Raw genomic sequence first — 144,179 nt, forward strand, 5'->3', positions numbered from 1 at the left:
CAGTGGCTGCTTTCTCGCCATCCTCAGTCACAGCTTACTGCTGGAAAGCATGCTTGAGCAAATCATGAGAGTCTTTTTCCATCTCTACCCATTATTGCTCACTTCACTATATTTCCAAGAGGCATCGGCTGGAGAGCTGCTTGCTGCTCATCTCCTGAAGTGGCCTTGTCTCTAAATTGGGAGGCAATTGTTGTGTAGACAGAGAGAAACCGGCCAGAGGTATGACCTACATTCTGTTTTGAAAAGCACATACAAAATTTATGCTAGAAGAGCATATAGGGGGTACCCTTCAAGAAACTGAGGCCGGCAAGAATGTTTTGAACAATACACCAAAAGCACAGAGCCTAACCCAAGTGTCCATAGATGGACTGCATGAAAATAGAAAGCACAACGAAAGAGAAATTCAGCAGAGTAAATAGGCACTCCACCAAATGGAGAAAAATTTCCAGCTACTCTTCATATAGGAATCAACATCCAGAATTTACACAGGGTGTGGGGGTGCATGCCTCTAATCCCAGCTCTTGGTAGGCACAGGCAGGTGTATCTCTATGAGTTTGAGGCCAGCTTGGTGTAAATAGTGAGTTTCGTGAAAAACAGGATTACATAGAAAGACCCTGTCTTAAATGAACAAACAAACAAAGAACACAACAGCACACTTTACAAAGAGTTCCTGAAACTAAATACCAAGGAAATAAAATTGCCAACTAACAAATCGGCAAATCCATTGCAAAACTCCACAATTTTAGAAGTCTAGTCTAACTGTACAGACTTTGGATCTGGTTAATTTTTGTGTGTGGTGTTTTCTTTTCATTTCCAAATACTTTTAATAATAAAATTGATTAAATTTGTTAAAATATAACTTGAAGCACTTTACAGTTTACAAGCTGTTGTTTGAATCTTAGATGGTCTTTTAACAAAAACCCAAAGCCAGATATCAGGGTGAAAGCTGAAAGATCAGAGAAGCCAAACAGCCAGCCACTAGTTCTTACCTCTATGAAATCTAAAGAGAGTGGATTACTGTTTCCTCACACCTTATATACCATTCTCTGCCCAGACATCACTTTCTGGAATTAAAGGTGTGTATGTTGCCCAGTACTGGGATTAAAGATGTGTGCCACTACTGCCTGGCTCTGTTTCCAGTGTGGCTTTGAACTCACAGAGATGCAAATGGATCTCTGCCTTCTGAGTGATAGGACTAAGGGTATGTGCCATCACTGTCTGGCCTGTATTTCTAATCTAGTGGCTGGCTCTGTCCTCTGATCCTCAGGAAAGTTTATTAGGGTACACACTATTTCACCACAATAAGCTCTAAGATTCAAATGTCTCTGTATGTCTAGCTTTTATCATTGTGATTGTCTTTGGTTTTAAAATATACATTTCACATAGATTTATATACAAACTGATTTTCTATTAAATAGATTGAATTTACATGTAAATGTACACTTGAAAATATATGCAGCTTTAGCTGTAGAGTCAGCTCCCAATTTTCAATGATTTTTTTTTTTTAATTCAAGACAGTGCCCAAGCAATATTCTTTCTGTAGGAATCTCAGCAATATGCACCTGTCTTCATGTTAGCAACAATATCCAATAATTGCTTTATTGTAGGACAGGCTTGTGTTAGGTGATTTTGCCCAACTGCAAAATAGCATACTGGTGTCAAGCCTGATCATGGTGGGCTAGAAAGAGCTGTTTGGTAGTTAGGTGTGTTGACTGCACTTCTGACTCATAGTATTTTCAATTTAGGGTAGTTTTATTAGGATGTAACTGTCTAATAAGTCAAGGGGCACCTGTGCTTGAAAATGATGACTATTCTCAAATGTGTATTTTACACAATTTCATGGTTTTGCTCCCATTTTTTAAAAACATGTATGTACCCTGAATCACTTTTCAAAGCCATCTTAGCATTCACTGTCCTTTGAGGTTGGTTTGCTGGTGAATTCAAAGGCCTCTCTTCCCTGTGGTCTCCAATCTGTTCCTCAAGTGTCCTGGTAGGGAGTGTCCTGAGTTGTTCTTACACATGAGAGGGAAACTATGAAGAGTGGGGGCTTCGAATGGTGAGTAGTCTCCAGTTCATGACTCACCGCGAATCTGTCTCACTTTTCCTATGTGCAACTCTTGCATAACCAACAAAACCCACATTTCTAAATAATTTGTGTCTGTGGTCTTGTTTCTGCTGCCTCCGCTGGAGCCCTATGTGTCACTCAAATCTTGGTTCAAACATCACTCCTGTAACCACAGCCTGTCTTGCAGACTGAAGATTGATCCAGACATTCCTGGTATATGTTGTTCTGGCCCACCATACTTTTTCACCAGAGTGCTAAAGGTTGTGAACTTTGAAGTTATGTTCTCTGCATATAACTTCAACTCTTTTCACTATGCTCTGATCTTGTTGTAGGGGCTGATATTCCTTAGTTGTGTCTCAAAACTGGAATAGCTTTCAGTTTATCATACAGACTTTTTTTTTTTTTAAAGATTGATTTATTTATTATGTCTACAGTGTTCCTGTCTGCATGTATTACTGCAGGCCAGAAGAGGGCGCCAGATCTCATTACAGATGGTTGTGAGCCACCATGTGGTTGCTGGGAATTGAACTCAGGACCTTTGGAAGAACGAGCAGTGCTCTTAACCTCTGAGCCATCACTCCAGCCCTTATCATACAGACTTAATAAACACTTGGTGCATAGTTGAACTAAAAATTGAATAAACATAAAAGGTAAAAAAAAAAAAATGAAAGATTGAGACTGAAGTTTTATTCATCAAGGTGATAGCTGAAATGATTGTTATTTTCTATCCCAGATCTGCTCAGTGTGATGAGAATTCAAGTCTGTTGAAGATGTGGTTGTAATTTCAGAAACTGGAATTATATCTTCCCTTTAGTATTGTTTCCTACAGTTTCCTTTTCCCTGTGTTGTGTGAAAGATAGATGGAGAAAGACAGATGGTGTGTCTTGTGTGAATGTGTGCTTTGCTTTCCTTGGAGCTGCTGTGAGCAAATACCTGAAGCAAGGGAGGGAAGCTTTCATTTTGGCTCACAGGTTCAGAGAGATTTCATCCTGATATAGCAGAGACAGACCTCAGTCTAGGGCAGCCAGAGAGTGTGGTAGCCAGATGTTATGGTGGAGACTTCTCTCATGGCAGCCAACCAGGAAGAAGAGAGCTAGACAGAAGCAGGATTGGGCTATCTCTTCAAAGTCTGAACCCTGCCCTACTTCCCTACACCAGGACACACTTTCAGAAATTTACACAGCCTTTTAAACTAGCCACTAGCTTGGGAATAACTATTCAAAACACAAGACTGTGGAGGGACATTCTAGATTCAAAACCATAACAATATGTATTTATAGAGACTAGAGCTAAAGCATGAGGAAAAATGTGTGAATTTTTTCATAAGTATTCTCAAGTAATTTTATACACTGAAATACACATTTGCCTGATTTTATTTAATTTTACTAATACAGTTAAAATTTTACTGTAAATTTTCTTTTTTCATGTGTGGTGTATGTGTATGTTTGTGTGAATATATTTGTGTGCATGTGTGTGAGACCAGAGTTCAGTATTAGGTATTTTCCTCAATTCACTTTATTTTCACCTTAGTTTTTGAAACAAGATCTCTCACTGAACCTGAAGCTAATGGCTTCTTCTATGTCACTTGATGAATAAATTCCAGACACCTCTTGTCTCAACGTTCTCGGAGCTGGTATTGCAGACACGGTCATGCTCATGTGGGTGCTTGCGGATCTGAACTCAGGTCCTTGTACTTACAAGGCAAGTTCCTTAGCAACTTAGCAGCTCTCCTTAGCCACCCTCCCAGCTCTACTTTTATTAATCTTGGGATGCACTTTTGCATTCAGTACTCCAGAGTCAGAGGCAGGTGGTTCTCTGTGAGTTTGTGGCCAGCTTGGTCTACAGAATGAATTCTAGGACAGCTAGACTAGATAATGAGACCCTTTCTCACAATAAGAGAGGTGGGGAAAGAGAGAGGGAGGGAGAAAGTACGGGGAGAGAGAGAGTATTAGGAGTAAATAATGTTAATTATTTGTGAAATTTTCATTGTAATTTGGTATTTTGATTTTTTTTTGCAATTTTAAGACATCTTTGAAAAAATGTAATCATGCAAATCACCTAAGATGGGAGATTTGCAGATGTTTTCTATTCTAATGGAACTGATTTTAATTTATGTGTTAGTGTTTCCATTGCTGTGATAAGATGTCACGGCATTTTAGCTTCATGTTCAGTGAGATCCTGTCTCAAAAACTAAGGTGAAAATAAGAGGAATTGAGGAAAATACCCAAATGTTGAACTCTGGTCTCACACACATGCACACACAAGTTCAGACCCATTGACACACATCTATACTGACACAAACTTGTACATGCACCTCACAGGAACAAAGAAAATTTATAATAAAAATTTTAACTATATTAGTAAAATTAAATAAAAAGCAACTTGAAGAGGACAGGGTTTATTTCATCATACACTTCTATATCATACTTTGTCAAGGAGAGAAGTCAGAGCAAGTAAGTACTCAAGTCAAGGAACCTAGAGGTAGGAACTGAATTAGAGCCCATGGAGAATTGCTGTTGACTGGCTTGCTCCTCATGGCTTCTGCTTACAGTACAGGACCACCCACCGTGAGCTGGGTCTTCCCATACTAGTCACTAATCAAGAAAATGCCCTAAAGCCTTGCCTGCAGGCCAATCTGTTGGGGGACATTTTCTGAAATGAGGTTCTCTCTTCCCAAATGGCTCTAGCTTGTGTCAAGTTGACCAGAAACAATCTTAATCTTCAATCTTTTGGAGTCTAATAGTCAGAATCACCTGATTATAGATCTCCATAGAAAATCTGCAACCTGTGAATTATTCTCATTCCATTTACCTTACAGTTATTTTTAAATCAGTATATTTATGGTTCTTTAATAGCGATAACTTGAAAGCTTTTTTTCCCTCATTGAAATAATTTTCAAACTGGAATGTTGACCTGCTGCAACACTCATGTCAATATTTCTCATGGAGTCAGCATATCACAACTCATCTTGTCTTTTCATTAGTTTATGAAACTTTTCAGAACTCAGACTTCAGTTTTTGAATCGTAGAAGGAAATGTGTGAATGGCCTCATTCAGTCTTCCTGTTCATTCGGGTTCAGGTGCCAGATTGATACTCTAGTCTCTCCATCAGCAGCAGTGTGCTTCAACTGTACTAAGTGTTGCCTGTGGAGTGTATGGGGGAGCTATGCTGCCTTACTCCTATGAGGCTTCATGCATATGGTCCCTTCTTTCCATTCTTTGACTAACATTCACTGGCTTTTCAAATGTACCCAGACATCACTGCTCTCAGGGACTCTCCCATGACCTCTATTGTAGTCAAGATTTTAGTCTGAAAGGAAAGAAAGCCACTAAAATTAGGTCATGGCTGAATAGAAGGGTATGGTTTTAGGAATAAAAAAAACAGGAAAATCCAAAGATGAGCAGCAAGTTAGAACTGAGTCCTGTGGGACCTGAGCTAGAGCACTGAAAACCAAGCCCCTTCCTGTTCTGCTTCCGAGTGCGCATCTGTCCTTCCTGTCCTGTGTGTGTGAGACTCCTTGGCTGACTCGGCCCTGTATGGTTTCCATTTGCCCTGCTGTCTACATTTTGACCATTGAGCTACTTTGTGCAGAATTTTCAGGTGACAGCAAGCCTTATAGCTCAAGACAAAACAACAGCAGCAGCAGCATCAACAACAACAGCAACAACGTCACAGCTAAGTCAGTCGACTGTCCAGATCTATGAGGCATTCACTGCTCATGTCAGTCATGAAAGTAGGCACATGGTCCGGGGTGTGTAGAGAGTCTCCTGAGAGTGGCCAGTTGGGGAAAAGTTTTCTAATTGCATACTGCAGGTTGGATAAACAATAATGGCCATGAGATCTGTGCCCCTCACTTTGGGGTTGGTAGCTTTCCTGGGGCTTCCCAACAAAGCTTTCCATTTTATGGCTCTTAGCTCACTGTAATAAACTTCACTAGTATGCTGGGCTAGAAACGTGTGTGAAGATTTTTTTTTAAATCCTTCTTGTCTCCTGTATCATCCTTGGTATATAGCAGGTAGTGAATAAAGTGCATTCCAAGGTTGGTGTACTGACATTTATTATGAACACCTGAATCATGCTTCATATTTTTTGCTAATTATACAGTAATTAAACATAGTCATATAATTTATTGTCTCTCTGTTTTAGAATCCAGTAGCCCAGAGTCTCTTTTATTCTGTGATACATTCTCCACAAAGCAAATTGCCAGTTTTCTGCTGATGAAGGTGCTCTGGCATCAGGAGGAGGATTTAGCTTCTAACTCCACTTAGACATAACTTTCAACAAATTTTCTTTTATTGGTCTGAACTCCTCCCTAATAAAATACTAGGTGCAGGCTGTTCTGCATACAAGTCTGATTACATCTAGACTTTTTGTACTCTGGTTTAGGCCTAAGCTTTAAGTAACTAAAAATAAAGATGAATAAATTCTCCCAAACATGTTCTGCAGGGCCACCATTGCCTCGATACCCAAACCAGGCCTGTACACACATAAGAAAAAGAAAGTGAGCTAGCTAAATGCCAGTACCAAGACTCTTGATGACCAAAGGTGCAAGAATTCTTAACAAAAATACTTGCAAACCAAACCCAGTAGTGTGTTTAATAGATTATTCACCATAGTGCAGTAGAATTCATCTCAGAATGTAAGCACAGTTGAACACAAACAAATGAATAAATGTAAGAACACCTCGTAATCAGATGTAAGGCAAAACTGTAGAAGGGACAGGCTTACCAGTAGATGGTGCTGGGAAAGTGGATACCCACAAGCAGAAGAATAAAACTAGGTTATCTTTCACTGGTTGTAAACATCAACTCAAAATGGGTCAGATAGAATACTGTAAGACCTAAAACAAGAAAAGAAAACAGGGGAAATGTTTCAGAACATTGCAGTGGGTGAAGATTTTCTTGGCCGGAACTCCAAAAGCACAGGAAACTAAGGCAAAAACAGAGAGACGGGATTAAGGAAAGTAAAATTCTGCACATTCTAAGGATGTGACCAGGAGAGTGAAGGGACAAGGTAGGAAATGAGGCAAATGAAGAAAATGAATGCAGCTGTACAGCTAGTGACATTCAAAGTGTGAAAGGAACTAAGAACTCAATAGCAACCCCATCAACCCCCAGATACTCCTCTATATAAGACATACAAAGGAATAAAAGTATTTAAACATGTTAAGACTTGCTAATCACAGAGGAAACACAGACTGAAACTGATTCCAGTATCTCTGCATGCCAGCTAGAATGGCTTTTATAAAAGACTGTAGCCAGAACTAACAAGTTTGTGGAGAAACAGAGCCCATTTACTTGGTTGGTGATGATGTAAATTAGTCCATCCATTATAGAAAATAGTTGCTCCAAAAAGTAAAAAGAAAACTAGGTGTGATGATACATGCATTTGATCTCAGCACTTGGGAGGCAGAGGCAGGTGGATCTCTGTGAGTTCAAGGTCAGCCAGGTTTACATAGTGAGATCCTGTCTTAAATAGATAATATAAAAAAGAATCTTTCATATGACATAGCAACCCCACTCTCTAGTGTATAACAACAACAAAACACTATCAGTGTGTTGAAGAGACATCTTCATGACTGTCTGTACCCATTTTGTCCTCACAGGATATGATATAGAAATACCTACATCTCTAGTAATTGAAGAATGGATGAAGAAAATGTGGTATGGATACACAATAGGTTGCTTTCCAGGTATAAAAGCACAACGAAATCTTGCCATTGTGTTGATATGGTTGGAACTAGAGATCATTTTGTTGAATGACATTAGCCAGAAACAGGAAGTTAAGTGCTTCAGGAAGTCATTCATGAAACATTAAAAACATTGAGAGTGTTTTTAATCACAAGCTGAGGAGGGTGGGGAGGAGGGAGAGAGGGATAGGCAAAGATTGATTAGTGGATACCAAGTTGCAATTAGGAGCAAGCAGTTCACATGGGCAACTGCACAGTAGGGTGGGTGCAGATAACAATAATTAACTATATATTTCAAAAAAGTAGAAGAAAGGGTTTCAAGGTTTTCAACAGAAATTTTTGAGGGAATAGACATTTTAACTCATTCAAACACTATAAAATATCTGCTGTTGACAATATTAACTAATTTAAACAATATCTAAATTCATACAGTATGGCACCCATTAAAGTAGACAATATTTATGTTTTTATATAGCCCTTAAAATACTTAAAATGGGAGAGGGGGAATAGTACTTTGTCACTCACTCTGTAAAACATTTGTTTGCATGAGGCAGGGGCTATTAGGTGATTTTTAGTAATCACTCACACATTCTTTATATACAGGGACTTTTTTGTGCATATATTTACATTTTGTCTTTCAAAAAGTTTATTTTGTAATGGAAGTGTGAGAGTGCCACCCCCTTTTACATTTTGTTTTTCCAGTGTTATTTCAAGGTGTAAGATGAACTGTAGATCTGAGGTTATTAAGTCCAACAGAAAGCCAGGGGTGGATGCGCTTTCACCTCTCATTCTGAACAGGCCTTTCTGGAGGAGCCGGTGTTCCTGTCCTCCACACTGAGTAGTGCAGAGCTGTCTGGCCATTCCTAAAGCAGTACTCTGAAGCTTCCACTGACTGGTCTGTAGGAAGACAAGGATCTAGAAGTTCCCATGTGCTTTAGAGGGTTTGGAACGCACTGGGGTTAAGAGCTTGTGGAATAACACTGTGGATCTCAGCTTTCTGGGCAGTGACTCTTGCATGGAGGATCACACAGGATCTCAGAGTAGGGTGGGATAGAGAGAGGATGTGGCTTTCTTCAGACACGCCTGCAGCTGTCCAGTAAACTGAGGGGGGGGTGTAGTGGGCTATAAAATGTTTCTGAGCATTGGTGGAGCTGAGAAAACAAGTCAGAAATTACCAGAAGCATCTCAGAAGATGCAGTGGATATTACTCATGGACCACATCAGACCAGGTCCTGAGTGTGTAGACAGCAAGGCTCTGAGACGAGACGCAGAGAAATACATGAAAGAATCGAGCAAAGGATTATCTCACACCCTGTGAGAGCCCTGTCCATTCCTTGCTAGGAAACATCCCAAAGCAGTCTCGGGGCATGTACAGGCAGGAAAACATATTTATCCCCCTGAGTGAGTTACTCCAAAGATACCATCAGATCTGAAGTAATGATGTAACTCTTTTTGTTTGTTTGTTTGTTTGTTTTTGTTTGTTTTTCAAGACAGGGTTTCCCTGTGTAGTTTTGGTGCCTGTCCTGGATCTCACTCTGTAGCCCAGGCTGGCCTCGAACTCACAGAAATCTGCCTGGCTCTGCCTCCCTGGTGCTGGGATTAAAGGCGTGCACCACCGCTGCCTGGCTATGATGTAACTCTTACTCCCAATCAATCTCTGGTGATTCAGGAGGACAAGGGCTGAAAAGAAATCACTCTATTGTACACAGAGTCTTTAAAACTTCAAAGGATTTCCAGAGAGCCGGAACTATGCCCACCAAAGTAGAAAGAACAGTCCTTTGCTAGCAATTTCTTGTCCCAGGTAAGGCTGCCCATGGAGATGGCATTATGCTCAGAGAATTCCAACATCAAACGAGGAGCCAGAGAGATTATAGTTGACATTTGTTATCTTTGTCATCTAGCATGAAACCCTCATTGTTCCAGAACAACACATCAATTATACAGTGGAGGACTAATCCCTCCCCAGCCATTTCCAACCTTAACTCATTTCCACACATTTGGCTGTTTGATTTCTCTGAGTCACCCTAAAGAGGCAGCAAGTGATTACAGCAAAGGGGTTCTGCCTTTGCAGAGCAGAGACTGGTGTAGGAAGAAAATTCCTAGCCTGGAGCTAACATGAAGAATGAGGGGATGCTGCATTTCTTGGCAGGCCCGCCTGGTACATCCCTAGGACAAAGTTTGCAAATTGTGAATTTGGACTTGACACCATCATAGCTGGGTACTCTTTGGGGGCCCTCATGATGTTTTTTTGTTTTGTTTTTTTTTTTAATATTGTCTTGGTTTGGAATATTTAAAAATTGAAACAAATATAGAAAGTTTTATCAAAATGTAAATCTCCATAGTAGATTTCCAACTAAACAAGTATGAAGAGATCAGCAAATTCTCTCCCCTAGACCCAATACAAAAATGGACAATACTCTCAGTAACAACTAGTTTTCCTTGTTGTTTGTATTATGTATATTGTATATATATAATATCATGACATATGTAATATAATATAATGTATATGGGTAAAGTGTAAAGTCTATGTTAGAGGTATAGCTACAAATATTTATATTTAGGAAATTCTAAGACATCTATTAGACAAAACCAAATAAAACAATTAGAACCAGTAAGTCACAGGTTACAAAGTAAATATACAAAACTCTCCTGTACATTGCAGCAAACACTTAGGCCCTCCTATCTCACTAAATGTGCAACTAAAAAATAATTCCATCTATAATATAAGAATATAAAATACTTAGGAAAAATAGTTGGGCAAAAGGAGTCAAGACCTGAATGTAGACAGGCAAACAATAACACAACTGCTGAGAAAAACTGAAGACCCTCTAGGTAAGCAGGGGCACAGGCACACTCACAGATTGGCTGGCACAGCAGTAAGGGGACATGACTTATAGGTTAAGGACAATCCCATCAAAATGTGTAGACATCTTGAAAACAGAAGTTGACTAGGTGTCCTCCCACTTCATTTGTGGGAACACGCATCATGCATAAAGCTACTTCGGTAAACGTTGCCCTGTGTGCTGGGCAATCCTGACTGTCAACTTGATGGGGTGTAGAGTCATCTAGACACACTGCTGGCATGTGTATTAGGATTGTGTCCAGGAGTTTTAACTAAGGGTGGAAGTCTCATCCTGAACATAGGAAGTGCCATCTCATTGGTTGAGGTCCTGGACTGGATAAACAGAAGAAAGCAAGTATCACCATCCATCCCCTTGCTTCCTGATGATGGACACAATGTGACAAGTAACTTCATCCAAGCCATCCAGACTCTGAGTCAAAACAAACTCATCCTTAAGTTGCGTTTGTCAGATATTTTGTCCCAGAAAAAAAAAAAAAATCACTGATCCACTGAGGTTTTCAAAAAAATCAAAAACACATTTCACATTTGACACCTGGCTCAACAATCCCATTTCTGCTCCCAGTTGTTTACTCGGCAGAAATGAACACACGGATTCCCAAGGACATACTGTGAGTGTTCATAGCAGGGCTGTTCATAATAACTCAAACGGAGAATGATACAAATATTCAGCGGCTGGCAAAAAGATAAATGATATCCTTCCCAGTAAAGAACTATTGATCTATGTGCATGCACAGCTGGACTACTAAACATTCTGCCAAGTGAATGAAGCCAGACACAAACGATCGTACTGTGTGGTATAGATGGGTTTTTCTTTTGGCTGCCAGAGAAACTTAACACAGAGACGTATTAGTTAGGAGAGCTGGGCCAGCCTTAGTTTAGACTTGTTCCTAACTAGTTCTTATAACTTAAATTAACCCATATCCTTTCATCTAAGTTCCTTTACATGGCTTGGCTACCTTTACTTTCTACTGCCCATTCGGCTTTCTCTGCATCTGGCTGGCGACTACACCTTTCTTCTTCCCAGAGTTCTTTTTGTCTGCAGAAGTCCCGCCCATACCTCCTGCTTAGCTATTGGTCATTCAGCTCTCTATTAAACCAATCAGAAGGCACCTTGGCAACAACACATCTTCACAGTGCAAACAAGTATTCCTTACATGAATTTCTTAGAAAAGACAAATCCATAGATGGAAAATGAAGCCTTTTTTTTTTTTTTTAAATTGGGGCTAAAGTGGAAGCATAGCTTTAGATTTATTTCTATTATTTTTAAGTGTGTGTGTGTGTGTGTGTGTGTGTGTGTGTGTGTGTGTGCGCGCGCGCAATGCATATGAGTATCAATATCCTTGGAGGCCAGAAACATTTGATCTCCCTGGAGCAGGAGTTATAGGCAGACATAATTTGGAAACCAAACTCCAGTTCTCTGACAAATTAGTATGTGCTCTTAAATACTGAGCCATCTCACTAGCTCAGAAGTAGGTTTTGGACTACAAATTCATAGGAAGGAACTTCCTCAGATGATGAATAAATTTCTAAGGTGGATTGTGTTAATAGGTACTCAACTGTATGGGTAAATGTTATGATATGCACATTAGTTAAACCTGTTACTAATAAGTTACTCGCTTATAATCTTATGAATAGATCATTTTACAAAGTCAATAAATTTCAGTTATCTAGCAATGCCAGGTTTCATGTGAAATAGAGATGTTGGTGGTGGTACAGACTATATACAGCCCTAATGTGAAGAATTGCCTTTCTTGCTCCCTTGCTGAACACATTCCCCAAAGCAGCTCTCTTCCTCAAGATTATGTATAAAAACACATAATTTATTAAATTGTTCTGCACTCTCTTAGGCATGGTGATTGGGTGATTTAACTATGGAAAGAACAGATTGGAATTTTCAGATAAATGAAAAACAATTCTTTAGCATTTGGAGAAAATAGTGTGGTTTCATATCAGATTGTAAGTGAAGAAAGGGTTAGAGACTGGGAATATGTTCAAAGTTAACCAGCCTTTGCTGTAGAGGGTGGTATTTAAAAATAAAAGAAAGAGAGAAAGAAGGAAGGGAGGAAAGAAGGAAAGAAGGAAAGAAGGAAGGAAGATGGAGCCAGATGCCATTCAAAATCTTAAAAATAAACAAAAGCCATGATATTATTTGTTCTGGGCTTCATACAGATGAAAGTCCTCTGTGGCCTTCTCCTTTTAGACCTGCCTTGATGTTTTCAGTGTTGCACTGGCCAAGTGGAGAGCAGCAGCTGCTGCTAAACTCATCAGTGTGGTTCAAAATTGAAAAGCGAGGGGATGTTTCTCAGCCTGGAGATGACATAGTTCCATTGCAGATAGATTGGTTTTGTTTGGTATTTTGACCTTAGCAACATCTACCATTTCAGGGACCAAGATGGACCAATATGAATACTCATATGCTATAACAAAATACAAATCTTTTCAGTTCTTAATGATCGTCTTTGCTACTGTGCTAAGTAAGTCCTCAGTCCAGGAAGCAGGTGATTTATGACTACAGATGAGACACTGATTTTTCACCTTTAGTATACCCAGGGAAGTGGTGCTGCTGTTTTACGGCCCTCAATCTTATTGTACTTTGGAAAGAGGTGCTGTGGCCTTGACCACTCAGAATAAACAAGACCAAGGCGAGACTTCGCCAAAGGCTGTGCAATGTCTGTGGCTAAACAACATGAGTGGCATGATGGACATGGCTGTATTCTTCTGATTTTAGAATTTTAATTGGGTTTCTAGAACTAGCCATAAAAACCCAACTGGTTCAGGCAAGGCATCATCACAGACAGAAGCCACATCCTGGTGGCCTGTCTCCCAGGTCCACCCTGCAGATGTGTTAAATTGTGTTTGGCCTTTCAAATGTTTAAAAAAAATTTTTTTTTTTGGTGTGGAGAATATTTTGCGTTTTAGAGAATTCACAAAAGCATTTAAGTTTCCTACGTATTAAAAAAAATTGAGTCTTTACCTTAGGCATAGAATTCTTGAGTAACTGATGCAACTGTTACCAACAGGCCAATTTGTTCGCTTTCTGTCATGTCTATAGGGGGCTGCCTAATTCTTTTCTTGTTCCTAGTGGTCTCCAGATCCTCAAGACATTGTGGCCTTGCAAACTGCATTGACTTTTCCAGCGAGGACACATAAAAGTCACTGGTTGCTTTGGGTTGCCGACAATACTCATATTCCATTCATTTTTCAGACTCAAGCCCACTTTGGAAAGTCTCCATTGAATGCTTTTAGAAATTCTGACATGTATTTGGCCACATTCAGTGGAGTAAAACTTTGCCCTTCAATCTGTTTTCTGGAAACAGTTTGAAAAAAGTTGGAATCAAGCTTTGGGTAAAAAAGAAAAAAGCGTGATTGACTTTGAAATAGGGAAAAACCTGTTTCTTGTGGGTGGTTTGTAAGCTGACTCAGTGGTGACAATAATGAAAATAAATTAAAATCGCTTCCAGGGGTGGCTGTTTCTTTTACTGTCAACCATCTGTTCTCTCAATATAGTCTATGTGTGGCTTTATTACGTATGGGTGACTTGAGTACCTATGTGTTGATCCTACTCTATTCCCTTGCTTGACTGACCTCCATTGAGACATATATATTTTACTAATTTTTAATATATATGGCATTCAAAATATTGAAAGATTCATTACTGAATGCCTGAATGAAGTCAGTATAAATTGAAAGTCTCCACGTTTTATTTTTATTTATCTTGTGTGTGTGTGTGTGTGTGTGTGTGTGTGTGCCTGTGTGTCTGTGAGTGTATATCCACATCCATATGTGAAAGCGGAGGTCAAAACTACCATGGCTGACATTCTTCTGGAGGGTGGCTCACCTCTTTTGAGACAGTTACTCACACTAGCCTGGAACTTTTAGGCTAGGCCGGCTGGCCACCCATATCCCAGGATCCATCTGTCTTTGCCTCCCAGCTTTGGGTTTACAAACTCTGGCTACAGGGTTTTTAGCTGGAGTCTGGCATTTGTACTCAGATCCCCACACTTGCTCAGCGATCACTTTACCTACTGATTCATCTCCATAGTCCAGTGTTGACAATTTTTAAAGGGGACAAACCCAATTTACACCTGTGAAACATCTATTCTCACATGTAAATGTATGTACGTATGTGAACAGAGCAAATAAAAGATTTATGAACATATGATGTCCCTTAGTCACTGTGATTGGTCACATTGCTTCTGCCTTGGGGTACTGCAAGGTGTGGTTTTCCTGATGGGAGGGGACCTGTAAAAGCTGAAGAATCCAAGGAGAAACAAAACCCATCAAGAATGATCGTCTACGGCTCATATTCTGCTTCAAAAATAAAGCGCATCAGATGGAGTTAGATATTGATAATTCTTTATATTTCTCACCAACTAAAGTGCTGACCTCGAGGCGGCATGACCCTGATACCTGGAAACCTCCGGAAGTCTACAATAACTAATAAATAAGTATACTAAGACAGAAACCTTAGAAGCCACATGTCCCATATATGTGTTTGTGCAAACCCATCAGTAGTGTGTAAACCTCTGTCCCACGGTTAGTAGTTCCAGACAGGGAATTCTTGTTTGCACTCCTGGGAGAAAAAGAAAGTCACCTCTCCACGCGCTCATTTGCATTTCCCGGGAGAAACGCGCAGGTCCAAGCCTCCCATCTCCCACCTTTGAGACCTGGGGGCCGCCGCATCCTCTTAGGGCTCTATTTTGGGGCTCCATGATCTCATGCCCTCTACAGACCACACAGCAATTCCAATCCAGCCTTCGCGGCGAGGCCACGCGGGGCGATTTCTGCAAGGGTTCGTAGGGTGCCACGATCGCGGGCCGGGAGAGGGTTTGGGGTGGAAGTTAAAGACACGCCCACGTCAGGGACCCAAAATAGCCCACGCGCCCAGGGCCCGAAATCAGACAGGAAGCCAAATAATCCGGGGCGTTGAGTGGCTCAGGACTGAGCGCTGACCGAGGGCCGGGAGCCAAGGGTCCGGCGGGGGCGGCGCGGGGCGGGGCGGGACGGCGAACCTATTAAAGCTCGGCCCGAGGGGGCAGAGCGGAGCGATGGAGCGCGACGGCGACCAGACAGGGCACCGGTCCCGGCATGGCCCGGCAGGGAACGGCCGTGAGCCGGAATCGCCAGCCGCAGCTTCGCTGCTGGCACCCATGGACCTAGGGGAGGAGCCGCTGGAGAAGGCGGAGCGCGGCCGCACGGCCAAAGACCCCAACACCTACAAAGTGCTGTCGCTGGTAGGTGGGCGCTCGCCGCCGAGACCCTACACCCGGGGAGGGCGCCAGGGAGAGCAGAGAGCATGGCCAGCACCCGGAGGCGGGAGAGAGAGCTTGGGCGCCTCCTGCGCCTGCACGCGGTGATCAGCAGGGTCTCTGCCCCTTGCCCCCAGGGAGCAGGCTGCTAAAAAGTCACCTTGTAATATCCTCCCCTTCCTGCAGAGAGTACAAGGCTATCCAAAAGCAAAAAATGACCTACTAGTCTTAGGAAAGCACAGCGATGTTTGTAACCCGTTGGGTGGCCTGGTTCGGGGTGCAGGTGTCCATGGCTTTAGACAAATTCATCACAGCTTTTTTAAAAAAGTATCAGGAACTTTAGGAAACACCTTGGTATGGCTTTGTCGTGGTATTTTCCTTCAGCTGCTTAGAAGCCCGTTCAGTATTCGCATTATGTGACTGGGAAGCGGCCTGGAATTCATTGCCCGCTCTTTTAACCACAGGCTGCACTGTTTGTGTTGCTGGCAGAGTTGCCCGCTATATTTCTCTGCTATTTTGTTAGGACAGTTGCAGGATCGACGGCCAACTTTTGGAAACAGGACGCTGGTTTTCACTTTGAATTTTCCTTGCATCTGAGAGGCTAAGTCTCATAGTCTGTAAGTTCCTGGTAGGGCGGGGGAAGGGAGGTCGTACCTTATCCTCCCCCCCCCCCCCCCCAGATCAGGTTTGTTGTGTTAAAATGGGAACACCAACTCTCTTGCACATGGCATAGTTTCACGGGCACTCAAATGGAGCAGTGGACATGGGCAATTACATTCAGAACCAAGGAAGATGTAATCATTTTATAGTAATGAGCCAACAACAACTTTCTGTGGATAGTGCATCCTAAGACTTTACCCACACATTATGACCTGAGCGGTGTTTTGTTGAAAAATCTCCTTTCTGACGTTTGAAGTCCCCTTTTACAGTCATTTGGATTCCCACTGTATTTAAGGTTCTATGCAGACACGATAGGACTTTAAGGACCAGAATTTCTAGACTTAAGAGATGGTGTCATATCCTTAGTTCTTAAAAATAAGTCTGAGAAGACACCCAAACCACAGGCTGCTGCATCTTAGGGTGTAATTTTGTATCATATGTCACTCATACAATATTGATGGGCATTTGTTTAGTTTGAGTCTAGTGAGTCTTTTTGTTCGTTTGTTTTTTAAATGGGAGACCTTAGGTGTTACATGACTACTTAAATTACTGATTCTTAGTGCCCTTAGGTTTGTAGCATACTAATATAAAACATGCCTGTATAGTTACTATGAGTCTTTAAAGGGTTCAAATTGCTGAATTTGGTTTTATTGGTTTGCTTATGGCCCCATGATAGATTTCAGTGAAAGCTCATCTTTGGAACTCAGTGTTCAGTCTTTGATGTCTGCAGTCAGGTGGTTGGGAGGCATTCTATCATGGCAAAAGGCTCTGATGCTAATCTCTGAGAAACTGTCATGGATATACTCTAGAATCTCCTCAGGCAGGTAAACTATGAATATTTGAAATTAGAAAGAATTCTTGCCTCAGATCTTTTTTGTGGTTTTTCTAGACAGGGTTTCTCTGTGGTAGCTTTGCTACTTTCCTGGAACTCACTTGGTAGCCCAGGCTGTCCTCGAACTCACAGAGATCCACCTGCCTCTGCCTCCCGAGTGCTGGGATTAAAGGCGTGCGCCGCCGCCACCGCCGCCGCCGCCGCCACTGCCCGGCTATCTCAGATCATTTTTAAAGATTTATATATTTTTAATTTATGTGGATGAGTGTTTAGCATATATGTGTGTTTGTACACCATGTGTCTGCCTAGTGCCCACAAAGGCCAGAAGAGGGTGTTAGATCCCTTGAAACTGTAGTTTACAGATAGTTGTGAGCCACCACCATGTGTGGTGCTGGGAACTGAACCTGGGTCCTTTGTAAGAGCAGCAAGTGTGCTTACCTGAGATACCATCCTTTTAGCCTGACTTTCAGATCTTTTGGTGGACTACTGTGAGACATAAAACATAAACATACACCAAGCTACTTGATTTATCACTGAAGCTCGTAGTTCAGGGCTGAACTGGAAGGAAAACCTGTTTTTCCTCTTTTCCTCCCTTACTTTAATAGCTGCCCATCCGAGGCCCTCAAAGGAATTTGACAACCGTCATCAAAGATCTCTGGGATGTGTTTTCTAGAGAAAACTATAATTACTGGATTTATCTTGTTTCTTTTTTCAGATTAAGCATCAGCACACTTTGTACAAAGCTGAAGAATCAGGTTGGACTAATTGCATCCTGGGGTTAGGATCGGGAGAGGTCCCCCGCTCCCTAGCCACAAGATTTTAATCCAATGGGATAATCATAGGGTTACCTTGCAGAGGGAGGATGAAAACAGGGGTGATATGATTTTGCACTTGTCTCCGATTCTCTCTTATTAAGTGTAGTTGCATATGAATAAATAAAGAAAGGGGAGTCTTGTCCTAGCCTTGATTGTCCTGATGGTGCGTGATCCCAGGACTTTGGTCCTGGGCCTTTGCAATGATTCTGCGTAGGTTCTTAGCAGGACTAAGAAAAGAACACGTGAGAGAAACAAGCACTATTCTCATTGTCCTTTATGCCATGTGTGTTAGCTTTCCCTGACTGTGATGAACTATGTTGGCAGTTAAGTTGCAAGGAGAAAAAAGTTGATTTAGGTCATGTTACTGGAGATTCCATTGCTTTAGGCCTCTGCTGAGAACAGTACATGGCTGTAGTGGGGAATAGGGACGGGATAAAGCATACATCGATGGAACCCAGGATCCCAGAGTCCTCTTTGAGTGCACAGCATCCACGACCTAAGAATCTCCCATGAGGTAGTTTCCCAGATCTACCACCTCCCAATAGCACTGCCCTGAGGACCAAGACTTTTAGCTTATGCAGCTTCGGGGAGATATTTACAATCCAAAGTATAGTAGTGTTAGGTATGGAATGCCTTTCCTTGGATCTAGATCAAGTTGGAACTGAAATATCACTTCTAAAATTGGACTCAGGTATTTATCTGAAATATCCTTGTTCCCTATTATAATTTTAACAGGACTGGTAGCTTTCAAGTATATTGCATGCATGTTCCTTTTAGGCCTTCTAAAGCATTCCTTTTATGAGTTTGTAACCTTCTCCTATAATTATGGAACTAGAGATGTGTGCTATTATGACACATGCTTTGCTGTTGATAGTGGTAACTGAAGTCTGCATTGACCTTTCCATGAACAAGTTCTCTTGACGAAACTGAAGTTGACGTGGATCTCCTGAGACTTGGGTATCAAGGTTCATTCTCTTAGTTTCCTTCTCCCCATTAGACTACAGCATGAAGGGTGTTCAGAAAAACTCCTTCATCAGCTTTGGATTGACATTGCCCCTTGATGTTCAGATTTAATATCCGCCTAGCTGTAGTTTGAGCATTTTATTTCAAAATGGCCAGGCTATCTTCAAAACTAGAGCAGTCTAAAATTTGTCTCTAGAGGCATTTGTTTCATATGCTCTGAAAATCATGAAGGATGGAGGGATCCTGGAAGGTTGTTGTGGTTTTGGTGGGTCTCTGTCAGTAGCTCACATTCATCAGCATTTGGTTGGTTGAATGAACGTACAATATTTCTAGTTAAAATCATACTTGGAGTTGAGAAAGGGCAAGACAGGAAGACAGAACACTCAGTTGTAAACTCAGAATGTGAGGAATCCAAATGTGCTTGGCACTCGGCTCTGATTGCAGGGGTAAGATAAAAACTGGGATCGTATTTTATTTGGATGACAGTGCTAGAGGGCGTCATGAATGAACAGGATGAATGAAAGCCTGCATGCCTAAGCAGAGCCCATGCTAAGCCAGCCTTGATTTGGGTTCAGAATCAAAAACGTAACTCTGATCTCTTCCTTTGGTGCACACAACTCAGGTGTGGCCAGGCCAGTATATATAAAAAAAGCCAAAAGAAACCTCCCTCATTTGTGCCAAGACTTCTTTTGCTTTGGTTAATCTGCCCTTTCACCCTGAATTCGGCCATGGGGACTCTTGCGGATGTTTTCCCCAGCCCTGTTTTTTATCACTTCTTCTTCTCTGCCTTGAGGTATGTCCTGCCATCCTTTTTATAGGCCAGCTGTTTGTATGCCATGCAGTCTCTTTCTCAAGAACACAATCACCTTTTCAACATCACTTTTATTTCTCTTCTGTTTCACTTCTCCTGCCCCCATAGCATCTCAATCACGACTCTGAACCGTAACTGGAGTGGCCATGTTGGGTGTGTTAAACACCATGGGTAATTGAGAACTACAGGCTGCTGCCATTCTAGAATAAGTACAGAAAGTTTGCTTTGCTAACTCCTTATTTTCTCCAACTACTTTTTCTTTTCCAGATACCTGTATTTAAAATTAGAATACTTTTATAGACAGTATTATTTTGAACTTGATAAATACCAATGAAAAATGTGTGTGTGTGTGTGTCTGTGTGTGTGTGTGTGTCTCTGTGTGTGTGTGTTTTCCAGAGCTGAGGACCAAACCAAGGGCCTTGCTCTTGCTAGGCAAGTGCTCTACCACTGAGCTAAATCCCCAGTCCCAATGTGTGTGTGTGTGTGTGTGTGTGTGTGTGTGTTTAAGATTAGCAGATATATTTCATCTTTACTACAGGCTTTGAGGACAAGCCAGAGAAGTTAGTTACGGTTCCTAACTTACTGTTTTTGCTAGAAAGAGTACATTTCAAGTTTCAAATGACTTATAAATGAATAAGCTTTTGGAAGATAACTTCTAACTAGAGATCTATATTTGGATAAACTAAACTTGCTTCCGTCAACCATGAAATGTTTTCCCCTCCCAACCCTCCCCCAAATGTAAACAAGAAATTTTGAGCTTTTGAGGTCCAGATAGAATGTAGATTATTTATGTACGTATACGTCTGCAGTGGGAGGACAGATAATCAAAATGTTCATTCAACATGAAAAGTCTTTGGGTGTCTAAATACATGGCATGCATTTGCCAAGGCTAGAAAGAATCTAAGAAGGTTTTTCAAAACAGGAATGTTGTGTTAAATATTAACTGGAGCACTTGACCTCAGTGTTTCAGCTAGCCAAGGCTTCAGTACAACAGCTGGATAACATCTGTAATGGTTATTTTTTTCCTCTAGTTTTTTAGAAAAATTGGTAGAAATGTGGGTGGCAAAGGCTTGATAGTTGCAAATATTCATCGTGTACCACAGTTTTCAGAAGCATTTCTCTCACATGTTTTTATTGGCCTTTGACATATCAATCCTGTATTAGGAGAATATAGTCTTAGCAAGTTCTAGCTTGCAGTTAAGGAAATAGGCACAGAGGGATTCATTCAGAATTCTAAAATGTATGTGTGCCTAGAGACCATCGGGGAGTTGCCTTCAAGGCATAGACTGCTGAGGTCTGGTCTCAGGTTCTGGTTTGGAAGATCTGGAAGGTGTGGAGTGCATTCAAGGAGTCTGCACGTGTGTGTGTGTGTGTGTGTGTGTGTGTGTGTGTGTGTGTGTGTGTGAGAGAGAGAGAGAGAGAGAGAGAGAGAGAGAGAGACTGAGAGAGATCAACTTGTTCGGCTCCCTAGAGAGAGACTGAGAGAGATCAACTTGTTCGGCTCCCTAGAGAGAGACTGAGAGAGATCAACTTGTTCGGCTCCTCAGCACCCTTCCCTTGTGGTTTAAGACATATATATATATACCTTCACTAGCCTGGGCCTTGACAGGTGGGGTTGGCTGGCTTCCCAGCAGCCCCAGGGATCAGCCTGTTTACACTTCCCTAGTATTGGGATTACAAGCAGAGGCCACCATGCCTGACTTTGTTTTTCTTTTCTTTTCTTTCTTTAAAATTAATTTATTTTTTTATGTGGGTTCTGGGGACTGAACTGAGGCCCTGGTGCTGGCATTTCAGCGCTTACTTATAGCTCTCCTCCTTGTCTGGAGTGTGTCACTGATAAATGGCTGAGGGTATTCAGATGCAGGTTGTTCATTTGCTCCCCTTGTGAAAATGTACATTCATGGACAACAGCCGCAGCAGTAGTTATAGAAAGACCCCAGCCTTAATCCTGTCTCATTTACTTACCTTCTCCATGGAGACCAAATGTTACATCTAGATTCCTCACTACTGGGCTGTTCCCTTTTCTTCTTTGTGTTTCTCATAATGGATGATAGAAAACTAAGAGATTGTTAGTGTGGTGACGTATAGATGTGAGATATGTTTCTTTTGATAATTTACAGACTGCGTTTTCCTGGTGGAACCCCAAATCAGTGTACTTTTAGTTATCATTTATGTCAGTAAACTGTGAGTTTCTTTTTAAAAAACATAATTCTTTATTGATTCTATAGAAATTTCATATCATGCATGGCAATCCCCTTCACCTCCCAGCCCCTCCATATCCACCCTTCACCTCTGCAGTATGTATGCCCCTCCCCAATTAATGAAAACAAACAAACAAACAAAAACCCACCTTGCTCCTCCATATTTCCTTCACCTCTTCATTCATCCTAGTGACATCAGAGCTGTGGTGTGCCACGCAGTATACCCCTTTTGTCCAATTAGCCCCAATCTGCAAAATGTTCGTTGCAACGAGACATTGATCTGGTTGAAGGCCTCTGGTTTCTAGTACACCATCATCACTGGACGCTCACTGAAACTCCTCTTGGGTATCCTGTTGATGCCCCACATCATGGAGATACTGCAGTAGATCCTGCCTGTGGTTATCATTCCACAGGGCCAGTGCCTTTGAGAACTCCAGCATGTCATAGATGGAACAGCTCTTAGGGTGGGCCAATCCAAGTCCCAGAATGTAGGTCTGGATGGTAGCTGAGCTGGTCATCTGGACCACTGGGACCCCCTCCCCCCTTCAGATTAGGGGCAGAGCCAGCTCTCCTGGGCCTGAGTTTCTAATGCACACAACTGAGAGTGTTGGCTTTTATATATACACACTCCACTGCTAAATTTTCTCACTGTACCATTGGATTTTGCAATAATTTAGTTGGCAAGTATCCTATTTAGATGTGTTCCAGGAACCTTAAAAAATATTCTAGCTTGCTCCTCAGCAAAGCATTGTTGAGAAAAGTTTGTTTCTCAAGATGAGTTTCTTACTATTGGAATTTGTTGGCCTTAACGCACTGATGTAGAGTCATTAATGGGCCATCCAAGGCCCATGGTCTCTTTTGGAGAGGACAGAAAAGAGACAGTAGTTTTTATGGTGACATCACATGCATTACCAGAGTTTTCCTAAGGAGAACTTCACATTAATATAAACCATCTTCATGTGATTTTGGATAAGTATGTTTATAATTCAAAGAGAACACAGCTGGAACAATTTTTTTAGCCAGAATATTTAGACAGCAGTTCTCAAAATGGGGCCAGCAGATCTTTGGGGATTCCTTAAGGACCTTGTAAGGGGAACTCCAAGTCAAAATCATCATCATCATCATCATCATCATCATCATCATCATCATCATTATCATCATCATCATCATCATCTGAGACAGGGGTTACTACATTCCCCTGGTTGATTTGGATTTCTGTATGTGGACCAGGCTGGCCTCAAACTCATAGACAGTTCCCTGCCTCTGCCTCCTGAGTGCTGGGATTCGAGGTGCGTAGCCACACCCAGCTCAAGTCAAGATTATTTTAGTATATCAGGAAGATACTTGTCCTTTTGCCATGTTGGTTCTGGGTGACAGCGTCTTAGTGCAATGGAGTGGATAAATCCATTGATGCCATGGTGGAAGTCAAGGCAATGGGATCACTTAGACAAGTAGTCGTGGACCCCTCATTTAAACAAACAACAAGAGCAGCAGCAACAACAACAAATCCCACCAAAGTAGCTCAATTTTAAAAGAATGTCCTAGATGGAGCAGTAAACATGTTTTTTGTTTTTGTTTTTGTTTTGTTTTGTTTTCAAGGCAGGGTTTCTCTGTGCAGCTTTGTGCCTTTCCTGGAACTCACTCTGTAACTCAGGCTGGCCTCGAACTTACAGAGATCCACCTGCCTCTGCCTCCTGAGTGCTGGGATTAAAGGCGTGTGCCACCACCGCCTGGCCGAACATGTTTTCAAATACACAGATTTTACTTTATTTTTTTCACTTTTTTGTTTGTTTTTTTGAGACAGGGTTTCTCTGTGTAACAGCCCTTGCTGTCCTGAAACTCTCTTTATAGCTCCTCCTGCCTCTGCCTCCGGAGTGCTGGGATTGAAGGTGTGCACCACCATGTCCGGTAACACAGATTTTTATTAAATCTCAGGCTTAGTTATCTGTAATTTTTCTGTATGGCTGAACAGAAAGTGTGAATATAACATAACAGCCACAGAGGGAAGGACAGTAGTGTTCTGGAGGAAACACAAGCCTGCAGTTAAATTAAAACTGAATGACTCTCTTTTTTTGGAGATTACAAGTGTGTGCCACCATACCTGGCTTTTTTATTCGGGTTTTAGACATCGAATTTAGGTCTTGTATGGCAGACACTTTACTCATGGAGCTTTCTCTCCAGCCTTTATAGATTTCAAATTGCATCCCCATGCACTACATCATTTGGTCTAGTCTGCCTTTACCCTTTATTGGAGATGGAAAAGTCACGTCTCAGAGAAGGTTGCAGTTGAGAAACTATCCAAGATCGCCTAACTAATAATTCTGTGAAACTCATTTCTGTGGCTTTTGGTGAGCAGTTTTAGAGTCAGACAGAATTAAGTTTAAACTAGCATTGTTATTAGCTCATTAGGTAAGAAACATGTTTCCTGAATATCAGTTTCTACAGTTATGGAGATAAAACTATGTCAGGAGGCTATTAAGAGGATCAGAGAGGCAGGCAATGGTGGCGCATGACTTTAATCCCAGCACTCAGGAGGCAGAGGCAGGTGGATCTCTGTGAGTTCAAGGCCAGCCTGGTTTACAGAGTGAGTTCCAGGACAGGCTCCAAAGCTACACAGAGAAACCCTGTCTCAAAAAACCAAATAAATAAATAAATAAATGAATGAATGAATGAATGAAAGAAAGAAAGAAAGAAAGAAAGAAAGAAAGAAAGAAAGAAAGAAAAGAGGATTCGAGAATATATACAAGGTAACACATTGTATTCCCTAAGGGTTCATTTTTTTTTCTTGTTGTTTACAGTGTAACTATGTGTCCTTGTAACATATCATCCTCCCTCCTTGGAATTTGTAAGAAGTGTCACAGGCCCTTCCCCAGACCTTCTGGGCCACAATCTGCAAGCTAAAATTTGGAGTGTTCTGCCATACCACAGGGCTACGAGGCCCGACAGCAGTGGAGATGTCTGTCCCTGGGAATTCTAAGCAACTGTGCCTTTGACATCATGATTTAACTACACAGAACAAGACAAAAAGTGAAGCGCTCCCCTGTGGCCTCGACTGTGGTGGCCTGGGTTGCAATGGTGCCTTTGCCAGCGGCTGCTGGCCGGTCTGGTTCCCTGGACATCAGTGGAACATTGCGACGATGGACTCGTCCCTTCAAGGCACAGTTTCCATCTTAGGGAACTACCTGTGCTCTTCCTTGTTGCTCTTGACTTTAATTGCCTTCCTTACCCTGCACTGGCTTGTCCCTTAATTGCTGTTTGTTTCTCCAAGCACTGCCAAGTTTCTGCTATGGCCATCATCAGTCAGATAGCAGATGTTTTTCTGAGTCCAGCATCCGTCCATCCATCCATCCATCCATCCATCCATCCATCCATCTATCTATCTATCTATCTATCTATCTATCTATCTATCTATCTATCTATCTATTGGTGAAAATATTAAGGCCACTCCACGTAGTTAAAAGGGAGGTTTATTTTGTGGGGTAACTTACAAATGAAGGGATAAGTTGTATGGTCTGGCAAAAGTATGGCGCAGTCTGGCAGTGTTCTCTGGAGAACTCTGCTCAGTCTACCTCCTGTGTCCAGCATCCCCAACCAAGTGACAGAGCCCTCCTCTCTATCTTGGGTCTTCCGCTTCCTCCTCTGCCCCGCCTTGTGGGCGTGACCATTACCGAAGCCTCAATGGGGGTTGGAAGTTCCAGGCCAGTGCTGGGATGGCTATCCACTACAATCTGTCTATCCAAATACTGTCTTGATTTCCCTTACAGCAGACCGTCATTAGCTCTCTTCAGATAAACTTCCACGGCTGCACCCTCGGCATAGCAGGACAGATAACTTGATACAAAGCCAAGCAAGGGGATCTCTTAACAGTACTCTTCCGGTGATGTTGAACCAGATGAAATGTCCTTGGCTCAGGGTTTATTCCATGATATCACATTGTCCCAAAACACTGGCTTTTTGATACATCATAGAGATTTGAATTTGGGGGATTTTAGGAAATGTAAATGAAGTATGTTCGGGCAGGAGGGTATGGAGCATTGTGGATAGACTCTCAATCTTAGCTATTGTGGGGTTGCCCGGGGAAATGAATACAAAACCATTTATTTGTGTTTTATTTATTTAAATACCTCCTCCAATCAGTTTAAGAAAGGGGATGTGAAGAACCCCAGCAGACACAAGTATGTATGTGTTTGTCCTCCTTTGGAAACTCCAAGAAAAAGCATTCTTGATTTTTCTGGGATGGTTCAAGCAAAAGTGGGACTTCTTTGCTTCGAATTTCTGTGCTTCCAAGACCTTTTTGTTAGCTTAGCGCTATTTCTTTTTTTCTTTTTTTTACTTTCCTAGAGCTTTATTGGGAGAGGAGAGAGAGAGAGAGAGAGAGAGAGAGAGAGAGAGAGAGAGAGAGAGAGAGAGAGAGACAGAGAGAGACAGAGAGAGACCGCGCAGAGGGAAGAGAGCAGAAAGAGAGAAGGGCGTGTTATTTCTTACTACTTGAGTAACAGCAAATTTTATCCCCCAAGGGCTTGTGCTAAACACTTTATCCATTTGTAGCAGCAGTCTCAAGGTCCAGGTGACATTCTTGTGTTGCTATTTATGAGTTAATATCTGACAAGCGCTCAGCAGACCCTTGTGCACAGTAAGTGCCATGGTGCCGTGTGGTTGTTAGGCACACATTCACCTTTGCTGCTTTTATCAGTAGTCACAGCCCATTTGAATTCTTCAATTGGCACAACATGGTGAGGTGAGCTTGAGCAAACTTCTTGGCTGACAGAGTCAGACCTCCCATCGTGGCCTCAGTGTGTAGTTTGGGTTTGTCTTTTCCCTTTGGAATCTTCGTCAATTAGAGTCCAAGTCAAGATGTCTGTCCCAACTGTTTCAGCTCTGCTCACACAACCTGGCATTACACTCAGCTAGGAGATTTCCCCTGCCCCTATCTTTATGTATGTATGTATACGCAGTAAAAATGTATATGCACATGCTTTTTTGTTTTTTGTTTTTTGAGATAGGGTTTCCTTGTGTAGTTTTGGTGCCTGCCCTGGATCTCTCTCTATAGACCAGGCTGGCCTCAAACTCACAGAGATCCGCTTGGCTCTGTCTCCTGAGTGCTGGGATTAAAGGCGTGTGCCACTACCGCCCAGCCGGAACATGCATATTGTGGTCAGAGATCAATCTTGGATATTGTTCTTCAGGAACTAGTCACCTTTTTGAAAACTGTTTTTTAAAAACTTATTTGTTTTACTTTATTATTATTTTTTTCTGTGTGTTTGCATTCCTGTGTGTGTGCCACTGCACACATGTGGAGGTCAGAGGACAATTCCTAAAGTCTGTTCTCTCCTTCGACCATATGGGTCCCGGGAATGCAAATTAGGTCATCAGTCTGAATAACAGGTACTTCTATGTGCTGAGCCATCTTGCGGGCTCACTCCTTGTTTTTTTTGACACAGGGTCTCTCACTGGAACCCAGAATCTCTGCCTTTCTGCACCCCTTCAGCCCTGGGATTACAAGCATGCAGTGCCATGTCTAGGTTTTTCACATGGTCGCCTGGGACTGAGCTCAGCACCTCATGCTTGCATGGCACTGTCCACAGGCTGGTTCTATTCTCTCTTCCAGGAGTTCTCTTCCTCATTGTTTTTCCTCACACAACCCTCCCTGGGGTCCGCCTCAGTGTAACCTCACATGAAACATTTCTCTGCTGTTCTTTGGCCTATTTCTCATGTCCCTAAACCACTCCATTGCTATTAAGTCATGTGGATGCCTCTAACTTAGCAGTTAGAGGATAGACTTTGGAACCAAACTGCTTGGGTGTTGATCTTACCTCTTCCAATAACTGCTGTGTGTTCTGGGCAAGACCCCAACTTTCCTGTGTCTTCATTTCTTCACCCGTATAAAGAGGGATAACAGTTGCCACCTTTATGCCTGATAAACCGCAGATGCTGAATTCATGTTTATTGTTCCTGATATGGTTTGTGATTTAGTCACTGAGCTGCCTGGGTGAGCAGTCCTGCGCAACAGTCTGGACTCTAGTTCTGCATAAGCGCCTGGAAGATATTCTCTTTGTTTTTCTAGTCTATACCCAGGGGCCTAGATAGCTGTCCAAGAATCACAAAAGGAGATCAAGCAGCAGCTGAGGGAAATGCTGCTTGGGAGCTGTGCAGATTGGAGAGTGGATAGTAGGAGAATTGAGGTCCTGGTATGAGGAGGCTTCTCTTAGGAAGCAACAGGTCTGGAGAAAAGGCTCCGAGAGGAGGCTGCAGCATGGACAGAGGTTCCTGGAGAGTAAGGAGTGTGTGCCTGTCTTAGCCTGGCCCGTCTGCTGTGCAGAACTCTTCTTTGTCCAACCCCCCTCGGCGTATGTATGTGTGTGATGTGTGTGTGTGTGTGTGTGTGTGTGTGTTGTGTGTTGTGTGTATGTGATGTGTGTGTGTGTGTTATGTATATGATGTGTGTATGTGTGTGTGTGTGGTGTGTGTGTATGTGTGTGTGTCTGTGTGAGTGTGGTGTGGTGTATAGATGTAGTGTATGTGGTGTGTGTGTATGTGTGTGTATGTGTGTGTGTGGTGTGTGTGTGATGTGATGTGTGTGTATGTGTGTGTGGTGTGTGTGTGATGTGATGTGTGTGTGTGGTGTGTGTGGTGTGTGTGTGTGTATGTGTGTGTGTGTGGTGTGTGTGGTGTGTGTGTGTGTGTGTGTGTGTGTGTGTGTGTGTGTGTGTTGTGTGTGTGTGTGTGGTGTGTTTGGCAGGGCCTTGTAGTCCATCTAAGGGGCTTGGGTTTCTCAGAGTGACTGGAAAGTACTGAAGTATTTTTCTGATGGTTGTTTGCTTTTGTTTTCTTTTTTTGTTCTTAGCAACAAGATAAGGCCTGATTTACATTTTTAAAAAGATCATTTTAGCATCAATAGTAGGGACAAACTGAAGAGGGGGTATCGAAAGCACATGCTGCCTTGCTTCCATTTTTTGGACCACTTTGTAACTTTCTTCTCTCCCACTGGGCACGCAGGTTATTTAACATTCTAATGAATTAATATTAAATGCAACAGAAAATCATTTCCAAGTGCAGCACTAACTTAAGTTCATACAACACTGAGATTACAGATAGACCATTTCTGTTGTTACTGGACAGCAAGTATAGATTGTGATGTCATAGGGGTTTGTTTGTGTAATGTGGGGATCAAACCTAGGGCCTTGTCCATGCTCAGCAAACACCCTCCCACTGAGCTACAACCCTGAGGTTCATTTTTTTAACCCTTTATAGTTCTTCAAATCATAATCATCATCATCATTGTCGTCGTCATCGTAAAAGCACATATCACTTGTTAAAGATACATTTACTAAAAGAACAAAACAAATTGAAAGGGCCAAGCATAAATGTTCTTATAAATACAATTTTGAGATTCTTTGCGGACATGAATGTGTGTAATTAAATTGACTTAAGTCATAATGAACACATTAAAAGTTGTTATGGTTGGAAAACTGCCCTCCCTTCCTAATTATAAGCCCACATATCCATTACCTGCTTCTAAATTCTCTCTTTATGTTGCCAATGTAGCTGTGCTGGGGCAACTCGTGGGTTTTTCTCAAGGTTAAAGTTTGCTTCATCTCCCTTTAATACTGTGCCCAGTAAAAAGAAAGATATAACTGAAATGCATTTGAATTTCTTTCTTTGTTTCCAGTAAGTCTTTTTTATTATTAATTAAATTTATCTTTTGACAGTTTCATCCATGTATATAATGCATTCTGGTTATTCTTTCTGCTCCCTCTTACTTCCCTCCCACCTCCACTGATCACCCCACATTCCTCTCCCAAATCCATTTTTAATATTCATGACTTTTTGTCATATGTTGTGAATACTGAGTTTAACCAGAGGGTCTGTGTGGCCACAGGTCTGGAACTGTCCATTGGAACTTGGCAGGCATACATTGGAGACAGTGATGGCTCCTCTTCATGAATCTGTTGGTAGCCAGTAAATAGTCCCCCAGTTCAGGAGGAAGCAGTGTTACAGCCTTGATGTTCTTGGGAAACAAAACTGGAGACAGAGATCTAGACTGGTGTGCTTAGGTTTCGTCAGGGTTTGCTCTTGGGGTTTGAACCCTGGAAAGGAGGAAAGTAAGCACATAGGACTGTGAAGAGGATGAAGGTGAGCTGGGATGCTCCATGGATGGTCAGCAGCAGCCATATGTAGTGGAGTCTTTGCTGTGCCACATGCTGTCCTAAATTAAGGCAATCCTTTGGAGTTGTTCAGACCCTTTGGATCAGCTGTCTCAGGAAGACAGTGACCATGTGGCTTTCCTCAGCCAAGAAAATCCCCGTAGGAGACCACACCCAACAACTGGGGTAGAATTCCTTCATCCCTGGAGGATTAAACCAGAGTGTCCAGTGCTGGACAGAGTGTCCAGTACAGTTAGGAAACAGATGTGCAAATAATGCCCATACACTGATCACACATTTCATAAATATTCAAACATTCATCTTGTTTTTTGTCACATAACAATACCATAGATTGTTTATTTATTTTCATGTTCCACCTTCTTTATCCCCATAAAATTAAAATATACAGATATTTTAAAAGATTTATTAATGAACAAAATGATTATAAAATCATATTACACTAAAAATATGAATCAAAACTGCATGTAGAGTACAAATACATTTAAAGAAAATGAAAATAGACCTACAGTTTTAAGCAAAGGGGGAATTTTGTAGTAGAGTACAAATTTTGCCTCTTTCTCCATTTCCTAATAAATATTCCATTTTATAACCTTTAGATTTACAGACAAGTTATAAAGCTTGTACAGAGATCCCACACCTTTCCTATGCCCCACAGAGACAAACTTGTATTAAGTAAGTACCAGTGCCTCCAGGCTCCTCTCTCGTCTTTATTCTTCTAGGACCCCATCCAGGAATGACGCACTACATTGAACAGCCCTGTCCCAGCTCCTCTTAGCTACATGTCTCAAACTTTCCTTGCTTTTGATGACTTTGACGGTTTGGAGAGGCTTGTCACATTCTGTGGCATGTCCCTCATCTGGGATTTGTCCTATATTTTTCTCATGCTTAGACTTGGATGGTGTCATTTTGGGAGGCAGACTGCAAGGGTAAAGTGTTGTTCTACACATTATAGAAAGGAACATGTTATTAATGTGGCTTACCCTTGATGATACTAAGCTTGATTGCCTGGCTGAAGGTGTTTTTGTTTTTGTTTTTTTTTGTTTTTTGTTTTTTTTGGTTTTTTTTTTTTTTTTGGTTTTCTGTAAAGACAGTTGCTGTTGTTGTTGTTGTCTCTCTCCATATTATTCCCTTGGAAGGAAGCTGGGTGTTACCTTCTGCTCACAAGTGCTGGGATAACTGTTTGCTACCATACCTGGCCATATTTCATCTTGATGATGGGATGGATGGCTTTATAAATTATTTGGAGGTATTCTGTTCTCTGTCTCTGTCTCTGTCTCTGTGTCTCTCTCTGTCTCTGTCTCTGTCTCTGTCTCTGTCTCTCTCTCTCTCTCTCGTGTGTGTGTGTGTGTGTGTGTGTGTGTGTGTGTGTGTGTGTGTGTGTTAATTATGGTGAGTATTGCTGCAATGAAACATCACGACCGAAACAACTCAGAGAAGAAAGGGTTTATTTGGCTTACGTATATCTTGAATCACAGTCTGTTGAGGGAAGCCGAGGCAGGAACTGAAACAGGGCAGGATCCTGGAAGCAGAAGCTGATGCAGAGGCCACAGAGGAAGGCTGCTTTCTGGCTTGCTCCCCACGACTTGCTTAGCCTTCTTTCTTATAGAACCCAGGACCACCAGCCCAGGGATGGCATCACCCACCATGGGCTGGGCCCTCCCCGATCAGTCACCAACCTACGAAAACGCCCTACAGACAGTCTTATGGAGGCATTGTCTCAATTGAGGCTCCCTCCTCTCAGATGACTTGTGTCAAGTTGACATAAAACTAGCCAGCACTGTACAGTTATCTCTTCTCAGTGTGTGGTAAGCAGCTCTGCAGACTCTTAACTCTCTCACGGTGTCGGGTGCGTGTGGAATCCAGGAAAGGGCTGGCTGGGCTAGTGTTTAATGAGTGGGGAATCCGGGAACGGGTTAGCTGAGCAGATGTATTTCTGGTCTCTCACGTGGCCAACAGATAAAAGCAGTGTTGCCGTGTGCAGGCATGGAGGACTTAGGGGTTGCCTGGGCGTGTCCTCTTTCTTTTTGCAGAGTTTCGGAGTGTGCTCTGTGTGTACAGGGCTTTGAGGTCCCTCACTGCCTGGTAGGAGAGGAACTGCTTTATTCTGTGGAAGCATTTACATGGGGGATAGAACCTTGCCTTTTTTTTTTCTTTTCTGTTTTTCGAGACAGGGTTTCTCTATGTATCCCTGGCTGTCCTGCAACTCACTTTGCAGCCAAGGCTGACCTCGAACTCACTGAGACCTGCCCATTTCTGCCTCCCGAGTGGAGTGCTAGGATTAAAGGCATGTGCCACCACCTGGCCTGGGGAGAGGCGCATGGCAGAGGGCAGCTTTAAGGGCATATATTCCAGGGATATCCATAATTCAAAGTGATTACTTGGTACTTCACATCACGTGACTTTAACATGATATCTTCATTTCCACTTACGTTTGGAAAAAAAACAAGTGTCTTTCCCCTCCGTTCTCACACCATGACAATCAATATGGAAGATTTCTGCAACTCCACAGCTGAGAGCTGTGTGGACTTCTCTGGTCTTGCAAACAGGACAGTACTTCTGCAGTTGCAGACATCCAGCTTCCTCTCATTCAGATTAGTTCTAACTCTGTGTGCCTGGCGATGGCATCAGAGTCACAGCGTGGGGTGTGCTGGGGTCTGTAGGGGGGGGTGAGGCTCCATCTCCAAAAATGCATCCTCTTCCAGTTTATCTGTTCATTGTAAGCCTCAAGTCGTTTTCACCCTCTACTTCTGACTGGCTGGCTCTGAGTTGGGTTTCTCCCAATTTCTGTGTCATTAAACAGTTTGCTTATAGGGCTCGGGTATCTCAAAGAAACACCTTTATGGTTATTATAGAGAACACTGCAGAAGGATGTGGATGAAGAGATGTGTGAAAGGGGGTGAGGATTTGTACACTCTGTGCCAGCAACCTCTGTGTGTTCCGCTGTCTGGAAGCTCCCTGGATACCCCCTTTTTGGGGGGGGGGATTTTTATGAAGACTTCATTTCATATATGGTTGAGGCATGGACAGAGATGTTGAACTCTGACCAAAAGGGGAACATCTCCTGCTAATACACTGAATGTGGGCACCCAGCAAGGTGTGTACGTTGCAATACTCCTGGCCTCTGTCTATAGCAATCCTCCCTTCAGGGGAGGAAGGAGATTTCCCTCCTTCAGGGTAGGAATAAAGGAGTGTCTTAGTGTCCACTATCAGGCGAGGGTAGGTCACGTGATTTCTTTATGGCTAATTACCAGACAGAAAGATGAGTGTTTCTGTGACGTGCTCTGGAGAAGAGAAATTCCAGGTTCTAAGGGCTTGTAAGGCAGGAATAATGGACAAAGGCTGAAATAAGTATGGATATAAATACACTTAATATCACCCGTCTCCACTGTTGGCAGGATTTTGCTATTATCACAGTGCTCCAATAAATGTCTTTATGCACGTCTTTGTGTGTTTATGTGAGCTCTTCTATGAGGGAATTAATAGGACTGGAACCACAGGGGTAAAAGATGTCCCATTTTGAATTTTGATTGAGTTAAATGCTCTTCAAAGGAATTTAAGCATTTGTGAGGACAGTATGAAATTGCCTGTTGCTCATCTTTGCTGGTAATTATAAGTTACCTATCTTTTTGAAACTTGTTAATAGTTTTTGACTGAAAAGTTACATCTCTTTATTTACATATGTATATGGGACTGGGGACAATTTCTGGGGGTCATTTCTCCTACCACGTGGGTCTGAGGTGTCAAACTGAAGTCCTCAGACTTGGTGGCAAGCTCCTTTACCACTGAGCCATCTCACCAGTTCAAGTTTTTTACTTTAAATGAAAGTGAACGCTGTCTATTTCTGGGTTTTGTTGTCATGCTTATAAAGCTGTGTACTGTCTCCCCCAAATTTTAAAACTCTCTGGCCATCTTTCATTCTAGTAATTTCATTTTGATAACTTTAAAAACATGTCATTTTTATTTTTCACATGTGTGCGTGTTAGCACATACATGCAGGTTCCTGTGGAGGTCAGAAGAAGGTGTTGGATCTCCTGGAGCTGAACTTACAGGCAGTTGTGAGCTGCCCATGTGGGAACATCTACTGGTAATACTCTGAGTGTGGACACCCAGCAAGGCTAGTAGACTAAAATTCTCCTGGCCTTTGTCTACAGCAATCCTTGCTTCAGGGTAGGAATAAAGGCGTGTCTTACTGTCTACTATCAGGCAAGTGTAGATCACAAGATTTCTTTATGGATTTAGGTCCTGGGCAAGCACTTCAGTCACTGGGCTGTCTCTTTAGCCTTTCATTTTATAGCTTTAAATATTTTCTCCATCTACCGGTTTATTTTTTTATAGGGCATTCCTTCTACTGGATACCTTTTTGAAGATCACTGTGTTAAAAAAAAGTTACAGTTGGAAAAGGAGGGTGGTGGTGCACGCCTTTAATCCCAACACTTGAGAGGCAGAGCCAGGTGGATCTCTGTGAGTTCAAGGCCAGCCTGGGCTATATATAGAGTGAGTTCCAGGAAAGGTGCAAAACTACACAGAGAAACCCTGTCCCAAAACAAACAAACAAACAAAAAATACATTTATTTGTATGTAGGGGACACTAACATGCCACAGTTTGCACTGTGGAAGTCAGAGCACAACTTGTGAAAGTCAGTTCCCTCCATCTACTACGTGGGTCCTGAGGATTGAATTTAGGTTATCAAGCTTGGTGTCTTTACCTGCTGAGCCATCTTGCCAGCCCCAAATCTCTCTCTCTCTCTCTCTCTCTCTCTCTCTCTCTCTCTCTCTCTCTCTCTCTCTAATAGATTACCCTTCTTCAGAAGCACAAGTAACTATTTTGTTATACAAAACATTCTAGTTCTATTGAAGACAAAAGGCAGTTAAACAACCAAAGCAAGAAAAAACCACAGCGGTGATATTTAATGATTCTGTGATCGCTCCTGGGCATCCACCCCAGTGGGTGTATACTGGGCCTCTCCCATGGGAGGCTACAGATACTTTGCCTTCGTGGGATTTTGTGGCACAGGCATAGTGTTGTGATGCTTGTGCCTCAAGCTGCCATGAAGGTGTACCAATCATGGTGGGGAGTTGACATCAAAGCTGAGCAGATGCTATCAGATGGACATTTTCTTCTTTGGCCTTGAACTTCAGAGAGAAATGGTCTGTGGGGGCACATGGTGAGATCCTGGAGGAGTTCTTTGCTCACTGAGGCAGAATGCTGTAGATAACCATTTATTCTTTTCTTTGAGGATGCTTGGTACCAATTAAACACAAATGAGTGAACACAGGTAGAGAGTGCTGTCCTAGATAAATCAGTTCTGTGCAGATTGCCCTGATAGATCTCGCATTTGAAGGACATGGCAAAGGTGAGCTCCTGACCTTTTTCTTCATGCTAGGGCTGGTGCTTGAAGCCTCATCTTACGAGATGTAAGAGATTAACTTGTCAGGGAGAAATATATTGACAGATAGCCCTGTTTTCTACCAGGGAAGGGATGGCAGAGGATGCGCCTTGCTCAGGATCATCATGCCCTAAATGTAGTTCATGTCTGAATTCAGGTCAGAGGTTTGAAGTTTGCAGTGAACTGTGACTGCTCACAGTTCTGAGTTGTGTTAACTGAGGATGGCTGTAATTTAAAGTATTTCCTTATAATTTAATTTGTATTTGTTTAAGGTCAGCTCCTAAATTTGATATTTTGTTTTAACCCATCCTTCTCAAACCCTTTTAAGATTTTAATTTGCAACTCCTCTGGTTTCTGAGAGGAGGGCTTTGAGTCCTTTCTTCAAGGGCTTATTTTGCAGGGTAGTTCATCAAAAAGCGGAGGCATAATGAAGTAAGTGTTGGCTTAAGTATCCAAGGTGCCAAAGACCTCTTTTGATTCTTCATTTTAGTTTATGGAAGAATTGGATAGAATCGTCTGTCTGTGAGACTAGTCCAGCCGACTCTGTGCTGTGTTCAGTCAGTAAGCACTGGACACTGGATTTCCTGTTACCAGATTCCCATTAGCTTGAGGGCTTTGCCACCACTGTCTTAATTCGTGAAGTGTCGTCTTGGGAAAGGTAAAGATATTATTATCTTTCTTTCCCCTTAGGAAAAGGTCCAAGACTCAATCAACAGTTGATACAGAAGAATAATTTAAAATGCTTCTGCTTAATAATTTAAGTTGTGTGTGTGTGTGTGTGTGTGTGTGTGTGTGCCTTAGTCACAAGAAGTTTCTATCTCCTTTCTCATCTCTTTTATCCTTTTGAAAAGGTGTGTGGCTATTTATCTATTATTTATTTATTTATTTATTCATATAGGGAGCTAGAAAGGTTGCCAACTAGCTCCACTTTGTTAAAATGTTCATGACAGTATGGTAGACTGTTCTCTTGGAAGAATCTCTGGGTGGCCTGGTTCTCTCAGCAACTTGGATGTTCCCAGTGGAATCTCTGACTTACCTCTAGCCTCAGGGATCTGCCTGGGAACTTCTTGTGCATTATGTTTGGGGCTTGGTCCTTTCGTAGATAGAAAAATGAAATCAAACCAAAGCCGGAAACCCTGGTGAGACTACGAAGCCTTCTCAAGCCTCATGGCTGGTGGTTTCCTAGAAGTCACCATAATGTAAGTCCCATGAAGGCGATGACATGGATTTGTTCCTGGTCCGTCTCTAGCACCACATATTGCTCAGGAAGTGCTTGGGAAATGCTGACTAGGCAAATTGGCGTTGACCCATCTTGTCTGAAGCTGTGGATCTTTTTGCCAGGCAGGTGTGCCTGTGGGATTTGCCCGTTCAGGCGTGCAGCCTCTTTTCCCCATTTCCAGTAACATGAGTACCTTTACATACAATTCTACGTAGTTGGGGGGGGGGGTGGGATCTACAGATAAGTCAAATACAACTGAAGAGAGACGCCCATCACCACTTGGCTGAGTAGACTTTGGGACTTCAGAAGGAGATTATAATACATGCTTTGGACTTCACAATACTTAGAAGCTCTTCAATAAGATGTTAAACCAGGTGGTGGTGGCACACGCCTTTAATCCCAGCACTCGGGAGGCAGAGGCAAGTGGATCTCTGTGAGTTTGAGGCCAGCCTGGTCTACAGAGCGAGATCCAGGAAAGACACAAAGCTACAAAAAAAAAAAAAAAAAGATGTTAACTTGGAGTCTGCCTTTGTGTGTCCCCTAGAAGTTAGATTTACTTCAGTCTGGCTGCCATGCACACTGAAGGAAGTCCCCAGAAAACTAACTTGTTCCTGAGGTCTGAGTTCTCACAGAGTTGGGTTTTGTTTTGTTTTGTTTTTTTAAATTTTCTCTCCAGAAAGCTTGCAGCTTGGCTAAAGGTTAGAGGTCTGATTGTTAATTCAGTCCCTTAATTTATCTCCATAAAATATCAGCATTTTTCCTCACCTCTCACACTGGAATTCTAAATACAACAGTTGACTGTTCCCTGATGTTTTCGTATGTATTTATTGTTGGTATCCTTTATGTGAATCAGGCATAAAGACACTTAACAAATGGACCAACCGGGTCACGTCAGATGAGGTAAAAGTGGGGGATTTTTACTTCTTTCCCGAAATTATGTTTCAATTCATTCACTGCTTGCCAGTTTTTGGCAAGGTTTATTTGTTGAAGGACTAATATGTGCAGGGCGCCTTGTTAGATGTGGAAAGAACAGAAGTAAATAAATACGTCTATAGCTGCCTGGAGCCCACAGTCCGTCAGAGACAGGCAAATAAACTAACTCATGTCTGTGGTCTGGACTGCTGTAACCTAAGAGAGGAGGCTGGTCTAAAAGAGTAAAGAGCAACTCGCTTCCAAAAGGAAGCAGCCAAGCCAAGACCTAGTTTACCATGTGGACTCATACCATAGCCATCCAGGATGCTGCCGGAAGATTTTTTTTTTCTAGAAGTTTCTAGAACAGTCCATCCATGTGACTTCTACAGTTAAAGGCTTCAAGATCTCTCCACCTTCCAGGTTTCTTTCATAACCTCTGTGCCCCCCCCCCCACTCCTTGCTGAGTTTTGGCTTGCTACTTTTTAGCAATTAACTCCATGATCATTAGCAAATCATTCATCTCTCCATGGTTCCATTTCCTTAAACTGGTGTAATCATTGTAATTGCTTTAAGAATTGTTATTGTGAGTCTTAAGTCACTTAATATAAATCTCTAGAAAATGTGGACTTGCTATAGAAGAGACAGCTATTATTGTGGTTATTTTCTCAGATTCCACGTTCCCTTCTATACCTGCACGAGGCTGCAGGAGTACTGTACCATATATTGGGATTATATCAGTTAGCTGTCAGGTTGCTTCTGGCTGATTCATGTCTTTCTCATTGATGTAAGACTTCATTCCAGAGATGTTCTTGCTAGACCAATGTGCTCTGAGATTAGGTATTTCGGTACAACGTCTTCTGTATGAACCTAATGTCATCACACATTGCGGACAGTTAAACATTTGTTCATTGACAGAGAAGGAAATGACTTCTTTCCTCCAAATACCTGTGTGTGGCCTTCTGTTATCTCTCCTTTTTGATTCTCCACAGTGTGGCCAGCAGGTCAACATCTTCTGCATTTTTCTACTGTAGCTCTTGTCAAATTCTGTTGCATGAGTTTATGTTAATGTCCCCTGCCGCACATTTTATTTCTTCATAGGCTCAGAGTTGCTTTCATGGCCTCTCTGGCCATCAGTTCAGGGACTCCACAGAAGTGGGCATTCACATTTTGCTGAATACTTGATAAAAACAAAAGCAATGCAAATGAGAATGATACTAATGTGGAGCTAGCTGGCAAGATGGCTCAGTAGATATAGGCACTTGGTGTCGAGCGTAATGACCTGAGGTCGGTCCTCAGGACCCACATGTGGAAGTTGATAACTGATCTCCATAAGTTCTGACTTATGCACACATGCATGCACCCATGCACACACACCACCAAATAATAGATAAATGTAGTATAAAATTAATGATAGTGTGTTTGGAGGAATCTGTGAGAAAAATGAGGTTTATGAAATGTCCATGTCGTTCCTCTCTTAATGTCAAGGAAAAACCTAATGATTTAGCTAAGGACCTTGACTAAACAAGCAGGAAACTAAAAAAATAAATGTCCTCAGCACAGAGGCAAACCATTTCAACAACTTTGCGTTTGCTTCATATGTCTCAGCTTTTCCAGGATAATGTTATATTTTTTCTGCACATTTCAAGAAAATATTCAAATATAAAAATGTCTGTATTGTTTGAGAGGTAAATAAAGCTTGGCGAGGGGCTGGAGAGAAGGCTGAGTTGTTATGAATTCATGTTGTTTTTGCAGAGAGGACCTGGGTTCAGTTCTCAACACCCACATGGTGCCTCAGAACCATCTGGAAATGCAGTTCCTTGTGTTCTCTGGCCTCTGTGGTGCAGATGCATACATGCAGGTGATAACATTTCATGCACATAATAAAAATTATCAAAATAAATGCCTGGTGGACTTTGGCATCACGTGAAACTGCTTTGAAAAGAAAAACCAAACTGAGTTCTGAACAGTTCTGAAAATGTCCCAGGGAAATTTCCCACTAAAATGACCTTAACTAGGTATGTTATAGAGTAACAGATACTGCAATTTGTGTGTGCGTGGCTAGAAGGATGCATGAAAAACATTGAATTTGTTGTTATATCTGTGCTGTAATTCTGTGCTATGCATTATGTTGCAAAATATAAATACAAGGAACTTGTCTTTGGGCAGTGAAGAAGTGATTATAAAAACGGAAGCGAGTGCCTTCTGCTAATTAACAAGAGGGCGGGGAGCCGCCTGTGCCAAGGTCACTCATTGAGTGGTTACAGGGCGCAGTTTAAATGCTTGCTTGCTATCAACTCTTTTCATCCTGTTCTTTTCCTTCCATCTCTCCCACACACATACCCGTGTCTACTTGATCCTGTTTAGGCATTCCACCCACGCTGTGACTCCCAAGTCTGCTTCTCTGCTCTGTTGATGCCCCCCACTTCTCATTCCCAGGCTGTGCCAAGTCTTCATAGGCTTGCATGCCATTGGGGTCCCTTGTAATCTACATGGGTCAACCTGGGCTACCAGAGCCTGAGGGTCTCTCCCTTTCTGTCCCCGATGACTTCGTCTTCATCATCCCTGCGTTAATGCCACCCTTTCCCGTGGTGTGGTCTGCATCCCTTCCGTGACCTCAGAGCCCCGCTGTGACTTCCTCATTCCCGGGGATGCTCCTTGCTTGACCCGCCTTCCTATCACCCAGGCTCTTGTGCATGTGTGGGTGTTTTGCCTTTGTCTGTTTTGCTCAGTCTTCTGCCCTGTTTCTGCAGCAAACTCCCCAAGATGCTTCCATCATAGAGGAAGAAGAGCATGAGTTTTTTAAACCGGTTTCTGCATTTTGTTTGTTGAGTTCAACCAGTTTTGAAGGAACTGCGCTTAGATAGTTGTCGCTGGCATGTCACACTGTATTTACGCGGCGCTGCTTTTCCTGGCCTCTGATACATCACTTGCCGCTGTTGAGTTAAATAACTGCAATTTCTCAACAACATGGTGTGAAATTTAGGTATATTAACCATGAGTAATTACATGAGATATAAACTGTGTTGCTAGCTCAGCAGTGCGTAGATTACTGTGTAAATAACAGTCCTATGAGGAATTTCAGAGTCTGTCAGTGACTGCTGGACAGGCGTCTCTCAGTCAGTTCATGCACAGACAGCAACATGTATTTGTACTGCTACCCTGCCAACCAGTCTTATGCCTACATGACATTTTTTTTTTTTTTTTTTTTAGCTGAGGATCGAACCCTGTGCCTTGTGCTTGTTAGGCAAGCGCTCTACCACTGAGCTAAATCCCCAACCTACCACTGAGCTAAACCAGTGGTCCTATATGACATTTTATAACAGTGGGTAATTGAGGCAATTGAGGGATAAAAGAGTGAGGTGCAGAAATGAAGAGAAAAGTGACAAATTTTTGGGGGTTTAGCGCAGTGGTAGAGCGCTTGCCTAGCAGGCGCAAGGCCCTGGGTTCAATCCTTAGCTCCAGAAAGAAAAAAAAGAAATTCAAACAAATTGTAAATGGAATTTTGGAGGGTGTGGCTCACTGTGGGAATATTGACATTAGCACAGTTTGGTGGATGAAGACAGGAAGCCAGAGGAATGGGCTGAAGGCTGCTTTGCGGACGTGTGTGAGGGGGGTGGCTGTGGTAATAAGAATGGGGAGACCCCAAACTTTGAAAGCAAAATGACTCTTCATAGCACAGAAAAGATCTTTACTTTGTATTGTAAGTTGTGTGATAGATGAGAGGGGAGTACATACATAAGTACTCTTTAAATTGTTCTAGACAGAGACTACATAACAGACTTTAAATCTCGATCGTTAGAAATTACAGTGTACGAAATGTAGATGAGTTATAATAGCTTCTTCTCTATTTATATGGATAATTCACAGTTAAAAACATTTTGCTAATTACCTTTCTGTAGAATCCCATGTTTATATACTTGTTGGGAGCCCAGAGAATTCTATTAGTCCCCATTTCCGATACCCTATCCTGTCCATTTGTCCTTATTTACTTACCATTCATATCTTCATATGATAATTCTCCATTTTTATGGACATGCTAATAGTTCCCTTTAGTACAAAATATATACAGGACCCTTAGGGGATATCTGAAACTGAGGGTAGTCCAGGTCTCTCTCTCTCTCTCTCTCTCTCTCTCTCTCTCTCTCTCTCTCTCTCTCTCTCTCTCACACACACACACACACACACACACACACACATATTTTAATCCATCCACCTATTAAAGTCTAATTTAAAAAGTAAATACATATTTACATCAAAACTGATAAAAATAACGTTAAAAACAACAATAAAGTAAAACAGTCATAACAATATAATGTCATACAGTTATGAGATCTTTCTCAAACTTGTGAGGAGATGCAGTGAGGTGAACAGTAGAGGTGTTGGGACATGGTGTTAGTAGTCTGGTGTCAAGAGTTCCTTGAATGTCAGTGCTACTGTACTGTGTCAGGGAGTCTGAAAGCCCATGGCAGCTCTAACAACTGACAGGTAGCATCTACCATATAGACACATGCAAAGAAGATGTATATTCAGGATGAGAGAGGACACTGACACATTCTTGAACTACTCAGAACAGTGTCCAATTTAAGTATTATGAATCATTATTTCTGCAATTTTCCCTTTACTATTTTCTGATGATGATTGACTCCACAGTCAATAACTCCCATTGGAAAGCGAAGGCACAGAGAAAGGAAGACTACTGTGTGTGTACTTGGCATAGCATATTTATGTCTTTAAAATCCCTGACTTCAGTGTTGCTGTGTTTCAGGCCACACCTTTGCCCTTTTCTTTGCAGTGAGATAGACCTGCTGTTTCCGTCCAGTCCCTGTATACTTCCTCTCCAGTTTTGTAGTCACTTGCTAGGCATGTTGGAAGCACAAGTTGTGTGTGAATGGCCAGCATTTTGTGTAGAGACTGGCTCATGGCATTACTTAATGTGCTCGAAGCCATGAGTTGATGGAGACCCTCCACCCACAATCCTGTCTCACTCTTTCTTCCCCCTTCTATCTTGGCTTCCAGGAATACTACACCTCTGTAGCTCTTTGTATTTGCTGTGCTAGGTTTTGGTTTTGTTCTAGTTCAAATATGCTGCTAGTCCTTCATCTGGCACCTTTCTTGTGCCTTCCTCCCTTAGAGGTCTTTCTGGACATTTCCCTGTTCTAAGTCTCTTCCTTTCCTTCAATATTGCTTAACAGTATCATATCATTTCCTCCATTTACAGCCTAACTAAAGGCTTTCCCCACGAACCTCCTTATGATCCCTCTCATTCTATTCACCCCAACTTTTCTCCTTCTTCTCTCCCACACTCCCAAGCTCTCAGGGGTAGCTCTCATTCTTCCCTATGACACATAGCACTTTTGCACACATCCTTTCTCAGAGAATGTTTTACTAAAATGCCCTGGAAGCTGACATTCCAGGGTGCTTTGAAGGAAATGAAAAAAAAAAAAAAAGGATTGTTTTGTGGATTATCTTCCTCCTTTGTCTTCTGACTCTCAAAAGTTTTCCCTGGCCTCAGAGGTTGCAAACTGTGTCTACTTTTAAATGTGAAAGGCAAGAGTCATGGGAAGGGAGAAAGTATTAATACTGAAGGATTCTGAGGGATGGGTGTAGTCCAACTCTCCAGTTTTATAGATTAGTCAACAGGTGCTTGCAACTCTGACGTGTCACCTCAGCTCATACAGCCCAGCTCACGGCAATGCTCAGGCCCAAAATATGGTTCCCTTGCCTTCTGTGGTCATCCCCATGACTTGCAGAGAGCATCTGAAGGTGCTGGGTTAGGTTTAGGTTTGTGAGTTAACAGCTAAAAGAGGCCTAGAATGTTCCTAGACTTCAGTAGGTAATTAAGGCTCTTAATGGATTTTCCTCTTTTAAGGGTTACAATATTTCTGGCTAATTCCTTCACATTGGCCAAGTGTTTTCCTCATTACGTTAACTTTGTATGATCTAGAAATTTGCTGACATTTAAGTAAGCTGATGATCGACATTTGCCACACTCTCAGAACAGTGCGTAAACCACAAGTGTATGTTTTGAAATGTTCAAAAAGTGAACCTGGCCCTGTGACCAGCTACCACATCTGGAAACACCTGCGCTAGTAAAGTCAGAATCATCAAAAACAATGGAGTTATGGGCAACTGGAAGGATTTGAGAAGAAAGAATCTAATCATTGTTTTCTCTCCTGACAGGTTCTATCAGTATGTGTGCTGACAACGATTCTTGGTTGTATATTTGGGTTGAAACCAAGCTGTTCTAAAGAAGGTAATTAATACTGTGGGGTGCGGTGTGCCTGTGTGCTTGTGTGTGTGTGTGTGTGTCTCTGTGTGTGCATGTATATACACTTACATCTATGTGTATATGTGCATGTGTGTGTACATATGTATACACTTAAAACTCTGTGTGTGTGTCTGTGCATGTATGTACACTTACATCTATGTGTCTATGTGCATGTGTGTGTACATGTGTATACACTTAAATCTGTGTGTGTGTCTGTATGTGCATGTATGTACATTTACATCTATGTGTATATGTGCATGTGTGTGTGCATGTGTGTGTACATACGCATACACTTAAATCTGTGTGTGTTTCTGTCTGTGCATGTATATACACTTACATCTATTAGTCTATGTGCATGTGTGTGTGCATGTGTGTGTACATGTGTATACACTTAAATCTGTGTGTGTGTCTGTATGTCCATGTATGTACACTTACATCTATGTATATATGTGCATGTGTGTGTGTATGTGTGTGTACATATGTATACACTTAAATCTGTGTGTGTGTGTGTGTGTGTAGTTAGAGTTTTCCTACCTGGCCCAGAGTCAGGACAAATCTCTCTTACCCACCAGTCCCACAGTCGCTCAGACCCAACCAAGAAAGCACACAGAAACTTACATTGTTTAGAAACTGTATGGACATGGCAGGCTTCTTGTTATCTACTTCTTCTATCTTAAATTAACCCATTTCTGTTAGTCTATACTTTGCCACATGGCTTGTGGCTTACCAGTGTCTTTACATGTTGCTTTTCATGGCGGCGGCTGGCGGTGTCTCTCCCCACCTTCTACTTCCCAGAATTCTCTTCTCTCTTATTCCACCTAGACTTCCTGCCTGGCTACTGGCCAATCAGAACTTTATTTACACAGAGCGATATCCACAGCATGTGTGTGTGTGTGTGTATTCTTCATTACAGTGTTACTGAGACAACTGTAATTGCCAAGTCCTGTGTATATTCCACAGATATTGAGAATTTGATAAATTTGATGCTGGTTTAAGCATTTTTCCTCAAGTCTTATTTTAGCCATAAAAAGTTTTTTGGTTACAAAATTTTATATTAAAATGTGGAATACAGTCTATGACCAAAATAACCAACTCCCCCTGCCCCCACCAAAAAAATCCAACAACAACAAAAGCAAAAACAAACTATAAAGACATAACTAGAGGCTCCTGTATGGTGCCTGTGGTCCTCTCTCTCTAGCTCCCCAAGGAATGACTGAGATGCTGTGCTCCAAGCCCTAAGGAGTTGGTTGCTGAAGCAATTCTGGAGGTTACTAGGAGACCAGTTAGCATCCCTAGGTGGCCAGAATCGCAGGGGGTTTTAGATTTTTCTGCCATTGCTGGTTTCAACATAGAAATGAAATCATCACACTCCTAGTTGTGTTTTTGTGGTATCAAGAGGGGGATCTGTGCAGCATTGAAATATCAATGTACAGATAAAGAAAATGAACCACAGGCCATTTCAGTGGTCATTCTTCTGATTCTGTAGTGACTCCTCCTATACCCCAGATAGTTTCTTTAGTGACTCAGTTTTCAAAATTGAATATGTTTGTGTCCTGTTCAACTACCCCATTGTTATAATATTACTCTTCTAAAATGTTTGATGATTGTTTGAAATACGCCAGTTTTACTGGTGCAGTTAGGATACCTTAGAGCAAATATACTCAAGCTTAATGTAAGTGAAAACTTGGGCTTTTGTGTTCACCTATGTAACCTATGCATGAAATGAAGTAATTTCACCTCACATCAAAGAAATAAAAAAAAATGGCAATTTTAATGTGAGCTCAAGGTAGTGTGTAATTGTTTTAACAATTGCCAGATGCATATGAAGTGACAGCTGTCCCTGTGATGGCCTCCCCCTTTCCTCAGACCATGCTAGGAAAGTTAGTTTTCCTTACTTTAGAAATCATTGCAGAGGTGAGTTACTTTCTACAGTGGTGTCTTATGTCAGGGTGCCTTAGCTAGTGCATGCTTTGGAATTTTGTGGTTGGCAGCATCTAACGTGTTCGTAATTTTCAGTAAAAAGTTGCAAAGGCCGCTGCTTTGAGAGGACGTTCAGCAACTGCCGCTGTGACGCTGCCTGTACTGCCCTTGGGAACTGCTGTCTGGATTACCATGAGACCTGTGTGGCTCCCAGTAAGTACGGTAGGGAAAGGAGGAGAGTCGCAGGTGTCTGCAAAAGATCTCAGCAAAGCTACGTGTCTTCCAAGTCTATGATTTGATTAACTCAATGTTTTTCTTTTTCTAGACATAAATTTATTTTATTCTGCCTATCTGTCTGTCTGTCTATCCATGCATCCATCCATTCATCCATGCATCCATCCATGCATCCATGCATCCATCTATCCATCTATCCATCTATCTATCTATCTATCTATCTATCTATCTATCTATCTATCTATCTACATATCTCATTTATCATCTATTTTTTGAGACAAGGTCTCACTATATAGTCCTTGCTGGCCTGGAACTTGTTATGTAAATCAGGCTGATTCCATCATACCCAGTATCATTTTTTTTCTTTTTCTAATTTAGAATCTCCATGTTTTCTACTGTAGCCTTTCCATTTCGACACTTAGGGGAAAGTCTTAACTGAATTCATCTTTGTTTAACATTTTATGGATAACAAAATTGTGTCTGTTTTTCATGGATGCTGAAATAACCTTTGTGGCTTAATTTACATTTAAACTAAGACCTAAAAGGATACTTAAAAATATGTGAATACTTTCATTAGGGACCTATTAAAGAAAGAATTCTTGGCCATTTAATGAAAATTTTAAAGATTTATTTATTTATTATGTATACAGAAGAGGGCACCAGATCTCATTACAGATGTTTGTAAGCCACCATGGTGCTGGGAATTGAACTCAGGACCTCTGGAAGAGCAGTCGGTGCTCTTAACCTCTAAGCCATCTCTCCAGCCCTCATTGAACATTTTAAAATAAGACCATTGATTTGGAAAAATTGAGATAAGGAAGGGATCAAATTTATATATATTGACACCAGGGTCTTGTTCTATAGCCCTGGCTGGCCTCTAACTTGGCATTCTCCTGCCTATGCTTCTGTGAGGAGCACTGGGAAGATTACAGTTGTTTATTGCCATGCACAGTTTTAGATGAAACTTTGAGAGCCCTGACAATCACTACTGGGACCATCCAAGGTTTCCTTATGTCTGTATAATAGTGGTGATGTGTTCCCCATTTAAAAACAATGAAACCCCGGGTTTCTAGTGAAATAATAAGTGATGAGCGCCTGCATGTTTGCCAACTGTTAGTTCAGAGTGGCTTAGCAGAGGTGGAATCTCAGGACTTAGATATGAAATATGTTGTTGACCCTCAGCCTCCTGTCCAAGATGGTGATGATTCTATAGATGTGCTGAATTTGAACCACAAGTGTATTTTTCTTTTATGTTGGTTTCTAGCACACACATGGACTTGCAACAAATTCAGGTGTGGTGAGAAGAGGCTGTCCAGATTTCTGTGCTCTTGTTCAGATGACTGCAAGGCTCACAATGACTGCTGCATCAACTACAGCTTTGTGTGCGAAGGTCAGGCTTCCCTACGCTAGGCTCTCCAGGAGCCTGGCCTCTTCCAGGGTCTTAAGGGGCTTTTGCATAGGCATTGTATTTTATACTAGCTGCTTTTTTTCTTTTCATTACAGTTATCAGTTGCTTGCTGGGCCAGTTATATTTTCCGAAAAAGCCTTGTAAAAACTTGTTACAGAATGGTTCAAATGTACCCATGGATTAAGCGTGTGTAATTTGTCATCCAGCTGAATGACAGTTATTGTTTGTCCATGGTTGAACTGATTTTATCTGCAGCCACTCTTCTATTCTTGATTCATGATACCCTCTCCATGCCTTATACATACCTTCATACTTAAGGCTGGACTTGTGTAAAGATCCTCTTCCAGATCTGGCCGGCTTTTATGTTCCTGTTTCCTCGTAACAAAGGAACAGAGTGAATGGTGAAACGGCTGTAGACAGGAAATTACTGTGAAGGCTGCTGACAGCATGATAATGTCTTGTAATAAGTCTTTTCTTGTATCTCCAGCTCCCAAATAATGGTATGGAGACTTATTATTAATCATGAAAGTTCATCCTTAGCGTAGGCTTGTCCCATTAGCTCTTATAACTTAAACTAACCCATTTATTTTCATCTATATTCTGTTGTGTGGCTCATTACCTCATCTCTCAGTGCTTCTCATGCTGTTTCCTCGGCATCTGGCTGTTGACTCTGCCTTTCTTCTTCCCAGAGTCCTCTCTGTCTCCAGAAGTCCTGCCTATCCCTCCTGCCTAGCTATTGGCCCTTCGGCTTTTTATTACACCAATCACAGCAATCCATTTTCACACAGTGTTCAAATATCCCACAACAATGTTTTGTTCAAGCATTACAAGGTTTCTTGAAATCTCATAACAGACCTGACTCTCCATGTGAGGGGACTAAGACACCAAAGTCCCAATTTTGTAGAGTGGCTGGGACAGGTTACAAATTCTGCCTGAAAATATTAAGACTTAGTAAAGGAAAAGGATATCTCTGTCCTCACAAAGATGGCTTAGTTGTCCCTGTGTCTAATGGAGACAAGTTGAAGAACCCGTGAAGAGGCTCTAGTCCACTGACACAATGTCCCTTATATTAAATGACATATCATTTGCTCGGAGCCTGTGCATATCTTCACACATACCTTAAAGTGCTATATAATTACATACAGTACCTATGAAATTCAACTGCTATGAAAGCCTCGTATCTATGACACTGTTTAGGAAATAAACTGTAATGTTCAATACAGACACAATTCAAAAAAAAAATGTTTTCAATCTGTAGTTGGTTGAATCTGTGGGTGCAGAATATTCAGAGACAGAGGGATGAGTAGTACATTTTAATCTTACAGTTATGTATTTTGGTTTCTCCCTGGTGTGAACTGTTATTTTTGGAACAGAATAACTCTCTGTATTCATGATATTTCTCTCCTGTCAATGTCTCATGACATCTGTTTGTTTTGCTTTGGGGAGTCTATGTTGCTATGTCTGATAAACATTGCCTTCCTGCCATTACCAAGTGTGCTTACTTTATTTTATTTTATTTTTTAAAATATTCCAGATAAGACAAGTTGGGTAGAAGAAGCATGTGAAAACATCGATACGCCACAGTGTCCAGAAGAGTAAGATCATGTTCTGAGACATACATATTTTTCCCTTTTTTAGAAGGGCCGTTTTTTTTCTTTCTAAATTAAGATTGAAAATAGTAATAAATCACTGACTGATTAAACAGTAGCTTTTACCAGACCTTGTGTTCGCTGCTGGTCCTGCAGAGGACTGTGGTGTGACTCTGGCTCTGGAATCTAGTGGAAAGAGACATACCGTGAATGATAGCATTTGTTATCTATGACTGCTGGTGGTGTGGTGTTTGTAGCCTTTGGAGGCAAACATCTTGGCTCTCTTTTGGGGGTTTTCATGTTGAACTTGTAGCCAATTACAGTTCTTTTGATTTTTTTTTGAAATTGCATACAGTTTTTTAGAATAAATAACACATCTACGAGAGGAAGTTATGTAATTCATCTGTGTTCTCTCTTGAACTATTTATGTTAAGACACATTTTTTTAAACTGGTATAAAATAATGTCTTTCAAACTTTAAGACACTTTAAACCTAAATTTTTGCTTATTTTGTTCATGTATGTAATTGATTTTGTCATACAACTTTTTGGTTTGAGACAGTAGTAATGAAAACAAAAACTGAACCTAACCTAAATAATTTCTTATTACACTTTTTTTAAAAGGGGAATTCCTCTTTAAGCTGTTTTTTTTTTTTTTAAATGTTGAGATGTACTAAGAATTTAGACTTGCTGAATTTTTCTTTCTAAACTGTTTGAAAATGTAATAGTGAAAATATACAACACCTGCCATAATTTAGAGCATATTATTCTGGGTATTTTTATGTCAGTGTATTTACCTGGTGGTCCACTAACTCACTTTTATGTTTCTTGTTGATTGGCATAATTGTGAGCATTGACTGAGACTATACATGCTTAACTACGATCTCCCAGGAGAGCTATGTTATCAAGGGCCTTACTGGACGTTGTAGAACAAAGCTCTTCCTTCGATGTGGTTCCTTTTAGGTCTGGGTGTGAGGTTAAAAGGGAAAAGCTGAGAAGATAAAAGAAAGAAAGCATTTGCCCTCAGATTTTAAAGTACTGAGAAACTGTTTGTGGGACGTGTGTTCACAGTTACCTAGTGATGCGGCTTTCCTACCATCTACAAGCAAACCTGAAGCAGCACGATTTCGAGCCTTGGCTTTTTTAGAATAGCCACAGCTATTCTCTTTTGCAGAGGACACCTGATGTGTGTAGTGTTTTACTCTCTCTTTGGCTTTCTGTGTCACACACCTTCTGTGTCTCTCTGTGAACTCATGTTTGAACATCCCTAGCTTTAAATGATTTCATTGTTTAAATATATGAATGCAATGTCTCTCAAGCTTCTGCACCACATACTTATCTCTTTGAAATATACTGAACTTAAAAATGAAATAAGGCCAGTGGGAGAGAGCACTTGCCTAGCATTAGTGAGGACCTTGGGTTTGCTCCTCAGCATATAAAAAGAAAGCAACAAAAGTCTACCTATAGCATATATTTTAAGATTGATGAAACACCATCTACAGAAGAGGAGACAAGAGGTTTATTCAGAAAAAGAATTAATGGGAAAAATGTAGTTTAGGCAAGGCTATTTGTCGAATTTATTTTCTTAGAACGTATGAAAATCCTATAATGATGTGACGGTAGCATTTGAGCAAACTTTTTGAATGGCAGGAACCATGATTGAAGATTTTGTGTGGTAGCTCAGAATGGTATGGACCCTTTATAAGTATTATTGACGACACATGCTTGTGAAGTACTCTTTGATAAAATAGGGATACAAATATAAATGCATGTAAAACAAGTCTTCTTGCTGACTTTTTGGCCTACTTCAGTTGCACACTGACCTCAGTGAGAAGCCTTCACTATGGTGGAGCCAAGGAGAGGGCACTCTTTATTGGATGTGTCTCCGTTTTGCCTCTTTACACAGTTTTTTTTTTTTTCTTATTACCAGGTTTGACTCACCTCCTACTCTCTTATTTTCTTTGGATGGATTCAGAGCCGAGTATTTGCACACCTGGGGTGGACTTCTTCCTGTTATTAGCAAGCTGAGTGAGTAACTCGGGCTGAGCACTGGAGGGTCACGACTCTGGAGATGGATGAGGGAGATGGGGTTTGGTTGGAAAAGTACTGTGCAAGCCTCTCACTCTTTTTCCAAACATCTCCACTGTAAAGTAAACTTGTGAGAACACTAGTCCTGGTACTGTAGATCCTTGGAAATTGCCCCGAAAACACTTCCAACTTAGCAGTTTTCCTAATGTCTTGGCCTTTGACCATGGCTACTCATATTTATTCTTTTTGAGAATTTTGGGTTCTTTGGGAAAAATATTTATTTACTTCCTGAATATTCATGTTAAAATAGAATTTCAAAAGCTGAAAAATTTGAAAACTGATATAGTCCTCCTGTTGACTGCTAAAGAGATCGATCAGCTAGCCTCTGCTATCATTTGGGTCAAATTGAATATCTGTTCAATTTCATCTTTTCTCTTTTTGGGACAAGGTCTTGTGTATCCTAGGCTAGCCTTAGACTTGCTGTGTAGCTAACGATAGCCCTGAATTCCTGATCTTCCTGCCTTCACCTCCCAACTCCCAAGGTTACAGCCATGCGCAGCCATGCCCACCTTCAATTTCTTTACCTTAATTAAAACTTTCATTGAAAAACTATTCTCCAAAGTACTGATGAAACAGGGTAGTCTTTTCTTAATGTTGAAACTGAAGCTTAACACCTGATTAGTCGTCACTTATAGTATCATTTTAGAAAGAGGGAGAAGCATGTATGGATCCAACAAATGTTAGACTTTGTTAGTTGTTAGTGCTTAACAGTTGTGGTGTTCTACAGGCCTGAAATATAAGTGGAAACATGCAGTTGTTTGTCTTGTTCTCCTAGAATTCTAAAGTATTTCATAGACAAACACATTACATTGTTTTAAACATTAAAATTACTCTCAGTAAATGCATAGGCATATCATTAATTCTGTGTTAATTTACAATTTTACAGTTTTAATGTCTACCTGGAAGATAATCTTTTCAGATAGACACTTGATGTAAAGCAGGCCCTTTGTCCCTTCCTAAGGAGACTTGTCTCCGTGGTACCTGACATGGCTCCTGAATTCAAAGTTAAGGAGCTCTCAGCATCTATGTGTGACATTTAAACCAAATCAAGGCTTAGTTAGCTTAAACTTCAGCACTGGGTAACTGGGAGTCTGTGGGGTGGGAGGGCTGAGGCTGGTGACTCCAAGCCCTTTGGAAGGTCATCCATATGCAGGCACACACCGATCTGGGGAACATTTTCAGGTAATGCATTAGACATACTGGAATCATTAATTGTATGTTCCTCCCCCAAGAGTAGACAGTGCAGAAGAGTGAGACACAGGGCTAACCCAGGAGGGCATCCATCAGCAATGCCTGACTTCTCAGCCCTCCTTGACTCACTCTTATTTTTGAAGTAGCTAATAAGCTCATCCCTTGATGGCTGGTTTGTTCTTTATCATCTGGGATGATGTCACCTCAACTGCTGCCTCTTCTTAGTCTTCATTTGCAGATTTAGCTGGGGGGTGTAGACTCCTTTCTTTACACTTATTATAATACAGCTATTTGATCGTTAATTATCAAGATCTTGCAAGCAAGATCTGTCTGTCTAGAACTTAATGCTGTTATGAATGTAGGCTAACTGCCTAGTTGGCTTAATCACTTTGTTTATTGGTTTTCTGACCAAACAAACAAAAAACAAAAACAAACAAAAAAGAAAAAAAATTAAGTCTGGAGATATGTCTCAGTTGGTAGAGTGCTTGGCCAGCATGCATGAAGCCCTGGGTTCAATCCCCAGAGCTACATAAACCAGGCATGATGTTGGACAACTATAATCTTAGCACTGAGGAGGTGGGGGCAGGAGGACCGGAAGTTCAAGCTTTTCTTTGCTATACACCAAGCTTAATGCCATTCTGGGTACATGGAAAGGAGCAAAATAGAGAGAGATAAATAATACCTATTTTTCATTGTAGTAATTGTGTTACTTTTCATTTGATCTGAATTTTGATCTGGCTGCTTGCTCTGCATTCTGGCATAATTACTTCGTATGATATGCCTAATAGCAATGTCTTTTTTTTTTTTTTTTTTCTATCTAGAAAACTGTGGAACATACACTAAAAACATGAGGCCTGTATACCCTACAAAAACGTTTCCCAACCATTATAGCATCGTCACAGTGAGTGGGCATTTCACCTTTTTGTGTTCATATCAGGAAGATGTAATTGAAGCATTGTTCAAGAGAATAGTTCAACCTCAGATTAGGATGAAATCATTTGTTTTGCAATGTGAGCTCTAATCCGCAATCGATCTTTTTCTTAGGGACTTTATCCAGAATCCCACGGCATAATTGACAACAAGATGTATGATCCCAAAATGAATGCTTCTTTCTCACTTAAAAGTAAAGAAAAATTCAACCCTTTGTGGTACAAAGGCCAGCCGGTAAGCTGTTTGTTGTGGCTACTAAAACAGTTTATTATTCTTACTTATTTTAATCAGAAAAAAAAAATAAACCAATTCCCTAGGAATTTTAGCAAACTACTTGATCTCCCTGTGCCTCTGGCCATCCTTATGTAGGACAGGCGAATGTAGACACTCATGTGTATGTATGATTGCATAGTTTAAGAGAAGTTTACTTTAGAGATAGATTTGGTTTATACTGTCTTCTCTTTTTTTCTACTTTGAGTCTTCTCTATTATAGCTGTTTGGCAGGATAATTATTTATTAATTATTATTTACCTTTATATGCTTATGGTGCATACTGTGATAATATGATGTGTGTATACACTGTATAATGATCAAAGTAGTGTAGTATTTTCAGCTTCTCAAATAATCTAATTTTTTAAATAATATGAAGGAATGCTAAGGGATAGAAATGTTAACTACCATGGTTTGATAGTATACTTCATATACATGGTAACTGCTGGGAACTTATTGACCTTGAAAACATTGCATCAGAGAAGAATACATTGGTATTGCTCCCTGTCTCTCCAGAGGTTAATGTTTTCATTATCTCCGAACCTTCTTCCATTCTCTTCCCCAGATTTGGGTCACAGCTAATCATCAGCAGGCCAAGTCTGGTACATACTTCTGGCCAGGATCAGATGTGAAAATTGATGGAATACTACCAGATATCTACAAAGTGTATAATGGGTAGGTGTAGATGAACTTTTCCTAGGTTTTGTAATATAAAACAAATTATATTTTTCTTGTACTTTTATTGAGTCCTGAGTTCCAACATTTGAATAACACTGTGAAGTAAAGATCTTTAATATGAGATCTTTTTTTTTTTTTTTTTTTTTTTTTACAGAGTTTTAGATGGATGATAAACCAAAAGTAAAATCAGACCAACATTTTGTAGAAACGCTGACAAAATAAGTTCAGATCCTTCGGCAGTGATTAAAAGAATGAGTTAATACTGGGCATGTTGGTACAAGATTCTAATTCAAGTAGCTAGACACTGAGGCAGGGTGGTTTTGAGTTTCAGGTCAGCCTAGGTTACAGAGTGGGATCAAGGCCACCCTATATGAATTCAAGGCCATCCTGAGTTTCATAATCAGTCTCTGTTTCAAACAAAACAAATTAAGAAAACACAGAAGGAAAGAAGGAAGGAGGGGAGAGAGAGAGATCGAGAGATCACAGGGGAAACAGTTCTGAGCATAGAGGAACTATATATTTTAACTCTAGGAAGAAAAGAATAACAGAAGGAAAAGATGGACGCATTAAAGAATACACAGGTAGGAGCTACTGCATGGTAGGATCTAGAACATTGTTTAAGAGAAGATTGTTGCATCTTTGCATTTCCATTTCTGAATTACTTCAGTATATTTACTCTCTAATATAAGGGCCTATTAGCCTCTCCGATTTTCAAAATCATACAAACATTTTAAGGAAGACTTTCTTTGGTTGATTTTAGCAAAACTACCAAAATAGTTTCTTGTGTACTTTTGAAAGGTATGATGAAACAGCAATACAATATACCTGAGCATGTCAAAAGTGTTCATCCATCCCAGACTAGGGACGGATGGTGTTTCTTTGGTCGTTTCCTGCTGCTTTGTGTTTTGTGTGGTTCACAGAAGCAGAGAGTGCCATCTGCTCCCCTTGCTATTGCTTGCCATGGCTTTCATCTCCTAGATCGAGATGGTCAGTGAGATCTCATGAACTAACCTTCTCACCAGCCTGGGTGAATCCACAGATTAGTGAGGAATAGACTAGATTTCCAAGACGTAGTAAAGGGCACAGCTGATTGTATGGGGGGTGTGGGTGGAAGGCTTCTGAAGGACTATATTAACAAAATCCAGGGTTCAGAGGAAGCAGTACTAATTTGGTTAAAGGGAAGTTGCCCAGAGGACTGAAATCTGTCCTTCCTATGTCTGGTTCCCAGTCACCAGTGAGCAAGTCCTCTGAGGCATCAGTTTTCCATGTTACGGTGACTGTCCTGAACTGCACATATACTTCAAAAGAAGACAAGAAACGTTTTTTAAACCCAATCACAACATTTTTTTTTTCTGTTTAAAATTAAATTCTGGTCTTCATTAGAAAAAGCAAATTTAAGTTTGAAAATAACCCCTTTTGGGGGGCAGGGTCTGTGGGGCAGGATCTTTCTATACTCCAGCCTGACTTCAAACCACAGTATTTCTGCATTGTTTTCCTGAGCGCTGGAATTACAGGATGGCAAATACATCTCAAATAATTTCAAATGCAACAGACGTCTCGGCTTGCTTTGGTTACACTTACTATTATTTCTAAGGAGGAAAGTATTTACATTTGACATACAGTTGTTGCAGAATTGTTTTAATTTGCTCATCTTTAATTTTATTAGGTCCGTACCATTTGAAGATAGAATTTTGGCTGTTCTTCGCTGGCTACAGCTTCCTAGCTCTGAAAGGTATGTCGACAGTTTCTGGTACAAAGCCTCCTTTGTTTTATAGACATCATGTGATTCTAACAAACAGACCAAAAACTGCTGTTTGCTCTGATGTCTTATATCGAAAGAAACTGAACAATTACAGCTTCATTTTGAAGAATCACACGCCTGTAAATAGTTCCTCAGAATTTTAGTAATGTTACCCCAGTGCTGTAGGATTTTTAATCAGGATCAACTGTTGAATTATTATTTCCATTCTGTTTTTCAATGTGTTCGTAAAATATTACATTTTGATACTGTTTGATTTAGACCACACTTTTACACTCTGTATTTAGAAGAACCAGATTCCTCAGGCCATTCACACGGACCAGTCAGCAGTGAGGTAAGTTCATTCTTGTCTGTATATGAAAGATTCCTTGAGCTTAGTGTCCTTGGAGTGGGCTTCCAGAACATTCGGTAAGGTACTATGTTTTCTGGAAAGTAAAATGCTATGGTTTATGGAAAGAGGAATATTACACAAATGCCTACTTAACCAACCAATTTAATTTAACCAAAATAAGAGCAGAGAGAACTGGTAATGCTTATATTTTTACAGTGCTAAGTTGAACTATTGAACTAAATTGTGTATTTTCAATTCTGAATTTTTTTTTTTTCACGACAGGGTTTCTCTGTATAGCTCTGACTGTACTGGAACTTGCTCTGTAGACCAGGCTGGCCCTGAACTCAGAGATCTGCCTGCCTCTGCATCCCGAGTGTTGGGATCAAAGCTATGCACCACCACCACCACAACGTGTCTTTTCAGTCCGTATCCTCTCTCTTTGCACTCAAACTTGAGCGCTTTAGGAGAAGTCTTTAAGTATCCAAGACTCCAAATTTCTATGGAAATAGCGGGTAGTGAGTGTCATAGCAGAAACAGCCTCTCCTCATTCTTTGGAGATACTCTCCAGCCTGAGAGGCATGCTTCTAACAGAGCCTGGGCTTGAAAGGATGGAAGACACCATCAAAACTACAGAACCAGGCAAACAATCATTATTTATGTCAGTTACTGTGACACTGGAGATGGGAACCAGTAGCCTAGGAAGTAAAGGCCATAATGTGTCTTGTTTGACCAGCCAGAGTTTATGAACTCAGCCAGTTCCTGGCCACATTCACCGTGCTTTAAAGCAGCATGTAACTGTTTTCAGAGTTCAAATCACCATGCCATTTGCACGTCATGGAGTACAGGAGGCATTAGCACCCGAGGTGACCTGATCTTCTCCCTCTGTGCTTTCATGTTCTGTTTCCTTCTGATACATGAATTCTTATCTATAGCCTAAGATGTGAATAGAAATAGAAACTCAGGACTTGGAATCCTGTTGGGCACAATCAGAGGGGGGTATTGTCTAATCAGCTGTTGCCTGGAAGACAGACTACAAGCCCACACTCTTCTTGGCAGATAAGCCTGTACCCCCAAATTTGTGCTAGTTCCCTGCCCATGTGACCTAGGCAGGATAGTTTGTGAGTCTCTAGGATCCTTCTCAGTGGTCTGGAATATCCCTTGCAAGCTCTGTTTTGGGTAGTCCCGTCTGTGTTGCTTAATGTAATATTGCTGAATGTAATAATAAGGATAGGCAGTGTGCTTTTTTCCCCCCCACTTGAATTTCAACTGCTGAATAGACCATCTTTCCTTGTGTTTCTGGCCCTGTGTCTGGCATGGAGCTGAATCCTTTGAAAGAGCAGATACTATTTTGTGTTGTTTTCGTATCAGGCAAAGGAGAGGGAAACTGGTCCTCAGCCAAGCCTGTTTCTGTCCTTTGTAGTCTTTCTACCAAAACATGTGTCCTGTAGCTCCATGGCAGTGAGGAGGCTCACTGTACCTTACTTTGACTCTGTCACCAGTTCAGCACACATTCTCCTTGCTAGAGGCAGTGTTATGAAGAAATGTGACCAGAACTTGGGCATATCACAGCAGCTCTAGAGAAACTCATTGTTTCTTCTCATAGTTGCTGCTGTGGTTTGGACAATTGACCAGGCAGGCAGTGTGGTTTTTATTATTTCACTGATACCTATGGCCCATGACAAGGTCAGCTTGGCTAAAAAAAAAAAAAATAATAATGTTTATTAGGATATATGGTTAAGATTGGTGCAACCGGGCTGGAGAGATGGCTCAACAGTTAAGAGCTCTGGTTGCTCTTCCAGAGGTCCTGAGTTCAATTGCCAGCACCCACATGGTGGCTCACAACCATCCATGATGAGATCTGGTGTCCTCTTCTGTCCTGCAAGGACACATGCAGGCAGAATAATGTATAAATAAATCTTTAAAAAGAAACTCGTTCTTGGGCTGGAGAGATGGCTCAGAGGTTAAGAGCACTGACTGCTCTTCCAGAGGTCCTGAGTTCAATTCCCAGCAACCACATGGTAGCTCTTAACCATCTGTAATGAGATCTGATGCCCTCTTCTGGCCTGCAGTCATACATACATGTTGTATACATAATAAATAAATAAATAAATCTTAAAAAAAAAAAGATTGGTGCAACCCTTTCTGATTTGCTCATTTTTCTGTTTTTCTGATGTATTCTTCTTGTTCAGGATGGAGCCCACTACTTTTCAAATCATATTCATCAACTTGTAAACTCTATTCAGCTCCCTTTGTATTACTGGCACCTCAAAAGCACCTTAGTATTTAAAAATTAAAATCCATGTTGTTTGGCTGTCTTCCTGTGAGTGGAGGACCGTGTTAGAGGAGCTTGTCTCATATTAAACTGAGATATACAAGCTCTAAGTGAAGATATAGTACAGAAAATACAGGCAAGACTTCCTTTGTAAGGTGAGAAGAAAAGAAAATGCCAGAAAGCAGCCTAACCAAACTACTGGCATTTCCATAGCCTTGGACTATCAATGTACAAAAGAAATAAGGAGTTCCTTTCCTGAGGGTCTAAGTCTCTCTTTTAAAAGTACACAGCACTAGATGAAGCATTTAAGGATTAACTTTAACCCCTTTGAAAATAGGGAACCATTGTGCTCATACACATTGTGATCATTTAAATGATTAAAAAGTTCAAGAAGAAATTGACAGTGAAAAGTGAAATGCTAACTAAGACTGCATTGATTTCAGCCCAGACACTACAGACTTGAGGGAGTATTATTTTGATTTAACTGAGTCTAGTCTGAGTTTGATACTTGATCTCACGGAGGAACCAGCTAATGAAGGAGCCCCAGAGTATATGGTTGTATAAATATAAAATCTAGACCATGCTATTCTTAATGATTGGCAGATTTTTATGATCTTGATCAGTATTGGTCTAATGTGCATTTATCATAGTTTATCAATGCCTCAGTAGCCCTTCCCTTCCTCCCTCCCTCCCTGTCTCCTCCCTCCCTTCCTCCCTACCTCTCCCCTCCCTCCCTCTCTCCCTCCTTCCTTTGAGTTGACTGTTAATATATAGAAATAGCATTCGTGTGGAGTGCATCACACAAGGCTTCTTCCCATTCCTAGGTCATCAAGGCCTTGCAGAAGGTTGACCGAATGGTTGGCATGCTGATGGATGGCCTGAAGTACCTGAGCTTGGATAAATGCCTGAATCTCATCCTCATTTCAGACCATGGTAACCTGACTTCATCTATTTGCTCTATAGATGAACCAGTGTTTCTTAAAAGGTGGCTTGATTGATTCTTGTTTCATTATTTCTACTGAATGTTATGGGTAATACATCTTTTTAAAATATGGTTTCTTATGAATAGTTTTTAGGGAAAATGCACTAAATATAAAATATGAGTAAAGCATAAAATTACAGAAACTTGTGAACACACTCTATCTAATTTCTGCTTTAAGAAAATTCTACATCAGAATTTAAAGTGTTAATAGCCTCCAGCATAAAATTTAACTTTAACTGGGACACATTCTTATGTATTTCTTCAATTTGTTTTAGCATGGTAAATCTGATTTTGGAGGTGGTAAATATTACTTTTATTTCTTTTTCTCACAATACAGTTTATTGACAGTTTTAATTTAATTAACTATTTACATGCATACACATGCCCCACAGTGTGCTTGTGGAGGTCAAAAGGCAACTTTGGGGAGTCAGGCTTTCCTTCCACCATGGGTCCTGAGCTGAACTATGTCAGTGGTCCCCAAAATGCAGCTTTTGGGATACATGATTATATACAGCTTTGGGACTACAGAATTCCATCCATTTGAGAAAATAGAAACTAGGTTCTGTCTGCTTTCTTTTGCTAATATCACTTGTTTTTTGCTTCAGAAATAGTTAGAGAGCTGTCTTAGGAAACAGTCTCAACATACTGTATGCTTAGGGGTCTCATGCTTCAGACATATACTCCAGTTAAATATGAGGTGATTTGGGGTAAATCACTCTCTTCAACTGTGGTAAGATGTCATAATTTACTCACATGGTGATATCATAATTGATCTATAAGAAGGAACACTCAAATCAAAATTTGGGAATGAGGGAACAGGAAAATATATTGGAAGTCTGGGGGAATGGCTCAGCCATTAAGATTGTTAACTGCTCGTGCAGAGGACCTGGGTTCAGTTTCTAGCACTCACATCAGGAGACTTATAACCACATATAACTCCGGTTCAAGGGCTCAATATCCTCTGGCTTCCTCTACACACATGTGGTATATATACATATATAGGCACGCACACATACACATAAATAAAAATGATAAATATTTTTTGAAAGAGAAATATAGTGAAAATATGAAGTTGTGCATCTAGCTGACATTTTGTGTCTTATCAGATGTTCAACTATTATGAGCACTGAATTCTATGTGTGTATATAATCAATTAAATTCGGAAGTATTGGGTGGCCAAGGCCAACAGAGCTCTGTGAGATCAAGGCCAGTCTGGTCTACATACCGATTTCCAGGATGACATAGAGAGACCCTCTCTCAAAACCAACCAACCAAACAATAACAACAAAGAAGCAAAAACAAACTCTGGAAGTGAACGAAAGCTTTCTGTGTTGCTCTCTTTAGTCATGTTTCAACGTGTTCTGTGGTTTATTTCTCCCAGGCATGGAACAAGGCAGTTGTAAGAAGTATGTGTACCTGAATAAGTATTTGGGGGACGTGAACAATGTTAAAGTTGTCTATGGACCTGCTGCTCGACTGAGACCCACTGACGTTCCAGAGAAATACTATTCATGTGAGTGGAACTATTTGCTGCTACCGTAAGACAACACTAGTGAAAATGCATTGCTCTACATCAATGTAGGTCTGCCATCGGAAAGCATGATTAAATCTCCACGCAGATATTCTGTACTTAAGTGAGTTTTATCGGAGTGAACATAGCTTAACCACTTTACCAATTTTATATTCTTGGACTAAATATTATTTGGTGATCTTAATATAATTTCATATGACAATTTATGCTTTATTAAGTTTTATACACTGCTTATGAGAAAAAAAATCCAGCTATGTTTTTAAAGGTTAGATAATGAATGGTATGCCATTAAAATAACTCACATCATTTTAAAGTCATATTATGTTATGAAGAGGAATGCACCAGAAATTATGCATTCTGTAGTCCTTTACTAAGAAATGATTTTCTTCAACAATTTACCAAAGCAATAGCATGCATCTTTTACACAGAGTAAGACCAGTAATTTCATCTTCTCTCCTGACCACATGGGAACACAAACTGCCAAGGCATGATTAAAGATATTTATTATTGCCAGGTAGTGGTGGCACATGTATTTAATCCCAGCATTCGGGAGGCAGAGCAGGTAGATCTCTGAGTTCAAGGCCAGCCTGGTCTACAAAACTACACACACACAAAGATTCTTATTCTGCAGATCAAGCTCACTTCTAACTGTCTTTTACATCTACTGCCCCCCTTTGGTTTACATCTTTGGTTTTGTTTATCTTTTTGATATAATTAGTTTTGCAATGGAAAATATAAATATATTTGAATTATCAAAATTGGGTTAGGTTTAGACTTTGCAATGAAATACATTTCAGTGGAGATAGTTGAATATTGAAAAATGTATTTCACTGCAAAAATTTTTTGTGCAGATATATACAAACCAGAGGCTCCATATTCAAAAAACAAGGAATTTTTGTTTTGTTTTGTTTTGTTTTAAATTTGGAAAAGTAATAGAACCATATCCAGAGGTTCCATGGAAGTCCCTTGACCAAACCAACCCATTGTGGATGGAAGGAAAAGAAAAGAAAAGAAAAGCAGTATCTCTTTCAAGCATGTTCAGATATTTTTATTGTCGTTATTCTTTATAATGACAATAACTAGCTGCAGTTCACGTGCATTGCAAGGAAATGCAAGGCATTGTCAGTAATGCAGGGATGATTTAAAATACACAGAAAGATCTTGTAAGTTACATGCAAAGACTGCATCGTTTTGTAGGAGACTTGGACATCTGATAATGCTAGTATCTCTGGGAAGGCCCTAGAGACATTGCTCATGGATACTGAGGGGTGACTGTGCCTGGTTAATAACCCGTTGGAAAACATTTGGCTGACATTCCTGGATGACATACACTGCCTGACATTCCTGAGTGGTGTTTGGCACGTGGCCTAGCTTTAGCTTCAGCTTCCTTCTAGTTAGGGCTCCAAATTTCCCAAAGGAAAGCAAAAGCTGTATATCGATTCCTTATCTACATACAATATAGATTCTTTTGTCTGGGTAATTTTTGCAGATTTCTGTAGAACCAAATAGAGAAGTCAAGGAACATTTAGAAAACTGGACTGTTACTAATATGTAGCACAGAGTTCACTAGGCGAATCTAATGACCTTACCTTTCCACTCAGCTATTACACGAATCTACTTGCTCCCTCCTTTGTGTTGGTTTTATCTGGCAGTTCTAGAACTGTCATTGCATTGTGAAATATGCAAAGAGAAACAAATCATTTCCTTCTCTACATCACAACTCATTTCTTCTCCTTAGCGCCAACTTGTTATGTTTGGTATATGTCTTCCTCAGTATTTTCTATAATGTATCGAAAAACATATGTTTTCATTATTACACAGTAAAGTTATACTAGGTCTAGATGGATGGATATACATACAGATATTTGTATAGATGAGTATATGGATGGATGAACAAGCAGGTGTAGATGAATGGGCAAGCATATGGATGCACAGATGGATGGGTAGATAGATAATGTATTATTGTTCTTTTTATGTACCAACGTGACACCATTTCTTGGCCATTATTACAGAGAGGTATCTAAGGATTTGTCTATCCTTTGCAGTGGCCAAGCAGTGATGTAATGAATGAGCTATTAGAAATAAGCTTTGAGGGCTGGTGATACAGCTCCCCTAGCAGAGAGCTTGCTTAGTTTCATGAAACCCTGAGTTTGATCCCTAGTACCACATGAATTGGGCATGGTGACACATGTCTTTAGTCCCAGAGTTGTGGGCCAGAGGATTAGGAGTTCAAAGACATCATCCACTACATAATGAGTTTGAGACCAGCCTGGGATACATGAAATCCTGTTTTTCTCAAAAAAAGAAAAGAAAAATACGCTTTGGTATTTCATTGATGAGTTTGAGTGTAACAATATAATATCTTGTATCACTTGTATTTTTAATTATAATATATCATTACCTATTAATTCTTTTGTTTGTCCCTTTAGTTAATTATGAAGGCCTTGTGAAAAATCTTTCTGTGAGTATCTTAATTTTTTCATTAGTTATTGCTATTTTTGGTAATATACATGACAGGGCATGGTGTCCCACTGAACTGCACATCCTCAGTCTTGTTTTTGATTTGGTTTATACTACATATCTATTTTAAAAATACATTTTTGTCTGAGTGCTGAGTTTTATATATATTATATTTCATATTTGATACACTCTAAGTATTAAAGTTTTTTTAGAGTTGTATTTAACAGGGCATGTGAAATAAGTATAGCAGTTGTAACTCCACTGTAGCCTAGTGACTCTCTTAAGAGTCCTGGGCCTGTTGCTCAGTAGTAATTGTAATATCCTGTGAAAGTTTCAACTACCATTCAAATTCTGTAGCTAGCAAGAACCCTTAGTTTCCTACTAAGTACTTGTGTCTTCCTGACTGGCAGGTAAAATGTTTGTGAGTAAAGCCTATCAGAAGTTAAGGGATTTTTCAAGAGATATGTATGCCCAGATGATGAGAGAATAACAGTTTCTTTTTTCCTTCTTCTGCAACATCAGTGCCGGGAGCCAAACCAGCACTTTAGGCCATACCTGAAACACTTCTTACCCAAGCGCTTGCACTTCGCTAAAAGTGACAGGATCGAGCCCCTGACGTTCTATTTGGACCCTCAGTGGCAACTTGCGTTGTAAGTTCTGTAAACATCCTGGGCATGCTCAGCCTGCTCTAGTATCCTTTCAAGGTGAAGACTGGCCCCTTTCTAACATAGATGCAGGATGTTTTTCACTCTAACTTTCTAAACATTTTGAATTGGATAATTCTGTGAGCTGCTCAGTTCATTATAGGAAATTTGACAGGACCCTGAACTCGTTTCTAGCTTTCTTTCTCTACTTATGACAGCTGAAAATGTTTCTAGACATTGCTAAACATCTCCTGGGGAGAGATGATCAGTTCTACCTAAGAACCGTTGCTCTGGCTGCTCACATCCATGTTGATTGTTTCCAATGATCAACATTAATGTATCTCTTCTATGCAATAGTCATTTCTAACAACCCTTCCAAGGCCACCAGTTGTGAAAGCACTTTATAGCAAGCTAGTATCTTTATTACACGTAGCTGCTCTTTTTCATCTTCTTATACCAAGCCATCAAGAAACCCCAGCTTCTTGGGGGTACTCACTAAAATATTTGGATGATTAATATTGTTCATATCCTAATACTTGGCCATTAAGTCTTTTGGTAGTCACCGATAAAACCATTGATGAATCATGACAAATGCCCCTGACAAACAATACCTAAGCAGTGAACCACAATTCTGTCACTGCAGTCTCAGCCTCACTACCCTATTAGAGAGCATGGTCCAGAAGATGCATGGTGAGCCAATCATTACCCTTGGGAGGTTTGGTGTATAGTGACTATTTAAATGTTATAGATGACGGTTGGGGGTATAGCCTAGTGGTAAAGGGCTTGCCTAGGATATTCAAGGCTATTGGTTCAATCCCCAGTACCTCCAATAACAACAAAATACTACATCTGAGCATTATTATAAGCCTCATCATCATTGAGATTTTACAAATGGCCTACGGGAGAAGTTGCAACCCAGCAGAATAGAGATAAATGACTATATATATATATATATTTGTGGTCATGGCTGCACAGTTAGCATTCTAAGCTCCTTCCATCTCTATGCTAAGGTGTGGTCACCTCTGTCTTTTGTTTCATGAACAAATCAGCTCTGAATGACGTAGTGTAAAGGTTCATACCCAGGAGTCTCCAACCCAGGTGGTTTTATTTGCTTTAAGTTGATTTACCAATTGCCATTTGTTCTTTATGAACAAAAATGGTGGTGTGGTTGAGGTTTTGTTTAATGACTAGAATTACGTTACTCACTTATTATAATTTATGATATAATATTATGTCATAATTTAGGAATCCATCAGAAAGGAAATACTGTGGGAGTGGATTTCATGGCTCTGACAATCTGTTTTCAAATATGCAAGTGAGTATACTCCACTTTTATAATCCTCCAGTAGGATTAGCCTGAACAAAGTCAGATAAATGGAGTCTAGATTGTAAAAACCCAGACTGGACATACAGTGAGTAAGACAGTTACTGAGCTTTTTTTCTTTGGGAGGAATTAAGGAACTTGTTATTAGTTTGTATTCATGTTTCCATGGACATGGGATTTACTGACCTCTTTCCTGAGTGCCTAATGGTCATTTTGAACATATCTGTGCTCTATGAACTATTAGGGCTCATGGTAAAAGTCAGTGATCTGATTGATGAGAGGATATCATGATTATGGTCTGGAAGGAGGTGACACCTGGCATTTGTCTGGCACTGTGACATTTTTCTGAATCTATTTGTAATAATGATCACATTTTCTCTCTGTAGCATTCTGTGAAGTGGGCAGGGAGAAGTGTTTGTCCCATATCATAGATGGGAAAAAAAAAAGAATCATTTTTCATTCTGTTCTGATTATCAAGCCAAAGACTGTAGTAAAAATAAATGTCCTAAGTCTCTTTAAGTTATATATACAATTAAAGTTAAAACAATATCCAAGGCTGCCCACCAGGCATGGGGCTTCAATTACATACATATACATGTACATATGTACATATATGTGTGCAGTGCAGACAGTATAAAATTTTGATCAGCTACACAAGTAACTGAGTTAAACTGACAAGCTTTAACATTTCTGGTGAATCCAGGCTCTCTTTATTGGCTATGGACCTGCATTCAAACACGGCGCTGAAGTCGAATCCTTCGAAAATATTGAAGTCTATAACTTAATGTGTGGTAAGCATGAGCAGCACATTCCTTCTGCAGACAGGTGGGGTGGGGCGCACACTTGGCACCTCTGTGGGCACGCTAGTGCAGTGGAGGAAGATACTTCCATTTCTGTGTTCTTTGTCCTGACTGAGAGTCACGGGAAGGCTATGCAGAGCATGCCGCCCGGTGATGTACCTATTCCATTTACACAGCACGTGGTAAAACACTCAGAGCCTGAGGCTTAATTTGAGGACATTTGACCAGCAGTGATGGAAACCGTTGAAGAGTACGGGGCAGTGAAAGGTTTCCACAAGGTGTGGTGTCTATGATATTAATGCTAGTTGATTGAATGGCACCGTCAATAGACATAAAGGAAGAGTTACAATCAGTACTGCTTGCATGATCCATGACTTCTGAATTGGTATATTATAGGATCCAATGCCTTTGGCCTCAGTGAACATCAGCATTCAAGTTCCCATACTTAACACATAGACCCACACATACACATGGTTAAAAATAAAGAAGAACAGGGCTTCCCTATATAGTCCATGGCTGTCCTGGAACTCACTGTATAGACCGACCAGGCTAGCCTTAAACTCAGAGATCTGCCTGCCTCTGCCTCCTGAGTGCTGTGATTAAAGGTGTGAGGCATGTGTAACCATGTCAGGCCAAAATAAATCTTAAACAAATTAAAAGTTCAGGAATTTTTGTGGTATAGCATTTATGTCAGTATTAGAACACCACATTTGGGATGGAGATATGACTCTAGTTCTTCCAAATGACTCAGATTCAGTTTCCAGAACCACATCAGCAGCTGCAGGGGATCCAACACACTCTTCTGATCTCCACAGACACCTGCACTCATACACACACACCCCTACAATTTTTAAAGAATAGCAAAAAAAACTTTATGTGGGTAAAAGAATGATAGATTTCTACAGCTCAATGTCAAGTATGTTGTATCTTCATTCTAATTAAATAGTAAGAAAATCAATAAAACAATAAAATGAAACTAATGGTACAAATCAATTTGTTTGATCTTGAAATTTCTAATTAACTCTTTACCATTCTTGGAACTATGCAGATTTGTTGGGTTTGATCCCAGCTCCTAATAATGGAAGTCATGGCAGTCTTAACCACCTTCTAAAGAAACCTATTTACAACCCAAGTCTTCCCAAAGAAGAGAGCTTCCTGGATTTGTGTTCAATCAAATCATCATACAATAACCTCGGCTGCATGTGTGACTCCTGGGTAGGTATAGCTGTGATGCTTAACAGCACTGGTGTGTGTGTGTGTGTGTGTGTGTGTGTGTCTGTGTGTGTGTGTGTGTGTGTGTCTGTGTGAGTACAAAGTGCTACAGAAGTGGCTAAGATGAAATTAAAATGTAGAAGTTGGATATAACACAGTTATTAAGCATCTGTATGTTTATTATTAAATCTAAAAACACATGTAGACCACTTATTAGACATCTCCCCATCTAGCTTTTATATTTTTATCTGTTTTTATCTCTTGGTATTGTGACCTCTTGAAGATGTGGTGAATTCTAGAGGATTCCTTGAGCAGAGGAAACCCCTTTTACTGAATGTTCCTTCTCTAAAATACAGCCCAACATAGTGCAAATTTGGGGGCTGTGTTTTTTGTTCATATGGATATAATACTTGATGTCCCATTTTCGTTAGTTGTAACGGCCCTAGTCACAGTGCTAATGCCTTTGTTGTAAGGATGTAAAAGTACCCAGTAATTCCTGAACCAAATGAGCAACATTCATAAAGGTAGTAGATGGAGTTTATTTTACACTTTCTCTTGTTTTGCTTAGACCTGGAGTAGAGATGAGGACTGTAAAGCAGATTTATAGTTTTTCCTGGTCGCAGATAATTTTGTCCCATTCCAACTGTTGTGGGTCCCCTTTCACCCTCCTCTTTTTAAAGAAGGCAAACCTCTGACTTACACAACACTTTGTAAATGGGTTTTGTTGTTCTTCTTCTTGCTTGGCTTAGTTAATGTTGCAGAAATGATACAGTACAGAATTAAAGCACGTCTCTCTCTTAATCCTTAAAAAAACATTTTATGAACCTCTTTTAGATTGCGTCAGTTGTGGACTTTGAGAAACACTTTAACCTGACCCTGGAAAATGGTAAGGCATGTTACACTTGGATCTGAAATCTGGAAGCAGGCCTTTCTCAGTGTAGGCATATTACACTCAGATCTGAAATGTGGAAGCGACAGAGAGCTGTTGTGGAGGTGGAGTGGGGTGAGGGGGTGGGGGATTCTTGACGAAGAGTTAATAAAGTAAGGAAATAGAGAGCTGTTTGATGAGACATAATTTTCTTTGCTGGTCTAGCCTGTTAGTCATAGTGCAAGAAGTGCCATTTTACACTGGATAGGTGTGCATGCTCCCTGTTTCTTGAAAGCCATGCTTCTCTTTCTGAATGTGTTGAAAGTGTTTTAAAATTTTGAAAATTTTTGTAGGTTTATAAGAAAACTTAGACTTCTGTTTAAAATACCTGGCAAATGTCTGTTTCCTTAATATAGGTTGATTTATATTTCTTTCTTTCTTTTTTTTTTTGTGGAGCTGAGGATCGAACCCAGGGCCTTGTGCTTGCTAGGCAAGCACTCTACCACTGAGCTAAATCCTCAACCCCTCATTTATCTATCTACAGCTACTTCCTCATAATTTTTAATAAAGGTTATGATTTTGTAGGCAACATAGGCAACATTTCATAATCGTGACCTGGATTCTCAGAGTGGTTTTGCTGCAACCTCTGATCTTTCCATGATTTGACTGGTATTTTTCCTTGCTGGAACAAAGTGTTCAATTCTGCATTAATCCTGACTTGAGCTGGTCTATGTGAGATCACTCTTGTAACTATTGGGGTTTGGGCAGTCTTCTCTCCAAGGTAGTACAACATGTGGTAAAGGCTGACAATTTGAGACCTAGGGTGGAGCTGAGCTTGTGGGCTCAGGAGCAACACAGTAGGGAAAGTGTTTATTCTCTGCAAGCTGCAGTTGCCTCATCTGTGGAACAGGTGTAGGACCTATTTCACAGGTGTAGATGTAAGAAACAGAGAATGAAAATAGTTCCCGAAGGCCCCTGACACTTAGGAAAAAGCCATCAAAGCTGTTGTCTACAGTGTCCTCATTTCAGCCCTGTGTTCTTAGGCATTCCCTTCAATTATCTACATATGGTTTCTTCACTTACTTAGTGAGGAGTGGTAATGAACATAATGTTAAAGAATTTCAGGGGGCTCATGATGCAGTTGAGTTGGTAGATTGCTTGCCAGCATGCATGAAGTCCTGGGTTCAGCCTTCCAGTGCCACATAAAATCAGGCATGGTGCCATGCACCTGTACTGCCAGCACTCAGGAGGTATAAGCAGGAGCATCAGAAGTTCAAGGTCAACCTTGGTTACACTGACTTTGAGACCCATCTGAGCTACCTGAAACTGTCTCAAAAAGATTTTTTGTGTGTGTGAATGGGTAGGGTAAGTCCTGGGTAACCAGAATTTCCAGTAATTTAAGGTAGTGTCCTCTTGTGATACTTTGGTAGAACACTGATATTCCAGTAAAAAAGTAAAGTTTTTGTGTGTGGTTCTGTACTTTGCAGTATCTGTCATGTTTTTATGGTTAAAAGCTAATTTCTCCATATGTGTCAAAAGAGGAGAGGGTTAGCTGAGTGTTCCATTGTATAGTACCAAATATCATAAAGTGTGGTTTTCTTTATTTTTCCCTTTATGACGGAAGCAGGGAATATTGACCTTAATACTGTACCATATGGAAGGCCCCAGCTTCTGCAGAAGAAACACAGTGTCTGTCTTCTTTACCAGCAACAGTTTATGAGTGGATACAGCCAGGACATCCTCATGCCTCTCTGGACATCTTACACCTTCCTCAGTAATGCAAGTATCTGTCACCTCTTGCACCGTGTTAAAAGCAGCTTGCTTGTGTTAATCTGTTACCTCTTCCTGAAGGAAGAATGTACTGACCAGAGAGTCCAGAAATTTGGAGGGAAGTTTAAGTTCGACCACTGTTTGTCTGTGTGACTCTGAGAATCAACTCCTCACTAGCTGGTTTTCCTTTATCCTCTTTGACCCCCCATTTTTAATATTGTGTGACTCTGACAATCTAAGGAAATCAGACCGGCAGTCAGTCACACATATTCTTTTCTAAATGCGTGGCCGTATGAGTACATGGATTGTATTCAACTGACCAAATCTGAGGTGATCTTGAGAGCTGGGTCCTGTGGCTGCCTCCCATCTGCCTGAGGATCCCAGCCCAGACCAGGAGGCATTTACTTCCTCTCTCTGCTCCTACCAACAACAGAACAGTGGGACCTTGCAAACAGCATGTGCAAATATCCCAGAATAAGACTACTATCTCACTCCCTCCAGCGCCATGGAGCTTACTTAGATGGAAGGGGAATTGTAAAGGAACTGTGGGTGATGGGTAAGAAAGTCATGAAGATGCCCTTAAGGGATTGAAGAGAGATCCATTGAGGGAAGCAGTTAGACTTAGTAAATGAACTTAGTGTTAAGCTCTCTGAGACTCCTAAATAAAAAGATAGGTCTATGTATATATGCATATCATTTCTATTAAGATGTTTATTTTATTATTATGCAAAATTTCTTGAGCATTTAAAAAAATCTTTGAAGGTTACCTTCAGTCACTTTCTTCCCTTTGTAGTAAGTAGCATTCACCATGTTTGGTGAACACCAGCTTTGTTTTACTTATGACCTTTATTTGTGATGGTCATTGATTCTGCTCGAATTTTGATTTGATTTTTTTTAAATCTAAGCAAAGCTATGTGAAGTCACATTCATTACAACCCCCGAGGGCTTCACCTTGGTTCTCAGTGGCTTCTCCTCCCTCTCTCAGCAACTTTTAGCTGTATTTTTGGATATGGAAGATGGCGTAGAATTTCTAGAAATAGAAATTTTATTTCCTACAATGCCTAAAATTGTATAAATAAAGCATGAAGCCATCGCAGCAGAAGATATGTGCGTATGTAGGGATTTATAGTCTCACCACTGTAGAGAGTGTTTGTGCTTCAGGTTAGAGAATATCTATAGACAAATGGGAAACCAGAGAAGAAGGTTGGGACTCCACACCTGGGCAACACCATTTGCCTTTAATTCATTTGTTAGCTTCCTGTGCTGCTCCATGTCGGATACCTGCTGACTTCACTATTTGTTCTTCAGGACTCTCTCTCAACAGATGACTTCTCCAATTGCTTATACCAGGACCTTCGGATTCCTTTTAGTCCCATCCATAAATGTTCCTTTCATAAAAACAATTCCAAGCTAAGTTATGGGTTCCTCACTCCGCCAAGTAAGTACCTCCCCACCTCTGCCTCATGGCTTTCCCTTCACTTAGCGTCTGTCTTTGCTTACTTACAAATCTCTCACGGGTCTGAGGATGCAACTCACTGCTGAAGAACTTGCCTAGCATGTCCCTGGGCCAGAGTGGCAGCACCAAATTAAAAATATCAACAAGGAAAGTAATGAAATAAATTAGTGAGAAATATCTTCCAAGGATTCTGTGGCACTATGTGGAGGAGGCTTTTTATTTACTAGTGAAAATTATACGTTAGGAATATACTTGGGAAAACATGACATTCAATGGTCTAAGGCTTGAATGTATATTCATTGTGTGTTGGGGGAGTAATTGACCTGGTGCAATACTTCAGGTAGATGACTCATTGGGAGTGAAAGGCTGCATCTGGATCTTAGGAAGGGCGAACATACAGCTTGGTTACAATGAAGGTGATTGGTGAAGGAAGTAGGTGAAGGAGGAGCTTTCATAGCTTGCTACTGAGCCTCTAGAATGGCCCTTGTGAAGGTATGGCTTCATTTCTAAAGTGACAGATTTGTATGCTAATGAGAAGACTCTTTAAAGCCAGCCTTAAAAGGCAAAACTCAAAAGGTACCAGATGCCCAAGCCCTCAGCTTCCAGTTCAGGCCCCAGGAAGTGTCTGTAGGCAAAACTTGGCTGTTGGAGTGTAAGAGAGCAAGTTCTAGCTCAAGGCAGCCTTATGTGGCATTCTGGGGCAGACCCCATGGGTTGTTTTCTCTGGGTGGTAGACGTTGTGCTGTAGGCAGAACTTCAGAGCTTCCTTCCTTTGACTGTGAAAAACAAAGTTTAAGAAGGTTGTAAACAGTATTCTTTCAGTTAGAATAAAACAAATGAGGTTAAAGTTTGAAAATGTATGGTTGTTAAAAACAAAGTTTAAGAAGGTTGTAAACAGTATTCTTTCAGTTGGAATAAAACAAATGAGATTAAAGTTTGAAAATGTATTCTTCGGGACTTCCTTACTTGTGTCTCTTTGGTGAATGATCGGTACAAAGAAATGAGTTTGCATTTTTATTTTTCTAAGGAACTTGGCCACATGTACTGTGTTTTCCTTCTCCTAGAACTGGGGCAGGTTTAACAGGCTTCCGGTGACACTCAGTTAATTTTTAAAAATGCTTCTCTCCACCACAAGAAATTACAAAATATTATGCGTGCTGTATGAAAGAGTTCTTTTCTTTCTTTTTCTTTTTTTTTTCTAGGACTAAATAGAATTTCAAATCAAATATATTCTGAAGCATTGCTTACTTCTAATATAGTGCCAATGTACCAGAGTTTTCAAGGTAAAGACCTTTAATGATGGTTTCAGTATATGTAGATTTAATTGATATGTAATAGGGTTTATGGATGATGGTTTCAGTATATGTAGATTTAATTAGTATGTAATAGGGTTTACGGACGATGGTTTCAGTTTATGGAGATTTAAGTGATAGGGAATAGGATTTATGGTTTTGATTAAATGTGCACTTATCAAATACATTTTCCAAAGTTTAACTCTGCAAGTACTTGAACACAAAAAAGTTCTATATAGTCTAGTATCTGTTTGCTTTAAATACTGTATTTAAATATTCTTAAATGTTTTATTTAAATATTAGAAACATTTTTGGCAAAAAAGTGTAAGGTTTGCCCTCTAAAGTAACCTAGTGAGTATAATAAACTGACAAATCAACTTTCAGTATTGTTCTTTAGTTAAGTAAGTTTGTGAAATTATTTTTATTCTTAAAATGAATAGATTTCATGGCATCCTTAATCATTTTAGTATCTGATACCTGTAAGAGTAAATAAGCATTTCTACTTAGACTTATGATGTAGAATATCAAAAATATGCCCTTTGTAAGGACACCTCTATTTAAATTTTTGTGTGTGACACATGTATATTTCCAGAGGACAATTCAGATATCAGTAAGTAATTCCTGGTGCTTCGGTGCTTAATGGTTCAGACACGCGATCCATGACTTCAGCTCAAGACAGGTATTTCCAAATACTGAGACAGAGATGAATCCACGAGTGTTTGCCCTTCAGGCCCCTCCCAAACCTCAGAGTGAACAGTGGAGGAGTTTGGACTTGATACTAAAACCAGGGCCAACGCTGACCTAGCTAGTCTCTAGTTACCAGAAAGACTAACTTTGCTTCGTGTCCTTAGCCACTCCCACACCGCAGCATGGCCTGTAGCCATTCTTTTGGAACCCCAGCACCTTCTCTTCTCTTGCAGTTATATGGCAGTACCTCCATGACACCCTGCTGCAAAGGTATGCCAAAGAAAGGAATGGCGTCAATGTTGTCAGCGGTCCTGTGTTTGACTTCGATTATGATGGAAGCTATGATTCCTTGGAGACCCTGAAACGGTAAGGACGAATTTCAGTCCTGAAAGTAGGCCTTGAGGGGGATTTTCATGTATTCAGCAGGTCCTTTTCTGTAAGGCACAATTCACATGCTCATAGGAGACTTTTTTTTTTTTTTTTTAAATCTTATCACCCAGGAGCCTTTGAAAGCTTTATGATGTATTTCAATATATTACTCAGTTTTCAATCAAATAATTTTATTCAGTGAAATAAGTCATGTCTCCCCCATCTGATCCAGTAGAGCAGTTCATGAGCGCTGTGTGAATGCTAACCCCAGTTTAAGGTCTCTGATCTCTGTGTGGCTCAGTGTAATCTACGGTCAGTTAGAAGCCGAGGCTGAGAACGATACTGGTACAGCGACAGAAGTCCAGAGTGGAGGAATGAGAAGGAACACAAAAATGTAGCGCCTTGCATCTGATGGCCTTGAGTTAACAGCACCGCAGTGAGGCGTCTCTCATTGGATGGCAGAGAAGGAACCACTATCTTGAAGACGTTCTCAGTGGAGCTGGTTTTATAAAATGAGAAGGGAGAATATTTTATAACCTGGTTGATGCTTTTTGATTCTTATGTGGGAAGGATGTGTAGGGAAGGGTTCAAACCCAGGACCTTGCATGTGTGAGACAAGCATCTGCCACTGAGCTACATTCTTACCCTGGTTGATCTTTATTAGGGAGCAGTAACTGAACCCCATTTTCTAAAGAAAGTTTGCTCCTACAACCACAAGACAGATACTGAAGACTCTACTGAGATTTTCTGAGATTTTTCCCCTCACAGAGAACTCTTACCGTCCCATGACAAAACATCTAGGAGAATGTCAACTTGTAAAATATATAGTTTTTAACTGTGCCTACTATTTTGGGATTTTTGTTTGTTTGTTTTGAGATGGGGTTTCTCTATGTAGTCCTAGCTGTTCTGGAACTCACCAGGCTGGCCTTAAACTCACAGAGATCCATCTGCCTCTGTGTCCCCGGTACTAGGATTAAAGGTGTGTGTGTTACCACACCCAGCCAATTTTGCTGTGTCTATTGAGACAGATATTTTTTTATGTAGCTGTCCTGTAAGCCATGTTGTAGAGGGTGTAGAAGAGAACGTATATGTCTCCCACTAACAGCCTTAGCCAGAACTCTCATTTTCAATCTATTTTACATGTTATGACTGTACACAGGATCGTCTTTGAAAATAGTGATGTTACTACCTTAAGTTTTGAAAGATGCTCAACAAGTAAGCCCAGGGTTAAAACAGAGGATACAGTCTTAATGACAGGCTGTGGTTAGTTAGATTTTTTTCTTTTCAGTTAAAGTTTGGGGATAAAGTAGAAATTTAATCAAAGGGATGGAGAGCTCATGACATGTCCTCTCTGAAAGGACTGAAAGAAGATGCTTTGGTCCACTTTCTGTAACTGTGTGGAAGACAAGGACCATCAATATTGATCTAGAGTTAGAATATTGGTTATAAGAGTTCAAAGATGAATATATGTATATGTACATATATATGTATATGTGCATATATATATTTATTGTCTGAATATTCTTTAGGCAGAAATGGAAAAATAGAAAAAAATTTGAATATTCTAATTATTAGCATCAGTTTTTTGGAATATTGAGGCATCATGATTAGTTAACTTCTTATAACATACTTATTAAACAGAATTTGAATTTTAGATATGTTTGAATAAAAGCACATCCTACTGAAGTGCTTATTAAAAGAGAGATTTCTTAGTGAGAGTGTATATTGCATATTTTACAGAAACATCAAAGTCATCCGCAGTCAAGAAATTCTGATTCCAACTCACTTCTTCATTGTGCTCACCTCTTGCAAAGAGTCCTCTGAGATCCCCTTGGAGTGCACAAACTTAGATTCTTCAGCCTTCATTCTGCCTCACCGGCCTGATCACATGGAGAGCTGTCCAGTAAGTAGCCTCCCTTTCCTCCCTCACACACTGACACGTAGCATTGCTATGATGCCTTACATTGCTTGGAAGAAACACAACTCTGGAGTGTACAGGAGCTTTAGAACTGCGTGATGGTGTTAAATGTGGTCCTTGTTTTTTTTTTTTTTTTTTTTTTTACTATATATTTATGTAGAGAGCATTTATGGTGTGTGTGTGTGTGTGTGTGTGTGTGTGTGTGTGTGTGTGTGTGTGTGTGTGTGTGTGTGAGAGAGAGAGAGAGAGAGAGAGAGAGAGAGAGAGAGAGAGAGAGAGAGAGAGAGATGGGCAGCCAAGTTTGGCAGCAAGGGCCTGTACTGCTAAGCCATCTTACTGGCCCTATGGGCTTTTCACTACATGTCTTTGATGGTTTCCTATGGCCATTTTCAGAAATGCTTATGGCATATGGATGTATGATTTCTGTCCACGTTATCTGATTTAACCATGATCTCTACTTTCATTTTCCAGAAAACCCACTTTTGGTTCTTTCCTGATCTCATATTCTCTATGAGGTCTTTACTCTCTTTAGAAATGAGATTGCATTTTACATATTTCCAACCCCATTTTCATTCAGCCATAAAGATAACACATTCCTATGGGAACTAGAGTTCATGTAATAATACAGTTGCTCACGTCTTTATTCTTGATCCTTAAAACTACCCTAGCACAGGGCCAGGAGTGATGGCTCAATAGTTAAGAAGACTGGCTACTTTTCCAGTGGCCCTGGGTTGGATTTGTATCATCCACATGGCAGATAGCAACCGTCTGTAACTCTAGTTCCAGGAGATCTGATGATCTTGTCTGTTGTGGTGCACAGATACACATGCAGGCAAAACACCCATATATATAAAATTTAAAAATAAATAAAACTCAATAAATAAATAAATCACTCTAGCAGAATATGGTAAATGAGTACAAACTCACTTGTCAAGTAGTTTTCCTACATAACAGTCATACAACCAGAACTTGTATCCATTTTTCCCCCATTTCTTCTCTACCATCATATATATCGTTTCCATTTTCATGTTTGTTTGTTTGTTCCCTTTGGTGTTTTAAGATAGGGTTTCTCTGTGTAGCTCTGGCTGTCCCGGAATTTTCTCTGCAGACCAGGCTGGCCTCAAACTCAGAGATCCGCCTGCCTCTGCCTTCTGAGTGCTGGGATTAAAGGTGTGCTCCACCACTGCCTGGCTTTCTGCTACTTTCTCAGCCCCCAGGAATGCAACCATCTGTTCCCACTTCCTTTCTTTCCCTCAAATTTGATACATCTGATTTAACAGATGTGTATGTTGTATATACTGGAAAATATGCTATTCAAAAGTGTGGATCTTGCTTAAAATGGATCCTATGGCTTATCATTTCACAGCCCAAAAGGTCCTTAGTGAATAGACTGGGAAGAGGGGATCTTATTGGGAAAGTGGATTGCGTGCTCTCTGGTGACACTTCTTCATTTTTCCAACCTTCTAGCATGGGAAGCAGGATTCTTCATGGATTGAAGAGTTGCTGACATTGCACAGAGCACGGGTCAGGGATGTCGAACTCATCACTGGACTCAGCTTCTACCACGAAAGACCAGAGTCAGTTTCAGACCTGTTGAGGTTGAAAACACATTTGCCAATCTTTAGCCAAGAAGACTGATTTTTTTTTTAATAAAAAAAAAATGCACCGAACATCTTTTTTTTTTTTTTTTTTTTTTTTTAAGAGAACCTTACTTTTATACAGTCCTCTACACTTTTGCATTGTTTGGAAACTGTCATGTGGAGTTAAAACTGGGAATCCTTTGTGATGCCTACTCTGGGCCAGTTCTGTGACACTCAGCAGGGTGTTCCTGACCTTTCTCATGCAGATTTGCTGTGTTAGGATTAAATGCTTTATTAACACACTGGGAGTAAAGACACTTCACACCCGGAAGTGCTCTTGGGACTCTCTTAAAGGAGAAGGGGCAGTGAGCGTGGTCTGGGGACCTGATGTTGGAATCTTACTATTTGTAATAAAACTAAGTAAAGGACTGGGGTAGTCCGTGTCACATTAAAAAATAGAAAGTGGTTCTGAATTCATTTCAACTTGGAGTTTCAGGTTTAACTAAAAAATTTTTTAAGGTACCATTTTTGTCTTTTCTGTCTCCTCCTCCAAAAGCCAAATCATTAGTCTCATGCTTTTAACACAAATTATGATGGGATCTCTTCAGATTTTGTGACTTTGACAAGTTGAACTTGGATGGAAAATTTATAACTATTATAAAAATTGGACTCTACGTTTGTACACACACAAAAATAGTCCCTGTCATCTTCACTAGAAATAAACAAATACTGAAAACAGCCCCGAAAGTGAGCCCCGAAAGTGATTTTTCTCGGGCCATTTAAAAGGGGGCTTTATTTGGGTGAAACTTTAGAGGACTCACAGGCACATGCGAAGTGAGATTTTTCACTAGGAAGAGTGTTTTCCTCGACACAAGGGTCCCCCACCAGCGGAAGAAGGGCTTTGCCTGCCTTAGCTCTTCGGTTTGAAGTTGTGCTGAGGCTCTGAAGAGACTGCATCACCCCATCACTTAGCATCTTCACTGTGGACATGGCAGCAAGTAACACAATGAAGGTCATTTCTCCTCGGCATTGATGGTGCCCTTGTTCCAACCTGTGAACTTTCAAAGGCTGCGTTCAATTGTTGGTTTCCTGGGTCCATTTTTGGTATAATGTTAGTCTGCCAAGGATTTTCATACCTCCTTCTTAGGATAATTATTCTTTGTGCCATCCACAAAGATGTTTCAAAATAAAACTTGTAACCTGGATTTACTTAATAACTTAGAAAGTGTCGTTTTATTTTAGCTCATATTTTCCTAAACCCTGTGTGTGCATTTTTCAGTCTGCCCTTTCCAAGTTCAGGTTTAGTATCCTCTGTCATTGTGTCTAATGTTTTTGTTTTATCTTATCCATTCTGCTGTTGAACCTTCCCGTTGGTTTTAAACATGTTTGTTTTCTATTTGCCAAGAATATTTTCCAGTTCCATTGAAAATCAATGTTTAAATTTGTTTGCTGTGTTTACAAAGGCTTCTTGAAGCATTCTTACGATGGCTGTTGTACAGTCCTCATTGGGTAATTCCAACATCTCTGATGTCACTGTTTGCATCATTGGGTAGCGGGTTTTTCTCTTTTCACAACATACTTTTCTCCTAGTAAGTAGTTTTTATTTAAAACTTGGATGTTTTAGGTGTTCTGCTATTTAAGACTCTGCACCTTGTATAAATCTTCTCTGACATTATCCTAGCAGGAGTATTGGGGGCTCTGCCTCCTTACTACAGGCTGTAGTTGGGAGTTGAAGCACCCCACCCTACCTCCACTGGTACTGGGATGAGAAGAGGTAAGCAGGATGGGAATTCAGCTCTCTGTTAGTTCACTGCTGATGCCTCCCTTGCTGGAATGTGAGCAGTACCACTGATAGCTCCCCTGTGGTCTCCAGGAATGCAGTGTCCTGGAGAAAACTTCATTTACCACTGGATGGGCATGAAGTTCTCAGTTCCTACTCCGCCTTCCCTGATGCTGCCCTGGCAGTGGAGCTAAGCTCTGCTTTACAGCTTGCTAAAGGTAGAAGGCTAGGTCCCCAAGTCTTTGCTGGTGTGTGTGTGTGTGTGTGTGTGTGTGTGTGTTGAGGGGGAGGTAGTTCTTTTTGAGTGTTTCATTGGAACAGAATAGATTTTGCTTGTGTCCTACTTTGCCCCTTTATGTCCCTTTGGATGGGGAGAGGAGGTCACGATGCCTCCCCACTCTGGTGTTTCTGTTCCTTCATCATCAAGGCTGAGACAGATGAGCTAAAGAGAAAACGTGGAACACAGCCCAGCATTATTTTTGAGTCCTGAGGTACTCAATTCTGCCTATCTATTAGTCAGTCTTCCTGTGCTTGTTTTATATGTAATATAAGGGCCTTCCCTGCAATGAGCAGAATATGTGCTTCACATGTGTACAAGTGTCTCACTTTAAGACACATATGGTTACATGACCCATTTGGCGGGAAGCACCCTAGCAGAGCTTCGTTAAATGGTAGATGCCCATTCTCTGAGCTAGATACCAGAGTTGCAAAGAGGAATGGGTTACAATTCTTGAGGAAACAGATAAGGCAGCAGAAGTGTGAGTAGACTCTAAGGAGTAGGAACTGTTAGTGAAACCATGAAAGAAATACTGGGTACTCTTTGGCAATACATACATACATACATACATACATACATACATACATACATACACACACACACACATACACATATGTTCATATTCTGCAGTTGGTAGAATTAGTTCAGAGTCCATAGCTTTTGGGGGTTGCCAGTATATGACAGTGGCTTTATCCTACCTTTTTCTGGTAAAGGCTATTAGGCAAAATGAAACCCCCTTTAAATCCAGGAAGGCAGTGGAGCCTTAAAACCCAGCACTTGGGAAACAGAGGCAGGCAGGTCTTTGAGTTTGAGGCCAGCCTGGTCTAAAGAGTGAGTTCTAGCCAGAGTTACACAGATAGAACTGTTTTAAAGAGAAGGAGGAAAAACAGGAGGGAAGTGTTAGGAGAGGGAGGGGACAGGAGAAGAGGGAAGAGAATAGAAGGCTGGAGGGAAAGGAGCAGAGAGAAGAGCAGGGTGGGAATGAAGGGGAGAAGCAAGGGGGGGAGGGAGAAAAGAAGTCTGGACTCCTATGGCTTCCTCACTAGCCAAATACCAGTGCCCTCTCAATCACCATTTCATTAAACCTTCTCAGGTGTAACCTTCCCATTATACATCGTTTAAGCTATCAAAATGTCAGTAATTTAAAAATCTTAATCTTAAAGGCTTTCAAGAACCAGAGAAGCAGATGGGACCATAGTGGGAAGAGTGTGAAGACTCAGAGTCTGCAGAGTGAGTGAGTCTGAAGAGTTCAAGGACTGTTTTATGGGTGTTGTGGGGGAGGCATGTGTTCCAGGAGCTATCTTGAGGTAGACCAGATGACTGTCTCTTCCAGAGCTTTGCCCTCCTTGACTTTTTTTTTTTCTGTTATTAGCCACAATAACTTCTGCCCTGTGGGTTCATGCTTATCTACCAGAGGAACTGGCTCTTGAACTTTGAAACAGTCTAACTGACTGCCGAGCATGTGGAAGCTTGGAACAGGAATGGGGTGATGGTAATGCATTCATAAACACTAAATAAAATTTTATAATGACTGCAAAGCAGGGACACTTGGGGAGTGGTTTTGAGAAGTCTAAATATTGTAAAAGACAAAATACATTTCTTCTACAGGATATAGGTGTGTCTACGCTAAGAAATGTGGGTTTACTAATAAAACTTCAATATGCTGCGTCTTGGCAGCTTTCCTATGTGGCTATGTGTGTAGGGTGGGGCCAGGGAGGGGTGGAGTTCCCCACTGAAAATGATACTGAGTCCAAGTGTTGTTGACATTAAACCACAGCTACATTGCTGCACAGAGAAAAAGAAGTAAAGTTCACTTCAGGTTCATAGAGCAGATGCTGTTGGCCTGTAGCCTGACTTCTCTTTAGGGACAAGTGCATGTGACTTTCATTTTACTATCTCAAATAGTCTAAAATCAGAAGAAAGGTCACTAACTTATAACAACTATAGACATCTTCAGTGTGAAGTTTTTATGTCTGGTCTACAAAGTGAGTTCCAGGAAAGGTGCAAAGCTACACAGAGAAACCCTGTCTCAAAAAAGAAAGAAAGAAAGAAAAAAGAATAACTAATACTCTGACTTAAGTTTCAAATTCCTTTATCTAACAAAAATCTAGAATTCAGCGTCTGGAGAGATGACTCAGCAGTTAAATGCAATGACTGCTCTTCCAGAGGACACCCGTTCACTTCCCAGCCCCCACATCAAAGCTCACAGATGTGTAACTCCAGTTGCTCAGGATCCAGCAACCTCTTCTGGCCTCTGCAGGCACTACATGCCTGTGGTGCATGCAATCAAAACACACATACACACAAAATAAAAATAAAAATAATCAGAATTCCAAAGTAGAATTCTCTTCAGCCTTTACAATTGCAGAACAGTATTATAGTTGCAGAACAGTATTATTCAGGAAGTTGCAGAATAGCAATACAGTGGTAGAACAGTATTATACAAGAAGGAAAACTTGTTAATTTTGTCTTAGGATATCCAGATATTTTTCACTATGAAAAATGTTTATGGCACTGGGCACAGAGGCACACTCCTGTAATCTCAACCGAGAGGCTGAGGCAGGATGAGTTCAAGGTCAGCTGGAACTATATAAAATAATGCTGTCTGAAATCAAATCAAAACAAACAAACAAAAAAACCCAAGCTGGACAGTGGTGGTGCTTGCCTTTAATCCCAGCACTCTGGAGGCAGAGGCAGGTGGATCTCTGTGAGTTCAAGGCCAGCCTGGTCTATGAAGCTAATTCTGGGATAAGGGCTACAAAGAGAAACTTTGTCTTGAAAAACAAACAAACAAAAACAAAAGATGTAAAATAAAAAATAAAACTGTTTACAGCTGTCCGTGTAACAGTGCGCTGCTTGCGGCAAAGGGACTTTGGAAATGGAAGTTTGTGACGAAAAACTTGAAAAAATTTTAAAGGAGACAAAATTTCTCAGTCTAATGGATGCATTTCACTGCTCAAATGTACAGTTTTTAAACATTTTGCATGACCCCCATAATCTTGAATTCTAATCACAGAGTGCTCTGTACCTGGACAATTTTATTGTTTTGGAGAGCTATTCGTGCATATTAAGTTAGAAACAGAAACAAGGCTGTCAATCTGTGGAGCTTCCTGCACTTATTTCTAAGACATAGTCACTGTGTTACCAACAGCCCACTTTAATACAGACTTCCGATAATATTTAACCAGGGCAGGACTAGCAGTGAATTCTGAAGGTGTAGTTATCCTATATCAGGGTGTGAGGCATCCAGGGTCCGTTGGGGTAGAGGGGAGGACAGATGGAATTCCTGCCTCTTGGTGCTCACTTGTGAACATTAACCTTTAACGGTGGTTCTCAACCTGTGGGTGTATTACCCTGGTCACATATCAGATATTTACATTATGTTTGATAACAGTAGCAAAATTAGAGTTATAAAGTAGCGACAAAATAATTTTATGGTTGGGAATCACCACAACATGAGGAACTGTATTAAAGGGTCACAGTGTTAAGAAGGATGAGAACCACTGACTTAGTATAAGGTCTGTCAGACTCTCAAGATGTGAAATACCAGACCATATATGCTCCAAGCTGTGGGCTGACTTTTCTGTCCAAACCATAGATCAATTCTGTCCTACCAACTGTTCCCCACATAACCACACTGAGACTTATCATGAATTATAAATGTTTGGTCAATAGTTTTGGCTTATTAAACTACCTCTTACAACTTAAATTAAGCCATTTTTTTCCATCTATGTGCTGTCCTGAGGCTTATGGCTTTTCCCTCTCCTGAATGTTCTGCTTTCTTTCCATCTGCCTGATGACTCCTGAGACTCCACCCTTCTTCAAAGCATTCTCTGTGCCCTGAAAATTCTGCTGAGCCAACAGCCAATCGACTTTTTATTAACAATGAGCACAATACATATTTAGAGTGTATAAAGACTGTTTCACAGCATTTCCTCTCCTTTTTTGTCTAATTTAAAAGGAAGATTTCAACTTTAACATGGTAAAATTATGTACAGCAAAAACAGTTATCAAGTAGGAATTATAGTTACAGTATCCAGTCCATTTGTATTTGGCAAATAGAGAAAAATACTCCATTAGCAGTCCTCTCCTGAGAAGTTCAGAGTTTTGTATCTAATTTACTTTCTGCTATGATTAGGGAGAATTGTAACTGTAACTATCTCATCTTCAACCCCATCAAAGACCTGAGAAAGATATATTATCTGAGTAAACAGGAATTGGAGAGCAAACAACTTTCAAAACCAAGAAATGACATAATCAGCTGGCTGCCTGGACAGTCACCAAGGTTCCTCTGTAACATGGGGTCATCCATCTTCAGCCTACAGGTCTAGAATATCTGACAGACTTTTCTGTGAAGCAGGTATTTTGAAGGACTGTCCTGCCTTGTCTTGGTAAAGTTCAGAAGTCAATTTCTTTTCTGTCCTGTTTATCCAATTTGGACTGCATGCTGTCAGCAGGTGAGGCAAGAGCAGTCTCTTGCCCAGTGGCTAACTTTTGCCACAAAGAAAGCAAGCACAGTATAGAGTTTCTTTGATGGCCATCATCTTCTCTGAAGTAGGTTGGTGTTGCCAGGAGCAGACATGTCTCATTGTCATAAAAAACCTTATATTATTAGAACATCTTAAATGCCATATTCTGCAGATCTCTGAAGTGTTTGTAGACCACCTGTCTATCTAAAATATATTTCTGTTTGACCTTAAAAACATACCTAACATGACTACAAGTTTGATTGTAATAGGTGAATAACTACCAACCTACATTTTTTATTATTCTAAATAGTTTTTTAATAATAACTTTCAAGGACTAGAAATTTACATTACATTGTTAAATGCATGGTACAATACCTTAAACAAGAGTAGAAACATATGTACTGTATGGTCTAACAAAAATCACGTTAAGTTTGTATCAATATACAAAAATATCTCAAACAAGAGTAGAAGCATATATACAGTATAACAAACATAATTTTAAATTTGTATCAATAAACGAAAATCCATACCAATGTAAAATATTTTGAGTTTAACAGTTATTTTTTGGATCAAAGTAGATTTAATGATCTACCTTTTTAACTCATCATTTCTATCATATCCCTCTTTTACCTTTAGAAAGAGATCTTTAAATTTAACTCTTTTATTTAACATTTTTTTTCTGACTATGACCAATAACAACTTGTAACTAATGTCCCTTAAATGATAACAAACATTCATAACCAATCTTTTGGGGATGGGGTTATTGTTTTTCTAGACTGTTTCCTGTTGTCTTGGGGTGCTGAACTTTTTGGGGGAACCTTGAGAAAATCAGGATCATTGTTAAGTCTTGGCTGGAGTATTCTGTGAGGCTGGATCACCTCATCCAACAGCCTTGAAGCTGTTCTGCATGTTGGATCACCTGGGTCATCCATTTTTATTAGTGTTTCATCCCCTTGTTCTGAAAACACATACACTTTCTTTTTTTTTTTTTTTGAGTTTAATTTTTTTTATTATATTTGTGTTTCAACTTCACACATCAGCCATGGGTTCCCCCATCTTGCCCCGTCCCGCCCCCACTCCCACTTTCCCCCATCCCCTCCTCTCCATTCCCATCTTCTCCAGGGCCAAGACTCCCCTGGGGATTCAATTCAACCTGGTGGATTCAGTATAGGCAGGTCCAGTCCCCTCCTTCCAGGCTGAGCAAAGTGTCCCTGTGTAAGCCCAAGGTTCCAAACAGCCAGCTCATGTACTAAGGATAGGTCCCAGTCCCACAGCCTGGATGCCTCCCAAACAGTTCAAGCTATTCAATTGTCTCACTTATCCAGAGGGCCTGATCCAGCTGGGGGCTCCACAGCTTTGGGTTCATAATTCATGTGCTTCCATTTGTTTGGCTATTTGTCCCTGTGCTTTTTCCAATCTTGGTCTCAACAATTCACACTCTTACAGTCCCTCCTCTTTCTTGACAATTGGACTCCTGGAGCTCCACCTGGGGCCTGGCTGAGGATCTCTGCATCCACTTCCATCAGTTATTGGATGAGGGTTCCAGCACAACCGTTAGGGTGTTTGGCCATCTGATCACCAGAGTAGGTCATGTCAGGCTTTCTCTCGACCATTGCCAGCAGTCTACAGAGGATGTATCATTGTGGATTTCTGGAGACCTCTCCAGCACACTGCCTATTCCTGTTCTTATGTGGTCTTCATTTATCATGGTCTGTTATTCCTTGTTCTCCCTTTCTGTTCTTGATCCAGCTGGGATCTCCTGCTCCCCTAAGCTTTCTTTCCCTCAAATCTTGCCCTTCATTACTCCCACTGTCATCCAGGTTGTTCATGTAGATCTCATCCATTTCTCTGTCATTGGATGATCCCCGTGTCTTTCCTAGGGTCCCATTTTCTAGGTAGCCTCCCTGGAGTTGTGTAGCAGTCTAGTCATCTGTGTTTAACATCTAGTATCCTCCTATGAGTGAGTACATACCATGTTTGTCCTTCTGAGTGTGGGTTACCTCACTCAGGATGATTTTTCCTAGATCCATCCATTTGCCTGCAAACCTCATGATGTCATTGTTTTTCTCTGCTGACTAGTACTCCATTGTGTATATGTACCATATTTTCTTTATCCATTTTTCAGTTGAAGGGCATCTAGGTTGTTTCCAGGTTCTGGCTATTACAAACAATGCTGTTATGAACATAGCTGAGCAAATGCCCTTGTGGTATGATTGAGCATTCCTTGGGTATATGCCCAAGAGTGCTACAGCTGGGTCTTGAGGGAGATTGATTCCCAGTTTTCTAAGGAAGCACCATATTGATTTCTGAAGTGGTTGTACAAGCTTGCATTCCCACGAGCAGTGGAGGAGAGTTCCCCTTGCTCCACATCCTATCCAGCATAAGCTGTCTTCAGTGTTTTTGATCTTAGCCACTCTGACAGGTGTAAAGTGGTATCTCAGAGTCGTTTTGATTTGCATTTCCTGGATAATTAGGGATGTTGAGCAATTTCTTAAATGTCTTTCAGCCATTTGAACTTCCTCTGTTGCGAATTCTCTGTTTAGTTCTATAGCCCATTTCTTAATTGGACTGTTGGACATTTTGATGTCTACTTTCTTGAGTTCTTTATATATTCTGGATATCAGTCCCTCTGTCAGATGTAGTGTTGGTGAAGACATTTCCCATTCTTTAGGCTGTCGCATTGTCTTGTTGACTGTGTCCTTTGATCTACAAAAGCTTCTCAGTTTCAACAGGTCCCATTGATTGATTGTTTCTCTCAGTGTCGGTGCTACTGGTGTTATATTTAGAAAGTGATCTCCAGTGCCAATGCGTTCAAGAGTACTTCCTACTTTCTCTTCTATCAGGCTCAGAGTAACTGGATTTATGTTGAGGTCTTTGATCCACTTGGACTTAAGTTTTGTGTATGGTGACAGATATGGACCTTTTTGCAGCCTTGTACACATTGACATCCAGTTATGCCAGCACCATTTGTTGAAGATGCTTTCTTTTTCCATTGTACATTTTTGGTTTCTTTGTGAAAAATTATATGTTCATAGGTGTGCGGGTTAATGTCAGGGTCTTCAATTTGATTCCATTGGTCCACATGTTGGTTTTTATGCCAGTACCAAGCTGTTTTTATTACAGTAGCTCTATAGTAGAGCTTGAGGTCGGGGATCGTGATGCCTCCAGAGGTTGTTTTATTGTACAGGATTCTTTTGGCTATCCTGGGTTTTTTGTTTTTCCATATGAAGTTGAGTATTATTCTTTCCAGATCTGTGAAGAATTGTGTTGGTAATTTGATGGGGATTGCATTGAATCTGTAGATCGCTTTTGGTAAGATCGCCATTTTTACTATGTTAATCCTGCCTATCCATGAGCATGGGAGATCTTTCCATTTTCTGACATCTTCTTCAATTTCTTTTTTCAGGGACTTAAAGTTCTTGTCATATAGATCTTTCACATGCTTAGTTAGAGTAACCCCAAGGTATTTTATATCATTTATGGCTATTGTAAAGGGTGATGTATCTCTGATTTCCTTCTCAGCCTGTTTGTCTATTGTATATAGGCAGGCTACTGATTTTCTTGAGTTGATCTTGTATCCTGCTATGTTGCTGAAGGTGTTTATAAGCTGTATCAGTCCCTTGGTTGAATTTTTGGAGTCACTCATGTATACTATCATGTCATCTGCAAATAGGGAAAGCTTGACTTCTTCCTTTCCAATTTGTATCCTCTTAATCTCCTTATGTTGTCTTATAGCTCTGGCTAGAAGTTCAAGTACTATATTGAATAAGTATGGGGAGAGGGGACAGCCTTGCCTTGTTCCTGATTTTAGTGGTATTGCTTTGAGTTTCTCTCCATTTAATTTGATGTTGGCTGTTGGCTTGCTGTAGATTGCCTTTATTATGTTTAGGTATGTTCCCTGTATTCCTGATCACTCCAAGACCTTTATCATGAAGGGGTGTTGGATTTTGTTAAATTCTTTTCCTGCATCTAGTGAGATGATCATGTGGTTTTTTTCTTTGAGTTTGTTTATATGGTGTATTACATTGATGGACTTTTGTATGTTGAACCACCCTTGCATCCCTGGGATGAAGCCTACTTGATCATGGTGGATAATTGTTTTGATGTGTTCCTGGAGCCTGTTTGCCAGTATTTTACTGAGTATTTTTGCATCAATGTTCATGAGGGAGATTGGTCTGTAGTTCTCTTTCTTTGTTGTGTCTTTGTTTGGTTTAAGAATCAGGGTAATTGTAGCCTCATAGAAGGAGTTTGGTAATATTCCTTCTGCTTCTATTGTGTGGAACAATTTAAAGAGTATTGGTATTAAGTCTTCTTTGAAGATCTGGCAGAATTCTGCACTGAAACTGTCTGGTCCTGGGCTTTTTTTGGTTGGGAGACTTTTAATGACTGATTGTATTTCCTTAGGGGTTATTGGACTATTTAAATGGTTTATCTGGTCTTGATTTAACTTAGGTATGTGGTACCTATCCAGCAAATTATCCATTTCTTTTAGATTTTCCAGTTTTGTGGAGCAGAGGTTTTTGAAGTATGACCTGATGATTCTCTGGATTTCCTCATTGTGTGTTGTTATGTCCCCCTTTTCATTTCTGATTTTGTTAATTTGGATGCTCTCTCTCTGTCTTTTGGTTAGTTTGGATAAGGGCTTGTCTATCTTGTTGATCTTCTCAAAGAACCAACTCTTTGTTTCATTAATCCTTTGTATTGTTCTCTTTATTTCTATTTTATTGATTTCAGCTCTCAATTTGATAATTTCCTGACATCTATTCCTCCTGGGAGACTTTGCTTCTTCCTGTTCAAGGGCTTTCAGGTGTGCTGTCAAGTCACTATCATGAGATTTCTCCAGCTTCTTTATGTGGGCATTCAGTGCTATGAATTTCCCTCTTAGCACTGCTTTCATAGTGTCCCATAAGTTTGGGTATGTGGTGTATTCATTTTCATTGATCTCTAGGAAGTCTTTAATTTCTTTCTTTATTTCTTCCTTAACCCATTGGTGATTCAGTTGAGCATTATTCAGTTTTCATGAGATTGTAGGATTTCTGTAGCTTTTTTTTGTTGTTGTTAAAATCTAACTTTAAACCATGGTGGTCTGGTAGAACACAGGAGGTTATTCCAATTATTTTGTATCTGTTGAGATTTGCTTTGTGGCCTAGTATGTGGTCGATTTTAGAGAGGGTTCCATGGGGTGCTGAGAAGAAGGTATATTCTTTTTTGTTTGGGTGGAATGTTCTGTAGATATCGATTAAGTCCATTTGAACCATAACATCAGTTAAGACCATTATGTCTCTGTTAAGTTTCAATTTGGCTGATCTGTCCAGGGTTGAAAGTGGGGTGTTGAAGCCTCCCACTATTAATGTGTGGGGTTTTATATGTGATTTAAGCTTTAGTAATGTTTCTTTTACATATGAAACACATACACTTTTAAAGGTAGCATACATTACAAGTATGGAATATGTGGTATATACAAGTCAGTTAAAGATGTTTTTGTTGTTTTATGTTTGAGCAGGTAAGATATACATTATGTGTTTTGTAGAGGTTTTTTTTTTTTGTTTTTGTTTTTCGGTTTATCTCTTTATGTCTGCAGCCAGGATTTCAGGGGGTCTTCCCCAATCAAACCTGATCCATATTAACCTGGAACAAATTTACAGCTTCTCATTTCCTGTGGAAATAAGAGCATAGCCTCCTCTCCAAAGCAATATATCATTTGACTTCCATCTGATGTCAAGACATTTTAAAATTATATAGGTTTAAAAATACATTGGTTTAATCCAGCAGCTTCATAATCTAATGTGTCTTAGCAGCTATCATTCCTTTATTAGCAATCAGAAAATCCAAAGACAACACAGTAACATACAGGATCCAGATTCTCTGTGTATTTCCCATCTTTACGTGGCTTACTACATTTTTATTATCTTATTCCTTTTTAAAGGACTTTATTTTATTATTTTAAAACTATTTCATTTAGTCTATGAGTGTCTCTCCCCTTTATCTTTTCTCTCCCAAGCCTATGTATATTTTTAAACAAACTGTAACCCATTTAGAGGCTTTTCTTTCTGACTGTATCTGTTTTTACTGAGCATCTGAGTTGTTTTTGATCCCATGAGACAAATCTTAAACTACTATGTCAGTTGGTGTTATTTAGCTTAGTGCATGGTGGCTGGTGACTGGCTCCTCCTGCAGGCAGCTGCTGGGAGGTGAATCTAGGTACTGCAGCCAGCATGACAGACAGGAGGCTAGGAAGCCATGTTTTTAGAACCTTTTTAAAACTTTCTCAGGTGCATGTAGGTACTGGACATCTAGGTGGAATTTCTCTGTGTCTTGGCAGCCACTCCAAATAACCATCCAGAGACTTAATTATTAATTATAAATGATCAGCTAATAGCTCAGGCCTATTACTAACTAGCTTTTACAACTTAAATGAACCCATTTCTATTCATCTATGTGCTGCCCTGAGGCTTATGGATTTATCCTCTCCTGTATGTCCTGTTCCCTTTCCATCTGCTTTACCACTCCTCTGCCTTGGCTCTTCTTCTCAACATTCTCTGACCCAAAAATCCTGCCTGGCCACCTGCCAATCAGTTTTTTATTAACCATGAGAGCAATAATATTTACAGTGTGCAAAGAGTGTGCCACAGCTACTGGGACTTGTTATGTGGCCCTAACATGGCTGCAGATGTATAATGCAATTTGGTGATGTCCCATAGCCTCTGAATAGCATGGATACATGGCACTATATACCAAGAAGTTGTACCCAGACCCTAGACACAAAAGCAAATACATGCTTGCTAATGGCAATGTCCACAACCATCAGAGGACATGAAGTGGTTTCAAGATTTCTCGGTTGCTTTACACATTGGGGTAATAAAATACCTCATCACAGCAACTTAGGGAAGAATGGGTTCATTCTATATTACAGTTATAAGGAAACACAGTCCATTGTGGCAAAGAAAGGTCAGCAGCAAGGGCATTAGGCCTGCCTATCACCTGAGGTAAGGAAGCTGAGAAAAAACAGGAAGTGGGGCAGCCTACAAAACCTGCCCCATGTTTCCTCTTGCTAAAGTGCCACCTCCTGAAAGTTCCACAACCTTTCCAAATAGCACCACCAGGTAGGACCACATGTTCAAACACAAGCCTGTGGGTAATACAACACATTCAAACCATGGAGGTGATGTGGTTATAAGAAATAAACTTTACATCCTTTTCTAGTACAGACACACATCTGTGTGAAAAGATACTCAGGTGAACAAGAAGCAGTGGGCCAGTCCTACCAAAACATCCACTTGAGAGCAAAGGCGTTGCAAGAGAGCTAGAAGATTGTTATATAGAATATACATGGTATTTTCAATGGGCTGTTTTAATTTTTATATTTATTTAATTCTCTTTGTTTGTTTTTGAGACAAGGTCTCATGTAGACCAGGCTGCCCTCAGTGCCTATGTAGCTGAGGATGACCTAGAACTCATAATCCTCCTTCCACTTCCCAAGCGCTAGGTTTACAAGAGGACTCTGCCATGCCAGCTTTAATGAATTATTTTTTTCAAAGGAGTTTATTCATAGATATTGTACTAGTGCACAAGACAAAAAATTTTTTTAATTAATAAAAGTTAAATTGCCTCAAAGGGCCTTTTTACAATTGTTCTGGTGAGTCTACCCTGTGGAAAGTCTGCTGCCTTGAGAACAGAAGAGTAAAGGAAGCATTTGCTGGACCTTGCCATCTTAAGCACGAAGCACACTAAGGAGCTTACAGTGTTCTTCAGCTGCACAGGGTCAGCGGAAGCACTCTCTTGTCAAAGGTGGATGTGTGTGCAGGTGCCTGGGGGTTATCACACCCACCAAACACATTAGACCTTCTGGAAAGAGGTAAGAGCTAGCAGCAACCAGCCAGCAGCTGGAACAAGCCAATTCCCATCAGCTTGTAGGGCATCTTCCCAGGGAGGAGCCATGCTCCTCCACTACTTCCTGTCCTGAAATCCAGGGTAGCAGGATAACACTAGGTTCAGATTCAGAGAACTAAACAGTGCCAGGTGTCCTCACAATCATCCTACCCATCCAGTGCTATCATCGACAATGGAGTGTTCAGCGACATTTGTTCACATGCCCACTGAATTTTCAATCCTGAGGTACCAAAGGCATCTCTGACAATGAGTCACATGATGATTCCTAGCACACTTGATGCCAGCTGCTTCTTTTGCTTCAAACATTTGTGCTAAATGACTTCCATGCTTTCTCAGTAAGTCTGTAATAGGAACACTAATCATAACCCTGAGGAAAGACTTCAACCTGGGTTATGGCCAGTTTGTACATTTGAACATGGTGCTATGATGTCTGTCTTAAATCACATTCATCACGTTCAAGTTCACTCATCAAGTTCTTCATCCAAACCAGAATAGTGCCTTTTAAGTAAATTTATTTTCAATTTAATTTAATTTACTTTAATTTAATTTATTTGTGTGTGTGTGTGTGTGTGTGTGTGTGTGTGTGTGTGTGATGTTTGTGCACATGGCGTGGCAGGGTTCATACATCGAGGCCGCAGGAATCAGGTGTTCCACTTACTCCTTTAAGAAAGAGTCTCTCACTGGACTTGGAGATAGGCTGACAGCCAGAAATCCCCCATAAACCTCCTGTCTCTGTCCCCAAGTTGGGGTTAAAAGAATGTACCTGGCTGTGCCTGGCTTTTCACATAGGTGTTAGGGATTTGAACTCAGGCCCTCATGTTGTCTCAGCAGGTGCATTTATCCGCTGAACTGTCTGCTTGGATCCCTCAGAACGGACATTAAAATCAATGTGTCAATGATGCACCAAGAGCAGGAAATCTCTCCTAGAAGGAGAGTCATACAAAGCTAGAAAAGTTAACTCTTGACTGAAAAGTGAGCGATGCTGTGGATGATACCAGTTATAGGAAACAGATGCAGAGTTTAACAAACACAGAAAAATATCTCCACTTATTTATGATGTCACACATGGAACACTGTATTTCTGGGCTTAGCACATGAGCGTAGATTTGAAGTCGCAGCCATCTCAGCAAAGGTAGGGCCCTGGAGAGTTGTATCTTGGGGATTGTCACAAAGACTGCTGTAGTGTACCCGATGGTAACCCGATAATCAAAGAGAAGTTCATAAACTATAACATGGATTTCAGTCCTTTGTTTTGAGGAAAGCATTGTACAATTTTAGAAAATTACAGTGATGTGGAATCTAAACACTGGCTCGTTAGAGAAATTATAGCATGTTCACACAACAGGGCATGTTGTTACAAACTGGCACTTGTCCCTATTTATTATCAAAGTGGAAAGTCTGATGATATGTAACTTGAAAGGGACAGCTTCCTAAGTAGCAGTGGTAACATGTTCACTTTGGTGAATGGGATAAACAAAATACTTCCCCCCTCTCCTCTTTGCCTCTGGGCTCTTCTCTTCCTCTTCTTCCCTCGCATTCCATCTCAGTTTCTTGCTGTGAAATATTAGTTGAAGATGTGTTACATTCGTTTATGCTGTGGAGTATTTGTTTGATGATGCAATGATGTGTTGCATTCTTTTATGCTGCCTTTGTTTAACTCTGTAAAGCTGTGGTACTTTGCCTGTCTAAAACACCTGATGGTCTCATAAAGAGCTGAATGGTCAACAGATGGGCAGGAGAGAGGAGTAGGTGGGGCTGGCAGGCAGAGAGAATAAACAGAAGGAGAAATTTAGGGAAGAGGGGAGGAGGATGCCAGGGACCAGCCACACAGCCAGCCATGGAATAAGAAGGAAAGAAAGATATATAGAATAAAGAAAGGTAAAAAGCCCAGGGGCAAAACATAGTTAAAGAAAAATATAAGTAAGCCGGGCAGTGGTGGTGCATGCCTTTAAATCCAGCACTTGTGAGGTAGAGCCAGGTGGATCTATGTGAGTTTGAGGCCAGCCTGGGCTACAGAGTGAGTTCCAAGAAAGGTGCAGAACTACACAGAGAAACCCTGTCTCAAAAAACCAAAAAAAAAAAAAAGAAAAAAAAAGGAAAGAAAGAAAGAAAAATATAAGTTAGAAAAGCTGTCTAGAAACAAGCCAAGCTATGTCTGGATATTCATAAGTAAGAATAAGTCTCCGTGTATTTACTGTGGGCTAGATGGCGGGCCCAAAAAGAAAATAAAAACAACTATAGTTTTTTTTCTCACTCTTGCTGTGGTTCTCTAACTTCCTACTGCTGCAACCCTTTAACACAGTCCCTCATGTTGTGGTGACCCCCAACCATATAATGATTTCACTGCTACTTCATATCTGCAATTTTGCTACTCTTAAGAATTGCAATGTAAATATCTGATATGCAGGAAATATGATATTCGATTCCCCATGAAAAGGTCCTTTGACCCCCAAAGTGATTATGACCCACAGGTTGAGAAGTTATTGTCCTGGAAGTATAGGAGGCACGGTGCTACAAGCGTGTTTGTAGGAGTTAATCATGCTGCATAACGAATGTTGTGTAAGGAACACTGCGAGACCTCCTTGACCTCCCCTGCAGTCATGCAAGTCAGTCTAGGTTGCTAGGCAAAGAAAGATGGTGTGAAGAGAGAGGCCACGTGGACAGCTGTCATTAAGACCTCATGCTTTCTGAATGCTTTTCTTCTTATACAGAAAGGTTGGTAAGAAAAGTCAGAGATCTGGCTGTGCTCCCATTTGGAATCTTTCCTGTATCTCAGAAAATTTTGATGCTGTTTCTCCAGTGCAGTGGGGAGGGAGGGTAAGTGCCGGGTTTTTTCTGGTAGGACAATCTGCCCCTTTGAACTTATTCTGGCCTCTATCCCTTGAACTGTGTGAGTGAAACTAATTACCATCCCCCGAGGAAAACGGTGTGGGGACAGAGTTTTAGAACATTCATGCCTTTAAAACTCAGCAAGCACCATTGGCAGGTATGATCCTGCCCATCTCGTCCAGGTTCTGTAGCCCAGATCTTCTTCCAGGTAGATCCTGAGTAATTCCTAGGCTAGTGGAGATCTTTGGAGAAGTGCTTGACATGGATACAACAACCAATAGATCTGGTTCTGTTTCCTTAAATGTAGATATTTATTCCTTAGAGATAGTGCTGGGTTAGAGATCAAGACACAAGCCATTTCCATATGTGTGCTGACTCCATATTCCTGTGTAGACAGCAGCAGGATTCACCACAGCCAAAGGGAGGAAACAACTTTGGCGTTCACAGATGCATGAACAGAGTAAGGTGGATGCTGCCAATGAGATGGTTTTCTGCTACAGGCTGCAACTGGGATGGACCTGGAGGATTCGAGGCCAAACAGAATAAGAAAATGCTGTATTGTCCCACTCCAGTGAGTGCAATCTAAATAAGTCATATTTGTAGATACAAACGGTAGCATGGTGGTTACTGGAGTTAGGGGAAAGGGGATGAACAGTCATTCAATGCTCAATAGGATGAAAGTCTTTGATATCTCTTGCCAAACAATGAAAATATGCTTACTGCTTCTGAAATGTACTTTGCTTCAAAGTAGTTCAAAAGCTGAGTTTTATGTTTTGTTTTTCAAACAACCACTTATAAAAACATGATGGTAGTTGAAGGGTGGGTTGACATGATAGATGGTAAGTCCTGGGTGCTGATGGAAAACTTGCAAGACTGTTACTAATGTGAAACAAACAGAAATTTACAAGATCAGTCCAAACCGAACGTCCATGTGTTACAACATTGGAGCCGGATGTGTGAGCATCCTCCTGAACTAAGGAATTGTTCGCCCCCTGCTGGCCAGTCTTGGAATTGTTCTGCTTGAAGAAATAAACAGGATTGTAGGATTAAGAATGCTTTCAGTAAAAGTGTTCCTGTTTCTAAAATGTAAACAGTTTTCATTCACCAAAATATTTCCTGTCAAAACATCAGACTCCTCCATCCATTACCCGAAATTACTCACTCATGCTTTCTTTTGCTTATTAAAATTACCTACCAGCCTTTATGTAAGCCTCGCTATGTGTTGTGGTTTCAAAGATGACATTGCTGTGAACTTCAACTTCTTCTCTAGTAGAGGGATACAAACAACACACAAGTCTCGAAATCAAATGTTGTGAAATAATATGTGTGACAGGAGCCACCTCAATTCTAGAGTATAAGAGTTAGGCAAAAAGGAGTAAACAGGTGTTATAGGTTTATAATTGGTGAGTTGGATTTTTGCCCTTAGAATTCACTTTAAAAGAGGGGATTGTGTGTGTGTGTGTGTGTGAGAGAGAGAGAGTGAGTGTGAGTGTGTGTGTGTGAGTGTGTGTATATGTGTGTGGTGTGTGTGAGTGTGTGTGTATGTGTGCGGTGTGTGTGTGAGTGTGTGTGAGTGTGTGTGTGTTTCTATGTAATTTTATCATATGCATGCATCTGATAAATGCTACTACAACCAGGATAGAGAATTATCCCCACCCACCACCCCCAACACACACACAAATTTTCTGGGGCTACCCTTTGTTCAAACTCACCTCCTTCCTCCACCATTCCTAAATCCTGGAAACCAACAGTACTGGTGGCACTATTCCCGGGGAGACATGATCAGATGTCTACTTACTTCAGATGTGGAACTGATAAAAGACTAAGTAGGGTACCTCCCAGGTCCAACTGAGTGAACCAATGAGTTTCACTAGGGTTACTTACAGGAGCAGAAATGACTCAAAGACAGCTGGATCCCCAAAGCCCATTCCAGCACGAGCAACAACTCATGAAAGCTGGAAACCTGGAGCTGGGCACACAACAGGCTGGAGACAGTCTCTATAGGGTAGCTTGGATGACCCAAATCTCTTCCAAGTAGCTCTGATAATCTCTGCTTCTTGGTGGCTTGGCTGGTCACTGTTTCTTCCAGAGGCTCAGCTGCTCTCTCTGGGTGTCTCTCAGTAGTCCTTACTGCTTATAAGGAAGCAGGGAAGCAGGGTCCTAAGGTATCTGGTCAGTTTGGGAGACTTCCTGAAGCCTTTGAATTTTTACTTTCTGGGCTTAATGAGCTTCTTTACAAGATGGAATATTTCATATTCCACCATAACCCCCTTGTCTCAGTTTTCATTCTGTTTATTTATTTATTTTTTTAAGATGAGAATCGAACCCAGGGCCTTGCACTTGCTAGGCAAGCGCTCTACCACTGAGCTAAATCCCCAACCCCTCAGTTTTCTAATAGCCTGCATCTTAATGAACTTCCTTCCCTCTAAGGTGGAATGGTTTAATCTCAGAAGAAACTGCCAGACAACAGTTAGTCTGTTGGAAGATGATGTTCCATCCAGAGATGACCTCTGGTGCAGACAGATGCAGAAACTGAGCTTCAGGTCAGTGCAGAGAATTCAGTTATCACTTCAAGAACTTTACATAAATATACTTGTGTGTGACTATGTGTGACAATATACTGTGTGACTTTGAATTGGTCCCACGCTTGGCACACCATCCTCTGATTAGTTCAATTGTGTGTTGCTATTCATTACCAAATAGCATTCTTGGTATGGGTATGCAACTTAGATTATTCATTCACCTCTGGACATTTTGTGGACTATTTCTAGATTGTAATCTGCTACATATAGAACAACTAGAGGGTTCACAGTTTTTGTGTGAACATGATGTTTTTATTTGTGTGTTTAATAACTGTGAATAAAATTTCTATGTTACCTAGTAAGCGTATATTTAGGTCTTTGTTTTAGAAGCCAGCTGTTTTCCATGGCAGCTGTAGTGTTTTACATGGTCATAGCATTCTACATTCATTTATTTTCTTCAGTTTTGCTCTTATAGGTATTTTGTGATATTTCATAATTTGTAAAATTTGCTATGAATGTTGAATATTGTCCCATGGGCTGATATTCTGTATATTCTTCTTTCAAAAACATCTTATCATATCTTTTGCATATTTTCAAGGAGTGGCTTAAATATTTTCTGTTTCAAATTCTAGATAGGAGTACTTCATCAACTTACAAATGTATTCTCACACTGAGTATCTTACCTTTCAAACTCTTATAGTAGATCTTTTCAGCACAAATATTTTAAATTTTGGTTAATTCTAACTTGTACTTATTTTAATTTTTTTCTCTTAGGAATTATAGTGTTGAGTCAATCAAACAGTTTTCTACCAAGTCCTATATTCTGAGAATTTTTATCTATAATTTCTTCTAAAACTTTACAGTTTGGCATTAATTTTTGAACCACATGCAAGGTTTAGATCAAGGTTCATATTTTCCCTATGAGTATTTAATAATCGTACCACTGTATTTTTAAAAGGCTTTCTCTTTGTACTAACTTTCTTGTAGAACTTTGTCAAAAATTAGTTGGGTGCATTTCTGTGGGCTCACTGTGGGTTATCTACTCTTTGTATATCTATCTTGCCATGGATTCTTTCCCTTGGTGTTGCATCTTAAAATCAAGTAGCATGAATCCTCTCAGTTTATGTTTTTATATTTGCTTAAGGTGATCTAGTTCTTTTGTTGATCTCTACAAATTCCAAGATACTCCTGTCTTTATCAAAACACACATCTTGCTGAGACTTGACAGAGACATGGGACTACTGTGGAATAACCCTTCCATACACTGTGAAGATGCATTGCTCTCATTGTTAATAAAAAGCTGATTTGCTGATGGCTAGGCAGGATAAGGTTAATTGGGAGAACCAGACAGAGGGAATGCTGGGAAGAAGGGTGAAGTCATCTGAGGAGTTTTGAGGCAGGCACGGAAGAAGCAACATGGGAAGTTAAGAGATGAGGTGAACGAGCCTTGGAACAAAACATAGATGAATAGAAATGGGTTCATTTAACTTGTAAGCACTGGCTGGAGACAAGCCTAAGCTATCGGCTAAGCATTTATAATTAATATTAAGTCTCTGTGTGGTTATTTGGGAGCAGCTGAAAGGACAGAGAAAGCCAGCCTACAGGGGACAGATAGGAACACTTTATGTTCTGTATTATAAGAGCCCACTTGTACTTCATATGGTTTAAAGGTACAGGGCACTTGATGCTCTGAACCATGAGAGCACATTTGTCCTTCCTATAGTACAAAGGAATCTGGATGTACACATTGCTAACTGATTGTTGGGAGTTAATCTTTAACCTAAAGATAACATGGATCCTGATTGGGAAGAATCAAGACTCAGAAGTCAGAGGTGGCCTGCATAGGGGGAGATAATAAGGAAGGGAAAGTACAAGAAGAAATAAGGAGAAACACATCAGTATGATGGATCTCAAAGACCAGGTAGTCACCTGACCAGAGGGGCAAAGCCAAACTTTGTTCTGCTGTCTTATAAAATGTGCTATTGGGAGATGGCTGGAAGAAGTCACTCTTCTCCACCAGATTGCCAATCCCCTGAGTGAAGCATGGGTCTTGTCTGCTCATTGGCTTCTGTACCGACAGACATCAGGGGTTTCTCTCTGGGTTATAACTGGAACAAGAAAGATGTCTGTGTTCTTGTCCATGCTCTGCCTCTTTAAACTTAGTGTTGTATGTCCCAGACAGTGTAATAAGGGAGAAAAAGGAAATCAAAGTCATACAGATTAGGAAATAGAAATGAGACTGTATTTACAGATATGATTTTCTGTGTACACAAACCCCAATCTACAAACAAAATATAAATCTCTAGCACACTGGTTCTCAACCTTCCTAATGCTGTGACCCTTTAATACAGTTCCTCATGTTGTGGTGACCCCCCCAGCCATCAAATTATTATCATTGCTATTTCATAACTGTAATTTTGTTAGTTATGAATCATAATGCAAATATCCGTGTTTTCAATGGTCTTAGGCAACCCCAGTGAAAGGGTTGTTTGACCCCCAAAGGCGTTGCAATCCACAGGTGGAGAAGCACTGTACTAGAGCTATAGAAAGAGTTAAGCAAGGTCTCAAGGTGTAATACTTCACTGATGCAGTGAACTCCTGTGCCAACTTAGGGAGAGATGACATCTTCACTAGGTCAATTGGTCTGTGATCACATCTGATTTGCTCCTTCCTTTCATCCGTGTTGTGTGGCTTTTAGTACATTTATATCTTTATTACATAGCTAAGTTCTCTTTTTCTTTCCAGCAGCTGTGAGAAGCACTGCAGTTTAAATATTGATTTCAAAGAATTCATTGTTGGTTTATAGAATTAAAATTATTATTATTTTATATATTTGTCTTATATGCCACAACCTTGCTAAGCTCATATTTGCTCCAGTATTAGGGATATTTTGTGTATTCCTTGTGATGTTTTCATGTAGGAGAACCCTATTTTTTTCACTTTCTATGGTCTTGTTTTTTGCTTTACTTGATTGCAGTGACCATAACACAAGGTGCTCTGTTGAAAGCAGTAAGGTTTCTTGGTTCTTGATCCCAGCAAGGACACATTACATCTCATCAGAAACTGCAGAGTTTTCTTGAGTGTTGAGGATGGCAGCATTCTCTGATGGTAAAAAGAAGGTTTAATATCTAATGTGCCCATCACCAGAACATATAAAAACAATATTGAATCTCTCTCCTAATAACGATTTCCCAGTGGCAGGGCTGGCAATATAGCTCGATGGTAGAGCCTCCACCTAGATATGTGAGGTTATTCTTAGGAACACACACACACACACACACACACACACACACACACGCACGCACGCACGCACGCACGCGCGCGCACGCGCGCGCACGCGCGCGCGCGCACATGCACACGTGCACCACACACAGATTCGGCAAGTGCATTTAAAAATCTTGTAGAAAAAAAAACAAAACTTGTACTTTGGGAACATTATTGCTGTAACTACATAATTTATAATTAAAATTTACCTTGTAATTATATGAAAATCAGTGATCACATTAATAATTGCTTCTGTGATGACCTCTGTGCCTTCTTTTGGGTTTGATCTTGTTTTTCCACCCATACTGTAAAGTTCTCATCTTAATGAAAATGAATGTCAGCAAATTACAGTTTGCCCTTACAACTATATTTGATGTAGAATTGCAAACCTATAATCGTTTTTCCAAACCTTTAGCTCTTATCTGATTGTTGATATACAGTGGATATTATGGGACTTTTGCAATATCATTACATCAGTGAAATATCACTCTTCAATATGGTTGGCTTAATCAATCTTAGGGCATTTGGAGCTGGTATGATTGTGAACTACACATACAAGTACCACATGAATTTCTGGGAAATAAGACTGTGGTGATATTGTTTTCCCCAATATATCATGCACCCTAATAAATGTATCTGGGGTCAGAGAACTGAACAGCCACTAGACAGACATAGAGGCCAGAAAATGGTGGCACTCACATCTTTAATCCTAGCCTTCTGAAGGCAGAGATCCATCTGGATCTCTGTGAGTTCAAAGCCACACTAGAAACAGCCAGGCATGGTGACTCACGCCTTTAATCCCAGGAAGTGATGGCAGGAAGCAGAAAGGTATATAAGGCATGAGGACCAGGAACTAGAGCTGGTTAAGCTTTTAGGCTTTTAGCAGCAGTTCAGCTGAGATTCATTTAGATGAGGACCCAGAGGTTTCCAGTCTGAGGGAACAGGATCAGCTGAGGTATTGGCAAGGTGAGATGGCTGTGGCTTGTTCTGCTTCTCTGATCTTCTCTCCTCACAGATGAGTGCAGGTGAGGAGAAGTGGAACTCTGTTCCATCTGCTTCTGCAGGCAAGAGGAACACAGAGCTATCTGCTTGGACTCAAGACACTGCTGATGCTAATGCCAATGGGAAAGACTGGGGAAGGAACTGGAGTGATCGTTCAATATTTTCTGGCATCGGGTCTACTGCTGAGCCAGTTTCTCAGTCTACCACTTCCGATTATCAGTGGGATGTTAACCGTAATCAACCCTATATCGATGATGAATGGTCTGGGTTAAATGGTTTGTCTTCTGCTGATCCCAGTTCAGACTGGAATGCACCAGCAGAGGAGTGGGGGAACTGGGTAGATGAAGAAAGAGCTTCACTTCTGAAGTCCCAGGAACCAATCCTCAATGATCAAAGGATTTCAGATGATGATAAAGAAAAAGGAGAGGGAGCTCTTCCAACTGGAAAACTCTAACTACACTGACCCCAGTACCTGGCTCCAGGTTTGTTTTTATTAATAAGACCTTTTAAGATTCATGCTACATAAGACCCAAAGCTGCTTGTCTGACCACCCTCTGAGGGGGTCTAAGCATTGAGGAGAACATCACACAGGGGGGGAGAGGCATTTCTGTGTCTCAAGGCTCAATCAAGTCTGGGGCTGTCAGTGGGCTTGCCAACAGGCATGTGAAAGCATTTGGTAGGACCCTCAGTGGACTCAGCAGCCACCGGAGACATTCATTAACATGTCAGAACTCTTGTTAATAGTTGACACAGGAGAGGACAAAGACCTGGAAGCCAGCGGTAGCTGCTTAGCTATGTCACTGCTTCTCCAGACATTGTGTCCTTCTGTGCTACAATGTTTCACCCAGCAGGTGGCAGTATGGGATTATGAGAAATATAGTGACAGGCATGCATGTTAAAGGACCCTGGAGCTAACTCCAAAAGCATGTTGCGTCCGGTTAGAGATTTTGATTTGGATGTCAGGCTAACTGCTCTTTTAGTCGGCCCCCTAAGTTGGTGAAGTATCAGATACTATTTGAGTACAAACCAATTTAGACTAGAGATGAATTTGGTCTTGCTGTCTGGAGTTGAACACAGTCTCAGTTTTGGATTGTCTTATCATTGGGGGGACAGGTCTGCAATTCTTGCTATTTACCCCCACTTAGCTGCCTCACACTCTCCTCAGATTAACAAATTCAAACCGAGGAGTGATGTGCTAGCCTCAATCTCTACTGGAACACTGAGCCAATTGGCAAACTGTCAGATGCTGCAAACTGGTGGACTTCAGATCGCTTGTCTACAAGGGAAAGCACTTGCAATGGGTACATTTTTATGGCAGCAGACTAATATTCCCCCCTACTTTAACAGGCTATGAAATACTTACCAATATTCCCCCGATCCCGACGTTCTTCCATTCTCCCTTAACTTGTCCCCTTCCCATGGGCAACATCCCACAGATGCACAAACCTCCCATCATCTCACTCTGCAAAGCCACCTGCCCCCTCAGTGACACTGAATTGAATCACTTTGTCAGGAACACTTTTCCTCCCCTTACCTCTGTCTGCCCAAATCCTTTCCTTACGTCATGAGGGTAAATGCTCTTATTTCATGGTGCGATTTCTCAAAGGTTCAGGGCCAAGACGGTGCTATGTGTTCCTGGGGGGGCTCTGAGCCCTAAGTCTGGGACAGTGTGGTAACCTTAGTGGCCATGGTAGGTCTTGGCACCTATTAGATAGATGCTCATTGAATGCCTGTGGCTTGGATTTACTGCTAGAGACTAACTTCTCAGTTCTGGTACACTACACCATCTGATTCTAACCATTTTTTAACATTATTTTTTTCCTTTTCATTCATCTTCTGATATGTGATGCATTTTCCTGCACACTGTGACCTTGGGGTGCCCTCTGTCTTCTTCACATCTTCTTCATTCCCACCCCCCAACAGTCTTCCATTTTCTTCACTATCTGGCTCCAGTGGCATTTTCTCTATGGAACTATTTTCTCCAGCGCCTTCCAGGGCTGCCACTCTGCGTAACCTGATCTTGCCACACGAGGAGCCTTTAAATTTGTCACTCGGCTTCTCGAGTTCCATGAAAAGAGGAAACTGAACTAATCCACTGTGGTTGACAGGACCGCAAAGAGGAATGCTGGAGTTCATGAGGAATACTCTGAAGCTTGCCAAAGTTCCTCCCTTGTTCAGACCAAACAGAATCGTGATTGATGGATGGAGATTTCGGATGTGGGACATGCTGAAGCAGGGCAGGCAAGTCTGCGGAGACCTAGTTCTGTCCATATAAAGTGGTTGTCTCTTTGGCCACGCTCCCTGGAGGCTAGCAGACTGTGTGTGCTCTGGTCCCTCTCAAAGGTGCCCTTGACATCCTCTAGTCCAGGTTTGTTAGCTTTCCTCATAAAACCATGTTTGGAAAGATAGCTCTTGGGAGGGAATTTTGGCCTGCAACTTAATTGGAAGTGAGATGTATCAAGGTGGGGAAGGCAAATGAATCTGGAGGGGAAAATGTCTTGGGAGAGAGTAAAAATAGTAGGTCTTGAGGTGGCTAACCCTTTCATTAACTGACTTCCTGCGTCCCCTGGCTCGGTCCCCCAAGGGTGAGCTGCAGTCATTGATACTTCTCTCCAGCTGCTGTTACCTCTTAGGCAGCAGATTCCAGGAAGAGCGAGGAAGTTTGTTTTGGGAAACCTGACCTAGCAATCATTTATCAAGAGCTCCTTGAACCTTCTTGTGGACCATGAGCAGTGGCAGATGCGAGACACAGTGTAGGGTGGATCTGGAGACAAATATAAATGCTGTGTCTTTTTGTTATGTTTATTGTTATTTTGGGTGATGTGGATAATTTTCATGTGCCAGCAAAGTCAAACAGATTTAAGGTGAATGAGAAATTTTTTTTTCTAGTAGGAAGGGGACGCTATAGAGCCATTGACAAGATTTGTGCCTCTGAGCCTCATCATGGCTTCAGTATATTCTCAATACATCATCGTTCAGGAGAGCTATGCTCAATCATTTGGCATTTGTGTAGAACACGGAGTCATTTCTCAGCCATTCTTATCTTTAATTGATGTTCTGTTTTTCCTTTTGTTAATCTTGCCAGGTGGAATATCCCTTTCTCTGTCCCTCTCAGATTGTCTCATCAAGGATTATTTAATATGTGTTTTCTAAAAGATTTATTTATTTTTATTTTACAGGTATGAATGTTTTGCCTAGATCATTGGTTCTCAACCTTCCTAATGCTGGGACCCTTCAATACAGTTCTTCATGTTGTGATAATCTCCCCAACCATAAAATTATTTTTGCTTCTACTTCCTAGCTATAATTTTGCTACTGTTATGAATCATAATGTGAATATCTGTGTTTTCCAATGGTCTTAGGCGACTCCTGTGATAAAGTGTCATTTAACCCCCAAAGGGTTGTGACCCACAGGTGGAGAACTGCTGGCCTAGATGTGTGTGCATGTAGTGTCGAAAGAGCCCAGAAGAGAGCCTTGGATTCCACAGCACTGGGGGAGGGAACGACAGATGATTATGAGCCACCACACTGGTACTGGGAATCTAACTGGGTTCCTCTGTATCAGCCGCAAGCACTTTTAACCACTGAGCCATCTCTCCAGAGTATTAATATATTATATAATTTCAAATTGTGAACTTGTCTTAAGTCTTGTCCACAGATATTCTCCTCAGCCTGGCTTGGAAATTCACTCCTCCAAAAAGACTTCCACACTGTTTTAAGCCAAGTGTCCTGGGGATTACAGCATTTTAGGAATGACTTTTATATTAATCTCTTGGCATGGGTTTCTCAGACTACATAGGTAGTACTATTTGAAACCACAAATTGCTTTGCGGGAAGACCCATGGTTGTAGTCCTTCTTTTCCCCTCTTCAGACCAAGCAATAGTTCTTGTTGGACTTGTGGAGGAGTAGATATTCCAGCTCATTCCTTCCAGGAAGATGTGGTGAAGCAGGAGTTCTGGCTTTACTGGAAGAATGACCATGGCCTGATGGCTAACGTTTCATCACTACCTGTTATGCTTACAGTCTCCTATCTCTACTTACAGGCGTGATAAGATCCTTGTTACTTACTCGAGAATCTTCCCTCCCACGGCACCCCAGTGATGCTTGGCACTCACAGCTGTAGGTTTTCAGGTTTCATTATTCGAAAGTACTGTAGAAATCCCCATTATTCTTGAGAGCTCAACAGTAGATTTTTAAGGAATACTGATTATATTTTATCTGGCATAGCTAAGCTTGAAATATGAACCCACTCAATTCATCTGGAACTCCAGAAGGAAGTCCATCCAGAAGATTTATAATGCTAAAGTTGTCCTTAGCTCTATCTACCCAGCAACAGAGTAGTGACATCTGTTCTTCTCTAGTATTGTACCTTTCAGAGAGTCAGACAAACAAGACGTAGTTTCCCTGTGGCAGAAGCAAACAATCTATTTTAGGCATGGCCTATATCACAAGTTTTTACTGTGCAAATACAGCTACTTTCTTGGTTTCCTGTACAATTACCTTAGTCCGTTTACATTTGTTAAGTTATTCCAGAACCTCCTTTTGGAGGCCTTGCCCTCTTCTTCAAATCATTCAAGAACTTGACCAAATTGTTCTTGACAAAGGGATTCAGTCCCTTTCCCAGCCCCAGCAGAAAGAGCCTAAAATTCCTTCAGGCACCTATGCCGGTCTCTGCTGCCTGGTGTCACTGTTGAACATGATGAGTCCTGCTGGGTTTAGGAGACAATGTTTGGGCTTTTCCTTTCATGCTTGGAGGTAGGCTCATTCACAGCAAGGTTACACTTCCTTAGTTCAGTCAGATTTCCAGCAATTGTATCCAAAGCTGTGTCAGTATAGCTGGCCCCTTTTGGCCTCAGCCACCCACTACGCCAAAGGAGCCCTGTGGTCATATTCTCTTGCCTTCTTGCATTGCAATGGAGTTTAGATTCCAAATGTCTCTGTGGGTATGAAGCTTCCCCCATCCTTCTTGTTTCTTTCTTAATACTAATTAAAAGTTTTCATGGATAGAATTTATGGAAAATGCCTTACTGTTCCACAATGGTTCACAATGTGGGCAGCAACAGAGCCCTGAAGGAAAGTGTCTTTCCCCAAATAATTCTACAAGTTGATTAAAAACAAACAAACAACAAACAAACAAACAAAGAAGCTTGACTGGTTGGAGTATCAACATGCCTTTGGACCCCAGGCCTTGCCACACAGTAAGCAGTTAGATGTAAAAAATCCAAATTCTTCTTTTGTTCTGCCCACATCCTTGCCCATTCAAGTGTGGTTCCCCACAGATGTTCTGCAGCTCTGCACTAATCAGTCTTAGATTTGAAAGTGTCAGCAGTATCGAACACACCAGTGGTTCCCCAGTGTACTCCCTAGACCCCCAAAGTATTGGCCACATCAGCAAGGAATGCAAAATCTCAGATCCTACCCAAGACTCGTGGACCTCTGTGAGGAGGTGGTGGACACTCACTTTTCTTTTAACAAGACATACAAGGGTTCAGGGAAGCATTTAAGTCTGAAAAACCCTTCCAATACAGTCTCTTATCTATGATGCTCTCTGGATGCCCTGCCCATGGACATTAGATTTTTCAAGGTCTATAGTTTCTGCAATTGGAGAAATATAGTTAATTCTCTAAGAAATGAAGATACTAAATAGAGTCAGCATTATTTCTTTGAATGTGGGATATAAAACAGTATGTCAATTATTCAAGTAATTCAAATCCTTCACATTATCTGTAGAGTGGGTAAAGCCTTTGAAAGTAAGTATGCACTTGGCTCACGTTACTTAGTTCTTCATTCAACTTCTCTGATGGCAACTCTGTAGGTGTGTGTTCAAAACGTGGGGATGACAACACAGACATTCCAGAGCCATCTTCAGATGTCCATAAGATGCCAGTATAATCTAAGAGAAAGAGAAAATGATACCATTGCGTCAGAGTTCTAGTGAGATACCTTTAAAACTAAGACATTACATAAAATGGGAAAAACATCTTCCTAAATGATATGCAACCCTATCTGTCTTTTGTGATGGAGTGTTGTGTTTTATTTCTATTTCTTTAAAAATACATTTAGGTAGTATGTGTGTTAGCGTTTTATCTGCATGTATGTATGTGTAACAAGTGCACACCTGGTGCCTGTAGAAGTCAGAAGAGGGTGTCAGATTTGGAACTGGGGTTTCAGATAGTCGTGAGCCACCATGTGGGTACTGGGAATCAAACCCAGGTCCTCTGCAAGAGAAAAAAGTATTCTTAACCACTGAGTCATCTCTCTGCACCCCTTTCTACTTTCTTGTTCCAGTTCTCTTCCCTATGTGTTCACTAATAAAACATGTTTAAATATCTGAGTAACATCACGTGGAACATAACACCAGCAATAAAAGCATTAACTGGTGCTTGCATCAGCTCCTTTATTCATGCCTAGCACATAATAAAATGCTTAAAATAACCCATTAAACATTTGGTACCAAATTTAGTACATTGGTTCCTAAGACATTTACTGTTGTCTTCTTCTACAGATGAGTAAACTAAAGTTTAGGAGGCATTGTTTCTATTCTCACACACTGGTGACTCTGGATCCAAAATTTAAATGTAAATCATTGCCAGAATAAGAACTATTGACTTTTCCCATAGTGCTACAGGACCTTTCTGAGAGGTAGCACTAAAGTGACTATTGTCTTTGGATGGCTTTTACCATGCAAAGCATGTTGGTACCCTTCCCTATACTTCACAGTTCTGGAAATTTGTGAAATGAGTCGGCCTTCCTGCCAATCCATGTAGGCACACAGTCAATACAATTATTCCTTAGGTATGAGAAGTCCAGATTTGCTATATTGCAGTTGAACTTCAAAAGCTGACATTTATGGGGAAAGTTTTCATATAAGAAATCCTATTTTTGGAATTTATTAATCCCCGTTTTCTTGTAAGACTTAAAGTGCAGAGAGACCCATCAATTTATTTGGTCTCGGTTGCTTAGAAGCAGTTGATGGCCAGTGCACGACTTGTCAGCTATACAATCGCCTCCTAAAAATAGTATTTACTGCTTGATCATAATCCCAGGTAATGGATTAACCCATAGATGCTGTTGACATTCAACCATCTATTATTGTTAGCTCAACAAGGACGAGAGCATGAGGAACAAGGGCATCTGTAACAATTCCTTTTATCTAAGCCCTAGTGAGACTCCTTCACCCATGTCCCATTTAGGATCTGAGGATAAAAACCAATTAAGATGATATACAACATACAATTTACTCAGTAATCGGGTTGTCCCAGCAAATCAGGATTCCCATTTTTCAATACTTTTGAGGACGTTGATAGATAACTTCAGATGCAGCAAGGTGTTCTTGAGGTAGTGAGAAGTGGAAAAACAGTCATCAAATACTTTACACACTGTCTAACCATTAAAAGTAGTATGTGCCAAATGATCTAGATGGACATACATAGCAACATGAAACAGAGTATTACTGGACAACCTACTTTCAGGTTTCAATCAATTATCTTTCACTTTTAATAATGATGCCTTAATGGAGGAGCATTGAGATTTGAGTCTGACCCCAGGCGTATCTTATTCCCGTTCTGTTTTTGTGAGGATGAGATTTTCTCAATCAGAATGACCTCAGAGCTAATGAAGCACTACATGCTCATGGTAAGAAACTATTCTGGAGAGAGTTCTTTACAGAGGACACATGGTCACCTTCTCCAATCCCAAGCAGATCTGGAAGTGGATTGAAACAATCCTGTAGAACCCATCACAGCAGAGGCTGATGGAAAAAGAGGCCGGGTATTAGGTATCCTGCATATCAGACCAGGCATTAGGAGAAGAGGTCATCTGACATGGTGGTATTATCTAGAAGTCAGAACAGTGCACAGCAGAGTGAGTAGAGTCCTGAGTATCATACAGTGTCATCTATAACTTTGCACAGAGTGATCCTGACATGGGAAGGAGCCTGGCAATAGGGAAAAGTACTGGGGAAGGTCAAGAAAGAGCATCCCTAGAGATTGGCCAGTATCCAGTTTGGGACTCCAAGGAAATACATTTTTTCCTGCATCAGAACTTAAACACTCACTAGGAGCACTTGAAGTGCATCTAGCATAACTTATAAATTGAGTCTTTAAGCCTATATAACTACAGTATAATTTTAATAGGTCATAACTAAATTGTTGAAAAGGTTTTGTATAGAGCTAGGATAACATTGGGGTTCTACTGTTTTTCTATAATAACGTAAAAGATCCTGAATATGAGTCAAATATTTTGTATGAAATTTTAGTGTCCAAATTTAGGTGCTCTATAAATACAAAATATGTACCAAATTTCTAGTATTATTTTAAAATATATAAAAATATTAAGTTCATGCTGATTATGTGTTGAAATAATAATACTGGTTTGAATTAAATAAAATCTATCTACATTGAATTAAATATAATCTATATATACATGGTATATAGCATTAACATAATAGAATACATTATTAGTGGTAGACTTTATATTTAAGTATGTTAAAGTGTCGTAAGACTATATTTGTCAGAACACGAAGCACCTCCAATCTAAATCAGGACAGAAAACTGGATTTCCAAAGTTACAGAAAAAGGCCGTGTGATTTGCTCCATTACAGAGGCAATTTTAATGCAATTTTAAAATGACATTTTAAAATGGCTAACTTGTCTCATTTTCCATTTTCTATACCCACACTCTCCTCCACAAGACATATTCAAATTTAGCCAACTCAGCTTCATCATCCCCCCCCTTTATATCACAGCAGACAAATTGGGGTTTATGATTACTCAATCATAATCCATTGTAATGAGGCACAGCCCAGAAGGTAAGATTAATAACACAGTAAGGAATGTTATAAAAGGGTGCTGTGGAATAATCCTCTTGTACACTCTAAAGATTTGTCACTCAAATTGGTTTAATAAAACATTGATTGGCCAGTAGCCAGGCAGGAAGTATAGGTGGGGTGACCAAACTAAGGATGACTCAGCCTCCTGCTTGCAGGTTAATTTTATTTAATCAAACACATTTTTGAATTGTTAATAAAAGCAGTAGGAAAAAAGTGCAACACACTTTAAAATAATATTCCACAACAAAAGCTAGATAAGCATAAATGAGTCAGAGAGGCAGGGGCAAGTCCCAGTGTTCCTCCATAGTTTCTGCTTCAGGTTCCTGCCTTGAATTCCTGCCTTGCCATCTCTGGGTGAAGGACTGTGACCTGGAAGTGCAAGCCAAATAAACCCCTTCCTCCTCAAGTTATCTTTGGTCAGAGTGTTTCATCAGAGCAACAGTAGGGAAGTGGGGATCCCTTTAAATTGACACATCCCCTCCTAGAGGGAGCAAAGAAGTTCATAAGACTTGAGATGTCATAGATGTCACTGTATGATACTCAGGACTCTACTCACTCTGCTGTGCACTGTTCTGGCTTATAGATAATACCATCATGTCAGATGACCTCTTCTAATGTCTGGTCTGGTATATGGGATACCCAACGCCCGGCCTCTTTCTTCATCAGCCTCTGCTGTGATGGGCTCTACAGGATTGTTTCAACCCACTTCCAGATCTGCTTGGGATTGGAGGGGATGACCACGAATCCTCTGTAAAGAACTCTCTCCAGAATAGTTTCTTACCATGAGCATGTAGTGCCTCATTATCTCTGAGGACATTCTGATTGAGAAAATCTCATCCTCACAAAGACAGAACGGGAATAAGAGAGGTCTGGGGTTCAAACTCAAATCTCAATGCTCCCCCATTAAGGCATCATTATTAAAAGTGAAAGATAATTGATTGAAACCTGAAAGTAGGTTGTGAAATTCTCTTTCTGGGATTAGACGAGAAGACACCACTCTATCATAATGGACAACTTAAGGAAAAGATTTTTACTGATGTCTAATAGTGGCTTCTGCTTCAAAACCAAAGCCACCCAACACTCTGCAGACCAGATGAACTTGGTGACAGATGAGAAAAGCCAGAGGCTTAAAATGCTCCATCCCAGCAGGGGAAATCTTTAATTGATAAGGTCACAGAGTCAGGCTTGCAAATGCAAGGGAATGAATGCTATTTGACTCTGAGAACTAGAAATGCTGCTTTACTCAGGGCATCCTCCACAGTTGAGAATTGCTTTGAATGAATCAGACCAAGAAAGGAGGACATGCATTTTGCTGGGATGAACTCAGAGACCCTTCACTGGAAGGTCAGCTGAGGACACTCAGATGTCTGAGGGAGGAAGCTTTGGAGCCACTCAGGGAAGGGAGATGAGCAAGGAGCCAGGATGGGAGCAACAGAGGCCTCTTGGGGAGCATAAGGGAGTGAGTTGAGATGGTATTGTGGGAGTTGGGTCCTACAGCATCAAGAAATAAACCTGTTCTTCAAAAGGTCCCCTTTCCAGGAGGCCTTATCAGGGCACTTTTACTCCTCCTCCACATCCATCTCACTAACTAAGCCTCCCGCACACTATTCCTGCTCATTCCTCCGTGAACCCTTGGGTTCCTTGATTTCACCCAGCCATCTTGTATGTTCTCGACCTTGGGACAATGTTAGACATTTAAATTTTGTTTCTTTGCAAGGATGCAGCACCCATTGCACCTCTGGGATGCATTCTACCTCATTTAGAATATTTCCTGGCTCAAGCATCCTTTGAGCTGCCATGTCTATTGGGCAGTACACACACCACTGGTCCTAAAGTCTATGAGTTCTCCAGAGGCTCACACAGGTGTCTGAGCTTTAATATATACATATATATTAAACTTATGTATACACACATAAGCATGTAGATATATACACATACAAATACACATAAAAATAATATGAGAAACTGAGAAAGTTGAAAATCAATGGCTCAACTAAAAACCTACAAATATAATACTGTATCAGCTCTATTAATCAACTTTACCATTCATCCAAATTTTATTGCATTCCAAGATTATTTTGGAAGCTGTTGAAATTACTTATTTTGAAAGAATTTCTAAGTATACAGGGTGATAGATTACAAATAGTAACCAACAGAAATCAAATGCTGCTTGGAGCCCATTAATTTTCAAAGCAAAATTATAAACATCTGTGATGGAGAGTTTCATGAGAACTTGACACAAGCTGAAGTCATCTGAGAGGAAGAAACCTCAATTGAGAAATGCTTCCTTAAAGTAAGTCTTTAGGGCACATTTATAATTAATGATTGATGGGGGGGGGACCCAGTCCATGGTGGGTGGTGTCATCCCTGGGCTTGTGGTCTTGGGTTCTATAAGAAAGCAGGCTAAGTAAGCCGGGGGAGATAAGCCAGAAAGCAGCACCCCTCCACGGCCTCTGCATCAGCTCCTGCTTCCAGGTTCCTGCCTTGTTCTTCCTTCAGTGAAGAACTGAATGTGGATGTGGAAGCATAAGCTAAATAATTCCTTTCGTCTCTTACTTGCTTTTGCTCATGGTGTTTCATCATAGCAATAGTAACCCAAACTAAGACAACATCCTTTCAAAAAAACTGAAGCCAGAGTTATATTTAATGTGGGATGTTAATGTTTGTTTTGATGTTTTATGTGACGCAGAGGGGAGCTTCCATTATAAGAACATTCAGGGCCTACTAAGGTCTCAAATAATCCTGAGAACCCATTTCCACCCAGCTCATATTATGCCCCTCTTTCCTGTGGGTAGGCTAATTCTACCTGGTGGACAGTGAGGTGCTCTGGAAAGAGCCAATGGACTATCACTGGACATGTTAACTTGGTCGGCAGTGAGAATTTTGGCCCATTAATCTTTTCCTTTATTTCAATATGAAAATATTCCTGGAAGGATTATGGTAGATTTCAAATTGGTCTGGTACCTAGTAGACTGATGATGTTTTTGTTTTTGTTGTTGTTGTTATTCTGGTTTTTGTTTGTTTGTTTTGTTTTGTTTTTTCAAGAAAGGGTTTCTCTGTGTAGTTTTGGTGCTTGTCCTGGATCTTGCTCTGTAGACCAGGCTGGCCTCAAACTCACAGAGATCCGCCTGTCTCTGCCTCCCGAGTGCTGGGATTAAAGGCATGCACCACCACTGCCCGGCAATGATGTTTTAAAGATACATATATGTTCCATCCTTGCACGCAGTGGGAGAATGGACCTGAACAGAGGGATAGAATTGAATTCAGAGTGAAGGACTTAATTCAGAAATTAAAATGTGCAGGAAGTTTCAGAACACCATATCTACTGTGGTTTAAATTGTGACTATGTTTGAATGCTTGGATCCCTAGCTGTTGGTGCTGTTTGGAAAAGTTAAACATTTAGGATGTGGAGTTTTGCTGAAAGAAATACTTTGCTGGGGGGCAGGCTTTGAGGTTTCATGTTGGGACCTGTTCCACCTAGTTTCAGACCAGTATATATAGGTGCTTGTCCAACATGTCTCCAGATGAGTCAAAGCCCATGGGCACAGTCTCACTCTGCAAAGACCAGTAGACTTTGGGACAATGCAGAATACAGCTGGGACAGCATGGCCAGCATGGCCGGCATGCTCTCTTCTTTCTCATAATATTGATGATTCTCTTGGCAGTATTAGTGTCATTTTGTCAATCATGCATGGAATAGATGTGATCATTCCTGGAAATCCCATTTTTTTTTTTCAAATATTTTCCCCTAAAATTCTTTGGATGTTGATGCTTCTCAGGTTTCTTGTCTGGGGATGCCAGCTGTCGCTTCCAACCCTGGGAGCTGTTCTGATTCAGTGCTGACAGGCTAGGAGGCAGATTCCCCCCTCCCCCATTATTTCTGTAAAGATGTTTTGAAGGAGGTGGCTGTCAATCACCTTTTAGTTTTGTAAAGAAAGGATGGACTTGACTCGATATTCGGCCAAGCTAGCAAAATGGTAAATGCTGGTTTTGGTTTAAAGAGGTTTTGATGTAAACATTGGTGAAAAAACATATTTGACATAGTTTGCCGGATGTTAAGGTTGGAGGATAGGAAGAACTTGTTTGTTAATATAGAAAAGCATGCTTGTTTTGATATATAAATAAAGACAGTCAGAGCTGTTTGGGGTTGGTCACTTACAGGAAATTCATCTGTTGGTTGGTCAGTCTATTTCTTCATGGAGATGTCCCTTCCCCTGCCATAAGTCTTCCCCACTGTGACATATCCCCTGAGGAACTGTAAGCCAAAATAAACAATTTCTCTGTTATGAGGCCTTTGTCAGCATTGTTTAATCACAACAGGGGCAAGACTATGACAGCTGAATAAATGTCTCATCAACTAGTGAAAGGGTACACTGAAGATGATCTTACTAATTGGTAGATTATGTGACTCTTCCCAATTACCCTTCCGATTCTTCATTCCCTTCCCTATGAGAGCATCGTCCATTACCACACATTATAATGTGACTTGCAGAGGACTGCTTCTGTAAAATACGCTTCCTGCTCCATACCTCCTTGGTCATGTGACTTGCTTCTGCCAATGGACGTGCAATGATGCCACATCCAAGTATTAGTGTGATGGACAATGGTGCTCTAGGCTCCTCTCCTACTACCCCAGCCTCAGAAGAACATTGTGTCCCCAATACACTAGTAACTGGAATGAGAAGGGACATGGAACAAAGCCGTGGTAATGGGACTCCAGCTAACAGGCCAATGTGTGAAAATATATGTTTTTCCGAGTGACTGAAGTGTAGGGATAGCCATAGGAAAGCTAAGTGATGCTGATTTTCATGGGGAATCCTCACCTTTGTGAGAAGACCATTCTCATCATTTTTTTTAAATTGATGTAATTTGAAAAACAGTTTCATATCAAGTGGCAGTCCAGACAACCATCATACCAATTTGTCCCAGAATAATATCCTGCACACTTTATGCTATCAAGCATGCTTGAACAGAATCAGAGTTTTAACAAAAGGGTAATCCTCGTGATACCTGTGTCACAGTGCCCTGGGTCCCACGTCAGGAGGCTGGGAGTGAAGTCATGTAGGTACTTGATGGGCCAATAAAGTTACTTATTGGTCCCTAACGACACCTTCTGGAATTTACTGATGTAGGCATTTTGCCTTTTCAATTAGGAATGTGACATTTTCTTTTTTGCCAATTTTGCTGGAGTTAGGGATTCTTTACAAGGTACTATCTGCACTTCATAAAAAAAAAAAAAAATCAGTGTTAAATAAATCAGCTCATTTCCCAATGGCCCGATTTAGCACGATATTTATTCCTGCATGGTGTGATTCTGTTCTTTCTTCTCTGAGTTCTCAATAAAGCACCTTGACTCAGAAAAATATAATCATTCCAAACATTTCCACGTTATCCTAATAATGTGTGCTTGTTCCCTAATTTATCTTACTGTATCTCCTTCATTTCACTCACCAAAAATGTCTTGCTTGCCTGCTCCATGCCAAGTACCATGTTACCTCCTTCATACATGAGGGAGAGTAAGAGAAATCACATCTTGTACTCTTGGTTTTACCATCCTTACAAATTTTTCAGAAAACATTCCCCCTGGAGAAAGGGATCAGGAAGTGCTAAGGCCGTGAGCAAAGACTGCACTTACAACAAAGGTTGAGTCCAAAGCAGAATGTTGGTAGCTGAGGCTCTGGAAATGAATCTGGACCAGAGTTCCTGAGTTCCTGTGAGCCATACTGTCTTGGTCAGTGTTCTATTGCTGTGAAGAAATACCATGACCAAGGCAACTCTTGTAAAAGAAAATATTTAATTGGGGTCTTGCTTACAGATTTGGAGGGGCAGTCCATTATCATCTCGTCAGGGAACATGGCGGCAAGGACGTTGCCGAAACAGTAGGCGGGGAGGGAGACTGAGCCTTGCATGGGGCTTTTGAAATCTCAAAGCTCACTTCCAGTGACACGCTTCCTCCAACCTACTCCCGTAAGTCCACACCTCCTATTCCTTTCATAAATGCCATCCCTTGCCAACTAAGGATTCAAATATATGAATCTATGGAGGCCATCCTTATTCAACCATGACACATACTAAGAAATTTAGATTTTGCTCTAAATATAATATGAAACTTAGGATTTGTGCTTTAGAAAGATAATGCCACTTGCTGGGTAAGGGATAGGCTAGGAGCAAGGAGGAGAAGGGAGATTTGGGGGTAGGGGGTACTGGAGAGGGACAGGATGGCCTGGGCTGCATTGTGGGAAGGAGAAAATAGTCACATTCAGGATATATCTGGGATATAGAACTTGCTGACAAGTTGGCTGCTGGGTGTGAGCCCCAAGAGTCTCCAGGGTGTCATCTCAGCATTTGGCTTGAATGGCTGGAAAAAGTCTGGTGTGCTATTGGCTGGCATGGCGAACAATAGCAAAGAAGTAGATTATTTGGACATGGGGAGGGAAATTACATGCCTTAGCATGTGGAAATGTTCTAGAGGCAAGTATTTGTACTTGGGGCTGCCACAGGACACAGGCTTGCCACAGTGAAAGCTATCTATCACCTTCCCTCTTGGGTTGTATACATCTACCATAGCCACTTGGACTCTGTAAGCCATTTAAATTTAAGACCAAGTAAATTCCAGAGAGAAAAAGACTATCTCAAAGGTCTTAGGCTATGATAATCACTACAAAAAGGGAGAAATATAAATCCTCAGAGAAGCATGTGTATTGTGCATGCATTGTGTGCATAGTTCACATTTATTATTTTCATTTTTATTGTCTGATTCACATCCTGGTGACTGTATCTGATTTCTCGCTAGTGTAGGAGTGGGCAAGATTTCATCTATTGGCTAAATCTGACCTTCCTCATGATTTTGTAGATGAAATTTCATGACATATATCCATACCCATTTATTGATACATTACCCATGGCAGCTTCTAAGCTACAATGGCAGGGTTGAATATGAAAGCTTTATAGCCCCAAATGCCTACAATATGCACTACAGGGCCCAGTCATGAAATGATTGCCAATACATGCTTTGCTGGGAGCAACACACCCCAACTAACCTTCAAAGTTGACTCCACTCAAGGGCTTCAAAAGCTCACTTGGAACAAATTCTTCTCTATTCCCTCACCTGGGATGATTGACTAGTTCAGTGTACTCATTCAGCCAAGCTTGTGCCACTCATGAAAACTCAGGAACTTTGTTTGGAATTCTGGGATACAGGTCTAGATTTTTATGTATGTTCTGAGTTTAGAAGAAAGTCTTGCTGGTCATGATAGAAGCCTTCTTAGGATGGAAAGCCTCTCTTAGCTTCTAGATTGAAGTTACAAGGCAAGTTTCTGGAAAGGGATAGAGAGAAAGACAATCATGGTGACATATTTTAGCTCTTCTCTCTTCTTTGTTGAAGCCAGCCCTTATGACTTTCATGCTAATTTACTCCTCTCCAATAAATATCTTCTTGTGTAGGCTGGGTAGGTCAACTTGCTATCATTTTAAACAGAAACCATAAGGATATGTGTATATATAATATTGGATTATTTAATATAGAGATGAAATTAATAAGTGCCTTTGACATATCCCAGTCTCAAATGGTTCCTCTTCATGAAGTCTCATTCATTCTATTGGACTTTTCTCCTATACAACCCTTAAGATGTTTAACATATTCTATCTGGGTTCATGGTTGTTTGAGGGAGAGCAATCTTGTCTGCACATTGCAAAGTGCGTAGGACCAGAGACTATGTCTTGCTCTTGCATCATTTCTATTCCTTAGCACAGTGCACAATGCACCCCAGTAACTGCTAAAAAGATGATCAACAAATGATTGAGTGTGCCCTGGGAAGAGTCACCTTTGAAGCCCACTGAAGGTTTGGCAAAAAGAGCTGGGCAAAGCGACTGAAACGAAAGACTTCCCACTTGCCTCCTCACTTTCCTGAACTGAAGGAGGAGAAAATATTTCATATAATACCCAAGTCTGATTTAGATTGGATTAGATTTAAAAACATCAGAAATAAAAAGTGCGATGACCAAAAATAACTGAAAATCATGCACTCTGCTCCAGATGCTTTAAGAAATAGGATTTGAGCATCTATGACTTGGACATGGATAGGAAATAAAACTTCCTTCTTCTGTTTTGCCAATTTCAGTCCAATTCATAAGATACTTAATACTCTATGCCTGGTAATTTTTCTTACATATGTGACTTTGGAATTTAAATTCAAAATACCAATTATTTAAGATATTTGACTCTTTAAGTCATCTACTGATAACATTAGTTCTAGGAAATAAATTTTAAAAATACTACCACTCTATTCATGTGATATAAACATTCTTGAATAAGCTATTTGATTTAACGGATAGTTACGAAAACCTTCCACATCTGAGCTGAGTTTCAGAGCTTTAGAACTTTTGAGCTGATAGGGAGGGGAAAGACAAGATCTTGAAGCATTGGAATGGGGCTTTATCGTGTAATTTCCCATGATGGTAAAAATGTTGTCTTCCTGTGCTGAACAACTAGCTGCATCTTGTGACAATTTAAATATTGCTAGTGTGACAGAGAGGCTCGGTTTTATACCGTATTTCTTAAATTCATTGACTTTTACCACCCATATTTGTTTATTGGCCACAAACACATCAGCATATGAGTAAAGCTGGCCTGAGTGAAACAATAGTCTAAATGAGAGAAGAAGACGCTTGTCAGAGCATTTGAAAAGGAAGAAGGCTGCTGGCATGACAGAGGATTCAGGAGAGATGCTTCTTGGAAGGGTGCAAAGGATGGACTAGGATGACACACACACACACACACACACACACACACACACACACACACACACACACACACACACACACACACACACACACCCTAGTTTAAACATATATTTTAGTGGAAATGGCAGGGAGAGACTGTTCTCAACTGTGGAAACTTGGTGGGAAATATGAGTAAGTCTAGTCTGATTCGATCATAAAATGTATGCACAATAGTAATGTGAGATAACACAGTGTAAATCTTGTGAGGTCATCTTGAATGCCACATTGAAATGGAACTATTGATAATAGTTAGAAAACTATTGCATTTCTTAGAGTGGATAAATGAGAGGGATAGGAAATATTAGCAGGAAATTAATTGGTAGACTTATATAAATAGGAAAATTAATTATTAGATTTATAAAAATATTGCAGTAAAAATGATGAAATGTAAGACAAGAATTATGGGAACACAGAGCTGGCTGAGAAGAGATTTTTGAATTTAAAGATGTGAATGTGCGAATATGGATTGGTTCTTGCTTCTTCCCTGGAAAATTTCTGCAGATAGAATAGTTGGCTACTTATCTTCTCCCATTAGAAGTAGAAAAGACTTTGGCAAATTAGAATAACTCCAAAGCAAATTCCAGCCTTCTGAAGCCTTCTGAGTAAATAGAAAGGAGACCTCTGTGCTCTCCTTGTTCACTGAGGCGTGCGACAGAATGTAGGTGTGCAGAGGTGATGGAGAGACCCAGTGACCGCCTAGAGCTCTGGGCGATCACACCTTAAGGAGAAGTGTAGACAACCATCTCACTGTGAGGAGTGTGTCTCAAGGATAAAGGGGATGGGCTAGTGCTGAACATCATCCAATGAAGCCAAGGCCGATAGTTAGACAGAATCTTAGTGGTTGTCTCTAACAGCAGCCAGTTGACCAGAGTGAAAGCAAAGAGATCACACAAGGAGATCACACAGGCCCAGATGTGTAATGTGACTGTGTTTACTGTCTCTGCAGGACCTTTCCTCCCCCCTAGTGACTAGCCATAGAAGGTGGCCTGTGGTCACATGCCTGGGGTGAGGGGGTTAAGTACATGTTCATCCAGAGTTACTTTACGTTTTCTGTCGTCGGGTGCTTTGTTGAAACCACAGAATGGGACCATGGCTTTTAGTCAATAAACTGTTTTAGAGAATATTTGTTATGTATTAGAGTGTATATATGTGTTGATATGTGAGTGAAATGGATGTCGACAATGAGACAACAGACGAGCAGAAGGGAAGGAATCTTGTCTGGGAAGTGGGCGCTGCTTTAAAAGTAGACCTGGATTAGTTATAATGTGCTCTCTGAATACTAGAGCAAACACTAAAAACAACTTGAAGGTATAAGGACAGAGAAAACTGAGGCATAGACAGTACTCAACAGACAAAGTATGTAGGTGACAAGAAAGAGAGCCAAGACCGAGGTGAAACCACCAACAGTGGCAAACAGTACAGATAACAGATCAATTATGCCAACGAGCCCTTTAAAGCTCAATGGTCGCAACACACTAATTAAAAGAATATCAGAAGTAGATTTTAAAAAACAAACAAACAAGACATAACTGTCTGTTGTTCACAAGAAGTCCCCTTTAAATGGATTAAGTTCTCATAGAACTGCCACAGGTCAAGCACCGTGAAAGCGGTTTCTTCTACACGCAGCTTTGTTAAGAAAAATAGAATCCTGTGCTCTGTTTATTTGAACATGACTGCTTTCCCTCGCTCCCTTCCCGGACCTAGGGGTATTTTTTCTCTAGTACTCACTGTGAAGACACGGTAGAGCTCCTGTGGGTAAAACTCCCTAAGGTGGTTTGGGAAGGTCAGGGGGTCCTGGCTGTAGGACCACTGTTTATTTAGATGAGTTTCCAAAGCAGAGTTAAAAATATCTGCATGTGGGTGAGAGGGAAGCAGAAGCATCAAGAATAATGGAGAGTTTCCACCTGGGCAGCAAGTAGATTAATACTGCTATTAATAGATGCACAGGATCACATGGGCACCCTGGTTTTGAGGGAAACTATGATGCTCAGTGTCAATGGGAATAAGACTAAGAGTTTTTCTCTAAAATCAAGGATGAGCATGTTTCAACAAAATGACAACCGAAAGAAAAACACCCTCCACCCAAAAAACTTCACATAGCCCACAGACCTAGTTCTTTGCTAGATACACCCAGTGATGTTGCCAGTCAATGAACTCCCAGTGGAGACTTTTGGCTGTAGCTTCTGGCAATTGCAGCTTCCAGGAGTTTCTTTCCAACAATGGTAACCAAGTGTTTCCATAGCAGTCCTTCCCAGGGGCTACTCCCATTGACCTACATCTTCACCAACAGTATCTCTCTAGCAGTTCTCTGCTATGGAACACTTCTCTAAAATGTCACCATTTGCTCCTGACTCCTGAGCCCCTGGAACATTAATAAATTCTGAAAGGCTTGACTATATAGCTCCTCTCCATAACATGAGCAGAAAACTTGCTTAGAGACGCTGGGCTTTCAGTTTGAAAGACTGAAAAGGTATGTCTTCATTATGGATTCCTCTACGTCAGTGGGTCTCAATCTGTGGATTGCAACTCCTTTGGGGGTGGAATAACCCTTTCACAGGGATCACCTAAGATCATCAGAAAACACAGATACTTACATTATGGTTCATGACAATAGCAAAACTACAGCTATAAAGTTGCAATGAGAATAATTGTATGGTTGAGGGTGGTCACCACAACATCAGGAACTGTGTTAAAAGGTCGCAGCATTAGGAAGGTTGAGAATCACTGCTCTATGTACTTGGCCAGCAAAGCAATTTGTATCTGTGAGAGGTCACTAAGCAGCCATGTCTAGAACAGTGTAAGAGAAAAAAATATTATAGTAGGTAGAAAGTGGACAACCTTGACAAAGAGTTTGAAAGTCAATGAGAACTGCACGTATGAGTCAGAATGGACATATGTGGTGTTATTTCAGGGTCACGTTTCTGGTTGCTTTTTTGACCTGTCTCTGTTGGTCACCTAGACACCAGGGTCAAACCCAATGCCACACACTGAGTTCCTAAGGTCACACGAGAAAGCTGGTCATTCTTTTTCCCAAATACCCCAAATTTAGGGAACTGTGGTGCTGGCTCATTCCCCCACATGACTCTCTTTCTCTCTCTCACCACATCCTGACATTGTGGCATCCATGTCAATAGTATTCTGGGAAATGCTCCAGACCTCCCAGAGCCCCTTAATATAAATATGTAAACTTACCCAATAGCCCTGGCTTAAAATTATGAACAGCATGAAATAATTTCTGCACTGAGATTCATGAGCCCAAATGATGGGTTAAGTTTAAAAACACAAATAAAGGGCTGGTCAGATGGCTCCCAGGGTAAAAGCACCGAATGACCCGAGTTCAGTCCCAGGAACCTATGGAGAAAGGAGATAACTGACTTTTAAAATTTATTCTCTGACCTCCACACACATGCCATGGCAGTCACATACCTGCATATGTACACTCAGACTCTACACACAACAAACAAGTTAAGTTAAGCACTTTAAAACTACAAATAAGTAAAAAAAAAAAAAAAGCAGCCAATATTGTTGAGAGCACTTCCTAAGATCTTGAATTGAATGTCATTTTCGGTGCTCAATGGCCCTCTCTGTAGAGGGTATAATAAATAAACACAAATCAAAGCTGACACACACTGAAAGAATTTAACTGGGGAGGAATTCAGATTGTGATGAAAAGGGAGTTTTGTCTGTTCACATAAAAAAATCCCCCTGGAATGACATAAAAGGATATTTTTTAAAATGTGAAAACAATAGAAGTTTATCTTTAATTTTTTATGGTAGATGTTTCAGTTTTAGAGGACTTTAGTCACATACAGAATAGATCAGATGCACTGGATTTTAAAAATGAATACAAGTCAACATTGTTGAAAGTGGATGATGATTTTTAGGTTTGAAATATGGATCAAATTTTTCAGTGCAAATTAGTTTTTAGATTCTTGGGTTACAGGTGGTTTGTATTAGATCTGTCTTTATCTCCCAAGTTCAAATTGCGTTGTGTAACACCCAACACATTGGTAGTTAAATTGGAGTGCGTTGTGGATTACTTGTCCAAGGATGATGGTAGATCTAAAGTCACTTGAAAATACAGAGGGATGAATAAAGACAGCACTTAACCAATTTTCCCCAGGAACCTTCTTTTCATAGCTTTGTCTTTATAACATCTTGGATGAAAAATGGGAGCGTTATAGTGTTCTTTTTCACCATCCTTTGCAGAGGAACGATTTAGATGCTCTGTAAGTCATTCAAGCCCATTTACTTGTATAACAGTGTGTTCATATAGAATATTTTTAAATAATAAAGTACAGATAACTGAAAACATCACTTTGTTTGCCTCCTGCTCCAGGATGCTTCTAGCTTTTCTTTTGTTACTTTTTGCTACTTTTTTTTAAAGCTAGATAAAAGCAAAGTAGATAATAACCATTTTTTAAATAAAAATTGTATCTTATATCAGTTTTCCTACATCCACACATACATAATATGTTGATAACTACCATTTCTAAAGTAGAATGCACACAGAAAGACACTATTTTCAACATGGGACTCCAGAAACCTTAGAACCTTGTTATATTCTATAATCAAATGAAGTCTTTTGAGTCCCTTAAGTATAAACCAAATTAGAATTTTGTAGCTTCCATTCATTACTTCATTTTTGAATTTATGTTCTAAGGGACAGGACTGGAAAGTGAACACAAAAAGAAATGCTGTTATGGTCAACATGTTCTGTAATAGTTAAATGAATGTTGGCATGAGTCCACCAGATATGTAACAGAAGTAACTTATCTGTAAGAGCATTGCATCTTGTGACTTTCTCAAAGATGCTTCTGGGTAAAAGGTTTCACCCTCATTAAATGATACATCTGATTTTTCCATACATATAACACTGTAGTTAATTATGCTACTATAAAGCTTGTTATGTGTACTATATGTTATCTTTCAAGAAATCAGATAAAATATTAAAAATAGCTTATTTTCCTGACTGAAGAGTAATAGCTATGCTGAGGGCCATGTCTGAGTCTATGGTCCTGCTGAAGTGGGGATCTGTGATGATGTCCATGGCCTGTGTTACCACAGGAGGTCATAGCAACCATGCATGGTGAAATCCGAGGAATGTGCTAAGCTGTCCAGCCCTTCATTGGCCCTAGAATAGCTGGCCCTGCCCCTCAGAGGAAAGCTGCTCTTTGTCCCCCCACTTCAGAAGAATGGCCTGTCTCTCACCACTGGAATAGAAGAGATGACCAGGGCCAAGGAGAGCTGGCTCCAACTGTTGCCTGAGGAGAGTGGTCCCAGAAGCTCAGATTAAGTAGCTCAGCTACCACCCAGACCCACATCCTGGGCCTTGAGTTGGCCCATCCTAACATCTACCCCATCTGTGACCTGCTGGAGCATGCAAAGGGATTGATCCTGCAGAATGATAACCACAGGATCTCCATGACCTTGGGGCAGCAGCCGGATATTCAAGAGGAGTTTCAGCGATGGTCCAGTGATGATGGTGTGCCAGAGGCCTTGAACCAGACCAATGACTAATTGCAATGAACATTTGTGTGTGGGGCTGATTGGACAAAAGGGTACAATATGTGACAGTTCCCAATGCCACTAGGATGAATGAAGGGTGTTAGAAAGGCAGGAAAGACGGAGGAGTAAGGTGTTCTCTGTTGTTGTTTGCTTTGTTTTGTTTTTAGTTAATTTTGGGGGATGGTTTCCTTTTGGGTTTGGGCCACTGAAGTGATGAGGGGCAGATATGGAAGAACAGGGAGGTGAGCAGGATTGAGGTGCAAGTTGTGAAATTCTCAAAGAATCCATAAAGAATTAAGTTACTAAAAAAAGAGGAATAGTTGTTCTTTGTGGATAATTCAGAAAATACAAAGTGTAAAGTTGAAAAATCCCTCCAGATAATTCTTTTGAGTGTTATGGTAAAATTATTAAAAGTTCTTGGATGCATTTGTTCAAAGTTAGGCTTTTTAAATAGAATGCATATGTTTAACAATTAGGTTCAAGTTCCTTTATGTTCTGCCTTCAATGTAGCTACAATTCTGACTTCCATCATTGTTGGTTAATTTTGCCTATTCAGGCTCATATAGATGGAGTTATTCAGTTTATATGATTTTGTGCTGTTTTTTTTCCTTCCTGAAATAACATAGTTCCTTTTCTATCCTTGTATAGCATCCCACTGGATAAATGCCCTTATTCTATCTGTTCTCTTGTTAAGAGACATTTATATATTTTTTCAATCTGTGGATGAATAATAAAATTGTTTTGAAAATTTCATACATGTCTTTTGTTCATTTCTTTTACATATATATCAAGGAGTAAGTTTTATAGTGTCATGGATATATGGTGAGGTAGTTTGAATGTGGCCTTGTTAGAGGAAGTGTGTCACTGTGGAGGTGGGCTTTGAGGTTTCCTATGCTCAAAATACCACCCAGTGTCTCAGTCGACTTCCTGTTGCCTGCAAGATGTAGGACCTTCAGGTACTCCAGCATACTGCCAAGCTCCCTGTCATGAATGATAATGGACTGAACCTTTGAAACTGTAAGCAAGCCACCCCAATTAAATATTTTTTATAAGAGTTGCTGTAGTCATGGTGTCTCTTCAAAGCAGTAAAAACCCTAAGACATATGGTTATCTTTTTTTAAATATTGGCATTGTTTTCCATGGTATCATAATAATATACATTATGTATGTTAACTTTGATAGCAAAATGGTGATACTATTGTTGAGTAATGCAAGTCTTAATAACTTTTACACTTATTTATTTAGATCCTGTTTGCTACCCTACTGGTGAGTTTGAAAGATTCATTTATACACATATATCTTGTTTTGTTTTTCTAGGCAGGGTTTCTCTGTGTAGCCTTGGCTGTCCTGGAACTCACTCTGTAAACCAGGTTGGCCTTGAACTCACAGAGATCTATCTGCCTCTGCCTCTCAAGTGCTGGGATTAAAGGTGTACACCGCCACTGCCTGGCTATTTATATTATTTTCTGTGTATGAGTATTGCCTGCCGTATGTCTATGCTATGTATATGTGTCTGGTATCTAAAGAGGCCAGAAGAGGGCATCAGATCCCTGGTACTGGGGTTACAGATGATTGTGAGTTCCCATATAGGTACTGGGAACTGAACCTGGGTCTTCTGTAAGCACAGCAAGTTCTCTTAACCACCGAGTTATAATTCTAGTCCTCAAATTTATACTCTTGAGATGTAATCCCCAGTGAATCACTGCCTTTCTTCATGTTTTACCTCTGACTATTTTTTAAACATCTAATAGAGAAAATGGATCCACATGGCTTTTGGACTCTATATTTAGATTTGGAACTGAGTATTTTAAGAATGTTTTTTTCTTTGTTTATTTTGTTCTTAGTCTTAGCAACAGTCTATATATAATTGGCATGATTCATGAGGTAAAGAATAGTTATATACTTGTGGAGGAAAGTACATGGAGAGATGGGATAAGAAGAACACTGGATGTGCCATGAATATATGAATTTCATAGAGGATGTATGTGTTGGCCATACTTTTTAGCATCTAAGCTAATTAAGATATGCTAACTTGAACAGCTGAGCCATTTATTTATTTATTTGTTTATTTATGTGAACTATTTATCAAAATCCAAAATCATGGCAATCTCCAACAAATTTGTTATAGTCTTTAATATTTTTAAATGAGGAAATGAGATATATTTTTTGTTTTCTATAACAAAATGTTTGCTTACTTCATAATTTTTTTTTTTTTTTTTGGTTTTTTGAGACAGGGTTTCTCTGGGTAGCTTTGCACTTTTCCTGGAACTCTCTTTGGAGACCAGGCTGACCTCGAACTCACAGAGATCTGCCTGGTTCTGCCTCCCAAGTGCTGGGATTAAAGGTGTGTGCCATCACCACCTGGCTCATAAATTTGTAAAACTAAATTATAGATGATAAAAAGACACAAGTTTTCTTTAAACAGAACATCATGAAGTAATAGTATTAATTAAAAGATTTATTTTTCAAAGATATTCCTAGGTTATTTCTGGGCTTGACTCATTAGGGGCTAATCTCTTCTGAGGTACTATATAAAACATGTAGTATACTCCAAAAAATGACATCACAGAAATTTTCCTTGTGTGCTTTTAAAAAATTCAATTGGATTTTATTTTACTTTATGTACATGAGTATTTTGTCTACATTTGTATGTATGTGTAACTTGGTGCCCTTGGGGTTCAGAAAAGGGCACTGGATCCCCAAACTGGAGATACAGATGGCTTTGAGCCACCTCATGGGGACTAAAAGTCAAACCCAAGTGATCTGGAAGATCAGCCAGTCCTCTTAACCACTGAGACATCTCTCCAGCCTTAGTGCTTTCTTTTTCTTTCTTTCTTTCTTTCTTTCTTTCTTTCTTTCTTTCTTTCTTTCTTCCTTCCTTCCTTCCTTCCTTCCTTCCTTCCTTCCTTCCTTCCTTCCTTCCTTCCTTTCTTTCTTTCTTTTAAAGGGTAGGCTGGCACAGTTTTGAGGCTGAATGTCTAAGGTTCAAAGTTCTCATTGAGCCCCTGGTGCATGCCTTCTGGCCACATGGCAGTATGGAGAATGGCATCTTGACAGGAATAAATGGGAAGAGGAAAGGATAGTGATGTGCTGAGGCCAGAAGCAAGAGGGATTCAAGGAGCAAGCTGTAGTTTTCCCTAGCAATTTATACTTGTGGAACATAATACGCACCATGGGAAGCACATCGATCCATTTTGAACACGGGGTCCTCAGTTATCTTTCCATCTCTCTCGCGGCTGAACTCTTTTTAACTTCTAATACTTCTACTTAGAATCAACTACTACCAGAAAGTCCTTGGTACTTGAGCGTCTACATTTCAAACTAAAATTTTGGCTTAGAGATTCTTCCTTGCTAAGTTCTTATTCTGTGGAAGCCTTTCCAGTGGGCTAATGTAGAGAGGTAGAGGTGTGTGTGTGTGTGTGTGTGTGTGTGTGTGTACATGCATTTTTAAATTACAAGAATTTTTACATGTATGAGTATTTGCTTGCATGAATGTATTGCGGCAGGTGTGTGCCTGGTACCTGCAGAGGCCAGGAGAGGGCCTCTGATGCCCTGAAACTGGAATTACAGATGGTTGTGAGCAGCCACACAGGTTCGGGAAACTGATCTCAGGTCCTTGACAAGAGCAGTAAACACCCCTAATGGTTGAGCCATCTCTGCAACCCCCAAGTGTACATTTTCAAGGGAACTCACTGATGCATGCTATTTCCAAGTCCAGCTCGGGGGAGAAGTTGTAGTTACCACTTTTGTGAAATGACTATACATTAGAAGTAATTATTTTTAAAAAAGATGTGTTCTATTCATTGTGATTGATACGTCCTTATGGTAACATCTCAAACGTGTTTTTGGAGCTGGCTCATTAACACGTTTCTTAAAAACCGTTCATGGGATCAGTATGCCTTTGAGTTCTCATATGTTTTTAATGGTTTGACTGTGTACTCTATATATTACTTTCATTTCTTCTTTGATAGAAGTCTTTTACTGTGTTCCAAGACATCTCAACTTGTTCATGGAATCCAGGACCTTTTTCTGTAGCTGGATAACTCTCTCAGATATTACTTAACACTAAGATCTTACTTACTATTTACTTATCTGCCCCATGGTTCCTTTTTCAGAAACACGGACACCACCCTCTATGGTTCTGGAATCTTCGTTTTCCACTATTGTGGATTGCTGAACCAAAGCAACTGAGTTTGAGACAAGTTTAATACTATTTCCTTGACAGATGAGTCATCTTTTTGGGTCCCCAGTTCAGTGTGATGGTTAGTGTTGAATGCCAGCAGGACCAAGGGCCTATGGAGATAAGGACTTGAAGATTGTGACTTATGTGTGGTATGTTTGCATGTCTAGTTGACAAAGGATAGACCTGTGGTGGTCAGTCTTTTCAACTGGACAGAATCTAGAACCACCAAGGCGAGTGCCATAGTTAATTTCAGCTGTGAACTTGGCAAGCCAGGGGAGGGGAAACCTCAATGGAGGAATGTCCGCCACTGGATTGGCCTGTGAGTATATCGGTCGGGGAATTTCTTGATGGTTAATTGACACTGTAGGTGATACCATCCCTGCACAGTGGGTCTGTATAGGAACCGTAGATGAGCAAGCCCAGAGATGCAAGCCAAGTAAATAATGTTCTCCCATGGACTTTGCTTAAGTTCCCTCCTCCAGGCGTCTGCCTTGAACTCTTGATTTGGCTTCCCTTGAGGATGGACCAGATACCATAAGCTGAAAGAACCCCCCCCCCCCCTTTTTGTTGTTGTTGTAGCAGCACCAAGAAAAGTAGGAGAAAAAGCCTCTCTGTGTGTTTGAGAGATGTTTTGTAGACTAGGTTAATTGAGATTCAAAGACTCACCTCAATTGTGGGGCCGTACCCTTGCGTGAGATGTGGTCCAGTCCTGAATAAAAACAAGAATGCTAGCTCAACACTCCAGCCCTCATCTCTCTGCTTACTGACTGAGGATGCAATTTGACCAGCTACCGCAAGCTTCTGCCACCTCAACTTCCCCTCCGTGATGGACTGTGTGTTGTTTTAGCTTCGGCTCAGTGGCTGTGCCTTAATCTGCTGCTATTTCAGCCAGCAATTAAATCGCAATGCCGCAGTAGTTACCAGCCTGTTTCTCTAGCAACAGTATGGCCGCTCAGGCCTAGAGAGAATTCTGCTCCCACCCTGTCTCTGCCATTAAAGGTCGTTTATAACTAAATCTCTATCGTTCTAATTATGAATAAGACTCGAGATTCAAAGGTTGGAGTGAAAACCTGCAAGCTCAGAGAGACTGAGCAGCAACTAGCTAACCCTCTCTCCTTGCTGGCTTCCATGGAACACCCCTGCTTCTGCTTCATCAAATCAGAAAAAACTTGCACTACTCCAAACCCCACCCTGCTACTTCCGGTGTCTCTCCATCTCTCCAGGATGCCTTCTGAGGCTCTGTGATTACTTTCTGTCAACTCGTTGCTAAACCGCATCCTCCTGACCCAAGGTTAATTTTATTTAATTAATGCAAATGCAAACTCTGGGTTCACAGTGTGATTGACTGTCCCCCAACAACTGTGTCCTTCAACTGTGAGCCAAAGTAAGCGCTTCCTTCCTTATGTTGCTTCTGCCAGGCATTTTGTTACAGCAGCCAAACAAGTACTTAAGACACTCAGTCTCCCACGCAACTGGGATCACAGGCCCGTGCCACCTGGCCCAGCTTCCTATTTTTAATCTCAGTCTTCCTTCTCTTGCCCTGACCGGCTCAATTTTGATTCCACTTTTAAGCGTGGGTGTTTTGTCTCAGAAAGCTGCCCTGAATGTAAGTTGTACTGGGGTGACCCAACCCCCCTACCCATGTCAACACTGTTTGCAAACCGGCCGTAGTGCCTCCTGAGCACTCTTGTTCTCAAAACATCACATCTCTCCCCATTCTTTCTCTTTTTTCCCCATGCCTGCTGACACAACTCAGGCCTTGTTGGTGATTTGTCTTCATTCCTATCTTGGGGTCAAGGGTGTCTTGTCTCTTAATTTTATTACATGTTCCTCATGGGAGTTTGGTTATGTAATTGACTTACTGTTTCTGCGTGCAGATTTGGAAAAGTCTCAAATCCTCTCTCATCCACTACAGTTTCTTCTTCTTCTTCTTCTTCTTTTTTTTTTTCCCAGAATCCTCCAACTCCTTTCAGGAGTTAGGCTGTTCACCATGGCTCTTTGTCTTTGCGACTGGGCATCGGTTGACGGAGAGGAAATGGGAGCCAGCAACGTACTGCTTCTGTACACTTGGGTGTGTTTATTTAGGGTAATGGCTGCTGCAAGCGTTGCCATGTACCTATGAGGGTGCACCTTAAAAGTCCAGTGTTGTGACCAGAAGTGCTTTTCTCATGGGAAGTTTTTCATTTGGGTTTGTGGTAGGGGCACTGTTTGTAGGACGTCTTTGCTTTCAGGTGTATTTTTATCTCTCAGAGTGACTACAAGATTGCTAATTACCCCAGGACAGGTTAGTCTGTCTGCAACAGATTTTTTTTTTTTTCTCCTTACTGGAATCCACAGCTATTTTCATCTAGGAAAAGAACATGGGTTGTTGGTTGCCTGTAGAGTGTTAGTTTCACTGTCCAGTAGAAGCCAGGTATGTCCAATATCATTTCTACATCAGGGTTCTTGAAGAATTCAATTTTGTTACCTATAAGCAACTTTGGAAATTAGGATAGGTTGATTATAAGGTCTGATACAGCCAAACATGTGGGGCAATAGTGTGGAATCCTTTTAAAATGGAAATCATTTCTATTAATGTCAGTGGATGGAAAACTCTCTTATCCCATCTTTTACATTTATCGTGAGTTGTCATGCCAATAGGAAAACAGAATTGTGCACAATGAAACTTATTACTTGATTTCATTTTAATGTGTCTGCTATTCTATACTTTTCATTTAACAGTGAGATCTTCAAGTTTGGAAACAGCTCTGGTCAGACATACAAGCTAATATTTAAATATTTCACCCATGCAAGGCACACATCAATTTACGATGTGGAAGATTAGAAATTAACTCCAAAGTCCGGAGGTACCAGTGTAAAAGGGACTGAGTGAAGTATCACAAGAGTTAGCGGAGGCTGGAGTCATCTACAGAGGACTGAATTCCAAGTGCTCCTTAAGCACTGTGTAGACATCTACAAACCCATGTGTATGCAATACGATGTGCATATCTGTAATTCTATGACACTTGGCCCAGTGCAAAGGATGCTTATGCAAAATTCTATTGATTCATAATATTACTATGTCCCAAAGGGATTTTAAACTCCCAAGTGAATTACCTTAAGATAAATATGAACTTCCCATTTACACTCAGGAAAATTTAAGAAATGTTTACAAGAATGAACAGTCAAGCCCTTCATATAAAAAATATATACTTTATTTTCAACTAGAAAGGTGCAAACATGTAACTTTTGGTCACACTCTCAACAAATAAACTGCCCCAAAAAACAGTCATAGTCAAAGATGAAGCCAACACTTCCACATGGAAATCTGACCAGCACCCCTGAGCCAGCCACTCCATAACAAAGGCCATTTGTTCACTGACAGTGAGATTACCACATTCGCTACCAGAAATCTGACGTGCAAGACTTTGCTTTACCATCAGCATACCTTCTGTTCTGATAGACAATCACTTAGGCTACGATTTCCACTTCAGTATCTCCTTTGTTTTGAATCACAGACAAGCTTTATGTCTTACCTATGGTGCTCAGAATTTGAGGCTATCAATTTAAAATACCAAAAGCATTTAAAACAAAAACAATGGGCACAAACAACTTTAAATTAACTTAGATAACTGTACAAATATATATATATATATATATCCACAATATTTACAATATCAATAAAAAAAATCTGGCTTGTTACAGGCAAAATTCACTTGCCACAAGCTGTCCAGTCTAATAGACAGGATTCCGACTCCTGACCACTGTCATTCGAATCAGAATGTCAGAGCTGAACCTGCTGTTCTCAGTTAGAGAACAGCTGGACTCAGCCTCATCTAGGAGGATACACAGCCCAGCTGTTGCTAGAGCAGGTCCGTCTGCAAGCATACTATAATTTTCCTCCCCCAATTACACTCCAAACAGCAGGCACATTGCTGCTTTGAAGATGGCCTCGGATGGTACCATCCTTTCTCCTGGTATCTCCTTTGCTCTTGGAGACACACCTCAGTATACATTCTGGTGCTGTGCGCTAATGATAGTTCAACTGTCAAGTCTAAACTGTCTTCAAACCAGTGTCTGAGATCGGCAGACTGTTTGCGTGACAATGGTATAACGTTCTCACTTAGGTGGGAAGTTTTCTCCCCCCACAGTTAGAAACACAGATTTAAATTAATGTGCTACCATAACGGTTTTTTACAGGAAAATGAGATGTAACTCAGTTCAAGTTATAGCCTAACAAGTTCATGTCCCTTACTCTCTGGCTTTATGCCATGTCTCCATACATCTTCCTGTAGTACAGGGACTCAAAGATGTCATTGTCCCCAGGACAGTTGTAATGACAGGCACAGGTCTTGATGAACATCATGTTCTTTTTCATGATCTCGCCGTCGGGACATTTGAACTCCACTGGTAGGGTGGTGGTTCTGTGTGGCGTGCAGCATCGGCCATCTGTGCATACTCCACAGAACTTAGCCCGGTAGGTCTTCACGCTGCTGCATCCAGACAGCTCAAACTGAACCGGCTTGGAGATTTTAGGGGTACGGATGCACTTTTTGCCCTTCTAAGGAAGACAAGAAGAGAAACAGCAATTACTACAAAGGGGGAGTGGACTTCCTCAACCTCCTGTAGTCTAGCCCTCTGTCCTCTGACTTGTGTTTATATTCTGAGTGGAGAGACTGGGAGTTTCATTTGCCAGTTTTCCAAAAATAGCCATAACCTCTTTTGGAGTGTCTTGAATGAACTAACACTGTGTGGAGAATTTCGTGGTGGAAAACCGGTGGCTGCTATTACACAGTCTCTCATTCCAGCTAGACAGCTCCATGGTTAGATATTTTTGGAGATAAAGGCCTATAATAACAAGGGAGTCGAGACACCTAACGTTGCTTCTCTTCACTATCATTCCGTGAAAATGAGTGGCTAGGTGGCTAGGGGCAGGATAAGTACCTTAATGTTCTCTTCCAGGTCAGCCTCACAAGGCCTGACCATGCAGAGGCGACTCTGCTTCTCCAGTCTGCAGAAGGCGTTGTCGTTGGTAACCCTGGTGGAGATGCCCATCCCACAGGTCTTGGAACAGGCACTCCACTCTGTGGTCTGGACCAGGCAATTGGCTCTCATCATAGTTGGGTCTGGGCCAAATGTGTCTTCCAGTCGGTAGGCTGTGAGAGCAGAACACACGAACACAAGGTAAAACACCCAGATAGGACCATTTTCCCCATTTGCTTGGTGTCCTTGGGCCTGGGCCCCTGAGTTGGGGGAGAATGTAACGTAGAGGAAAGAGAAACTCACCAGCCAGGGCAGGGCCAACCACGGTGCGATCCTTGGGCTCATCACACACCCACTCCTCACAGCATTTCCCGGGCAGCTTAACCCTTCTCGGGAAGGGGCAGTCAGGGCTGGGCAGGCGGACGTCCATGCTGCACAAGGGCACGCAGCCCACAGCCCCGTCCAGGCAAGTGCATTGGTATTTGCAGCTGCTTTGGAAGGACTCACCGCTGCGGTACACCGACCCACCGAAGACACAGGGTGCACCATCTTTAGCTGCAGGAGAGGGAGAGAATGATGTAAATGTCAGACAGAGGGTCCCAGAGATCAGAACAGCTGTAACACTGTGCATGTCAAGGTAGTGAGCTAGGGTCAGGATTGCAGGGGGCGGACAAGGATTTAGTTGAGCAATTCCCTTTTCTAGAGGTAATCATGCTGAGCTCGAGAGAGTGGTGGTCCATGACCAAGAGGGGGCTCCCTCTGGCCAGGGGGCTGGAGAGTTGGGGGGCTGTGAGTCTTACCGGTGCACACTCCGATCTTGCGGTTGGCCGGGGAGCCGAAGTCGCAGAAGAGGCCCTTGTGTGGGTCGCAGGGATCACGCTCCGTGCACAGTTCTCCCAGCTGCTTGGCACAGACGCGGCAGCAACCGCATCCGTCCAGCACCAGGCTCACACCGGCCGGGCAGCGAGGCGCTGGCTCGGTGCATTGGCACTGCGCGCCGCAGTCCTGACCGGCGGCGGGCTGCGGAGAGGAGGAGGAGGAGGGCGGTCAGTCTGCGCTCGCAGCTCGCTCTGCCCTCCCTCCGTCCCTTCCGTCATTCCAGAAGCTTACCTGGCTGCCGAGGGCTAGGAGGAGGACTAGAGCGAGGCTGATGGGACCCGCGACGACGGAGGCGATCATGGTCGGGGCGCGGCGGGAGGACGCACAGCGGGGCGAAGAGGCGATGGACGAGGGGCGCGGCCGGAGCCTGGACACGGACTCTGGGCGGAGGTTGGTGTCTGGACGCTCCAGGCGGTGGCGTCTGGGGCTGTCGGCTGGGGCGGCTGCCGTCTGGAGGAGGTCGGTCTCCTGGGGTCGGAGCTGGAGTGGCTCTGTCTGCCTCTTCTTGGAGGGAAGAGTTGTGTGAGGCTGGGCGGGCGGCGCTGGCTTTTATACTCTCCCGGCGGCCGGCTCGCCAAAGAACTGAATGGAGTCCTACACAAACAGGGACATTCCTCGCATTCCTCCCCACCTTCCTGCCTCATCAACTCACACCGGATTGATCCTGACCCCTTGACACTCCGCATTCCTCCGTCTGAAAAAGCTGGCACACTTCAGCTTGCCAGAAAAAAAAAAAAGAGCGCTGTGTTTCCAGCTCAACACCAAATAGATTTTTCCCCCTCCGTATCCTCTTCGCAACCCTCCTGATAATATCATTTAGAAATACATAGACAATGATTATTTCTCACATCTTTTCTTTTTTAAAACCGCTTTGCCTGTTCTAGCCACTGACATGAAAAACTTCTCAGAACCCAGGTAACTGAAGAGGCAAACAGCATGGGCCCCTAAAAAAAAACCCTAAAAATATTTCCTTTTCATTATTTTTGCATTTTTTCCCTTTAAAGGGCCTCTAGTCTCTTGGAGTTCTACTGAGAGCAGAGGGGGGCTTATAGCCATTTGAAAACCCTCTCCCCAACCCGGATTCCAAGACACCTATGTGCAAAACTCTAAATTCTATATCTGAAATACAGGCATTTGGTCACTCAAGATAACGGTTTTGGTGGCTGACAACGGGGAGGGGGGGAGAAAGAGAGAGAGACAGAGACAGAGAGACAGAGACAGAGAGACAGAGAGAATGAGAACAAGGCCAGGACTTTGAGTAAGGATGTAGGTTGCAGGGGGAGATTTTTCAGCCCTCTTTATAGATGTAGGGACTTGATTTGGGAGGTTCAGGGAGGGAAGGGAAATGACTGGGTGTCTAGTTTGTAGAAAAATAGGTCCATGATTTCAGAGCAAGTGGCTATGTGTTGGGTAGGTAGATATTAGATCCGGATACAGGCTGGGAGGAGAAAGAAGCAGGGGGAGGCTGGGGGTCCAGTTGGGACATTTTAAACACTGCTGTACTGAGGTCTAGATTTGGATTTTACTTATGCTAAACTCCATAACCTAAAGATGCTGACGGGACTTGGTTTTGTTTTGAAGTAAAACATTTGTTGGCATAACAACAGGACTACAGCAGATTGAGTTATATCTAGTTATAACCTGTCTATAAGCTAAGGGTCATGTCACTATGTTTTTAGTGACTCCGTCAAGTGTCTGAATAGTCAGGGGCCTCTTTACTACTCAAGTAGCTTGCAGCTCAGTGGAGGGAGGTGGTCAAGAACCCATACATTCCCTGTTTGTGTGTTGATGTTAAATGTAAACAATGTACCCAAGCTTGTCTCCATTTCTTAACATTGCTACTTAGCTTCAGTAAGGACCCATTTTATAAACTGTGTAGAGAGTAGAGAGGTTCTGGGGCCATGATGCTCTTTTCCCTAATGCCACATCATTTACCACCAGTGATACCCAAGAACGGCATCCTCTCACTGACGATGCTTCTGAATATAAGTTTAAGGTAGGACTACTTCAGAAGCAACACTTTGTAGATTTATAACATGAAAATAGCCAATTTAAATGGGCCAGTTGTGTTTTTTTTTTTTTAATTTCAATTAGTCCATGGACAAAGAGGCCAGGGACAGGGATGGGGTGGGGGGGGGGGGGGGGGGGGATAACCACTTCAACCTTGGCAATGACCACATCATCTGCACACGATTACCCCGTTAAGCCAGCCACATGCTGAAGAGTGCAGTTGCATGTCAACAGTGAACAGTGTGAGTGGCCTCTGAAGTTCAGGAAGGATTTTCATCATTGTTATTTAATGTTCTTTCCAAACATTCCTCAAAGAGAAGAGGCCTGCGAGTTCCTATTTAAAGAAAGAACATTCCAAGTGATGGGGATAGCCACATGTGTATTAAAGGCAACCTGGCCCCTAACTTTTGCTTTCCTCCTTGATGATTTTTAAAAAGCCCCAAATATGTGGGAAACCACAGTGAAACCTTTCAAGTCCTAACCTCTCAGTCCATTCTATCTACCACCAATGGTCAGAATGGTGGGATGGGTGAGGAAGGGGAAGGATTGAAGGATGAGCGTCATCTATGGTGGGATGTGGGTTCTGAGGCGAGCTCTCTAGCTTGCAATGTGATGGGGGGGGGGCACAAGAGAGAAATTGGAGCAGTCTTTGAAACCACAAGACCATCTGAGAGCCACCCAAGGCTTTCTGCACACAGGGAGCAGACTCACTCATGGGGGTAAGTGGCTGGGCTTTTTATAATTGAGTAACTTGGGTTGTACTCTTAGAACTGCCATTCACAAATCTCAGGCAAGTCACAAGGAGGAGCCATAGTCCAAGCTGTCATGTTTAAAATGAAGATAAACGATTTCAGTTTCATAGCTCTCAGTGAGGATTAATTATGTTCAAATTCATGTTTTAATCTCTCCTTTTCCTTCCTTCACCTCTCCCCACTCCTTCTGTCCAACTTTCCTTCCATTAAGAATTATCATTCTGCACTGCTGTTAAAAAAGTATCAGCATTGTAACATGTGGGTTTGCTCTAAAATTCACACCTCCAATTCTCAGTAAATGCACAATTAGTCCCAAATGAATGGTTTAATATTAACTGAGAGAAGCTCAGTATGTATAGCCGACATAAAAAAACTCGGAGGAAATGTACTGTTCATTTGAAATGTAGTTTGAAGCTTTATGATCAACACACTCTACAGGGTGGGAACAAGAGATTATTTCAATGAGAATCACACAGAGAAGAGGGGAAAGGAGGAAGGAGGGAAGAGGGGAGGTAGTGGTGGCATCCAAGACATTCATAGACTGGAAAGTATGTTTTTATTATGATACAGATCATTAAGTGCCAGGAAATCCAGAAGGAAAGACTGACCAGCCCAGGTCATGCCATGGCACCTGAATTCTTCCACTATTATAAACGACTCAGCAAATGTTTGTGTGCACCTGGGCGGTAAAGTGGAAATAGTGGCCTCTTACAACTTCGTCCAACTCCGCCCCATCCCAAACGTTTTGATTGACAGCAGGTCAGAAATGGGCAAGGAAAATCCTTGAAATTGTATGCAGAATAAAGGTGCTTATTTGGACTCGTAAACAGTTAGTTAGTAAATGACTTTAAGAGAGCATTTTTTTTTTTTTTACCCAGACCCCCCAAGTAGATGAGGAATTCACTAAGGTGGTCACATAAGGTATGTGTGGGTAAAATGGGGCATCCTGAATGCAGGTCTTTTGGTTGAGTGCTTGTGTACTTGAAGAAGGAACCTTGCACATTTTCAATTTTCAGTTGTAGACGTTTTCTTATAAGAGCAAGCAAAAGTCAATGCCAGCCCTCAAAGAGGAAATCAAAAGTCCCAGTGTGACTCAAAGCCAAAACCCATACGCAATGCATACAGCTGAGCTGCCAGGCTTGCAGGAAGTCGGTCCCTAGCCCTATAAGGGCATCTGGACACTCAGTGGTTTGTTCTAGGGTGGGAAGGGAATGGGCTTCCCAGTGTTCCTGGTGTGTCCTAGGTTCAGACCTGTCAATGAATTCCACCAAAACCACAAATAAACAACCCCCCCCAAAGCCAAACCAAACAAATAAAAACCAAAACCAAAAATGGGGCAGGGGAGCATGCCAGAGTCTTTTGGGGGACCCTAGCTTGGTTTCCGCGACCTTCTATTTGCTTCAGTTGAAGGTTAAGGAGCGCTCACCCGCGTCCCCCTCACCCCTCGCCCTTTCCCGGAGTCAGAAGTGGAAGGAAACATGGATGTTTGCTATGGAAATTCCATTCATTACCTTCCTGCTTGTCTCTCTTTTGTAATGAATTCTCTAATTTAGGATTTTCTCGGATTCAAAGGTATTGGTCAGAAGGCAGTCGCTCTGTGTGGTTTGTTTTGCATTTGCCTGCTCGTTGCCTTGCTTGTACCTGGAGCCGAGGGCAGAGGAGGAAGGAGGAGACGTTTTGTGTTTTAACGAGGTCCTTCCCACACTTTACCCTTTGTCTCTGTTTCACGGTTTCCCTGGACTTGTTCTTTGTGAGCTGACTCAGAAGCCTGTCCTCGCTCTAGGCCCTTGTTAACAGGAGGTGGCGCTAGAGAGCGCACGTGTTGCTGGGACCCGACTTTCTCTAGTGGTGAACTCATCTGTGCTCGTAACTGAGAATTTGCTGAGTATAGGGCACCCCTTTCCAATCAAACTGGGTGCAATATGAAATATGATGTGCTATGTAAATTTTAAAAGGAAGGTGCTCACGTATTAAAGTGTGTAGTTTGGATGGACTAATCCACAGATTTAAGAGGAGAGAATTGAGATAGATTATTCCAAGTGTAAATGAAAGAATAGAAAGGACTACTATTAACTACACATGGACATACCCCAGAATATTGGTGGGAGGTGGGAAAAATTTAGATAGAACCCCGTCAGCCAATCCTTGGAAATATGCTTGCATCTCAGCTTGCAATTGACACCTCCCCCAGACCCCCTGTTTTGCAATACCAGGGGCCCCTGGATTCACGCTTGAAAACCGTCTGAGAGAAACTAGAGGAACAGTGAGGAGGCTGAAGGTATGAGTTTCATTCCTACCTGACATTTACTAGCTCTGGAACGATTCCCTTGTGCGTGAATGCCTGTGGGGAATCATATGCTAAAATCTGAGCACATTAAATAAGGCTTTTAGAGAAGGTATTTTATCTCCAAATCAAAGCTATTACCATATGTAAAGAGGAAAATAGCATTCTGCTTAAATGCTTGGTGTATTAGTTTCTAAGTAAGCAAAGCAATGCCTTGTGCTTTGTTTCATCTGGTATTTAAATACACACAGGTTTTATTTGATCAATTGAGCTAAAACACTCCTTAACGGTCAATGTGCCTGGAACGGGCATCACACATTTACAAAGCCCTTTACTTATACTGGCATTTTAGCTTTGCTTGGTGACAAGTTCCGTCTGTGTAGCCCAGGCTGGCCTTGAGCTATTATTGATCCTCTGAATCAGAAATGCTGGGACCATAGGCATGGCTAACACCTGGCTCTATCTACAGCATCTTACTTCAGCTTCGTTATAACTCTGTGAGAGATTATTCTTTTCGGTTTGTAGGGATGGGAATGTAGGTGCAAGGATGTTCACATAACACAAGTGTAACTAGAGGGGTGTGGCAACGTGTGAAGTTGAATTTCGCTTTTCTAACAATACCCCTGTCTTTGCTTCCAGACTTGCTTTCCATCTCATTCTATAGACGGTGTCTATCCTTTGGATCATTATCTCAGATCCCCTTAAACTCTTGAAACATACATCTTGAGAGGCTTGTCAAACACCCCAGGCTAGTTGGCACGGTCGTCTGTCACTTTGGTGTGTCTTATAACCGTGACGTCAAAAGATCATGGCTACTGGCGTATAGTATTAGAAAGGAGATTTGGACTTAAGGATGTGTTGTTCTTCATGTGTCTCCATTGTTACCAATTAAGGTTTTGTGATTTTGCTGTGTAGACAGATGCGTTGCTTCTTGTCCACAAAGGAACAGATGCAGCTCCACCAGGAACAATGAATCAAGATGATGGCTGGGATCCCAGAGGCTCACGTCAGGGTGTGCCCTGCTGTGACATCAGCTTTCTCCCACGCCGAAAAGGTCCATGTCCAATACTGTGCTGTCTTGTTTAGGCTGAGAATGGGACCAACCACAGACATCATAAAAGGCTTCTTGAATAACCACACCATTCACTGATAAGCAGCCCTTATGAATAAATATGAAAGAGTCTGTGGCAGGCTCTCCACACCAAGGGGATATCCATAGTAAACTGGGGTTTTCCTTGAATGTCTCTTAATAGACATGTCCTTAAATGTCATAGATGCTAAGTGTATTTTATGAACTTGTCTTCCTTGAAAACACATGTTCCTTCAACTAGTACCTTGAATGCATACTTGCCTCTGTAGCTCCTGCTGTCTCCCCTCTAGGCGTGGAGTGATTGGCTTTGAACCATGTTTCAGTTCATGTTGTTAATGGAATGTGATCTCTGTGGTAACTGCGTGTGGCAAAGTTTGAGAGTGTTGTCTAGGAATGGCAGGCTCATAACAAGGGAATTTTCTCATTGACTCATCCTGTGTGAGAACGTTAAGAACTATAGTCCAACATTTCATCTAATCATGGACTTGCTAACGTCTGGAAATAGTTTTACCATGAAGGTATTTCTTCCATGTATACAATAAATGCTTGTTTTGTCCAAATGGATCTTTTGTAGCATTTCCATCACTTCTAACATTTCTATGCCAGTGTTTTTGTTTTGTTTTGATCCTATTTTGCCCTGTTCTTTCCATATGTAGGGGATTCCTAAGGCTCCATCTGCTTGTTTTCAACCCAGCAGGTAAGCAAGCAAGCTTCCTGTCCAGCTTCAGATCGACTTTGAACCAGTCTTACTTTGCAGTAGGGCTGGGCATTACCACAGCCAAATTATCCCATTCTGGCTTTGACCACTTTCCAGGCATGCCCCTCCCTTACCAGTCAAGCAGATTTTTCCTGGCCAGCTCCTGAAGTAGCTGTCAAAAGGAGGACCACAGTATGGTGGTCCAGCGTCCGCCTCTCATATGTTCTCATTTTACTCCCTGAAGCCTGGCCTCAGTCTCAACTGGACTCCAGAGCTCCAAACACTTATGTTTCTCATGCATCATGGCCAACTTTCCAAGAAAGGAAAACGGGCTTATACTGAGCAAAAATGGCATCTGGAAGCCATTTTGTGTGTGTGTGTGTGTGTGTGTGTGTGTGTGTGTGTGTGTGTGTGTGTGAGTGAGAGAGAGAGAGAGAGAGAGAGAGAGACAGAGACAGAGACAGAGAGAGAGAGAGACAGAGAGACAGAGAGAGACACAGAGAGAGAGAGACAGAGAGAGAGACAGAGACAGAGAGAGACAGAGAGACAGAGAGACAGACAGAGACAGAGACAGATACTGATAGAGAGACAGAGAGGGGGAAGACAGAGAGAGAGAGCAAGAGACAGTAAGGTAGCTTAAATGAACCAAATGCATTAACAGGCACATCGCCTAGCAGCCTTGTGAGGACTGGCACTGGGGGCCATTCTGCTTGGGTTTCCTCAATGTTACTGGCAGTGGTGGTATGATATATCTCGTGAGGGACCCCCAACTGACCGGGCCAGGGTATCCCACATATGCATGCAAACATGGAGTGGAGAGGTAGAGGCAGGCCATGGCGCATTTGAACAGTCACTCACATCCAGGCACTGCATCCACATGGAGAAAGTTTATTATAATAGAGAGATAAAGAGAAAGATAGGGAAGAGGGAGACAGGAAGAAAGAAAAGGGGGGGAAAGTGGAGATGTGCATACCTTATGGGAATGGAGGGGGGGAGAGAGAGAGAGAGAGAGAGAGAGAGAGAGAGAGAGAGAGAGAGAGAGAGAGAGAGAGAGAGAGAGAGAAAGTAGGGGTTTTCCCTTAAATCAGGCTTTTTTACATCAGGACACAGGGCTGCCCCAAGGGGCGGGTCAGAATATTAACAGGAGGGACAGGAAAGCACCATAGTTTTGCTCTTTGCTCCTTCAGGCTGTTCATAGTTGACTTAGAGAAATGAAAGAGGTTAGGTATAACATTATTAGAAGGAAGACACTTTTGTGTCTACCTTTCTGTTTTTAAGATTTTTAGAATAGAACCCGACAAAAGAAAGTTGACTTACATTTAATTAAGGAAGAGTTTTAACATAATTCCAGTTTCAAATTGTAGTATGAAATTTTGTAACTTAAAAAAGTCCTTCTGTAGTTTAAGCACTTCATAAAGTTATTTGCTAATATAGATTAGCAAGGCCAAAGTTCTATCATGATTTTAAATATTTTGTCAGTTGAAATAATGTGGGAATTGATAGAACTTATTTTGTATTTCTCTTTCTCATTATTTCAGGAGAAATCAAATTTGTGTGTCTGTGTGTATGGTTCAGCATTTAGCCATATTAAGTGTGCGGCGTGTTCTCTTTCCCTCGAACACATGGTTTTAGTTCCTTCTCTGTGACTCTTTGTCAGCTGTCTTTCACTAGGCACTTTGGATTTAGACTCCTACCATTTTCTTCAACCCATCCTCCTGCTTTAGTGACATTCCTGTAGACGACCAGGTGATGGGACCAGCTCCAGCTGTGATGCTATGACGGACAGAAGGATCTTCAGCCTCAGCTCATGCCTTCCTACACCATGTAGCTGTTTCATTCAGTTCTTTAGCAGTTTCCGCCTGTAGGTATGACAATAAAGCGCTTAGGTGGCCTAGCACTGCAGGAGCAGGGGCAGGGGCAGACAGATCTCTTTGACTTTGAGGCCTGCCTGGTCTACATACCAATGTCCAGGGTAGTTAGGGCTACACAGTGAAACCCCATCTTAATAAATCAATAAATGCACTTTAAGGAATCAAAATGAAAAGTTTCTTTCCTCAGTTATAGTATGTATGCCCAGTGGCCACATATATCTAGTAAGGACCATAATGGATAGTTTGGAGAACTTTCTGTTGATGGAGGAAATTTGCTGGATAGAATTCTAACAGAACTCTTGTTCTTTAGAGCTGACATCCTCATTTCCCCTTTAAAAGCATGCTCTTTCCTTCTTTTTCATTTCTTTCGATTTGTCTTTCTCTATTTGCTGCTCTTTATTGACCCAGGGATGTATGCATATTCTCTCACATATAAGTGACCTCTCATCCTCCAACTAAGCCATCTTCTCTTTGTCCTCATATCTATTACTCAGTTGGTAGAGCATGAGACTCTTAATCTCACGGTTGTGGGTTTGTGCCCCATGTTGGGTGCCAGATATTACTATAATTAAAGAGGCAATTCCATGTAATTTATTTGGTAATCAAGAGAGGTTTATTTCTGGGATAACTTACATACA

The 144,179-nt window shown here is 41.1% G+C and overlaps 2 protein-coding genes across 3 annotated transcripts; one reads left to right on the forward strand and one right to left on the reverse strand.

Annotated features, from left to right (window-relative positions):
- The first annotated feature begins 15,665 nt into the window (after positions 1-15,665).
- On the forward strand, positions 15,666-77,745 carry Enpp1 (ectonucleotide pyrophosphatase/phosphodiesterase 1). Of its 2 annotated transcripts, none has more exons than XM_036168907.1 (25): positions 15,666-15,851; positions 44,012-44,084; positions 46,116-46,232; positions 47,518-47,643; positions 49,196-49,256; positions 51,179-51,276; positions 53,349-53,428; positions 53,572-53,691; positions 54,293-54,402; positions 56,072-56,137; positions 56,426-56,498; positions 59,592-59,700; positions 61,131-61,262; positions 63,710-63,741; positions 64,263-64,390; positions 65,630-65,699; positions 66,412-66,499; positions 67,557-67,723; positions 68,555-68,606; positions 70,213-70,367; positions 71,667-71,796; positions 73,017-73,097; positions 74,027-74,159; positions 75,903-76,065; positions 77,548-77,745. In XM_036168907.1, the coding sequence occupies exons 1-25, from the start codon at positions 15,666-15,668 to the stop codon at positions 77,716-77,718; spliced, it is 2,721 nt and encodes a 906-aa protein (XP_036024800.1). In that variant the 3' UTR covers positions 77,719-77,745. The 2 variants fall into 2 exon arrangements, with proteins under 2 accessions (XP_036024800.1, XP_036024801.1); XM_036168908.1 differs by having other exon boundaries at positions 70,216-70,367.
- Positions 77,746-132,168: 54,423 nt separating this feature from the next.
- Ccn2 (cellular communication network factor 2) lies at positions 132,169-135,416 on the reverse strand. The gene is made up of 5 exons (XM_036168876.1): positions 135,069-135,416; positions 134,759-134,978; positions 134,262-134,513; positions 133,920-134,131; positions 132,169-133,536 (listed from the first exon to the last, which is right to left on the reverse strand). The coding sequence occupies exons 1-5, from the start codon at positions 135,135-135,137 to the stop codon at positions 133,240-133,242; spliced, it is 1,050 nt and encodes a 349-aa protein (XP_036024769.1). The 5' UTR covers positions 135,138-135,416; the 3' UTR covers positions 132,169-133,239.
- Between the last annotated feature and the right edge of the window lie 8,763 nt (positions 135,417-144,179).

Source organism: Onychomys torridus, chromosome 19, assembly GCF_903995425.1.
Source record: "Onychomys torridus chromosome 19, mOncTor1.1, whole genome shotgun sequence".
Classification (NCBI taxonomy): domain Eukaryota; kingdom Metazoa; phylum Chordata; class Mammalia; order Rodentia; family Cricetidae; genus Onychomys; species Onychomys torridus.

Coding starts and splice junctions, on each gene's coding strand:
- Enpp1 (XM_036168907.1), top strand. CDS start 15,666: ATGGAGCGCGACGGCGACCAGACAGGGCACCGGTCCCGGCATGGCCCG. Junction 49,257..51,178: donor ACGCCACAGTGTCCAGAAGA/GTAAGATCATGT, acceptor TCTTATTACCAG/GTTTGACTCACCTCCTACTC. Junction 56,138..56,425: donor CAGCTTCCTAGCTCTGAAAG/GTATGTCGACAG, acceptor TGTTTGATTTAG/ACCACACTTTTACACTCTGT.
- Ccn2 (XM_036168876.1), bottom strand. CDS start 135,137: ATGATCGCCTCCGTCGTCGCGGGTCCCATCAGCCTCGCTCTAGTCCTC. Junction 134,514..134,758: donor CAAGATCGGAGTGTGCACCG/GTAAGACTCACA, acceptor CCTCTCCTGCAG/CTAAAGATGGTGCACCCTGT. Junction 133,537..133,919: donor ACCTGGAAGAGAACATTAAG/GTACTTATCCTG, acceptor TGTCTTCCTTAG/AAGGGCAAAAAGTGCATCCG.